At 39.9% G+C, this 144179-nt stretch overlaps 3 protein-coding genes and 1 long non-coding RNA gene across 15 annotated transcripts in view; 3 read left to right on the top strand and 1 right to left on the bottom strand.

Moving 5' to 3' along the window:
* Positions 1-18267, top strand: part of LOC140647924 (uncharacterized) — a 35512-nt gene extending 17245 nt beyond the window's left edge. Inside the window, exon 3 of the long non-coding RNA XR_012041022.1 lies at positions 17171-18267. This is a non-coding gene — a long non-coding RNA (uncharacterized lncRNA). The remainder of the gene's footprint in view (positions 1-17170) is intronic.
* A 4494-nt stretch (positions 18268-22761) lies between these two features.
* Positions 22762-41797, top strand: LOC140647923 (UPF0489 protein C5orf22 homolog). The gene is made up of 4 exons (XM_072853143.1): positions 22762-22897; positions 38293-38359; positions 38962-39101; positions 40511-41797. Exons 2-4 carry the CDS (start codon positions 38294-38296, stop codon positions 40641-40643), a joined length of 339 nt encoding a protein of 112 aa, XP_072709244.1. The 5' UTR covers positions 22762-22897; position 38293; the 3' UTR covers positions 40644-41797.
* Positions 41798-48645: 6848 nt separating this feature from the next.
* On the bottom strand, positions 48646-66730 carry C2H5orf22 (chromosome 2 C5orf22 homolog). Of its 9 annotated transcripts, none has more exons than XM_072853138.1 (9): positions 66160-66321; positions 63753-63898; positions 62409-62558; positions 59667-60129; positions 57534-57596; positions 55218-55339; positions 52079-52145; positions 51339-51478; positions 48647-49929 (listed from the first exon to the last, which is right to left on the bottom strand). In XM_072853138.1, the coding sequence occupies exons 1-9, from the start codon at positions 66175-66177 to the stop codon at positions 49797-49799; spliced, it is 1302 nt and encodes a 433-aa protein (XP_072709239.1). In that variant the 5' UTR covers positions 66178-66321; the 3' UTR covers positions 48647-49796. The 9 variants fall into 9 exon arrangements, 6 of the variants coding, with proteins under 6 accessions (XP_072709240.1, XP_072709239.1, XP_072709242.1 ...); XM_072853137.1 differs by lacking the exon at positions 66160-66321 and adding an exon at positions 66483-66677 and having other exon boundaries at positions 48649-49929; XR_012041021.1 differs by lacking the exons at positions 48647-49929; positions 66160-66321 and adding exons at positions 51696-51868; positions 66483-66729 and having other exon boundaries at positions 51341-51478.
* On the top strand, positions 66671-143213 carry DROSHA (drosha ribonuclease III). 4 transcript variants are annotated; one of them, XM_072853133.1, is made up of 33 exons: positions 66671-66730; positions 69430-70287; positions 70391-70450; positions 73331-73492; positions 74460-74691; positions 75596-75737; positions 78862-79016; positions 82097-82177; positions 83787-83873; positions 83981-84067; positions 87102-87173; positions 88754-88835; positions 90139-90213; positions 93587-93756; positions 98395-98519; positions 102406-102505; positions 105501-105608; positions 110318-110425; positions 112862-113000; positions 113677-113737; positions 115679-115738; positions 117735-117834; positions 120619-120721; positions 123195-123265; positions 124360-124404; positions 127431-127588; positions 128440-128545; positions 132328-132469; positions 133443-133525; positions 133639-133742; positions 135803-135895; positions 136722-136768; positions 139758-143213. In XM_072853133.1, the coding sequence occupies exons 2-33, from the start codon at positions 69437-69439 to the stop codon at positions 139886-139888; spliced, it is 4140 nt and encodes a 1379-aa protein (XP_072709234.1). In that variant the 5' UTR covers positions 66671-66730; positions 69430-69436; the 3' UTR covers positions 139889-143213. The 4 variants fall into 4 exon arrangements, with proteins under 4 accessions (XP_072709234.1, XP_072709236.1, XP_072709237.1 ...); XM_072853135.1 differs by having other exon boundaries at positions 73400-73492; positions 139758-143212; XM_072853134.1 differs by lacking the exon at positions 66671-66730 and adding an exon at positions 66912-67194.
* Positions 143214-144179: the final 966 nt, after the last annotated feature.

Here is a 144179-nt window from a genome sequence, read left to right as displayed (position 1 = left end):
CAGTGATGTCTTTGGTGCAGGAATAACATGCAAAGGACAAGAGTCTCACAGCAAGATTAAAATTTCATAGATTTAATTGTAGCTTCAGAAGAACTTATCAATTCAGTTGCTGATGGATCCATTTTAATCTCCCCGCCTGCTTTTTGACCTATGTGATAAGGAGTAAATAATCCATAGACCTGAATAACAATTGACACCTTGCAGCCACTGAACCTGAAATAATTAGCTTTTGTGAACTAACCTATGTTGCCATGTGAACAGATTCAAACTATTACACAGGCAAGAGGATTTAGCTGGTAGACTAAACTCCAGCAAATGTTGGTCTCAATGAGAGTTCACAACCATCACCACAGTTTGTCAACAGCATCCAGATTAATTTTGACTGCCAGGAAGAAAAGAAGTAGTTGGAATCACCCATGCTGCAGTGCAATGAAGATGCACAGTAACAAAGCTGATAGCATCCATGGTTCGTAAAGGCAGCGTTTGCTCCTAGAACTTCATGGTTACTAACAGGTCATTACAATGCACCCAAGAGATAACACACCTTTTGCAGAGACTGAAAGGTGAACTACAGGCTGGGTCTTCAGTTCTCTATTTAGACTAATCCCTAACCTGAATTTACTGAGGTTCACCTAGAACATCTATTCAAGGTAAATATGTAGCACTAACTTGGAGAACCAATACCATTTTTTACCTTTGATCACCCAGATTTTAAAGTTATGTCCATCTTACTGGACATCATTTCTTTCCCCCACAACGCAGCCTTTCTGGTTTTATACCTTCCCAGACACAGCTGCATTCCAGAACTGCTCTGTGACTATCCAGTTTAACTTTTATTAATCATGAGAGAAGCTTTGTGTTTTCCTGATACGCCAAAATCTGCTTCACAGGCTTGAAAAATTCCAAAATATATTCCTTATCCATTCTGAGAGGGATGGGATACCTGGTGTCTCAGCTCAGCATGATTAAGCCATAGCTAGGCAATTATTTTGAAACTCATTAGATAATTGGCTAGCCCAAATTTTGTAGATGTTTGAAGAAAATTCTCATAGCTTAGTGTTCAGAGTGGTGTTTGAAGTTTGAGTAGAAAGTATTTTCCTCTCCCCTGTGCTACCTGTCATCCTGCTCCACAAGTAAGAATATACAGGAAAGAAGAATAATGAAAGTTCTGTTTCCTGAAGATTTGATACAAAGCTTTCCTTGAACAATGTAAGGTCTTTTAAAATGAAAAAAAACCCCAACTACCTAGCATTCCTAGCTGTGTCAGACAGTTATAAGCTACATTTATTTACATGTACATAAGTTTTAGCTCTACAAAACAAAAACAGATACTAGGCTGAGATTAAACATTTGGATCAACAGTTGTCAGACCTTGTCAAATGCTAAGGTTTACATGGGACATGAACATATAGGCAAGCCAGAGTAAATTTACAGATTTTTGAAGTTATAAAGTAGCCCAAATGCTATACCTGTTGGCTATGACTATGTGATTTAGAGTGCCGAAGGATTATGATTTGGAGACTTTAAGGGATTTTAGTTCAAGTCAGTTTCAGCTATCAAACACCTAGGTTTCCTACAGAATATTCTTCTGATCTACTTGTCTGTGCTTTTGGAGCCTGAGCAGGCAGACAGCTAGAAGCTGATAATGACAAGGACCACCATAACTTTCTGATTTATTAATATCTGTGGGTTTATGACACAGATTACCTGGATTCATGAGAGATGTACACCCCGTGGAAAAACTCAGAGAAAACATTTATGCACTGGGTGTTGCCACGTGCACAGCCTATAGCAGAGTCCTGAAAGTCATTGCTTCCCCTCTTACCATGTGACTAGGTGCCTCTATCCTTGAGAAATAATATTTAATGAAAGCCATAAATCTTCAGTAGAGTTTAATCTAGTTTGCACTATATGCCATTGCTCATCTTCTTTTGCCAACTCTTATCTTCTGCGTTATTGCCACCACTTGAGCATTTAACTAAAGTGGTATTTAATATTAAACTAGAGGGTTCATCACTTTCCTTGTTATAATATCCTTCAGCACTCAAAAATATTTTTTCATTAGAATTAACACTAACAGTTCCTTCAATTGATGTTAGGTATGCTAGGTCACTAATCTCACAGTCTTTGCATTGTCTTCTCACTATGGATTAGCTTCATGTATTAATACCAACTCTTTTTGAACTGAAGACGTGGGGGTTCACAGTTACAGGACATTAACTGTGTAGCATTCACTGATTTGTTAGGATCATTATGCATTCATCTTTTGTTAGTGAAGTAATTTTGGAAGAGCTTTTTAAAATCTACCTATCATACACATATAAAGGCAAACATGTACTCAAAAATGAAACATGATAACCTGATTTTAATTCTACTAAAAACAAGAAAATAGGTTCTTAAGAGATGTACAGAAGGTGTATTCAAATATATCAGCACACAGATTCAGCTGAATTTGAACCCGTTGTCTTAATTTGTGGGTAAGAAATATTGTAGTCTATAGCTGAGCTGGGTCTTAACAGCGAAGATAAATCTTAACAGAAGCTATTTCTTGTGGTAAACTGACAGATCTATATTCAGCTTCATTGGGCTTCTATCTTCCTGTTACAGAGGTGTGACATTTAAAGACTACTTAAGAGCTTGTTACCTTTCACTAAGGTGCTCTGAACCGTCAAGAAAGACCTGCAAAGATATCTAGATTTGCAGACTAGAGCTGCCAAAAATCTGGCTGGTAGAATTTCAGTAGCACAACGCTTCACTATGAAGCACAATCAATTGATTCTTAAGTGGCCATTATTTGCGAAGTAGACAGTCTGTTCATTAGTGGAACTGATGAAGAGTGAGATGTTAACAGAGAGTATTTTACTGCCAGCTTTCAGAGCTGCAAGGGGAATATGCAGAGGGAAAGTGAGCCTTCAGAATCTCCATTCCTCATCATTACAGCTACATCCTTAGAAATGCAAAGAAAGCAGAGGAACAGCTTTGATGACTTGCCAAAGGCTGCCTTTTACAGCAATTCATGCCTCAGATAGTTTAATCATATCATGGTGCTTTTCTTCAGGTATCAGTTTGAGAGAAGTCTAGTCACCAGGCTCTTATGCCCCTATTTAGCCTTGATTTATCAGAAGTTTGTGATTCTTTCTCATATGGGAAAAATCCCAGTCTTTTCAAAAGTGCAGAACCATGAACACATGCAGCACTGCTGTCTTCTAATGGTGGAAGGTACATGTCCTTCTTTCACAGCCCTACACAAAAGTGGACTTGATACTACTTGTGAAGAGTTGTCAGGGTGTATGAGAAGCAGCTATCTTCTCCTTTCAGCCCCTCAGAGGTTACTCCTTGTAGTGCAGAGATATAACCTCCTCCCTCACTGCAAAACTCCATTGCAATCAGGTTTCAACCCTGAACCTTTAGCAGTATGGTATGGACAACTACAGTTTAAGAGAAGGACTAGTTACCAAAGATGGTAACAGTAAGACTTGCTTTTAAAATGTCAATAATTGGTCTTAAAGGCTTTATTTTGAAGCTGTTGGTGAGAGTGAAGAAAACAGTCAGGTATAGCTTCATTTCTATCACCTCTGCTCAGAAACTGGTGAATACAAAGGACAGGATGACGGACCTTTCATTGTTTAATGGATGATAGTGTGAATTCTCAGTCATACTCTTGTTCCCCAGCCTTAGAGGGGAGTTTCAGCCCAGGCAGAAGGATCACTAGACCTAAGTGTTTGGCAAGGAGATATCAGCACAGGATTTTTCTCCATTCCACGAGGCTCTAGAAATTCCTAGTGGTTTTGGATGTTACGGTGACAACATGAGCCAAACTGTAGCATTTGTTTAGTCATTTGACAGACTGCCACATGCCACATATCTCAGGAGTTCAGGCAGGAAGTTAGAAACAACAATTAAGATCCCCTTTCTCAGTAAATTTGAGACATTTGAGGAACTGATCTTTTGGGATGAGCTTTTATCCCTTGCTGACCAGAGCCTGCCATGTGAATACATTTAGAAAAGGCTGCAACAATCTTTTAATATTGAAAATATTAGGTAACTGAGCTGTTAAGCTCTCAGTCCAAACAAACCTTACCTTTCCAAGCCTGATGTACCTCCACTTACAGACGATAAATTTTAAACCTCATTATGACATTTTGACAATCATAATAATTTCTTCTGGTTACATCTTCCTGTTAACATGCTATGGGATTTGCAGAATTTACACTACTGCCACAGGACCTGTAGTACACTTGTTTTCATTAATATTTCAGATTCTCTGAGACCAATGAGGGATACTATTAGCTCCAAGTACCATATAACATTGAAAAAGAAGCTCTAACATATCTAAATATTATCTCTGGCAATCTGCATTTTAGATATCAGTTGTGATTTCTGCTATGTTTTGCATCTGTTCATAGTTTTGGCTTGTATCTGTTCCATCTGCAGTTTTCTTTGTTTTTATGCCAAGCAGTATATGTCTGAATATATTTACAGTTTATTATTTATTTAAGGAATCTTGGCAAGGTGAGTATTTTTTTCAGTTCAACAACATATCACAAGCCTTCCCTCTGTTCTTGGAACAAATAGTTTAAATGAGAGAATTTGGTTAGAACTGAACAGTTTCTTCCATTTTCTCTTAATGACACTTTTCAGTTTATACCCAGAGGCAGCTGTAAAAATACATTACAAGTGGAAGCAAATATGTTCAGAATAATTTGTTTTGTCTGAAATTGGGCATGCTCGATGCATTGTAATAACACAATTTCCTTTTTGATGTAGATCGTGTACAATGATGAAATACATATTGTATCTGATGATCCCTAAAGAGTTAAGGAATTGTCACAGCACTGACAAATCACTGCATAGCAGAATATTTAATGCAGCTGCTGGGAGCCCATATTTTCCTGCGGAAATAATAAATAGGTTGCAGATTCATCAACTCAATAAGCCTCAGGTTTTTATTCCTAAGTAGTTTCTTTCAGTAAGAAGTCAGCTCATCCATTGCCCAAATATATTGACCTACAGTTATTACTTCTCCATTAAAAAAAAAATCAATGACATGACTTGTCTCAGTCTCTTCACACTGAGGTACTATAACGTAGAGTCTTACTTCTGAATGAATCGATTGTACTGATGTAGATGAGAATCTCTTGCTTTAGGCTTGTGACATCTGACCCAGTAAAGACAACACAACTCTTTCTGTCAAGGACAATGGGTGAAAAATTAGGTTCCATTATGCATGAGTAGCTCAATCAATTTATTATTTTCTAAAAACAGACTCTTGAACATATGCCACCATCTTCTTGCAAAAAAAAGTACAAGCTGGTACTCAGCTGCCTTTGAGGATTATTGCTAATTTTGTTTCTGATAGGTATAAACCAAGTGACAGTATAAACAGTATTGGTATAAACCAAGTGACAGTACTGCATGACAATTGGAGGATGACCTGTACATTTCAAGGGAACACACTGGCTACAAAAGGGAGTCAATTCTTCTGCCAGGAGGTCTGAAGTGCCATTTGATTAAATCAGCCTCAGGCAGACTTGGAGGCTAGTTCTACTCCCTCCAAAGCAACTAATGATGCTAAGTCCACAACCACACAACTTAAAGCAAAGCATTACATAGCACAGTAATTTTAAAGTGAACACATATCTTGCAAGACAGATGCTCTGTAACTTGAGTCTTGTTTAATGAAATTAGATACATGATCTTCTGCATTTAAATGTGTGCTGAAGAACCCATAGTCCAGCCCACCAAAATCACATCCATGCTTGTTGTTCAGACAGCTCAGGCACACCATGTTTGTTGTTCAACAGTTCAGGCAGACTAATACAGTCAAAGGAAAGGGGTTATGCAGTCTCTTCATTGCACATATGAACTTGGTTAGAAAGTTTATAATGTTATCAGGCCCACGGATGGATACACAATGTTACTGTGTTCTTGACAGAAACAGCAAATACCTGGATTATCCTTTTAGTCATGTTCCTATGTTCCTATGACTTTCTGTGGAGGAGGTGGTGTTGCTGGAGCAGGACTGCAGTCTACAGCCTTCTCTTTTGAAACTGCTTTTTGAAGACAATGGGCTACCCCAACCTCCTCTATGTCATCGCAGTCTTCCCACAAATCTCATAGAAACTTGGCTGCCTGGCCCACCTCACCCTTCTGCTGCCCCTTGCACACACTGCCACCGACAGACTTTCTTTGAACACAAAAGCATGTTTTACCCCAATGCTCCCTTCTCCAGCTTTCATACTCTGACTCCTCTCCCTCAGTACCTCCAGCTTACGTATCTTGAAACCTCCCTCACCTCCTCACAAGCCCTCAACCCTGTCCCCAACCTCTCTCTCAAGGACCTCTGGGAAGGGAATTTGTAAGCTTGACATACTTGGACCCTTATTACCCAACACCTGACAATATAGTCCCTTCCCCAGATGCATTTTCCTCTCTCCAGTCCTCGAGTTCCCTTATATTCCCAGTGTAGCAGCCACTACTTTCTCAGTAATCACAGTCACTCTGCTACAGGATCAATAAGGAAGCAGTATCACCTGCTTGGGTTGTCCTTGAAGCCTCAAGTTGTTCTGGCAGTAGCCCAACCCCCTACTTTCTCCAGCTGTGCACAGAAGACTACTTTCCTTCCTTGGCTATGACAATTTTGGAACCAATGGCAGTCCTTGATCTAGAAGATCTTAGTTATAGGATCAACACTCCTATAGCAATCCTGGACATACTTGGCTTGGGAGTTCTACTCAAGAGACTAACACTGTCACTTCTCCTTAATGTACACCATGACTAATGCTTCTCTTTTCCTTAAAAGCACATGTAGGCATAAAACAAGATACAGAACCTTAACGATTTAGACATTTTCTCAACTGCTGTAAGCATACAAGTTGAACTGCAACATTAATATTTAGATAAAGCCATGCACTTTTATGCTCTTTGTGATCAAGTAAATCCTCTGATGATATTGAGAAATTCTGCTCTGTAATTTCTATTTATGTAGCAGAATTCATAATACTCTATTTTTAAATTGAGATGAACAAGAATTTTGACAACTTTGATAATTTCTTTAGTTATACCACTACTTTTTATGCAGAGACAAAAATGTGAAATAACTTTCAAACATAGGCGCCTGTCCTAGGCAAGAGAACTTTTGAAATGTGCATGTACATCATTTCCTGATGCATGAAAAGAGCTGCAAGTTAAGTGGCAACAATAATTCCTCCCAACACTGTTTCACATGTATTTTAGCTACCCTCAGGTTTAAACCCTGACTGAATAATTGTTAAGTTAAGATAATGAAAAAAGAAACATTGCAGATATTTTTATTTCACGAGAGCAACAGAAGCAAGGGCACATTTTAGAATTATAACTGAAATACATTGACTTTTTTTTCCTTTGCCCCTTCCAACCAAATAAAAACTGCAGCATCCCAAAGGTACGTTCTCTGTTGCAAGAAGACCCCTATTCAGATGGATTCTGTAGAGCATAAATAACCTTTTCCAAGCTGTGGTGTTTGTCTCTGACATGAGGTCTGTCATCCACCATAAACAATAGTCTGCTCTTAATGTCTGCTTTATAGCTTTGTCAGGGCTTGCAGTATGGTTTTGTTCAGTCTTTGAAGAATCTTCTGAAAGAAGTGATCAATTTTTCCCCCTGGTTCACATGTTACCATTTAAAATGTATTGTGGCGAACTTTAAATGAAAGCATAACAAATTAAACTAGAGGAGTCCCTAGGCATTTATAATGTTAACAGCTGGAGCACTATACAAAATTTTTTTCCAATTTAAAAAGCTCTAGCTCATTAAGTGTGAAGGAAAGTTCATTTCAGATCTCCAAATGCAACAGGCTACAAGCAGTCAATTAACTTTTGAGTCTTGTCTTGTTCTCCAATCTGAATATTAATAGAACTCTATTAATTGAACATTATACCTAAGAGAGAACAAACAATCCATTTCATACCTAGTAATTGTTTAAATGAGCCCAATTATAGGCCACTTTTAATGCCACATGTGTTACCTTCCTAAGTTCAGCACATGTACTGTCTGCATTAAGTTCTGTGCAGTAACCAAAACAATGACTATGCTGCAATAGTGAGAGTGATGGTTACAGACAGTCGAGGCTACATTTCCTTTCAGTTTCATATAAGCAATTTTACCATTTCACCAATTTTATCCATTGCTTACTGTTTTCAATCCCGCATTTTGCAGCTGGTATACATGTGGCTGTTTCTCTTGATTTTTTATGTTCTTAAGGACATCTTAACATGCACAGAGTCCACATCTTAAAAAAATGCACTTTGGAAAAAGAACCACAGGTTGAGCTGCAGCTTGAAGTACAGAATGTTTTTCACTCTGCTGAACCATATGCTTCACTGTAAGGAGTAGCATTAGAGATGGCAGAAAAATTTTCTACAAATTACTCAGGAAAAAAAAAAAAGAAATTCACAGAAGTAGGAGTAGGTAGATGATCATTTGCAAAGAAGCTTTTAAACAGAAAGGTACCATGGGTGGAGTTTCAGCTCAGATAAACCACTACAAAGCAGGGAGTAGCTCCTTGTTGACACAGATAAAATTAGATGAAGTGATGTGACACTGTATCTAACTGTATGCTAGAGATTTACACAGCCAAGCTCAGGGGTTGAGTTTGTAGAGACAGAGTTTTCTGCACTCCATCGTTTCTCCTTACTTATAAAAGAACGAATATTAACTTTAATTAACAAGATATACCAAAGAGGGAAACTCCATAGATTTGAGGGAGGAAGATATTTGCACTAAGGAAGGGGCATACACAGAAATGTTCAGATTCCAGATACATATATACCATGTTATCTTCAAGAGCAACAGCTACTGCTTAGTTTTTAAACCAAGATCATGTTTATCACAGATGTTTCATGGATATGCAACAGGGGACAGATATATTTTGAAGAAAAATTTCTTAAGCAGAAAGTAATGAAGAAAACCCTGTTCACCAAAGGTAACTGCAGCCAGTTATTGTAACCTCCTGAGAGGCGGGAGGCTGGCAGATCCGAGCCTGAACAGGGATTCCATTGAACAACTTTCCTTGAGCACAGGGAGACTGAAACAACTTCAAAAGATCTTGTTTTCATCCTCCTTAGTTTCATTTGTTGTGTTCTTAGAGAAGCTTTACTTGTGTGTAACTGACTCCTCGAGAATTAGAGTTTCATTAAACAAGAAGTCCCAGATCAGAAATCCCCAGCCTCACTCGAGGTGCAAGGAACCAGATCAGGACCATCCTGAGGATTTAACACTCAAGCATGACACTTAGGAGCTGCATCTAGCCTCAGAAATAGCCTCCAGCTCCAGTACGTTTAACTGCTTTTCCTCTGAAGCTAGTCACACTATACCTAGAGTCAACTTCTCTCCACCCGGTAGTGAATTCTGATTTAGACAATATTGCTCCTACTCAGTGTCCTGCCCAAAGTCTCAGAAAGCATATCACATTTTGAGATAGCATGCACAACCATATATAGAGAGAAAAGAATCCATGAAGCTATTTTGTCCAGGACAAGAGACACATTAATTTATGCCTTGGAGAAATCAAAGTTCATTGTTGAATCTAATGCCAATAGCTTGACAATTTACATACACCACCAGCTTTTACAAAAAGAAAGAAAGGGGAAAAAAATGGAAACAGCCCATTTTTCATTTTTCTCTGCAATACAATCCTCTCTCTCTATTTCTACAGAGTAAAAGCACGTCTTCCCTTCCATATCTCTTTCTAAAAAACCCTCTATTTTTATTCTAATATTTAATTGCTCTAGCTTCTCACTGGATGCTGTGTCCCTTCAAGCAAACAATACAGGCCTGCGTTCCTGTTTCTCTTGTGAAAGCCTAATCTCACTCTATAAGGTTTATAGATTACACTACTATTTTCATATCTTTTCTGTTTCAGAAAATCAGAATGTAAAGATAGTTTTAAATTCCTTTACTTGAAACTGAAGAAGAATCAGTGAGCACCAAAGGCAGCTGCATCTTCATCCTGAAGAATGATTTATCTCAGAGAACAGAATAAGATGGTACAATAATTGTAGTATTGAGAAATGCCAGTTTCATTCAACCAGTCTCCACAGGAGAGATTCAGTACAGATGGATTTCAAAACAACACTGAAAAAGAAATGAATGTTAAAGAACAATTCAGTTCCTATGTGCAATCTCAAGCTACTACACTCTTCACATTCCTATGTGAATGCAATCTGCTGCTATTATTCTAGCATAATTCAATTGTTTTAAGAACTAAGATCACAACCTCTTGAGCAGTGAAAGAAGATAACAAGAGCTGTTTAACCTGGAATATTAAAATTATACCTGAAGCCATTATCTTCTGAGGAGACAACTGCCTCAATAAGTAGGTACCATGAGAAATGTTTCCTAGCAAAATGTTTTTACATCATGACAGTTCTCTCCCAATTCTTGAGCTATTTCAGCTGAACAAAGTCTGAACCAGTACTTACATTTATTTAAAAAAATAAGAATGCTACCATCTTTCCTGGTGAGTTTCCTTGTCTATTTTGGTGGGTTTAAAGGTTTCATCATTTTATACAAGATGGACCAGGATGGATTAGTACAAGATAAAATTTCTTTAAGACAATTAGGCATCTCCTAGGATCTTTTAAATATCTCTGGTCTACATTATGAGAGAAAATGCTTTCCAAAAACATCTTGAAGTTTCACTCAGAATAATCTCCCTTGAATGCATTATGCTGCCATTCAGATCCAGAGGGAAACTTGACCAACGTGAGAAAACAGGAGGAATATACATTGTCTCAAAGAAAGAGTCTTAATGTTCAAGAAATTTGAGAAATTCCAAACCCAGTAAAAAAGTCTAGATTCTAAGACCTAGTAAGTAAAGACTTGACAGAGCAATATATCTTTGCAAATCTGTAGAGGTGTCTGCTTTGAAATGGATACTCTTAACCCCACCCCCGCCACTTTACTGGCATTTCCATCCACAGCTGAGAAGCACCTCCTGGACAGCTGTCAGCAGAGGGAAGTACGACACAAGACTTACCTGGGATGTTCCATGAACAGAGCATTGCATAGTCTATTAAAGAGGCTCTATTAGCAAGAGCCTCTAGCAGGTGACAGCATGGAATCAGGCTTTTCCCCAAAACAAGCTTAGGTCCTTCTAAGGGAAAAGATCAAGTTATTTTACATGGTGTATCAGTCTATGTGCACTCCTTCCAAGACCCAGAGAGGTGGTTTTGATAGGATAAGAGGCAATGCGTGCAAACTGAAACAGAGGAGGTTATCTCTGAACATCAGGAAACACTTTTTCACTGTGAGGATGACAGAGCACTGGCACAGGTTGCCCAGGGGGGTGGTGGAGTCTCCATCCTTGGAGATATTCAAAAGCTGTCTGGACATGGTCCTAGGCAACCGGCTCTAGTTGGGCCTGCTTAAGCAAGGGGGTCAGACCAGGTGACTTCCAGAGGTCCCTTCCAGCCTCAGCCATTCTGTGATTCTGTTTTTGCTATTTTGGGGGCAGATCCTGTGCCAGGAATGCACTTGGAGAGAACCTGGCTTGCATTCCCAGATCCTTAAACTTTATGCAGAGGATGCAAGCCTTTATGGAGCCTGTAATTTTCCAGGCTGAGCACTTCCAAACCCCAGCGTTCAGGGCACAGAAGAATAAATACCCATTTTCGTGCAAAAGACTGGCTCAAATCCTAAAGGCTTAGTAAGGAGCAAAAGAGAAATTTCAACTCGCCATTCATTTCTGAAGGATCTGGCTAGAGTCACTAACTTCTGTTGAGCTCTTCTTATGCAAGGTGACAAATTCCTAAGTCTGAACTTTTACAAAGACGGTTTGCTAATGTCTTCCTATCGAAGCTTGAATCAATCACCACTTCACAAGGCTTAGGACTTGATTGCTTTCAGATTCGTGAAGTCTGCAGGCTGAATATTCAAGCAGTCAGGCCCACTGAGTCTCACTATTCAAAAGCAGTAAAGATCCCAGGTAAGTAGCTTCATTCATTCACCCACTCTTTCAGCAATTTTGCTATCACCACTTTCATGTAACACCTGTGATATCTTGAAAATGTACTTCCCTGAGCCTTTTAATTACTCATGTGAAAGCTGAAGTACTTCTCCTCCCAATAAGGCTCTTTTGGTTGCAAAACATGCGACAGAAAAGGGACTAAGACCCATTTCTGTGGCCAGCCAATAGAAAGCATGGATCAAGATGTTCCAGGCAGCATCAGAGCTTGCTTGGTCTAAGAAAAGCTCAGGACCTTATGCATCAGATGCAAGGAAACAGTCATCTCCATGTCTAGCTGGGGTCCTCTGTAAAGGCTGAGTTGCAAGAGAAAGAAGCACAACTACAGAGACAAGTAGCCTGAAGGAAGGTTCTTTTTCAGCTGAAGACCAACCTTCTCAATAGCTAGGGAGGAGGGAGCAGGATGCATGTGCAAAGAAGAAGTGGCAGCAGCAACTTATACTTCCACTTGACAGTGCATGAATAGTCATGCCTACCTTCATGGAAGTGAATGTGTTTAGCTTAGAACAGTTCAGCATGTTTCTGGCAAATATTTATAGGTTAGTCTGCAAGAAATTATGTTTAGTCACAGAAAAAATTACTATTCCAAGTACAAAATGAGGAGAAAACATTATTCAGTAACTATGTGAAAAAATGAATCATATTTATGCCTCCTCTTATGGACACTTATGTAGAAGTATCAGAATAAAATGTTATTTTAACTTACACTGACATATGATTTCAATAGGCATCTTTATTACACCAAATATGCATAATAGATCAATGTGAAGTGAATTTTATTTTAATTAAAACCTTCTTTGTATTTATTATGAAATCCAGCTCATGAACACTACTCACTACTTCTCACTCACTACGCCCTTTTTGTTCTCAGTGACTCACTGAGTACATCCCCTAAGGAAGGGACTACCATGAGTCAGGAGCTCACAGATCAAGGATGCCTGCTAATAGGACAGTACTTCTTTGGGCTTCATACAAGAGAGTCTTGAAGTTTGTTAATGTTGAAGTTTTCCAAAGCCTAAAGTACTTCCAAGCACAGGACCCATGATAATGCCAGCTGCACTTTTTTGTTATTGTTGGAGGACACCACTTTAAAGTGATCAAGTAAAGATACAAGATGAAAACATCATGCTGTTGCAGCAGTTATGCTAGGGGGTGGAGGAAGGCACGGACAACCTACTTTCACACTGTTTTTTATAGAAGGAAACAGAATAAAATTTGCTTGCTTTTTGCAATAATTATTCTCTTACAAGAACCAAAACAGACTCTAGATGTTCTTTTAGTTATTGCATGATTTTAGAAGAGCAGCAGGACCGAAGGGACCCCGAGAATCCTCGGAAGACAATGCACAAAAATGCTTGTAACAACTGCTGTGTTAGTAACTCAACAGGTGACAGTTGCCTCCTGCCCACAACTGAGCCAATGCTGTTCTAGAAGATGAAAACATTTTGATAAAAATTGTGGCAGTCATTTTATTCCAGTCCTTCACAAGGACTGCTAATTCTTCATGTCTAACAAACATACTTCTACCTAGCAAGCGTTCAGTTAGAAGAGAGGCTGTATAACAGACATACCTGTTTATTAGCTGTTCCCAAAGGCAGGCTAGAGCTGACTCCATCTACTGTGTTGATGATCAGGGAATAAATACAGCCTGGATTTCCCATGTATGGCTAAGGAATCAGCAGGTAAAGGCCAGTTGGCTTTGGCAACCAAGAAAGTCAATATCGGCAATCAAGGAGTTAGGCTAGAAATAAGCTAGTCCCCCAAGAAATGTTGGGTTAGGGGACCTACAGTTCTCCCCCAGCTCTTCTGGAGGTCAGCAAAACACCCTCGTTTTTCCTGTCCTGTGTTTGGGATGTCCTAGCTCCTGAAGCCAAGAGTCCTGCAGTGAGATGCTGGAGTCAGACTGGACTTCCAGTCTGTAGTATCCTGTACACTAAAGCATTTCTGCCTGAGAAGACAGCCATCAAGTACCATTTTACCTCATCAGAAAGCAGGAGATGTCACATGCAAAAGCTTTGCATTATTGGAGAGTTCTCCTACCTTAGGAGTACTGGCTGGTCCCCTAACTAATAGGGAGCAGTAACAGTGAAGAGTATATACCATTGACTAAGGACATGAAAAGCAGGCAGAGCAATTTATGACCAACAATGCTGAAGTATTACAGGAAATAAAACCTCACTTAAATACAGTTAATATCAGGAAGATCTCAATGACAAGGTCTCAATGCACACATTTTGCAACCAATAGCTCAGCCTTCCTTTTTATCAGGAATTTAGTGGTAGATGAACAGGCTATCATTGAGTGGTTTAACTATCAAATACGTGAAAAAGCCTTTGCAGAGCAATCTCGTACTAATTCCACTCACAGAATAGAATCATAAAATAGTTTGGGTTAGAAGGGACCTTTAAAGGTCATCTAGTCCAACCCCCCTGTAATGAGCAGGGACATCTTCAATTAGATCAGGTTTCTCAGAGCCCCATCCAGCCTGACCTTGAATGTTTCCAGGGATCGGGCATCTACCACCTCTCTGGGCAACCTGGTCCAGTGTTTCACCACCCTCATAGTAAAAAATTTCTTCCTTATATCTAGTCTAAATCTACCCTCTTTTAGTTTAAAACCATTACCCCTTGTCCTATCACAAGAGGCCCTGCTAAAAAGCCTGTTCCCATCTTTCTTATAAGCCCCCTTCATGCATTGAAAGGCTGCAATAAGATGTCCCAGCGCCTTCTCTTCTCCAGGCTGAACAACCCAACAATCTCAGCCTTTCCTCATCCGTCCCTCTGATCATTTTTGTGGTCTTTCTCTGGACCTGCTCCAACAGGTCCATGTCTTTCCTGGGCTGAGGACTTCAGAGCTGGATGCAGTGCTCCAGGTGAGGTCTCACCAGAGCAGAGTAGAGGGGCAGAATCACCTCCCTCGACCTGCTAGCCACGCTTCTTTTGATGCAGCCCAGGATACAGTTGGCCTTCTGGGCTACGAGTGCACATTGTCGGCTCATGTCCAGCTTTTCATCCACCAGTACTCCCAAGTCCTTCTCTGCAGGGCTGCTTTCAATCCCTTCATTCCCCAACCTCTCCCTTTATTTCAGTTGACCACATATTAAGTGGTATTCTTTACTAACAATTAGTTTCCCAGTTTTTCTAGTTATTTCTCCTTAATCTCTAGGATTCCACTATCTCAGAAATCCAACATGGTTTTTTTTAAAGTGAAAGTTCCTGCCATTTTATTTCACGCTTTCTCATTCTGAGAGAAAAAAAGGGATATAATGCATGCAGCCCCTGGCTACATACACTACAATATTACACAGTTCCCATCCTCAGCAATAAGAGAAATCCCTGGGTGACTTTTTCATTATGAGAGCACCTCAAGAAATGAGATATCGGCCTAAATGCATTCGGTGAACCAATGCTGTTTACCCAAGGCTACCGAGACTAAACAGTACACTGCTCCAGGTTATTTTGGCAGCCCTTCCTAGTTTCACCTATATAATCCAGCAAAATGCTGGGACTGGGGCAGCTATTTTAATTGATAGAGTAGTTTTCTTTCATAAGCAGAGGGCTAACTCCATGTTTCACTCAACACCACCAGTGTTTTGAATGATCCAAGTTTCCAGGAAGCATGGTTCCCCACGTGCACACAACCCCAGGCATGCTTCCCAAACTCATCCTCTAGTTACTCTCTCTAGTTTCATCTGTCTTCTCCCACCCACTAGTTGATTAACAAGAATAAACCAGGTGGTGCCCAGTCCCTACTCATTATAAATATGCACATCACAGACCACTTTCCAACACAGCCTGACTTTCAAGCAGCTCCTCTGACCCACCCCACAGCTTCTTTGCCCTCCTCTGCTTTTCCCTTCTCGCCATCTCACACATCCTCTTCACCAGCTACCATCTGCTACAGCCACTAAACACCACTTCTGCCTCATTACAGCTACCCATTCACCCTCTGAACTCCCTGGCTCCTCAATTATATGGTTTCCCTAGTAGAAGCAGAGCTTGTGGCATCTCCTTTTAAAGGTCTGTCACCATTCTTAACTTGCTTTCTATCTCCTTGATATCTGAGGAATGTTAAAATTGAAGTATAAACACATTTGATTAAGTGCAAAAACCTCAAAAGAGAGCTATAACTAGTTACACTGAGTTGGGGAAAACTGAAAAAAGCCTGAGGGTCTCATGCTCTCTGGGTGAAACAGCTCTTGCCCTTACAGCAGGTAATTTAAAGATCAGAATTACCAAGTACCTAGACATCCCTAAATGCCACACTGAGCACTGCAATTAAAAGTAAATGAATCATAAAGCTACCCACAAACGCCTTTCATTTTCTCACAACAATGAAGAAGTATATGACTATATAATACCAAAGCAAGTAATTTTATTTACAGATCTAGAACATTCCAGATGACTGAAAGAAGAAAGCCTGTCAGTAAAGGCTTAAGATAAGCTACCACAGCAATTAAACACTCCAGGAGAAAAAAAGAAAAAAAAAAAGTTATATAATATTTGTGTTATTTCCCAAGTCCTTTGTCTCAGTGTGCAGTTAAAGACTAGTAGGAATGAAATCTGCTGTACACATATATTTCTGATTACTTAATTTTTATAGGAGGTAATGTCCAGCTCTTTTAAATGTCTTGAGGTCCCAGGTTTCACTTTGCAAGATGAGGTGGTGAGACAACCTTTAGTGGCTGTTTTATTTTCCAATAAAAAAGCCTTCTAAAGTATCAAAAGGGCTCAACTTTCAAAAGGGTCAAAATTGTTATAACCTTCCTTTAACCCACAGAAAAGGGAATAACTATTGTCTGCAGTGAAGGGCTGATTCAGATGGTTTTGTCTTTGATGCTGCTGTTGCTATTGCCCAAGACACATACTTTCCTGATTCTCCTTGGACTGTCAGGCAATTTCTACTCAATCTTCAGCGACGTGAAAGTCATCAGTTTCAGATTACCTGGAAAACACTGTGTAAGAGCCCACATTTCCTTCTAGCATCCCCCTATCCCATTATTAGAAAAACCTCCAAAACTAGTAAAAGTATATTAGCAGATAGGTGTCATCAGAGTTAAAGTATGTCTTTTCCCAGGCGCAGTGTTGCGCAGGAGCTTCCTATCTTGGGCAAACTGTGGCGCAGAGAACAGCTGACCTCGATTTTAACTGTGTTTTCCTGCTGCAGATCTTCTGGAGTTGTCTTTGGTCCCAACAACCCTCTGGTCTGCTGATCCATGAGTTTCCTCTTCATCTCCGACTGCTGCATTGTTTCTCATGGTTGTGTCCACACTTGCTGTGTTTGACCCTAGATGCACAAGAGGTGATCCCTGGGATAGACAGCTTTAGCCCACACCATGGCAGGCTGGGTGAAGATCAAAGGGACTCAGATTGACCAGAATTAAGGAGGCTTCCTTCCTTGTGCAGTTGTGTCTTCTGCGTGATGCCTTTGTGTCAGAGAGACGGAGCAGCTACCAGACTTCTCTGCACCACTGGGAGGTCCAGCAGGGTTGTGTGCGTGTGTGTGAGCGTGTGCACGCGTGCGTGTGTGTGTCTGTGTACTCTCTAGAGTTTAATAAAGAGTCAGCTTATGCTGCTGCCTCACTGGGAGCATTTGTAAAGTCTCTTCCCAATTCCTGATTTGCTCTTTACACAGAGCTTACTGGAGGGTGAGGCTGACAAGTCTGAGACGCTAATCATCTGTAGAGTTTGCTTGAAGCAGATCAACAGAATTGGCACTTATTTGGGGGAAAGGGAAGATGGAGGACAACAGTCACACTCACTCCCACACTGTGGAGATAGATGTCTCATTTCTTTAGGAGACTACACATTTTTGAGAACTTCTCCAGCTCTCCTCCAGACCAAATTGTTTCTCTGTCCTCCATCTACAGAATGGATAGGGCTTAAAGTGTTAATTCAGCTACTTTTGCTTGATAGCTTATTAGAGTGCCGGTAAGTACGTCTGTCACTGTCCCTTCCTTCCAGGACTGGAGAATCATCACCAGCATCCTTTGTTGTCCTGAAATCTTCCTCAGCTTATGAAGTAATTAAAGCTTCTAACCATAGCTGGGAATATTTTTCTGCCCTATCAAATACCCATGTTACTTGTGTGTGTGACTATATATGATTTCTGCTTCTGGAAAAAGAAATAGAAAATGGTTTTGTCCATAAATTTCTTCTCAGGTTTATGTTTTGCGACTGGAAGATCAATTTTGCAAATGTGGCAAATACAAACAATACATTATTTTCCTTGTATGCTACATTCTTATTAAAAAAAAAAGTTTTTCCCTCTCTCTAGCTATCATTGTTTGAAAACAATATATACAACTTGACCTTTACCAGCAGACAGCTCATATCTAATGCTATTCCATCCTTATGAAATGCGTAATTCTGAAAATCAAAACTATATCATCAAAGCATAGCCAGAGTATTAATCCTGCTGGCCACAGGGAGAACTCTCAGAGAAGAAACATATTTGAGATAATGTCAAAGGTACTTAATATATTAATAGTCACCCTTTCAATAACAACTTACTAGTTCCTGTGTTTTCACTGGTCAATCAGAAATACACAAAGAATCGGGGAGATAAAAATTCTGCAATAACAAACATGACAAATGATGGAATAACATTTCTTTCTTCCTTCTCCTTTACTCAGTGGAACACTTGCTGTGATTGAGAAGGCTGAATAAAGTGTAGGTTGATTAAGACTGACTTATGTCTAAAATAAGTTTTAGTAAAAGATGAACTGCTATACACTGTATAATTACAGGTTGTGTATAGGTATAGGTATATACTAATGTACATATAAGGGATTGTATTGTACAGATTCCAGCCATAGAGTTTAGCTACAAGTTCTTCTAAGACCAGAGACCAACAAGCTGTTTAAAACTATATAACGCTTTCTATGGGTAAATCTCTAAAGCCATTGATGGTATATACTATTCATACCTGCCCTCTATTTACAAGTTAAATCACGTATTAACTTGTCTTAAGTGATTCTTAATATGCCATGTTGCAAAGTGTGATCAATACAATGATCACTTTCTTTTTATACCTACATAAGAAGCTGAACATAGGAAGGTCATATTCACATGACAAAATAACCTTCTGTTGGGAACAAATAAGTACTGGCCTGATTTGAAAATCATAAAAGCTAAGAAATGGGCAGAGACAGTGAAATCAAGTTTTCAGAAAAAAATACATAAATATTATCAGGAATAAATAAACTCTTTGGTGCAAAAACCAAACATTCTGGAAAGCTATCTTTCATTCATGCAAAAAAGCAAACAATTGCACATAGCAAACCAATTCATAAAATCCAGAAGTAGGTCATGCTTTTTACTAACAGGGAAGAAAGCTAAATGTAGTAAATAATGTATTTACAATAAATAACCTAGCTGTTAAAGCCCTTTCATTAATTTTATCGATTACTCCTGTGGAACTATGGACATCACTAAAAGGGAGGTCTTGGAAACTGCTGTGACTTGCAGACTACTATGGTGGGGTTTTTTTAAATGATTTTTTTTTTTCTTTCACTGTAGATAATGTGACATAGAGTATTACAAGGACTGCTTCTGGTAGAAAAATACAGAAGAAATTAAGTACAATAAATCACCAACCCACAATTGTTAAGTTTTAGACAGTATTTTAGCATCCTGGTTGACAATATTTTTCTTGTTCTTAGCTACTGTTAGTAAATTTTTTTTTGGTATCAGAAAAATGTATTTTTCTTCTGAAATATAGAAGTTGGAACATTTTTATATTATTTCAATTTTAAAATTAATTTTTCAGATTAAATTATTTTTATTCATACGTTTCCTTAATCTTACTTAAAAAAATATTTCAAAGACTCCACATTGAAGCAAACACATTAAAAACATAAGCAATTTTTATGAACTCAGTATGAAAAATTTTTACAAACTAGTAATATTACAGGTAAAAATGCTGAAGTTTCGTTATTACAGGCGAATCAAAAGGAAGGTGGATTTTTTTTTTTAAATGACCTAATCAATATTTACCAACTATGAGTTATAAAACTAGACATCAAAAATTAAACATCAAAACACAAAAGGGAGAAATGGAAATTGAGGGAGTAACTTTGGCAGGGTAGGGAAGGATATAAGACACAGAAGAAGGGGATAATACAGCACATTTATATTTGGAAATTTCTCCTAAAAATACCTTTAAGGGAGCAGCCTCTCTTCTGTTTCCAGTCACTTTTTAAAAGGTTATTGACCTGTGTCAGGTATTTACCAGGGTTTCCTCAGAAACCTGAAGAATCACAAGCAGCACCAAAAATAAACGCATTAGTGGGAAGTCGTCCCCAATAGCATTTAGTGCTTTTAAAGTGTTTCTCCATGGGGCCAGTCCCAGGCATTTTGTCCACAGACCAGTCCTCCTTTTCAGCTGTTGGCCCTAATTATGAGGACATTTTGGCAAAGGGCTTAAGCAGCACAACTGTATAACTAGCTACCCTCTCTTTAATAAGATGTCTAATTTCATGGTTTTAGTGTTACTTACATTGTGCACAGAGTTGTGACTTAAAGTAGGATATTTAATACTATGGCATTAGAGGTGGCTAAAGTAGGATATTTAATACTATGGCATTTGGGGCTTAGAGTTGTCTTGTGCCTTATGTGTTTTTAAGGCTGAATGTTGGACATGGCTTGCAGCTCTAGCACACCTGCCTTTCCTGATGAAACACAGAACCCAGGACCAGGAAGGGCAAAAGAAAGATCCTGAAAGTCCGAGGCAGTAAGAGTAGCTTTCTGTTCTCCTCTTGCCTGAACTGAATGAAAGAAGCTGTGTAATTGATTAATACAAATTAATAAGAAAGGTGTTTTTCAGAGTGTGTGAGGCATGAATGACTGTTGTCTAGAGTCAGAAAATATCAACTGAATTAAAGGCTTAGAAGCAAAGAGAAGAGAACCAAGGGGAAGGAAGCAGATTAAAAAAAAAAGGATGAGGAGGTGGGAGGTGGGAGGGGAAGGAGCAGAGGTTTTGTTGCTGGGATTGCTTGCCTCCTTGAAATCTGAGAAACAAAGGGAAAAAAGGGAACTACTATTCTTCTGCACTGTCTAGTGATACATGAAGTGACTTGTTTAGAAAAGAAGGAGCAGCATCCATAACCTCGCCAAAGGCAGGAATTTTAATCCACAGACTTTATTCTGTCAGACCTCCAAGAACAGTATCTCTTTCCTAGGGACTGAAGGACTGAGCAATTTCCTTTTTTTGCTGTCAAACACCCTATGAAAACTGTAGTGTATCATACATATTTTATAAACATATTTCTATTCTTCTTGCAATTTATAAGCAAGGAAACAAAAAATCCTATTAGTGAAGTATTTCTGTCTGACATGATACTGTTGCCTGCATTGAAACTTTTGGACTACCTGGAAAATGGAAGTCACTAATGCATGAGCTTTTGATTTGCACTTCTCAGGAACTTTAATGAGCTAGCTGTGAGCAGCCCCATATTTACCTGAAATAAAATAGCACTTAGAGGCATGGAAACAGAATCCATCCAAGATCCAGCTTTAGTTACAGGAATTTACAAAATGCCACACTTAAAAAAAAAAAAAAAAAAGAGTTGTCTTTCTTTTTCAGTGTTCAAGGTGTGAGGAAGGACTGAGATTTATCACATCAGAGTTGCTTTTTGAGAAGAATTATCCCTGTGTGCTGACTGAGGAGGAGCAGACACCTCCCAGTTTAATGATTAGCCTAGAGCCAAGGTAGGGAGGGACTTGGAGTAGCAGTGGGCTGCCTGGAACAAGGGGGCATTCAAGTTCGGGCAATTGGAATTACACAGATGATAACAGAAATTCAGTGTTAACAGGAATTGGGTAGCTGGTGACCTGTACTATCTTTAAGTGAAAAAATAAATAAAGCTGAAGTAAAGAGAAGAAAGCCCCAAGGCAGGCTTTGATGCATTGAGTTAGCTTGAACATTAGTGTTCAGAGCTGAGCAAAATCAAGCGGCAGGGAAGGACCACCTTGTGCGGAGCAGAGTGTTCCAAAAGGCTTTCATACACCTTGGAGTCTTATTAAATTCGTGTTTTCCAAAACATGTTTATGGCAGTAACAAGAACGGCTGGAAGAGATGCTGGGTAGCAAGCAGAGTACAAAGGACATAATCATTAGAACAGAACACAGTACAGTGATATTCAGCATATTATCTCAGCTTCATATTAATAACACTGCTGTGAGATGTTTTCTGACTGACTGACACTGTACATTGAATAAATCTAAGATTAATATCACTTAGGGCAGGTGAGGGACGGACGTGTTAGACCTGTTTTAGGAGGTCTAGCCCTAAGTTTGCACATAACAGACCTCATTCTGTAATGTAGTGAGAGACAAACACAAATGTAATATTATTGTTCTTTGTTTTGTCAAGGGCCTTTAGTAAAATTATACACTAATGATTCTGCTAAAGGTAAGCAATCCCATAAGAAAGCTCCCTAGCAGACAATGCAGTCCCCTGTGGTAGAAAATATGCAAAACCATTAGGACATTTATGGAAACTGCTGAAAATATGTAACTAGCATTTAGCGAGGGAAGGCTGGAATGATTTGTCTCTCTCTAGTGAGGTGGCTCCTTCCTTGAGAGAGCTAAATATCCCTATTTGAAATTATGTATGTCCAAAATGAATTGTCATTAAACTGTAAAAAAAAAACCAACCACAAAACAGAACCAGATGAAAATTCAGACCAGAGCCATTTCTTGAATGTTTGGGGATATGGTGAGCAGCAGCTTTTCCTTGCAGAAGAGAGTTTCCTTATCTGAGAGAGGAGGGAGGTGGGAGTCTCTGTAAGGCTGCGGGGAGGTGGGCATCAGCAAAGAGATCCAGCACCTTCGCAAGCTGTGCTTGTGACAGAGAAGCGGAGCAGCCAGGGACCCACAGACTGAAAGAAAGGTAAGGAATTAATCTGCCTTTGCAGGCACGTTACAGTACTCCCCTGTGGTCGTTGTGGACCTAGCCAGACTGCCTCTCTCCTGAGATGGGTCTGCGGCTGAAGCTGATGAGGGTGAGGGAGGTCTGTGCAAAAGCAGGAGCTGGGACTCGGTTTGCTGGGTCCCTGACCTCCCATCTGTATCGGGGTGTCGGAGCTGCAGCTCCGCTGTGGGGACAGAGGAGTTCCTCCTGCCAGGGATACTGAAAGCTGAAGGCAGAAAACGGATGTGTTTCCTCTCATCTTCCCTCCTGAGAGTGGATGGGACATGCAAAGGGTTTGTGCCACTAATAGGGCCAGCAGGGGCCATCAGGCAGGCCAGGAGGGACCCTTCCAGGTGCTGCCCACTGGAGGCATAAGGAGACAGGACTGTTATCCTGGGTCTCCTAGAAATGGGTCTCTTCCCCCAAGACTGACCTTGCTGGAGAGTGATTTTCTTCCTCAACAGTGGCAGCAGGAGGAAAATGTTCATGCAGTTGACTCTCTGACCCCTACAGTCCAGCTCTGTCCGTGGCTAGGGAGATTGACTCACAATGCAGTCATCATGGGAAGGCAAAGGACAGAGCTGCCAGAGACAGAGACAGAAAGCCTGCAATGAGGGGAAGAAATGCTAACAGAGGGCACGGTAACCTCAGCCATCTGACTCATCCCCCGTCCATTTTTCCTGAAAAAGCTCATTTCATTCCACAGTGACAAGCATGGAAACTGCAGTGTGGCTGGGGTGGAGAGCTGGTGATGCACAGAGAAGTCAGTCACTGCTCAGTATATCTGGTTTAAGACCCTATTTTGTATCGCACACAAATGCGTGATAGTTTTACTGCTTGTACCAATATGCTCAGGCTGATGGTTCATCTTGGAAGCTGAGCCACAATTAAGATAGAGCTATCTCTGCATACCTCTGCTGCTGAGGAATACCTGTAAATGCCCTCCAAAGTGGGCATCCTCACTCCTCAGTGGTGCCAAAGGGAGCAGCAGGGCTGGCAAGGGCATCTAGCTACAAGAGACAATGTGGAGCTGCTGTTTTATACAGCACTGCTATGCCGATATCCCCAAGTGAGTTTATTTCTAATGGGCCTCCATGTCCCATCCTTACAGCACTGACTAGAGGTGTTATGCATTACAATTTCATGGTCTTGCTCTGCATAACAGATATCGAAATAAGCTGAGAGGAAATTGAGGCAGACACAGGTAACGGAGGATTTGTACATGTGGTCAATAAATAAGCCATATCCAGCAGAAGCGAGAAACAGAGATATCTGTTTCTGGTTTAGTTTACTTTTTGCCAAATTTGAAAACAACCTTGCAAATGTCCTCTTAATGTAGAAATTTTCTCTATAATTATGTAAGACTGGCATTTTCCGGAACATATTGCACAGTCTGTGTTAGTCATAGATTTCAGATGATACCAATTTGACATTCATGAACAAAAACTGTGCCTGAAAGGGACAAATAACTTGGCTAACACATAGACAATTCATGATTTAATTCTGCAGAACCATAGTGAATGTGTGTGTGTGTGAGTCAGCACAGACAGGACGCAGGAACAACCGCAAAAACACGGATGAAATGCAAAGAGTAAATTTATTTTCGTTACCTCGCCAACCGGGGATCCCCGATGTAGCACCCAGGCAGAGGCACACAAGCGGGGACGCAGCCACTGCTGAGCTCGGTCCATGCTAGAGGATCCCCCAGTTGGCGAGGTAACAAAAATAAGTTTACTCTTTGCATTTCATCCGTGGTTTTGTGGCTGTTCCTGCATCCTGTCTGTCCTGACTCACACATTCGGCATAGTCGGCAGGATCCAGGAAGAGCTATGCCATGGCTGGCAAAAAAGTCAGGACTGAGGAGGCCATGATGGTGACTCCCCATATTCTGGGATGGCCCAGTACTGACCACTGGACCCCTGTGGCCATTTTCCTGGCTACATTGGCTCTGCCGGAAGCATGGCCTGAAATAGATGATGGGGCGGTGGTTACCCCCCAGACAATTGAAATGGCTATGCACGGATTGCCATGGAAAGTGGCATCAGAGTCTTCTCACAAGTTAGCAGGGAGATTGGGATGGTTATTAGCTACCAATCTCAGAGCTCTCAATCATGATGTTGTAGCACTACAGAGTAAAATGAGAGAGTTGGAAAGGGAAGTCAGGACTTTATAAGATGCAAAGGCGATTGCGCAAGAAGTAACTACTACTCAAGCGGAGCAGTGCCATGGACTGCAAGGTACTGTAGAGTGGTTAGTAGCCCATATACTTAATAAACAAAGGGACAGACATAGAAAAAGTAAGGTTTCAGTTTCCCAAGTTCATGCTCTCACCACAAAACCTTCGTGGGATCCCGACAAATGGGATGGAAATATCTGGAGTGAATCCTCAGACTCCAAGGCTGAGTTTGAGTCAGATTTAGAAGGCAGGGAGGCGGTGGAGGCACGACCCCTCATACAAATGAGGGGGCAGCAGGAACAAGTGGATGGGAGAGTCCAGATCACACATACTTACACCCTGAAAGAGTTAAGGGAATTTTTAGAGGTCTATTAGCAAAACAGCAGGGTTGGCAATTCTCTAGCATGGACTGAGCCCAGCGGTGCCTGCATCCCTGCTTGCGTGCCTCTGCCTGCATGCTGCTTCGGGGATCCCCCAGTTGGCGAGATAATGAAAATAAATTTACTCTTTGCATTTCATCCGTGGCTTGGTGTTTGTTCCTGCGTCCTGTATGTGCTGACTCACGCAGTGTGCTCCAGTTGAGAGATGCTACCAGTGATTTCAAAAAAGAAATATCCAGACATAACTAAAGACAGATACATGAGGACATAAGAAACAAATGGGAATTTTATTGAAGACATCCATGTACTGTAATGGTAGTATTTACAGTCTTAAGACTTTTATCCAGTGCATTACTGTAGGCCCTGTACCTTTACAGGGAAAATATCTATACCATGCTTGAATCAAAATTGTTACTAAAAAACCATAGTCATAAGATTAGGAGGTTTTTTTCCTTAAAAATTAGGTACCTTAGGATACTTTGTCAGTGCATCCTTCATATTTTCTTATATTACTTGGAACTATCCTATTTCTTTGCAAGTTTTTTTGGAGATGCATCACCTATTAAAATGGTAAAAAGTAGTGCTGAGCTTTCAATAAAATAGAAAATCCTTGAATACCCAGGAGGGAATTATCCCATTGCTTTTTCATGACCAGAGTTTAGTCAGGGGATAATGAAATTGCAAAGATTCCAGGTTTCTTCCACCTTACTTCGAGCCCTCCAAGCAGCTTTCAAATGATGCATTTATTGCTCCACCTAGTGACCATAACAAATATCTCCACGGTCAGGAAGGATTCCTCAGTTCAGGAAACAACTTGCAGCTCATGGAGCTCCAGGAATTGGAGGGTCACAAGAGGATGGCTAGCTGTTTAGATGCTCTGAGCTGCATAGAACCACAAAGCAAGATGATTTACTTTTCCAAACATCACTTTTGGATGACATAGGAAGTGTCTGTACAAAGGATAGTGGTGAGTGATGAATCTAATGCTAAGCTGCACAAAGTTGAAAAGTCTTCGTTTCATCCCAGTGTGGGATGCAAGTGAGTTTTGAGTTTGGTTTTGTTTTTGGTTTTTTTTTTTAAAGACAGAGAATTGTCTTCAGTGCAGTTCCTAACCCAGGGACTGGATTAGGCTTGACTTGCTGTCTGAGCTTCTAGAGTTTCTTTCTGGACATCCTTCACTCCAACCCTAAGACCACTCTTCTAACCAATAATAGCTAATTCAAAGCCTATTACTTGCAAGTCTTATTAGGATCATTGCCTATTACAGTATGGCAAAACTAGCAGAGTATTAAATGTTTGTTCACCCTTAGGGTGACTTTTGACTCCTTCTAGAGCCTTCTGTTTCCTCAAGCAAAACGTGAATGCTAACTACACATGATGAGTTCCTACACGAACTGGGATTCCAGCCTTTCCAGGGTTTTAATAGACCTCTCCTTCTTCAGGCAGAAATCTGATGGCTGTGTCTAGCCCAGGATGGAGTGGAATGTCTTCATATGCTGTTTTTTTTCCTGTTGTTTGAAAACAACAGAAAATTGTAAAATTCAGTTTCACTTTGGTGATTCCAGGGGCATGTGTGCATCCATAAAAATAAGATCTACCCTCAAGAAGTATGTTTTTAAAAATGTGTCCTCTTGCACATGAAGATGATAATATGGATGAAGTAGGTGACAGTTTTAGTCAAGAGATACCACTTGGTTCCCTTACGACTGCTGCATACTAAGAAAATTGAATTCATATTGCTTGTCCTGGTTCAGTACTAATACCCAGCTACTGTAGCTTAAGCCAGCTGATCTACAGTGTCCTCCTCTTTAGAAAGTCTTCTGCATTCCTTCAGATTTTCTTAAGCATATGTAACATATTTGTGCCAGAAGGAAATAGCGAAACTTCCTAGAGCATTCTTGCTTTTTGCACCCACACAAAGCAAAAGAAAACACAGGTGTTACCTTCTGCTTTTGAACTTGAACTCTCCATTTAGTTCAGCTTTAATTCTCTGTCAAAGAGGAAGCCAAACCTCTTCCTTTGCAAGACTTATTATAAAGTTTGTGTGTCCAAGAAATTATTGCCCATTTCTGGATGGCTCTGTTGCTTTCCATCTGAGTTACCTAATCCTCCATCTGCATAGACACAAATGCAATCATTGCCTATCTCCAGTTCATAAGGCTGCACCAAATACTACATTTTAAAACAGAAATATCATATTCAAGCAAGGCCAGCTATTCTGTGTTTCAAAGCAGTAGTGGATAAAAGCAGTTTTAAAAGGCTCTCCTTCTTAAAACCTGAAAAAAAAAAAGGCTTCTACTGCAAACAGGTTCATCTTAGGTGACTCCTGTGTCGATGTCTCAGAGAAGAGAAAAAAGTGGTTTTTTACTGCAGTGCTGAAAAATGTCAGTTTTATTCCATTTCTTAACATAGAAGAAAATAAGTGCTGATGGATTTAAGAATAAAAATGGAAATGAAGTGTCATTTTAAACAGTAATTTAAATTCTAATTGTAAGAGAAACCCCACAACATTCTCAAACTTGCACTTCATTGTAATACGCTGCTGCTGTTCCAGGCTAATTAATCCAAGTCGGTTATCTATTTACAATTAATAAAGAATATCAATACGTGCTCAAAAGATCATTTATAACTGGTATGAAAGTCTCAGAGCAAATACTAGGCCTAAGATTAATGTTTCCAGGGAGACAACCATCTTGACGTGCAGACATCTTGAGAACTCCTAAACATAAAAACTTTCTGGATGTTTTCAGTTCTGTTCCCAGAGTCATCCTGGCAATGTCTTGATTAAGGTCAAGTACGTGCAAAAGAGTAACGGTAAAATTTAAAAAAACAAAGCAGATGAAGATGCAGAAATCTGTTTTTGCAGTGATAACCAAATTGGGGGTGGGCTATTCCATTTAGTTGGCAAAGACCCTCCACAAAACACAGCAAAGCAAAGGGCAAATTAAAAATCTCATCACTCAAGCTGCAGAGAAGGGTTCCCTCTCCTTTATTACCCTTTTAAATGAGTTTCTGCCAGTAAGCACAACTTGCATTCCCCAGAGATCTTTAATCTCTGCCCCTCCATGGGAGGTGTAGACCACCAAAGTGTTAATCTTGACTCTTTTTGCTTCTGAAGCTGGAAATCTACCCTGACAGAATGGTAGATTTCCCTGGCAAGATTCAAATCTTAATACCTCTAAAATCTGGTGTAGCTGATGTTTCCAAGGGCCTGAGGGGTAGCTGAGGCAGGGATGACCTGAGTGCATGGTGGTATATATCAGCCAGGATGAGGGATTGCCAGGTGTCCCCCAGCCCTGGTGTAAGCCCAGAGTTGTTGTGCTTTTTCCCCTGTGACTTTGAATGTGCTGGGGCACCAAGGGAGCTCAGCACATCTCCAGGTCATTTTAAGAGGGTTGCGGTCTACGCGTTGGTGATTGTGTTAGAGTGGTCAGTCATTGCCCTGTTATCCTAAGCCCCAGATAAGGGGCTTCATACAGAGCAGAGCATGGCAAATTTTATCAATAATTTAATTATTACTGCTTCTTCTGCAGTAAAGCCTGGATATTTCAGGAGCTGTTCTGTATGCTGCCCAGGGTTTGGACAAGTTCTCAAATTTTGGAGGTTGATGGAGAAGTGAATACCCATATTAGTCACTCTGCTGTCATAGGTGCTATTTAAAATCAAATTCATTCTTCTCGTAAAATTGTCAGCTGCTCATTCCTTGCAAAAAAATGTTATTGTATTCTTTGTTTAAACTGATAAGTTATAATCCTGGTGCCTTCATGGTGGTGTTTAAAAGCACTATTCTGATCAGATTTCTTTAGTAGTGTATCTGTGCAAAACAGTAAATGGCTTAAGCTTGTTTCTAATAATTTTATTTTTCCAAACACAAGGATATAACATATTTTTAACTGTATTACTTAAGTGTTTTACTTAAGTAAGTAGCGCATACTTCCAGTTCATTTAATTACAACCTTTTCCTTTATACTGAGGAAGTTCTTTACAATGCACCTTATTTTTTTCTTTTATTTTCTGGATGAAATATGTGAAATGTTAAATGCAGAAGTGTCCATTGGTATTGGGATAAGTAAAAGCTTATATTGCACCAACATCCTCTTGCAAGAAACAGGAAAAAACACAGCTGGATCTAGGTCACTGAAAACATTCCCCATAAAGAAAACTGTTACTTCAAGTACTCGTTGCATTTGTTCAGACAAAGGTCCTGACTGGTGAAGTGTTGCATTAATATGTTCACAGTAAAGTGGGTCAGAGGAATTTCTCACTTATATGTGTTCTTCAAGTGGTAAAACAAGCTACAGGAGTTAGGCAAAAAATTAAGTGTCACCTGGAGGGACTTGCAGAGAAAGGTGGAGTGGGAATTTAAAAAATATATTTTAAAGTACAGGTATGACCTTCTGCAAGTAGCCAGTAAGTGAAAGCAAGATGAAAATGTTGCATTGTGCCAGGCCAAAAAAACCCAATGAAGATAGAGTTCCTGTTGTCTGACAGAATAAAGTTTGGATAGGAATGCTTTTTCGGTAAAAAACTTACTCTTGACAAGTAAATTACATGTTTTAAAAGCCATGTGCTATGTAGTTTCCAGATATCTCATGACAAGCAAATTGAGCCAGGCTCAGCAAAGGTTCTTTAAAAGTCACCAACACACGTTATAATGAAAATTAAGCCCTCAGACTCAAATTCAGTTTCACCCACCCTAGCCTGAATTAAACAGGTGATGAACCAGGCAGTTTTTCATCAACGCTATGGACAGACAGGTTCTTGGGAAGGTTTTGTTTGCTTTCTCATCTTTCCTCTAAAGCCCTGCAAGCTGGCTATTGCATAATCATATAAGCAAAAAGCAGCCAAACCTGAAGGTGGCTGGTTGCAGTCCACACAAAAGACAAATAGCCACAAAGGAAGTGAAAGAAACATTAAATTATATCATATTTGTAGGAAACTCTGGTATAAACAGACCAGGTGTAACTATGAACCTGAACTGGAGCTTGAGCTAGACTTTAATTTGGCATAGAGCATCCGTCAGGAGTGTATGCTGGTTTATAAATTCAGCCCTTTCCAGATGAATCCCAGTAAGTCTTTCCAGACAGAAACACAGGCAGCAAGGTGCTCAGCATCAGCAGCACCTGCTTCTCACCAGTTCTGTCCTCTTTCTGGATGATTGCCTCCCTGGATGCCTACTTCCAGACTGGACATGAGCTCTGAGTTTCCCTTCCCACTGTCCTCTTTGGGGAAAAATGAAGAGTTAATCCTTTCTCCCCAGGTCAGCAGCCTGTCTATTAATTTATCACAGCATCTCCAAAATGAATTTGTTTGTATACCATTTTGTAATATGAATTTCAGGGTACTCAGAGAGTTTGCACTTGTACTTTATTAGAGAAGGGTAATTTTCATGGGTATAAGAATTATCTTGTCTTACTGACAGGTGCTTCTGAGAGTGGAAATTAGTGCAGTGCTGATTGCAGAGAGAAATGAATATACTCCATTTCAGCAGAAAGCTGTTTCTGCAGCAAGGAAAATATCTGATCCCTGAAAAGGCAAGTCTAGCTGTAAATTTTTTTATAACATGTCAGCAATGAACTTTCATCTTTCTTGTGGCTATGTAGGAGGAAGGACACAAATGGCAGAAATTTCAGGTAGAATTTTTCCATACAGCCAAATTCACTTAGCATCCAATCTCAGACAAGAAAGGGACATAGAGACACTGTTAATTTTGCTTTGTTGGCCTTCCTTAATGCTTCTGACCTGAAGACAGCAGAAGGGAGTACTACAGACTGCACAATATGCTTAGAAATGCTCCAGAAGTGTACTTTGGAGCTCTGCCTGGACTCTAATAGCATCACAGGAGGTACCAGCTGTTGCAGACCCTTCTTGACCTGAGGGCAGATTCCTCTTGTCAGATCTTCTGAGAAGGACCAGCATGATCCACTGCCCCTCAACAGGCTGGGAATCAGCTAAAGGCCCTTCTGTCGGGTAACACAAGATTGAAATCAAAGGTCTTTTTCCATCAGGCAGTAATTTTAATATCCAATAGCTTCATTTTGAAAGCTTTTTTAACTCTCAGGGAGCTATTAAGAACATCTCAAGTTTAACCCTAGCCAGCAACTAAGCACCACACAGCCACTTGCTCACTACCCCCTGGCTGGGATGGAGAATTGGAAGAGTAAAAGTGAGAAAACTTGTGAGTTGAGATAAGAACAGTTTAATAATTGAAATAAAATAAAGTAAAATAATAATAAAAATACAATATACAAAGCAAGTGATACATGATGCAATTGCTCACCACCCTCTGACCAATCCCAGCCAGTCCCCAAGCAGTGGTCCCTGCCCCCCGGCCAACTCACCCCAGCTCATATGCTGAGCATGATGTCATATGGTATGGAATACCATATCCCTTTGGCCAGTTTGGGTCAGCTGTCCTGGCTGTGCTCCCTCCCAGCTTCTTGTGCGCCTGGCAGAGCATGGGAAGCTGAAAAGTCCTTGACCAGTGTAAACATTACTTAGCAACAACTAAAACATCAGTGTGCTATCAACATTATTCTCATACTAAATCCAAAACACAGCACTATACCAGCTACTAGGAAGAAAATTAACTCTATCCCAGCTGAAACCAGGACAAAAGAATAAGAATCAGCTTCAGAGACTGAATTCATCCCTCTGTCTACCCAGTAGGTGAGGACACATCATGGGGAGATGGGTGCCACAAGTACCCCATCCTGAGCTTGCTACTTGTCCTGTGATGGGGTTAGAAACTGAGGAAACATTAGGAAGGAAGGTTTTGCATGCTTCACAGACACACAGAATCGCAGAGTCACAGAATATCTCAAGTTGGAAGGGACCCATAAGGATCATCGAGTCAAACTCCCTGCGCCTCGCAGGACTACCTAAAACTAAACCATATGACTAAGAGCATCGCTCAGACGCTCTTTGAACTCTGACAGGCTTGGTGCTGTGACCACTTCCCTGGGGAGCCTGTTCCAGTGACTGACCACCCTCTCGGTATAGAACTTTTTCCTAATGTCCAGTCTGAACTCCCCCTGATGCAGCTTCATTCCATTTCCTTGTGTCCTATCACTGGTCACCAGAGAGAGCAGATCAGCACCTCCCCCCTCCACTGCACTCCTTGAGGAAGTTGTAGACTGCCATGAGGTCACCCCTCAGCCTTCTCTTCTCCAAGATGAACAAACCAAGTGACCTCAGCTGCTCCTTGTAATTCTTGCCTTTCACCATCTTGGCCACCCTCCTCTGGACACAGTCTAACAGTGTGATGTCCTTCTTATATTGATGCACCCAAAACTGCACACAGCACTCAAGGTGGGGCCACACCAGTGCAGTGTAGAGTGGGACAATCACCTCCCTCAATCAGCTAGCTATGCTGTGCTTGATGCACCTCAGGACATGGTTGGCTCTTTTGGCTGCCAGGACACACTGTTGACTCATATTCAACTTGCCATCAACCCAAACCCCCAGATCTCTTTCTGCAGGGCTGCTCTCCAGCCTCTCATCCCCCACTTTGTACATATAACCAGGATTACCCTGTCCCAGGTGGAGAATCCAGCACTTGCTCTTTTAAAATTTCATATGGTTGGTGATTGCCCAGCTCTCTAGTTTATCCAGATCTCTCTGTAAGACCTCTCTACCCTCGAGGGATTCCACAGCTCCTCCTAGTTTACTATCATTGGCAAACTTACTTAATGTACATTATATTCCTGCATCCAGCTCATTTACAAAAACATTAAAGAGCACTGGCCCTAAAATTGAGCCCTGGGGAACCCCACTGGTGACTAGTTGCCAGCCTGAGGTAACCCCATTTACTGTAACTTTTTGAGCCCGACCCATCACCCAATTGTTCACCCAACGTATTATGGACTTGTCTAGCTGTGCGCTGGACATTTTGTCCAGAAGGATAGTGTGAGAGACAGCATCAAAAGCTTTGCTCAAATCCAAAACCACCACATCTACTGGCTTCCCTTGGTCAGCGAGGTGGGTGACCTTGTCATAAAAGGAAATTAACTTAGTTAAGCAGGACTTTCCCCTCGTGGACCCATGCTGGCTATGACCAATGACTGCATTGTCTCTCAAGTGTTTTTCAACAACTCCCAGAATAACCTTCTCCATAATTCTACCAGGCACTGAAGTGAGACTGACGGGCCTGTAATTACCAGGGTCTTCCTTCTTTCCCTTCTTGAAAATTGGGACAACTTTTGCCAGCTTCCAGTCGACTGGGACCTCTCCAGACTCCCAAGACCATTGAACAATACTGGAGAGAGGTCCCACAATAACATCGGCCAGGTCTTTCAGTACCCTGGGATGAATCCCATTGGGCCCCATACACTTGTGTGCATCCAGCTGGAGCAGCAAGTCTTGAACAAGTTCAGAGTCAGCTGGGAGTTTATCATTCCCCCAGTCACAGTCTTCCAACACAGGGCTCCGGGGGTCCCAGGGCCCACTATCAGTGTTGAAGACAGAGGTAAAGAAGGCATTAAACGTCTCTGCTTTGTCTACGTCCCTATATGTGAGGTGACTGACCTCATCAAGTAATGGACCAATGTTATCTCTGGTCCTCCTTTTGCTGTTAACATATTTAAAAAAGCCCTTTTTGTTGTCCTTCACAGTGCTGGCCAGCTTGAACACTAATCGAGCTTTGGCCACACACATTTTCTCCCTACAGTGGCAAACAGCATCTCTGTAGGCCTCCTGTGTCGCCTGTCCTTGCTTCCAATGTCCATACATTTTCCTTTTCCACCTAAGTTCTACAAGAAGATCTCTGCTCAGCCAAGCCGGCCCCTTCTGCACCGCTTGCATGACTTCTGCCACTTCGGAAGTGCCTGCTCCTGCGCTCTTAAGAGATGGCTCTTGAAAAGTGACCAGCATTCATGGACCTCAATACCTTCAAAAGCAGATTCCCAGGGGACCTTACTAACTAGCTCCTTCAGCAGCCCAAAGTCTGCTCTCCCCATAGCCAGGGTCAAAGTTTTGCTGCCAGTTTTCCTCCAATCACCAACAATTTGAAACTCAACCATTTTGCGGTCACTGTGACCAAGACAGCCACCAATCACCACTTCACTCATGAGACCCTCTCTGTTTACAAACAACAAATCTAGGAGGGCACCTTTCCTAGTTGGCTCCCTTAGTACCTGCACCAAGAAGTTACCTTCAACATGCTTCAGGAATTTCCTGGACCTGTTTGTGTCCGCTATATAATATTCCCAGCTGATGTCCGGGAAGTTAAAATCACCCATAAGGACAGGGGCAGCTGATCTAGAGATATCACTTAACTCCTTATAGAATAATTCATTGATGTTTTGGTCCTGGCTGGGTGGATGATAGTAGACTCCCACAACAACATCCGCTTTATTTGCTTTCCCCTTCATCCTTACCCAGAGTTTTCAACCTTGTCTTCACCAACTGCCAGCACCATACAATCCAACCCCTCCCTTAAGCGCCAACCCCCTGCCACGCCTGCCATGCCTATCCCTGGTGAAGAGCCTATAACCATCCATCAGAGCACATCAGTCACAGGACTCATCCCACCAGGTTTTGCTAATGCCAATGATGTCGTAGCTCTGGGACTGGGCTAAAGCTTCTAGCTCCTCCTGTTTATTCCTCATGCTGTGCGTCTTAATATAAAGACAATTCAAATGTGCTCAAGTGTACTCAGCACACTGTGAAGCAAAGTGTGCTCACTAGCACTCTGTCCCTCAAACATTGGCATGCCACACCATGGCTTACCACTAGCGAGCCTGGTTTTATCACTTTCCCCCTCCAAATCTAGTTTAAAGCTCTTTCAATGAGCCCTGGTAACTCTTGCACAAAGATCCTTTTCCCCCTTTGAGAAAGGTGTACTCCCATCTGTCACCCACAGGCATGGTGTCATGTAGACCAACCTGTGATCAAAAACCCCAAAATTCTACTGGTGTCACCAGCCACAGAGCCATGGTCTGCTGGGTCTTCCTGTTTCTTCCAACATCATTCGCTGCGACTGAAAGGAGAGAGAGAAACACTACTTGTGCTCTTGATCCCTTAACCTGTTGTCCCAAGGCCCTGAAGTCTCTTTTGATCACCCTTGGACTTCTTATTGCAACTTCATCGCTGCCTACATGGAAGACCAATAATGGATAATAATCTGAGTGCTGTACCAGTGTAGGAAGTTTTCTTGTAACATCTTTAACTCAGGCCCCAGGGAGGCAGCAGACTTCCCTAAGAAGTGGGTCCGGTCGGCATATTGGGTGTTCTGTTCCCCGCAGAAGAGAGTCTCCTATGTCAATGACCCGTCTTTCATTCTTTGTGGAAGTGGTTTTGAAATGGGGCGTAGGCCAACTTAACCTTGGCGACACCTCCAGCCTAGATGGACCATCATCCTCATCATTGTTTGCTTCCACTTACAGAGCGTCGTACCTATTATGCAAGGGCACCTGGGAAGGTGGAGTAGTCATGGAGGAGATTTGCCTGCTGCACTGGACAGGAACTTGTCACCATTGCCTCCTATGCCTTAAGTCACTGCATTCTGCCGGGTGGAGAGAGGATAGGGAATCCTCCATATCATGTGCCTGACAGGTCTGTCCCAGGGATGGTAGGGTGCAGATTCAGTAGCCAGTCTCTTTCTCAGGCTCCCTGATACTCCTCAACCTACTCACCTCCTCCTGGAGCACTGTCACTAAGTGGAGGAGTTCGTCTACCTGGGCGTAACTCCCACAGGTGTGCCCACTGCTGCTGTCTGGTACTTCCTCAAGAGCAGGGCACACCCTGCAGCCTGACACCGGGGTGTCAGCATGTTCCCATCGGAGCTCTGTCTGGAAGCTGTGTCAGTCAAGGACATAGCCTTCTTCTGGGTAGACACCATTGCTCCCTAATCGAGCTGGCAGAGTTACAGCGCCCTTCCTGCGTGAACTGACATGCCCTGCCCTGGCTGCCGTGCCATGCCCTGGTCACTAGTGTTCCCCAGGGGTTTCTTTTATAGGTGCAGTGGCTTGGCTGTGGTTACTCCTGGCCCCGCTGCTGTCACGCGAGCTGCGGGCTCCTGGCAGATCTCTCCACTCCCCCCGAGATTTTCCTGGTTCAGGAAACCTCCCTGTGCACTGCGCTAGAGCGCTCCGCTGAGGATAGTGTCAGCACCAGAGCTGTTCACCTCAGTGACTGAGGCAACTGACACGTGGAAATGCGGTAAAACCACCCTTGAAGAAAGGAAAAAAGAATCTCCAGGAAATGTCTGTGTGCCCTAGGAATTAACACTAATAGAGATGTGAAGTGCCAAATCTGGCTTCAGGAAATATGGCGCCTGGAGTGCAGCAACCTGGTTGGAATACAGAGGGAGCAGTAAGGACCTCAGCTCACCCCACTACAACTGTACTATTTCCATGCCAAGATGCCTGGTTCAGGGCAGCCTGCAAAACCTTATCATCACTTGCCTTAATAAACTGCTGGGCTTCTACAACCTCTTTGATAAAAGTGCAATTTCTAAACTGAAGGTGGCTAAAGACTGATAGTGTCATCTTCAGGCTGGCCGTGTAGGAGAGGCAAGTTTCTGGATGGCCAGGTAAGGGATTAGAGCCTGCTCTATTGCAAGTCACCCTCATGTCATAGGCCACCTCCACGTGGGGAAATAGCTGCATCCTCAGGGTCTGTTTTCAGTAGGAGAGTGGTAAAGAGGTGATTTTAAAGGTCAGTCTTCCTCTGTCTTATTTAGTAGTTTTCACATATGGCTGTGGAGGTGTGTGCATGTTTGGTGGGGGAGGAAGGCAACGAAGAAAGGACTATAGTACCAGTGATGCATGCTTTTATCTGTTGAATCCTGTAAGGAGTTGAATTGATGTTTTAATCAGCTAGAAGATCTGGAAGCAGCATTTGCAGATTTGTGTGACAATGACGATGAAGAGACCCTACAGAAGTGGGCTTCATATCCTGGGTAGGAGATTTCGAAATGGCTTAAAATGCAAACGGTAGTTTGGGAACTGATTAGCCCAGCACTTTGCTAACAGAAAAGGAGAGAGGCTGGGTAGGATCTATGCAAGGCTACCATTTTTCCTTTAGTTCTAGAGGAGAAAGAGTCAGACAAAACAAAAGAAAAGGCAGTCTGCTCTCTTCAGTGCCACGGTAAGCCTTCCAAGATCAGCCTTGCACAGCTTCATGCAGATTCTGTTGTCTGTGGAGGGAGGCACGTTTGGTGAGTAAAAATTTAGTGATCTGTGTGAAGCAGAGCTCTCAAAAAAGCAACAAACGATGGAGGATACGGAGAAGGACTTCTTTGGTGCTCCCGAAGGTTCTGCTTTCAGTGGGAAAATGGAAGTGAAGGAAAGGCTGTACCTGAGCAACAGCGTCCACAAAACATCTCAGCAGCATCCACTATGCTTTTAAACTAAATGTTTTCAGCTGAAAAGAAACAGCAAAAGTCCGAGCTTTCCCTTGATAGGAAAACCACTCGTTTTCCCCGTCAAATGCAGCAGTTACTGCCAGACCTGTGTAACAGTGACCACAAGCATTTCCTATCAAGTTCATATGACTTTGAGCTACAACAGCTTTGCTCCAGGTCTGCCCTAAAAGAAGTGCAAAGAGGTCTTGCCAGAGGCAGGTATGAGTATAGGGGCTTTCTCAGAAAGACCTGGTGAAACAGTACAATAAGACTGGTAATTTCCATTGTTCTTAGGTGCAAGATGACATGGAGGGGCACATTTCATTTTCAAATCCTAGGCCATGAGAACTTCTACTTTCTTCTTTTCTCTCTCTCTCTCTTTCTTTTCTTTTTTTTTTTTTTTAAACCACGTAAGGTAAATATATGTTTCCAACTGTTTATGTAACAAGTTTTGGTTTTGTTTTAACTCCAGAATGAAGCCACTTGTTCAACTAGTTCACAGTTTGAAAACCAGGATGGAAAGCCCAGACTATGAAATGGTAGGTGACCAGGTGAAAGAGCAGGAAGTAGACAGATTTCAAAAGCATAGCTTCAACAGGGAGGGAAAAGTTCATGCTTCATTTCAGACTTGCTTCTTGATTCAGGACTTTGTGAGATTTTAGTAGTTTTCCTTTTTTTTTAATGTCTTATTACTTAGGTCAGCTTTTCTTTTTAAAGCTTCTGAAATTCTACTCTGCTTGTCTATATTTAGGCAACATTAATGGGATCTTGCAGGACTGTGACGTCTCAGGCTGCTTCCTGTGAAGGAAGGTTTCATTTCACCAGGGTCTGTTGATACACTTTATAGAACTTGAGGTACCTATTTCTGAAAGATCAGACCTATCACCTTCAAGGGCTGCAGCATACTCTGAATTCATAGGAGAGGTACAGTGTAATGGAGATAATGAAACAATCCATACAACCTCCAGAATTTTATTCTTTTTGTTTAAAGAACAAATTGGGGAAAAAACCCAACTCTTACTGCCTGAAGAGGTGTAAGTTACCTCTTGGGCTAGGAATGGTATCTTGGAGACTTTTTACACAGATAAGCTGTATCAATAATTCATCAACAGAAATTAAATCTCGTTTCATTTACATGTAGGTCCATCAGGCTGGTCTGACCTGTGATTATATGGAGCTTCCTCACCATGTTAGCACTGAAGAGGAGATCGAAGGCCTCATACAATCCATTAAAGTTCTACTAAAAGATATGCCTAAGCCCACACTTGTGACAGTTGCTCGGTAAGACTATGTAGATACTTTAAAACGCTCCGATTGTGCTTATGAAGCTAAGTGATTCGATCAATATAGCACTGGTTGGTTGGCACTTCTTAAATTCTGTCTTAAAGTGGAAGCCTTACAGTGTAGTGAAAACTGACATTTGAAAATGTTGATCATAAGGCAGTGACAGTATCTACACAGCTACGGGAAGGTTCTGCGCCGATGGCCAGTTTTACTGGGCTTTAGAGTAGCTAGCACAGATTTCAAAAGCAGCGAAAACATGACGACTTAATGAGCTTCAGCACAGGCTATATAAAGCCCATGATGAGGCCTTGTGTGTGTTGAGATTGATAGCTGTCACTGGGGTTCATACATCTCCACTACTCTTATTACTCGTGCTAGTTAGAGCAAAGCTAGCTTGCACAAGCCTGCATGGGCTGAAATCACACCTTCCTTACTCTTTTCTTGTTCTAGCATTCATGGTACTAGAGATAGGATTTCTGTTTTCCGTGAAACTTCTGATGGAAGCGGCTTTCATCTAGGAGGCTGAAAGGGATTTATACTCTAGAAAGCTCTAGTAAAGCTTTCTGTGGGGTAAAAGTTATGCTTCCAGGACTGTAAGGGAGAACAGGATGGAGTTTGAGGCCAGGGACTTGGGAGAACCAGGGATCTGTCTTGGGAAAACTTAATTTGAAGACCACAGTGTATCTGTTGACAAATTGTTGTAATTTAATAACTTCAAAAATACTAAGTGTTTCCTTAAAGGGCAGGCAACAATAGCAGAAGCTGACATGAAACTGTTTTTGTCAACACGAAATAGTATGCCTAATACCTACAATACAAGAAAGCTGTATTTCCTGTGCCAGCTGCAGGGTAATCACCCACTGTTGCAGAGAAAATACAGAATCATTTACGTGGATCTTGACAGATCTACGTAAATGATAAAATCCAAGACGTGTCAGCTCTGCTTTTTTACTAGTATCTGTCTGCAGTTCATTAATAGATACTGTAAATGATGTTACATCCCAGGGACCGTGAAGATTTGTTTTTCAAGTTTTCCTACCTATTTTACTGGTAGCATTAGAATTTTTCAATCTTAACTTCCCACCAGTCCTTTAATTAGATCATTTGCTTGAACTTTGACTGCCAGCATGTTCTGTGTCAGAGTCAGGAAGAAAGTTGAACTGGAAGGATGAATAGGTCACATTCCTAATCTGCTCCAGACGTTCTATTCAACTTGAAGCAAACTGTTACCGTTGAAAGTAGTGAGGAGAAGCACAGCACTACGCTTTGAAGGGATACTGGCAGGCAGAACTCACCACGGTTTGAAAGCAGCTTCAGCCTAGACACAGAGCACTACAAGAATATAAAATGTGGTGAAGGTGGTGATATCTGTACTCGCTCACGCTTTTTTCAATTCCTTGTTACAGATCAAGTTTGGATGACTATTGCCCTTCAGAGCAGGTTGACATCATTCAAGAGAAGGTTCTCAATTTACTAGGTTCGGTGTATGGCACTCTGGATGTGCACTTAGATTACTCAAGCACCTCATCTTCTTTGTGACCTTTCTTCATGTATTGCCCTCTAATGCAGTGGATTAGTTTAAATGGCGTATTAGCGATGGCTGCAAGGGGAAAAATACTGTTATTTCAGCAGGTGGCACTAGAACCCAAGCTGACTAAGAGCTAGTTTTGAGTTGCATTGCTTTCTCCAACTCAGCTGCATCTGAACTGTTACCTGTTTGGCTTTGTTCAGATTAGTTCTGTGATTATTAGTTTTACTGTCTTGCTGCTTAAAATTTTTTGTCCATAAAATGAATTTCTTTCACCTGAGTTCTTTAAGTGTCTGTAAAAATAAAAAAAAAATTATACATATAACTTCTTAAAATAAATTGATTTCTTTTATGTAATTAAACTTTTTTTGATGGAGTTTGGTGAGTAACAGACATGTTCTGGAGTTGCATTGTACCTTCTAAAAAATTATCTCAATAATGTCATTAAGGCATTAGGTTTACATAGTGATCTTTCTTAACTCCTCTGCTAGAGATGACCAGGCATCCCCCTGTCATTTCTCTAGAGCAGCTTATGGGTTCTGCCCCATCCACAGAATATCATTTATATTTATACTCCATTGCATTAATATTGTCTTATTTCGCCTTAGAGTATTTCACTGGTGACTAAGATAATATCCCTACTGTACAGACATTGGCTTGGTATTTTCATTTTTACATACTTTTGAGGATAAAAAGTATGTGTGCATGTGCATGCTTTTATCTGTTCCATCCCCTAAGGAACTGATGTTTTCTTCAGAAACACAGATTTAACTTCACTGAAGTCAGCAGCACAACCTTCTGAACCAGGTTTTCACTTATTTCAGTATTGCTATTTGGAAAACAACAGTTTTAGAACCACTTAATTTAGGAAGCAATCTGGTTCTAGAGAAAACTGCCACTCCCAGAGGAACAAAAACCCACAGGATTTATTTGGGAATGAAACTGAAATGGGAAAAATACCACCTACTATATTGTTTTTTATTATGAATAAATTTTGCTTGTAATTTCTTCTGAAATAGTTAAGTTCATTTATTAACATTAGTATTTGCTCTACAGAGCCTTTGGGCACTTCTACAGTTTTTTACTACTCCTGCTGTTGAGATAAATGACTATACTATAGATTGTAAATATGTAATTATTTTAAAATAATTCTTCCAGTAGAATAAATTCCATGACCATGGACCCATTTTCTTTGTGCTTATGCATTCTGTCACAAAGTCATGGCTAGCCTTGGATCCAAGATCCTCCATACGTCATAAATTATAAACAGCCATACATTGCATACAGAAACTAAGGGGAGTCAGATCACGTACTGCTTGTGTAAAGTTTTTTGGCTTTTTTAAAGTAAGAGCTGCTCTTTGCTGGCCTTTTGAACACAATTGGTTTTTCTAGAAAACAAAAAAAACATTGGATCAAGGGTGCCAGGGGTGCTCCTGCGCCGTGGAGAATTCCCTTAGCCCCAGGAAGAGAAGTGCGCAGGGTACGACAGCACACTTCTGCCTGCCTAACTGATGCTCTGCTTCCGCGTCCCAAAACAGAGGAATTGCAGCACATCACCTTGTACCGGGTGCAGGTGCCCAGGTGCTGGCGGCAGCAGCGGCAGCAGTGCGGTCTGGAGGGGCGGCCCGGAGGGACGGCCCCTGTGAGGAGCGGCCGGGGCTGCCCCGTGCCGGACACAGCCGGTTCCAGCCGGCTCCAGCGGCCCCACCGCAGGGCACAGCTGAGTCCCTCAGCCACGGGCGGGCGCCTCGGGGAAAGCCTGGGGAAGGAAGGGCAAAACGCTGCCCGGCAGCCGGGGCTGAGGGAAACGGGGTGAGAAACAGCCCTGCGAGCCCCGAGGGGAGAGCAGGAGGAGGGCAGGAGCTGCTCCAGGCGCCCCGGCAGAGAGGCCCCTGCGGCCCCGGGAGAGACCCCGGTGGGGCGGGTGTTTCCCTGCAGCCCGCGGGAGAGGACCATACCAGAGGAGGTGGATATCTGTCTCCTGAAGGAACAGCAGCCCATGGAGCACCCCACGTTGGAGCAGGGGAGAAGTGTGAGGAGGAAGGAGGAGCAGGGAGGAGCTGTTACCTGTCCCATCCCCATCGTGGTCCTTGAAGCTGTCCTGAGCGTTTCCTGGGGCTCAGATATCCAGGGGCTGGCCCAGACAACACAGCCCCTCAGAGCCAGGGCTGTAACCAGGGTGACTTCTCCCCACCCTCCCTCGGGTCTGTCCTGCACTAGCTTTTCTCACTGCCGGCATGTGCCCAAGCACTCAAGTCAGCCCAGTCCCAGGGATGCAGCCCTGCCACTGACTCTCTAATGCTCCAGTTGTTTCCAAAGGGCGTAACGGTGGAAATGGGAAGGTCCTTGGCCATACAGGACAATGCAATGAGGCAGACAACCCTCACAGGATAGCTGGATGGAAGGAACAGAGGGGAAAAGTTGGTGCTGCTGACCCGGTTGTCTGGCCCATGTTTCTGACTGCAAGAGGAAAGATACCTGTCAGTCCTCTAATGAGCTCCTCATTTATGAGTGTGGTGGGTTAACCCCACCATCCAGTCTAGATGGTCTAGAGTTAGACCTAGATATATAGATACGGACTTTATTTTCGACACTGAATCAAATCAGTTTCTTGGCTCAGAATTCCTGATCTGCAGCCCTGTGGCTTGACTGCTATCCCACGGGGCAGTTCTTGCAGAAATAATACTGTCCCTCAAGAACCTATCTCCTGATAGAAATGCTGCAGGACTGCTTAGCCCCTCCAAACACAGGCTGAAAAGGTAAAACTGCACGTAGATCAAGGGAATTCCTGTTTACCCAAGCTGTTTGGGGCGCTTTCTTTAAACGTTGGAGTAGTGGGGGGGGGAACAGGTTTAAAGAAATCATCCCTAATTACATTGTGAGGTTTGACAAGAGTGTGGGCCCGTTGCTTTTTACAGTGTGTAATTTACTTGTCCCAAGGCAAGATCCTTACGGAAAAATCACATGCCTTGCAAAATTTACTGTCAAATCAGCCCCCCTCTCCTGTGCTTTTCTGCATGAAGGAAGAAGGATGGCTTGCCCTCTGTCTGGCACACCACCGTGCTGTGTTTTCGTTGCAGTATTTCAACAACATTTGATCTGCACTTCAGAACAAACACAAAACCCCACTTCTGCCTTTCCTTTTTCCTTTTTGCCTTTCCTCTTCTTCCTTTCCCCGAGACCCCCTTTCAAAATAAAACATCAGTCAAAGCAACTTTTGGCTTGATACACTAAACAGTTAGCATCATTACAGATCAACACCCACAGAAAAGAGGGGTCTGAAATCTTTCCACACTGATAATATAATGCCAGTCACTTCTGTGAACCTGTCATGCTAGCATCCAGTCAGGCAATGCCCTCGCCACACAAAGCCAGTAAGGTTATTGCCCTTTCTTAGGGAAATATCTCGTGGACCATATTCAGCTGTTTTGGAGCCTAAAGATTGAGCCAAAGAATAAATGTCCATTTTTCTGATGTTAAACTCAGCACAGATTACCACAATATAGGCTAGGAATAAGCCATCTGTGAATAGAGGGAGCTGCCTCTGTGGAAGGCAGTAGTTGCAGGCACAGTATTTTCCCTTTGACTTTCACAGACGCTATTTATATAGTCTTTTGAATACTTCACAATGCTCTTAATTCTTTCTAACTAACCTGCATTAATTATCACAGCATAACAGCATATCTTAATGCAGTAAGCATTTGAGGATAGTGCTATGGGGTTTCATTAGAACTTAAAATATGAGCTGTGCCTTAAAATCAGACTTCATTTTCATTACTGTTCCAAAATCTGTCATCACCAATTGCCTGTTCTGCCAAATAACTAAATAAAACTAGCATTTCTTGGTACTGCTGTAGTGCAGCATGTTTTGTTCCCTTGTCTGCGTTACCTGTCAAGGAGTTTAATAAAGATCTGCATCTCCTATGACAGTCAAGTCCTAACAGCAGTACTACATTGGGTGCAGTCTGCAGATTTCTGTTCACCAACAGAAGTCAGGGATCCAGGCTTATGTTGAGTTTAAATACTACTAGCCATGGTGATCATTGACGGAAAGCTACTGAGGTTCTAGTACGTACAGTACTCCAATAAGAACATAAATTTTAGCTTCAAGAGAAGCAGTGATATGTCACTGCATAATTATCATTGCTTCGTGAACATAGATACATACCTGGTTTGTAGAGAAATTGGCCTTCCAAATATCAAGTAAATACAAAAGAAAACATGAAAAAGATCTTATTGCAAAGAACTTCAAGATACCATCTTGGGTTAGCAGCTATTCCAGGTCCGTGTTGGAAGAGGAAAGATGCAGGAACAGTCCCCTGGAAAAGGGACTGCAGCCCCCTCTATTCACAGATGGCTTAGTGAGGAAGCCTTGGTTTAATTGTGGCACTTATTTTCCTGGCTCCCAAATTACCTTGGACATTTTGCTATAGTATTTAGTCTCCCTCATCCTTCAGACCATGGTGAATCAGATGACCAGACTCGCATATAAGGCCAGTTAAATGAGAAGTTGTCCTGGTTTCAGCTGAGATAGATAGAGTTCATTTTCTTTATAGTGGCTGGTACGGGGCTATGTTTTGGATTTGTGCTGAAAACAGTATTGATAATACAGAGATGTTTTAGTTGCTGCTGCACTAGTCAAGGACTTTTCAGCTTCCCATGCTCTGCCAGGTGCAGAGGAAGCTGGGAGGGGACACAGCCAGGATAGTTGATCCAAACTGACCAAAGAGCTATTCCATACCATATGATGTCATGCTCAGTATATAAAGCTGGGGAAGAAGAAGGAAGGTGGGGATGTTTGGAGTGATGGTGTTTGTCTTCCCAAGTAACCATTACGCGTGATGGAGCCCTGCTTTCCTGGAGGTGGCTGAACAGCTGCCTCTCCACGGGAAGTAGTGAATGAATTCCTTGCTTTGCTTTGCTTGCATGCACGGCTTTTGCTTTCCCTATTAAACTGTCTTTATCTCAACCCACGAGTTTTCTCACTTTTACTCTTCCGATTCTCTCCCCCATCCCACCAGTGGGGGAGTGAGCAAGTGGCTGTGTGGTGCTTTGTTGCCAACTGGAGCTAAACCACGACAGAAGTGTGCAGAGGCAGCGATCTAAAGCAGAGGCTGCTGCAAAAATCTGTACTCATGGCCGTGGACCATGGCCAAAATGGGCATTGCTTCATTTAAAAGCCTTGAAGTTGGCAGAAATCACACATGTGGAGTCAGGGAGCAGTGAGGGCCACTCCTGGCAGTTGGATGGCAGCTGCCTCCATGGGCTTCTCCTCTGGGGATAGTAAGGGAGAAGGAGGAAGACGTGGCAGGGCTCACCACAGGGTGTGGATAGGCTCTCCCCCATGTGCTGGATGGACCTTCTGACAGTAGCAGCCAGGTCCAGCAGGCGATGTTCCAGGTTCCGCGGAGAGGTCAGCCCTGGCTATCTCACCTGTGGGGGCCTCCATTGGCCCTAAGCCACAGTGGGCCCTAAGGGCTCACTTTTCCCACCCAGCTTGTGCAGCCAATTTCATTAACTGACACTGTGCAGCCTGATGGCTAGGCCCCACGGCACCCAGAATAGGGAGAGTCATGGGGGCAGGCCCTGATAGAGCACAAGGGCTGTGCCTGGCAATAGCCTGCTCAGGACCCAAGATGGCCTGACCTGACTGTCAGGGCACAGCAAGGGTGGCTGCTCCCTCTAAACCAGGAGCGGAGAGCCAAGGGCAGCCCTGGCACAGGCCAGGCTCTGCCATACTGACAGGGCAGAGCCACAGCACTGGAGCCCGGTGAGCAGGGCCAGATGGTGACAGCAGCAGGTCTCATCAGCAGTCCAGTGATCACTGGGCAAAAGCACAGAAACAAGCCAGGTGAGCAAGGGCTGTCAGTACCCCAGAGCCCTGACACTGGGTGAAGGAGGAGACATATTACAGACTAAGGAGGAGACATATTACAGACATATTACATTCACCTTCTGTAAAGTTGCTTTGACTGATGTTTTATTTTGAAAGGGGGTCTCGGGGAAAGGAAGAAGAGGAAAGGCAAAAAGGAAAAAGGAAAGGCAGAAGTGGGGTTTTGTGTTTGTTCTGAAGTGCAGATCAAATGTTGTTGAAATACTGCAACGAAAACACAGCACGGTGGTGTGCCAGACAGAGGGCAAGCCATCCTTCTTCCTTCATGCAGAAAAGCACAGGAGAGGGGGGCTGATTTGACAGTAAATTTTGCAAGGCATGTGATTTTTCCGTAAGGATCTTGCCTTGGGACAAGTAAATTACACACTGTAAAAAGCAACGGGCCCACACTCTTGTCAAACCTCACAATGTAATTAGGGATGATTTCTTTAAACCTGTTCCCCCCCCCACTACTCCAACGTTTAAAGAAAGCGCCCCAAACAGCTTGGGTAAACAGGAATTCCCTTGATCTACGTGCAGTTTTACCTTTTCAGCCTGTGTTTGGAGGGGCTAAGCAGTCCTGCAGCATTTCTATCAGGAGATAGGTTCTTGAGGGACAGTATTATTTCTGCAAGAACTGCCCCGTGGGATAGCAGTCAAGCCACAGGGCTGCAGATCAGGAATTCTGAGCCAAGAAACTGATTTGATTCAGTGTCGAAAATAAAGTCCGTATCTATATATCTAGGTCTAACTCTAGACCATCTAGACTGGATGGTGGGGTTAACCCACCACACTCATAAATGAGGAGCTCATTAGAGGACTGACAGGTATCTTTCCTCTTGCAGTCAGAAACATGGGCCAGACAACCGGGTCAGCAGCACCAACTTTTCCCCTCTGTTCCTTCCATCCAGCTATCCTGTGAGGGTTGTCTGCCTCATTGCATTGTCCTGTATGGCCAAGGACCTTCCCATTTCCACCGTTACGCCCTTTGGAAACAACTGGAGCATTAGAGAGTCAGTGGCAGGGCTGCATCCCTGGGACTGGGCTGACTTGAGTGCTTGGGCACATGCCGGCAGTGAGAAAAGCTAGTGCAGGACAGACCCGAGGGAGGGTGGGGAGAAGTCACCCTGGTTACAGCCCTGGCTCTGAGGGGCTGTGTTGTCTGGGCCAGCCCCTGGATATCTGAGCCCCAGGAAACGCTCAGGACAGCTTCAAGGACCACGATGGGGATGGGACAGGTAACAGCTCCTCCCTGCTCCTCCTTCCTCCTCACACTTCTCCCCTGCTCCAACGTGGGGTGCTCCATGGGCTGCTGTTCCTTCAGGAGACAGATATCCACCTCCTCTGGTATGGTCCTCTCCCGCGGGCTGCAGGGAAACACCCGCCCCACCGGGGTCTCTCCCGGGGCCGCAGGGGCCTCTCTGCCGGGGCGCCTGGAGCAGCTCCTGCCCTCCTCCTGCTCTCCCCTCGGGGCTCGCAGGGCTGTTTCTCACCCCGTTTCCCTCAGCCCCGGCTGCCGGGCAGCGTTTTGCCCTTCCTTCCCCAGGCTTTCCCCGAGGCGCCCGCCCGTGGCTGAGGGACTCAGCTGTGCCCTTCGGTGGGGCCGTTGGAGCCGGCTGGAACCGGCTGTGTCCGGCACGGGGCAGCCCCGGCCGCTCCTCACAGGGGCCGCCCCTCCGGGCCGCCCCTCCAGACCGCACTGCTGCCGCTGCTGCCGCCAGCACCTGGGCACCTGCACCCGGTACAAGGTGATGTGCTGCAATTCCTCTGTTTTGGGACGCGGAAGCAGAGCATCAGTTAGGCAGGCAGAAGTGTGCTGTCGTACCCTGCGCACTTCTCTTCCTGGGGCTAAGGGAATTCTCCACGGCGCAGGAGCACCCCTGGCACCCTTGATCCAATGTTTTTTTTGTTTTCTAGAAAAACCAATTGTGTTCAAAAGGCCAGCAAAGAGCAGCTCTTACTTTAAAAAAGCCAAAAAACTTTACACAAGCAGTACGTGATCTGACTCCCCTTAGTTTCTGTATGCAATGTATGGCTGTTTATAATTTATGACGTATGGAGGATCTTGGATCCAAGGCTAGCCATGACTTTGTGACAGAATGCATAAGCACAAAGAAAATGGGTCCATGGTCATGGAATTTATTCTACTGGAAGAATTATTTTAAAATAATTACATATTTACAATCTATAGTATAGTCATTTATCTCAACAGCAGGAGTAGTAAAAAACTGTAGAAGTGCCCAAAGGCTCTGTAGAGCAAATACTAATGTTAATAAATGAACTTAACTATTTCAGAAGAAATTACAAGCAAAATTTATTCATAATAAAAAACAATATAGTAGGTGGTATTTTTCCCATTTCAGTTTCATTCCCAAATAAATCCTGTGGGTTTTTGTTCCTCTGGGAGTGGCAGTTTTCTCTAGAACCAGATTGCTTCCTAAATTAAGTGGTTCTAAAACTGTTGTTTTCCAAATAGCAATACTGAAATAAGTGAAAACCTGGTTCAGAAGGTTGTGCTGCTGACTTCAGTGAAGTTAAATCTGTGTTTCTGAAGAAAACATCAGTTCCTTAGGGGATGGAACAGATAAAAGCATGCACATGCACACATACTTTTATCCTCAAAAGTATGTAAAAATGAAAATACCAAGCCAATGTCTGTACAGTAGGGATATTATCTTAGTCACCAGTGAAATACTCTAAGGCGAAATAAGACAATATTAATGCAATGGAGTATAAATATAAATGATATTCTGTGGATGGGGCAGAACCCATAAGCTGCTCTAGAGAAATGACAGGGGGATGCCTGGTCATCTCTAGCAGAGGAGTTAAGAAAGATCACTATGTAAACCTAATGCCTTAATGACATTATTGAGATAATTTTTAGAAGGTACAATGCAACTCCAGAACATGTCTGTTACTCACCAAACTCCATCAAAAAAAGTTTAATTACATAAAAGAAATCAATTTATTTTAAGAAGTTATATGTATAATTTTTTTTTTATTTTTACAGACACTTAAAGAACTCAGGTGAAAGAAATTCATTTTATGGACAAAAAATTTTAAGCAGCAAGACAGTAAAACTAATAATCACAGAACTAATCTGAACAAAGCCAAACAGGTAACAGTTCAGATGCAGCTGAGTTGGAGAAAGCAATGCAACTCAAAACTAGCTCTTAGTCAGCTTGGGTTCTAGTGCCACCTGCTGAAATAACAGTATTTTTCCCCTTGCAGCCATCGCTAATACGCCATTTAAACTAATCCACTGCATTAGAGGGCAATACATGAAGAAAGGTCACAAAGAAGATGAGGTGCTTGAGTAATCTAAGTGCACATCCAGAGTGCCATACACCGAACCTAGTAAATTGAGAACCTTCTCTTGAATGATGTCAACCTGCTCTGAAGGGCAATAGTCATCCAAACTTGATCTGTAACAAGGAATTGAAAAAAGCGTGAGCGAGTACAGATATCACCACCTTCACCACATTTTATATTCTTGTAGTGCTCTGTGTCTAGGCTGAAGCTGCTTTCAAACCGTGGTGAGTTCTGCCTGCCAGTATCCCTTCAAAGCGTAGTGCTGTGCTTCTCCTCACTACTTTCAACGGTAACAGTTTGCTTCAAGTTGAATAGAACGTCTGGAGCAGATTAGGAATGTGACCTATTCATCCTTCCAGTTCAACTTTCTTCCTGACTCTGACACAGAACATGCTGGCAGTCAAAGTTCAAGCAAATGATCTAATTAAAGGACTGGTGGGAAGTTAAGATTGAAAAATTCTAATGCTACCAGTAAAATAGGTAGGAAAACTTGAAAAACAAATCTTCACGGTCCCTGGGATGTAACATCATTTACAGTATCTATTAATGAACTGCAGACAGATACTAGTAAAAAAGCAGAGCTGACACGTCTTGGATTTTATCATTTACGTAGATCTGTCAAGATCCACGTAAATGATTCTGTATTTTCTCTGCAACAGTGGGTGATTACCCTGCAGCTGGCACAGGAAATACAGCTTTCTTGTATTGTAGGTATTAGGCATACTATTTCGTGTTGACAAAAACAGTTTCATGTCAGCTTCTGCTATTGTTGCCTGCCCTTTAAGGAAACACTTAGTATTTTTGAAGTTATTAAATTACAACAATTTGTCAACAGATACACTGTGGTCTTCAAATTAAGTTTTCCCAAGACAGATCCCTGGTTCTCCCAAGTCCCTGGCCTCAAACTCCATCCTGTTCTCCCTTACAGTCCTGGAAGCATAACTTTTACCCCACAGAAAGCTTTACTAGAGCTTTCTAGAGTATAAATCCCTTTCAGCCTCCTAGATGAAAGCCGCTTCCATCAGAAGTTTCACGGAAAACAGAAATCCTATCTCTAGTACCATGAATGCTAGAACAAGAAAAGAGTAAGGAAGGTGTGATTTCAGCCCATGCAGGCTTGTGCAAGCTAGCTTTGCTCTAACTAGCACGAGTAATAAGAGTAGTGGAGATGTATGAACCCCAGTGACAGCTATCAATCTCAACACACACAAGGCCTCATCATGGGCTTTATATAGCCTGTGCTGAAGCTCATTAAGTCGTCATGTTTTCGCTGCTTTTGAAATCTGTGCTAGCTACTCTAAAGCCCAGTAAAACTGGCCATCGGCGCAGAACCTTCCCGTAGCTGTGTAGATACTGTCACTGCCTTATGATCAACATTTTCAAATGTCAGTTTTCACTACACTGTAAGGCTTCCACTTTAAGACAGAATTTAAGAAGTGCCAACCAACCAGTGCTATATTGATCGAATCACTTAGCTTCATAAGCACAATCGGAGCGTTTTAAAGTATCTACATAGTCTTACCGAGCAACTGTCACAAGTGTGGGCTTAGGCATATCTTTTAGTAGAACTTTAATGGATTGTATGAGGCCTTCGATCTCCTCTTCAGTGCTAACATGGTGAGGAAGCTCCATATAATCACAGGTCAGACCAGCCTGATGGACCTACATGTAAATGAAACGAGATTTAATTTCTGTTGATGAATTATTGATACAGCTTATCTGTGTAAAAAGTCTCCAAGATACCATTCCTAGCCCAAGAGGTAACTTACACCTCTTCAGGCAGTAAGAGTTGGGTTTTTTCCCCAATTTGTTCTTTAAACAAAAAGAATAAAATTCTGGAGGTTGTATGGATTGTTTCATTATCTCCATTACACTGTACCTCTCCTATGAATTCAGAGTATGCTGCAGCCCTTGAAGGTGATAGGTCTGATCTTTCAGAAATAGGTACCTCAAGTTCTATAAAGTGTATCAACAGACCCTGGTGAAATGAAACCTTCCTTCACAGGAAGCAGCCTGAGACGTCACAGTCCTGCAAGATCCCATTAATGTTGCCTAAATATAGACAAGCAGAGTAGAATTTCAGAAGCTTTAAAAAGAAAAGCTGACCTAAGTAATAAGACATTAAAAAAAAAGGAAAACTACTAAAATCTCACAAAGTCCTGAATCAAGAAGCAAGTCTGAAATGAAGCATGAACTTTTCCTCCCTGTTGAAGCTATGCTTTGAAATCTGTCTACTTCCTGCTCTTTCACCTGGTCACCTACCATTTCATAGTCTGGGCTTTCCATCCTGGTTTTCAAACTGTGAACTAGTTGAACAAGTGGCTTCATTCTGGAGTTAAAACAAAACCAAAACTTGTTACATAAACAGTTGGAAACATATATTTACCTTACGTGGTTTAAAAAAAAAAAAAAAGAAAAGAAAGAGAGAGAGAGAGAAAAGAAGAAAGTAGAAGTTCTCATGGCCTAGGATTTGAAAATGAAATGTGCCCCTCCATGTCATCTTGCACCTAAGAACAATGGAAATTACCAGTCTTATTGTACTGTTTCACCAGGTCTTTCTGAGAAAGCCCCTATACTCATACCTGCCTCTGGCAAGACCTCTTTGCACTTCTTTTAGGGCAGACCTGGAGCAAAGCTGTTGTAGCTCAAAGTCATATGAACTTGATAGGAAATGCTTGTGGTCACTGTTACACAGGTCTGGCAGTAACTGCTGCATTTGACGGGGAAAATGAGTGGTTTTCCTATCAAGGGAAAGCTCGGACTTTTGCTGTTTCTTTTCAGCTGAAAACATTTAGTTTAAAAGCATAGTGGATGCTGCTGAGATGTTTTGTGGACGCTGTTGCTCAGGTACAGCCTTTCCTTCACTTCCATTTTCCCACTGAAAGCAGAACCTTCGGGAGCACCAAAGAAGTCCTTCTCCGTATCCTCCATCGTTTGTTGCTTTTTGAGAGCTCTGCTTCACACAGATCACTAAATTTTTACTCACCAAACGTGCCTCCCTCCACAGACAACAGAATCTGCATGAAGCTGTGCAAGGCTGATCTTGGAAGGCTTACCGTGGCACTGAAGAGAGCAGACTGCCTTTTCTTTTGTTTTGTCTGACTCTTTCTCCTCTAGAACTAAAGGAAAAATGGTAGCCTTGCATAGATCCTACCCAGCCTCTCTCCTTTTCTGTTAGCAAAGTGCTGGGCTAATCAGTTCCCAAACTACCGTTTGCATTTTAAGCCATTTCGAAATCTCCTACCCAGGATATGAAGCCCACTTCTGTAGGGTCTCTTCATCGTCATTGTCACACAAATCTGCAAATGCTGCTTCCAGATCTTCTAGCTGATTAAAACATCAATTCAACTCCTTACAGGATTCAACAGATAAAAGCATGCATCACTGGTACTATAGTCCTTTCTTCGTTGCCTTCCTCCCCCACCAAACATGCACACACCTCCACAGCCATATGTGAAAACTACTAAATAAGACAGAGGAAGACTGACCTTTAAAATCACCTCTTTACCACTCTCCTACTGAAAACAGACCCTGAGGATGCAGCTATTTCCCCACGTGGAGGTGGCCTATGACATGAGGGTGACTTGCAATAGAGCAGGCTCTAATCCCTTACCTGGCCATCCAGAAACTTGCCTCTCCTACACGGCCAGCCTGAAGATGACACTATCAGTCTTTAGCCACCTTCAGTTTAGAAATTGCACTTTTATCAAAGAGGTTGTAGAAGCCCAGCAGTTTATTAAGGCAAGTGATGATAAGGTTTTGCAGGCTGCCCTGAACCAGGCATCTTGGCATGGAAATAGTACAGTTGTAGTGGGGTGAGCTGAGGTCCTTACTGCTCCCTCTGTATTCCAACCAGGTTGCTGCACTCCAGGCGCCATATTTCCTGAAGCCAGATTTGGCACTTCACATCTCTATTAGTGTTAATTCCTAGGGCACACAGACATTTCCTGGAGATTCTTTTTTCCTTTCTTCAAGGGTGGTTTTACCGCATTTCCACGTGTCAGTTGCCTCAGTCACTGAGGTGAACAGCTCTGGTGCTGACACTATCCTCAGCGGAGCGCTCTAGCGCAGTGCACAGGGAGGTTTCCTGAACCAGGAAAATCTCGGGGGAGTGGAGAGATCTGCCAGGAGCCCGCAGCTCGCGTGACAGCAGCGGGGCCAGGAGTAACCACAGCCAAGCCACTGCACCTATAAAAGAAACCCCTGGGGAACACTAGTGACCAGGGCATGGCACGGCAGCCAGGGCAGGGCGTGTCAGTTCACGCAGGAAGGGCGCTGTAACTCTGCCAGCTCGATTAGGGAGCAATGGTGTCTACCCAGAAGAAGGCTATGTCCTTGACTGACACAGCTTCCAGACAGAGCTCCGATGGGAACATGCTGACACCCCGGTGTCAGGCTGCAGGGTGTGCCCTGCTCTTGAGGAAGTACCAGACAGCAGCAGTGGGCACACCTGTGGGAGTTACGCCCAGGTAGACGAACTCCTCCACTTAGTGACAGTGCTCCAGGAGGAGGTGAGTAGGTTGAGGAGTATCAGGGAGCCTGAGAAAGAGACTGGCTACTGAATCTGCACCCTACCATCCCTGGGACAGACCTGTCAGGCACATGATATGGAGGATTCCCTATCCTCTCTCCACCCGGCAGAATGCAGTGACTTAAGGCATAGGAGGCAATGGTGACAAGTTCCTGTCCAGTGCAGCAGGCAAATCTCCTCCATGACTACTCCACCTTCCCAGGTGCCCTTGCATAATAGGTACGACGCTCTGTAAGTGGAAGCAAACAATGATGAGGATGATGGTCCATCTAGGCTGGAGGTGTCGCCAAGGTTAAGTTGGCCTACGCCCCATTTCAAAACCACTTCCACAAAGAATGAAAGACGGGTCATTGACATAGGAGACTCTCTTCTGCGGGGAACAGAACACCCAATATGCCGACCGGACCCACTTCTTAGGGAAGTCTGCTGCCTCCCTGGGGCCTGAGTTAAAGATGTTACAAGAAAACTTCCTACACTGGTACAGCACTCAGATTATTATCCATTATTGGTCTTCCATGTAGGCAGCGATGAAGTTGCAATAAGAAGTCCAAGGGTGATCAAAAGAGACTTCAGGGCCTTGGGACAACAGGTTAAGGGATCAAGAGCACAAGTAGTGTTTCTCTCTCTCCTTTCAGTCGCAGCAAATGATGTTGGAAGAAACAGGAAGACCCAGCAGACCATGGCTCTGTGGCTGGTGACACCAGTAGAATTTTGGGGTTTTTGATCACAGGTTGGTCTACATGACACCATGCCTGTGGGTGACAGATGGGAGTACACCTTTCTCAAAGGGGGAAAAGGATCTTTGTGCAAGAGTTACCAGGGCTCATTGAAAGAGCTTTAAACTAGATCTTTAAACTAGAAATCTCCTACCCAGGATATGAAGCCCACTTCTGTAGGGTCTCTTCATCGTCATTGTCACACAAATCTGCAAATGCTGCTTCCAGATCTTCTAGCTGATGAACACGGTTTTCAACACAATCCAGCAAGCTGTCCTTTAAATAAGCACATAGTAAAGTATGTTAGGAAATAAAGAGGTAAGAATGTCATGGCTTACCCTATGATTTAAATTCTGAAATGACTGATCTACTGGAAGTGGTGAATCAGAAACAACTGATTCATTACTACAGAACATATTTTCAAGAGGATCAGAATGACTGCCTGCAGAAGCTGTTATATCTTCAGGGTAAATCACCTCTCTTTGCTCTGTCTTTCCCACAACAACTAAAAAAAAGCCACATTCTGGCAGAATACAGCAGGGAGAGCTATGGAAATGTATAGGACTAATTGTTGGATTTGTTTCTATAGCACTGAAATGCGCAGATGAGTGCAAGCTTTATGTTTTTCTAATGAAAGGAGAATTCAATTTTTAATTTTTTTTTTAAAAAAAGAGTATTACTAAATCAAATGTATTTTCAGAAAAACAAAACAAAATGGGCTATTTGATGCTTTTAGGTTGTTTCATCTCTGTGTGCCTGAAAAAGCATTGAATTAATTTAAAATGTCAGTTATTGCTCTGATCCTCCAAAGGTTTATGCCCTTTCTTAAAAAGTTCAGAACACATAAAGAGGCAATCTTCTTGGTGCGAGGCTACATACATGAATACAGTTGTACACACAAACATTTACAGAAAGAGATCCTACGTAGCACATCAAATGAAAAGCAATGCTTGGCATATTTGGTATTAAAAATGCAGTGGTATGTGAAGGAAAATTATTAAAAAGCACATTGGAATAGATGGGTAACAATTAAGAACATAACAATTCCCTCTTAAGATTCTGCTGGCTGTATCATATAACAGATGCTGCTTCTTTTGGCCAATGATGTCAACTTTGGGCTAATTTTTAAGAGGAGCTAGGGGTATCAACCATTCACAAAGTACAGCTTTATGATCCTGTCCTGGGGTATGCATAAGATACTTTTCTAAGCAGCACCAGTAACTAACCTTAAAGACATGTCCAATCCCCCTCTATACTACTTAAAGAACAAAACCAAACAAAAAAACCCCAAACACCACACTATTATCTTGTAGTATGATAGAAACGTACATCTAACTGTACTCTGGAACTACGAAAACAGATTTTAACGAAATAGACATCTAGGATATTTTCTGAAACTTCAAAAAACACAAAGTTCACTAGCTTTCTACCTTCAAACGCTTTAAATTTACTGTCTCACTATAAAAACATCCATGAATCTAGTCTTGCCTTGTTCAGTTCTACACCTATCCATTACTCACTGTCTGCTAACCATTTGAGTTGCCTCCTATGTTGTTGGGTTTTGTAAATAACTCGTGCCCTGAAATAATAATGGGCACTTAAATCACAAGCGTTTACCCCTTCTACATTTAACTACCTTTTAAATAGGTACCTGTTTTTATTGCTGATTGCCTAAGAAATATGAAAATCAATTTGACAATCTTCCACATATATCAATTTCTTTATACACACATTAATTAGGATTCATTAAACTGTGATAATTACATGTGTTGAATCTCTCTGTAATAGTGTTCAGATGAGATTACAAAAGCAAAGACAATGTCTTGTTTAGAAATTACTTGGTGTAATGACCATTAATATGGCTGTCTCCATGGTTTGGGCTCAGGGCTGAATGAGTATTTTGGCAGTTACAGCAGGCTTACATTTCCATGATTCAGAAACACACAACGCATACAATGAAAAGTACACTATGTGGTATAATACTGGCCTTTCCACATCTAAATAAATAGGTAAAATACCAATTAGGCATTCAGCACAGTTCTGACTATCAAGGAAGAGCAACTAGGGCAAGGAAGGGGAGAGCCTGGAAGGGGGGGGGGGGGGGGAAGAACCACAAAAAACCAAACCAAAACAAAAAAGCCCTCAAACCAAAGCCCTGTTGAGCCATAAAAAGAACGAGATGGCAGGTGACTTATTATGTTTTCATTTCTTGTCAATTACCAGTTGTTTACAGAAATTAATTTTCACACTCATGCATGCTAAATATTTATGCAATTCACATGTTTAACCAAAACATTTACTAGGAAAGAATTCCTAAGATGCTGCTGATTAGCATTCAGCATGCTGCATAGCTTAACTGGAGACCACTTCATTAAACACCTTTCATAGGTTCCTTCCTCGCTGTAACTCATTTTTATTGGGTAATTCAAAACAATCGTTCCCCTGTACATCCCACGAGGAAATACCATACCTCTGTTGCATTTCTATGAGGCTTCTTGAAATTGTACAACTCTTGCAAAAGCTCATATTCTGTCTTTGAAAAAGAAAAAAAGAAGCAAACAATTAGACTCTTCAAAGGAGAAACAAAATCCTCAAAGCCTTCCTTCTTCAAAACAAGAATTTGATCACCACGATCCTTCCTCTACTCTACTACTGCAGACAACTCTCTATAAATGCAGGTGAGGAAGAGGCTGTGAGGCTTGAGAAAGCAATACTTCATGTCCTCAGCCAAACATTTTGGAATTGCTTAACTTTAAACTTGACTTCAAGAACATAGCTTTAAAAGCTAAGTATTTACAGTCTGTTAGTTAAAGAGTCTCTGAAATTAAACATGTATATTGCTGAACTAAGGTCCCAATGAGATACTGAATAAAACTGAGATGGCAGATTTAGGCAGACAAAACCAACAGGAGAGTATGATTGTAAAGAAAAACAGGACAGCTAAAGGCTTCAGGCTGGCTGGCCAACAAGTTCACAAGTAAACTATTATGGGGACTTGTCAGCCCTACTCCTTGAAAATATTGAGGTTTAATTAATCAAGGATAAACAGATCTCATTTACTTAACAGCATTAAAAAGGTGAATGCTCATGAATTTTTCAGAGCAGAGGGAGAAAGGAAGGGTAGACTATTAAACTTTTACAGAAATACAAAGCATCTTTAGGGCAGTGTTTTGGATTTTAGAGTTTTTTGGTGGGAAGACAATACTATTCTGGATTGGTGAACTGTATTTGCTCTTTAGCTTTTCCTTGGATCCTTACATTTCAAGTGTTAACTTGGGAAAAATTTTTGGATGGAATTTTTGTAATTTACAATAGAGGGAACATAGTAAAGAAATACTAACTGCAAATGACATTTGCAGTTATATCAAAAAAGGTACACTGGGTGCTCTGTGCAAGTCCACTTCCAAAAGTGGTTGCTAGAACTGAGAACTTACCATAGCACAAAACAAAAAAACCCCACAAGAAACAAAATACCCCCCCCCACTACCCCGAAAACCCAACCAACACCCCCCCCCCAAACCTCCTCCACTATTTTACTCAGAATGTATTTCAAGCCCTAAGAGGGGTATTGAATTTTATTCTTACATGGCAAGACCCTCACAGTGCTTTCCCTTTGCTGTATGCTTCTCTTTGTGATTCAGAACAACTGGCATTGCACATTGTCTGAAGATACTGTGATCATAAATACTGAATGTCAGAAGCTAACAGAGGTCAGGGACACTATATTCACTTCTTCATGGTGAACAAGGAAGCAGTAGTCTAGCTGAAACTCAAAAGATGTCAGATGTTCTCCAGCATAGGCTGAAGTTAAAACAGTGTTAAAAAGACAGATCTAAATGCTAAAAACAGTCAGGATATTGCAGAAGAATTTGTAAACCTAAATGCCAGATACAATTTTCAGAGCACATTAGTTAGTTCCTAAAAATCCTATTCATGTAAAGAAAAGGTGCTAACTGCTTTGCGCCTTTGAGGATCTACATACTTATGACTCCATACAGATGAGCTACCTTTGCTGTGCAGCCAAGTTATAAATGGAATACAAGGCAGAGTCTTAAGCTCAAAGCCATGGCATCAGAGACAGCAGCTGCATGCTCATCCTTATATTCAGCAGTCCAGACAAAGGAAATGAGAGCGACAGCCTCTCATCAGGACAAGTTACCACTCTTTGGATAACCAGCACCACCATGCCTTTTGGAAAGGCAGTCTCCTGATACCATTGTGGCTTTCCAATATTATAAAAAATGATACAATCTGTCATCCCTCCCTGATGAATCTTGCTGTGGGTATTTGGAACATTACCTTTGGAAACCCAAACGTAGCTTTTATGTCCCAAGCAACAAGCAGAAGTGAGCCATATACCTCTGAGCTTGAATGTGCACTCAATACCAATTTCAGATGTAAGGATCTACCTCTATTAGTTTGTTGTAATTCTTTGGAGCATACAATCCCTTAGAATGTCCCTCCTTCAGATATTACCATGAATCATTAATCATGATCAGCTGATTTGCAAATTTAGCTTAAATGAAAGTTTCTCCATAGATAAAAATTCTAGGACTGGTACTCTTTTGTGAATGGTAGGAGGCCTCTCCATTGTCATGCTTACCTGTGTGTACATTTCTTTGAATGGATTTTTAACTGAAAAAAAATCTAAGTCAATGTCTAAAACATATGCATCCCCTTTCTGCAGTACTTGGCAGACATCTTTAACAACTTCCCTTATTGGGCATTCACTGTTTCTGAAAGAGCTTGAAGCTGAGCACTCTGACAATGTTTCTGCCTTGTTCGGGGCACTTGCATTTTGTACTTCCTTTTTATTCAGCCTTGGGGTGCTGTGATCAAGGTCACCAGGAACCACTGATGAAGAGGCAGAAGCGGTGCTTGCTGTGTCATCTGTATTTAGCTTCAGTCTCTTAGCAGATGCTACTTCGCCATTTTCTTCCTGGCTGTTTGATGCTTCAGTAGGATTGATGAGAATGACGTGTAAATTTAAAGGCTTCTGGTTTTCTAGCTGATCAGCAGGGACATAAAGACCATCACTTAAAAAGTAATGATCTGTACCTGTAAGCCTACAATTGACAATAACTCACAGTTAATATACATCTTTGCAAAGAGCTTAGGAAAAAGCATGTACCCTTAAGGGATCCTGAGAAGAATGAATAGATGTTTGATGGGTAACAAAAGCAGTACAACTGTATACAAAAAATTATTTATTTTTATCCACAGGTTTTTAAACTGAAGTTTTGTCTACTTCTTTATTGCTGAATCAATATATTAAAATTCACTCTGTATTTTTTATGATAGCCCTACAAGGTTTTTAATGGATAAGAAGAAGATTCTACATTATGTGCTACTAAGGTTAATTTGCCATTGAATTGCATTGTAAAGACAACATCCAGAATTTAACAAGATATTGCCAATATTATGGCATATAAGACTGCAACGCTACGGATATTTTGTCTTGGATTGCCTATTTTTTAAGGAAAATTCTGTTAGTTGTGTTTGAGAAGTGTCCTGAAACCCATGGATATTGATTTAATAAAAGTAAAATTTTATGAATTAATAGGCAGCATTTAACTTTTCTTTACCACCAATAGAGATTCCCTATTCTAAATGGGGGGGAGCAGGTAACTCGAGGATGAATAGCTACATATCAATGGTATCCACTTAATTAAAAACAAACACCAACAACGCTAAAACCTCCGCTTACAGTGAAAATTTAAAGAATATTATTTTCAAGCCATATTTCAGTACATTAAGCATCATAAATTCAGATTAAAAAATAAGCTTAAGAAGAAGTGTGAACTTCTGCTCACTTCTGTTAAGGCCTCATTTGATTACAGGGTATCATCATCAGTCAACCACAGAGGCAAATAATGTCATGAGCAGCAGAAATTTGAAGCTTAGTTCCCCCGTGTGTTGTGGCTGGATTATCCTAGGCCTGCTAAGGTGAGAGCCTGGATCACAACTTCATCTTGTTGATAGGGCTTTCACAGGGCCTTTTCTCAGAAATTCTCCAGGGTTCAACACGAGCTCATGCTATACCCTTCCCTTAGTGAGACACTACGATATCTATTGCCTATCCAGCCACCTGTTGTCAACAAAACTTTTAGGGAGTTCATATTTCTGAGGACTCTTTCCCTTTCTTCCTTCACAATGTTTCTAAGCCTAGAACCTGAAGAAAAGGTACCTGACCATCTTCAAAAGGCAGCTGGAAATGTTGCTTTCAAGGCTGCTAAGGCAACCAGATGATCTGTGGGAGAGCTAATCAGCCATCACGAAGTATTTCTGTATGTGTGCTAGTTCTCATGGTTAAATGTAACTGATAGCACCAGCTTTTGTCCTATTATTTAGGTTTACTTCAGGCCTCAGATTCAGAATTGTAGAGCTTTTGTGTTTTATTTTAGATGGTAAAACAAAGCATTTCTCTGCTGCCTTCTGTTAAACTTGCTTCAAAAGATTTATTCTGATATGCTGGCAAGACATATGATTTGTAAACGTCCATTCAGGCTGTACAAAATCACAGTGCAGTGAATATGGTGAATGTGAAATTGTCCTTGACTGCATACTGCAGAATGATGAAGGGCTCTGACCGGAACTTGAATCACAGAATGATTAAGATTGGAAAGGACATCTGGAAGTCTCTCATCTATCATCTGATTGAAGCAGAGCTAACCTCAAAGCTAGATGAGGCTGCCCAGGGCCTCGTCCAGTTGAGTTTTGACTTTATCAAAGAATGGAGAATTCACTGTCTGCCTGTGTACCTGTTTCAGTGCTTAACTAGTATATTAACTTAAAAAACCAACAAAACACAAAAAGCCCCAAAAAACACACACGAGAAAAACAGAATCATCAAGGGAAGGGAAGAGATTTCTCCCCTTATTTAGCACCAGTGAGGTCACATTTGACATACTCTGCCCAGGTTTGGGCCTCCAGGACAAGAGAGATGACAACAAAAGTGATTAGAGCACATGATGGGGAAGCTGAGGGAACTGGGTTTGTTTTGTCCTGATAAGGGAGGACTGAGGAGGGTCTAATTGCTGCCCTCTGTTACCCAAATTCTCTGTTAAAAATTACTGCTTTCTGAGATTTTGACTTTCATGAAAAGAACTAATTTAAAACTTGGGTAGCTGAAATGAAATGTGAATAGCTAGAATTACCTATAAAAAAGAATTTAAGGCACAATCTAACTGTACCCACTCACACAGATAGTCAATCACATCGGGTCCTAAGGAACCCACAAATACAAATCAAATTTTCATCTTTATCCAAGAATACAAAAAAAACACCCATGAAAAGCTATAGAGATAGCCTTTATATTATTAGCATATGACAGCAGACAATTCACCTGATTGTAGTTGTTGATATGTCTTTCCCAATTAAAAAATGGTGTTTTCCTTCCGAGATCTGCTGAGCCCAGGGTGGGTGAAGCCATACTACTTGAGAAATATGGCCAGCATAAACAGCGGGCATAATCCAGTTCTCAATACTTAATTCACTGTAATGAACGGAGAGAGGCTGGAGATAATGCTGTTACTTTCCCTGTAAGTAAAACATGGTCCAGAACACAACAAACATCTTCCATATCTTGAAAGCCCCCATGCAAATCATCTGAAATTAGTACTCTGTGTAAGGTTCACATCATCAAAGAAAGAAAGAGAGTGAAATCTTTATTCATAAGACAGACCAAAAATGTCTACGGTAGAATTTAAAAAGTTAGGACTACAGAGTGCAATCAGCTTCACTCTTAGTACGGCACTTTGATTATAAACTACGTGGATTTGTTGCCCTTTTTCTCTTGCTACATCACACAGAAGAAAGTTCAAGGAGCATCATCAACGCTGTTCTAAATAACTTCAAACTGGCCTCAGGGAGTATTTTATTGTAAACTGCTCTAAGTAGATTTTAAATATAATCTCAGTAATTAAAGTAAGTCAGTCAGCACCTACAGAATAGCAACTTTCCTGATTATCAACATCCTATTTTTTTAGATGTGTGATATAGCCCACAAAACTTCTTATTCATCCAACAAAGAAAACAAAATATTGACTACAGGTAGCATGATACAATTACTTACATACCAATTACATCATGTTGTCATTGCTGTAAATCACCATAACACTGAAGCAATCGATATTTATTTTAAAACAGAAAGACAATAGCAAACATCACTCTGTGGCTTGTTACCTACCTAAGAAGTTGGGGGAAAATATTGGTCTTAATGATCTTAACAGAAAAATCTTGTTCACCTTCACATATTCACCGTGTCACCACAAGAGATGTTATTTCAATGTCAAAGTCAATTTTTCAGTATGAAGAGAGGAAGGCTGTTTTAAAACCACAGCTCTTCAGACATAAAGCATCCACTCAGGGTGCTGTTCTGTTACTCAGAGGAACTAATTGGCCTAATAACGTGATACACTACTGAACAACCAGACAAAGTAAATTTGTAAGTCTTAAATTGCTTGATATGTGACTTAAATATTTGACCACATTAAAAAAACACAAACATAACTTTTTCCGTCCAAAAAAATAAAGTTTTCAGCAAAAGCGAAAAGACAGAAGATACAACTTGAGGCTGACTTACACCTCTTTTGTTCATATGTCCTATGTAGTCACTCCAATATTCACTGTAAATCAAGGGCAGCAGGAAGCAGACTTAAAGTATTCTGATGCAGTACCCAGGACTTACCTAAAAAGAGCTTCTTTGTCAAATACAGTGTCTGCAGGCATATTCACAGGAATAAGAAGGTCTGGATGGGAATCAAGATGAACAAAGCTGATGTTACTGGCAGGAAGATGCTTTGAACCAATGGCACGATAGATGAAAGGCAGCACCTAAAACACCACAAAAAAAACCCAACAAACTTCCATTGTAACAAGTAAGCTGAAAAATGCAACAGCTTTAACAGCAAAAACACTAGTCCCACTCTTATTCCTTTAGAATTTGGGTTAGAGGGAAGAGGAGACGCAAAACAATACAAAGGGGAAAAACAACGCCAGCAGCAAGACAGCTCATGAACTGTAATCATTATGAGCCCAAAAGTTCCACATATCAGAAGCTGCTGAACAATCATAGCTTTACTCCCTCTTTCCTTCTTTATAGGAAGTCTTGTTTGCAGAAGCTCTTCTCACTAATCATTCAACTCAATTCCTAGTTTTCTTCATTTACAACTGAACCCCAGGAATGCCTTTCCTCTTCTGCAGAACATTGCCCCTGCATTGCCTTCTCCATGCTATAAAGCTTCCTCACCATGCATGGGTGCTGGGGAGATAAAAACATCTCATTACTTGTGTTTTATAAGTTAACTAATAGAGAGTGAAAACTGACCCCACCAGCATTTAAACTTTAGCTGACCTTTTAACCTATCCCCTTTGAAGAAAGGGCTTAATTCCTAATCCCTACATGATTTAGTGGCTGCAATAATGCGACTACCTTTCTCAACTGCCCAACCATATCCCCCTGCTGAAGGTCTTCACTCAACGGTGGGAAAAACAGGAGATGAGGCAACTCATGAGTTTATAGCGTAGCGAACCACTGAAGTGCAATAATGCAGGGTGGCAAAATGAGAAAAGTGATGGCTGAGTGATGATGCCTCTTACACTGAACCCACGGAGTCTCTCCCACAGTTACGGGACAGTAACTGCCTTAGCTGCCACAACAAATCCAGCAAGGTCTGTGAATCACACTCCTATTATACAGGCAATGTGAAGACTGTAAAAGGGCTGGGCAATAAAAATTACACATGATCTCTACATTACAACAGAAACTGAGCTAATTTTTTGGCATGAAACTAAGAGGACAAATCCTGTGTACTGCACGGGCATAACCATAAAACAGGACTAACTGCTGAAATCTGGACTGTATTCAATCTGTATAGTAATAAATTCCTCAGTTTACCCACTACATATGCAGCAATATGTATACTACTGTAATAGTAGATGAAAAATAGGTTAAAATAGCAAAGGTTGCCTGATCCATGACTTTTACTTCTTTGGAAAAAGGAAGTAATCTGGCCTACCTGAAAAACCTACAATCTTTGCAATTAAAGTAAAAAAGTTCTCCTACTTTGGATTAAGAACAAAATTTCCTTTATACCAGCTGTTATTACTAATCAAAGTACGATGCATCCAGTGACACCTTGCCCTAGAGGAACATCAGTGTCAGCAAAGGACCATATAAAGTTTCTGTGAAGTTCTTACACTTTGGAATGAAAGGCCATATATGGTTTACGCAAGACAGACTAATGCATATACACACATATACTGAAAACACAGTGTATGTATTTAGTATGAATAGACTTTGTTAATTGAAAACAGAAGTATAGAGAGTAAAACAAAGATGAATCATTAACAGTCATTATCTCAGTACTCCTATCACAGTGACACCCTGAGTCCTTGGTTACCACGGAAAACCAGCTATCACAGCATCATACATTTCAGTGAGTCTTAGCAAAAATGACCTGCGTTCAACTATTTACTTACACGTTCAGAACAGTATTTTCTTTAATAAACTTTATTACACTAAAATTTTCTGTTTGCAAACACTGACAGAGTTAATACTTTTTCCTCCACTTTTTCCTCCACGAGGTCTTCATGCTCCCAACAATCCTCACTAAAATCAGCAGGCTTCTGCACCACTGGGTAAAGAATCTCCTTACTTAGTCCTAAGACCTCAGCTTATGCTACTATAAACAAACCGTATGAGAAAACTGAAATAACAGTTCAAAAGCAACTCTTTCTTCACCCCCTTGTTTAATTACTTAACTAAAAAAGCAAAGTTCCAAATTTAACATTTCTCATCAAGCGGCAGTCAATCCGCTTGTTAGGATGGGATTATATTTACCAATTTGCTGTTGACATGCCATATACTGTGTAGGGTTGAGTTTCCAATTAGTCCAACTGCACTAATGCCTAACTAATTCTAAGAGCAGTATAACGTAGGTATTACTTCCTTTTAAGTATAGCAACTACGACCCAAAGAAGGGGGGGGGGGGGAAGGGGGAGGGGAAGTCAGCAATAATTGCTTAAAAAGATGCCAAAATCTGGCACGGCATTAATGAACTTAATCACTGAATCGGGAAGGAAATTCAGGTCACCTGGGCACTGAACTTCATTTATGCTTCATTAGTGAAAGAGAACGGGAGTTTAAGGTCTGTGCATGCCTGTGGAGGCTATTCCCAAGGAAGCGCCTGCAGCGCGGAGAGCCCCGTTACATGGCGGGAGGGCGCATCCTGCCGGGGAGGCGGCGGCGACTGCACAGGGGTTCCACCGGGCATTTCCTTTCGCTTCCACCTACCAGACTAAGCCTCCGCGCCGCGGAGAAAGAAAGAAACAAACGAAGCTACTCCTCGTGCACCACCCGAGGGACTCCCCATTCCACCGCCCGGCCCGGCCCCGCCGCCCAGCGCCGGGCACTCACATCCTGGTGGTCCTCCACCACCCACACCGGCAGCAACGGGTAGGCCCGCAGGCAGCCCCTGCGCGACCGGTCCCCGCTGCCGGCTGCCGGGCCGCTCATGCCGCAGCGGCCACAGGCCGGGCAGCACGAAGCGCGGCCCAGCTTCCCTCCCGGCGGGCGGTGCTTCCGCCCGCAGCGCCCTCCTAGCGCTTTCCTCTTCCGGAGCCGGCGCGCTGCGGGCCGGGCTGGCCTCGGCGGGGAAGCGCCAGGTGGGCTCGGCGGGCCTGGCTGCCTGCTGGGGGGCCGCGGGGCGGGCCGGGTCTTCCCTTAGGCCGCTCCGCTCCGCTCGCGGTGCCGCGGTTCCCCGCGGGGTGTCTGGGGCTAGGGCGGGCGGCGGGGGCAGGTCCCCGGGGCGCTGGGGCGGGGGGGGCGCGGCGGCTCCTCGGTGCTAGTGCGGGTCGGGGTGGCGGGGCCCTGGCGGCCCCTGCCGGCAGCGCCTCCCGCGGCAGCCGCCCGGCCGGCCTTCGGCTGAGGAGGCCTCTGCGTGTGCGGAGCGGGGCCGTGCGGCCGGAAGGCAGTGCGGCAGAGCCTGCCCGACCGGCGGTCGGTCTCGTCGCCGGGTTTGTTTCCGCCGACCCTTCGGTGGCCGTTGGAGGCCGTTACAGACCGTTGGGAGGCGGTGGTTGGATGTGGCCTGGTCTCGGTGCCCTGTTGCTCTCAGCTGTGTCTGCAGGTAGAGGAGAGTTTTTTCGATATTTTTTAAGGAACTGGTGTTGCTTTTGCGTGTGGTGGCTTCTACCAGCACAATAAATTTCCCCTTCTAGGTGACAGGAAAAGGAGAGTTTGTTCTTTACAGTGTTTTTGAACTTATTTAAATTTGAAGGGAAACTGAATATGACCAAAGTCTGCAGCAGAGGGAGCTTTAAAATAATTTGGGTGTTTAAAATAATTTCATGTATATTTTTTTTGTATTTTTTTGCAGCTGTGATTCTGTGTGTTCTGAAGCAGTGAAATTAAGGTGGTAGAACCAGAGCGGTTCTCTGGTGTTGGGGAAGTCAGAGCTCTATTTAAGAGACAGTTGATAAACAAGACCTTTTCTTTGAATCCCATGACATGTTAAAAAGAAATGCGCTTCAAGGCAAGGCACTGCAGTACAGTGGCCTTTGCTTTAATTTGTTTAAGGTAATAAGAACTCAGCCTGTTTAAATAAAGTGTGTATGTAAATGTCAGCAAAGTATAAAACACTTTTCTGTTACAAGCCTGAGCTGTGTAAGATCATAACCAGAGAACTAAAGCAAAATTGAGTCAGCATCTAGTGGATTAGAATTAATAATGACAAAAGGTTGCACTATTGCCAGACAAAATAATGGAAATGGACCCCCTCCCCCTGTTGTTTCTTTTTGAGAGCCTTTACAAGGTTGGATGGTACTGAGCAGGCAAAGGTTGACTAGAAGGAACAAGTGGCTTTACCATCATGGCCGCTACCTCCTAGAAATGCGGGATTCTCACTTACTTTGGCCTTTGTCCAGTTGCTCTGGAGAGGGAATGAATGCCACCGCCACCACTTCCAGTGGCTTCCACTAAGCCCTGCGTGTGTAAGGAGAGACTTAGGGTCCTCTTGGTTCCTTCTCCTTGATGTCCGTCCTTTCCTCTTTCATTTCTTTTCTTTTCTCCCTCTGGTTCACCAGAAGTTGTCTGCTGTCTCTCAGCAAGCTACATCTTTTGCAGCACTGGCACCAGAATGCAGCTGAAAGCAGTGCTCTGAGCAGTCCAGGTTGGCCATGTTGCATGGTAGCAGGTGGGAGAATATTCTGTGTGTGTACTTCAGCATCAGCAAAGCCTCAGTAAAAGGGAGGCTTTGTTTTCTTTATCTGGTGATCTTTCCAGTCATCTCTGTGTGTCTCCTTTCTTTCTCTCCCTCCCCCTTAGGGAAAACAGGATTTGAGTTCTGCGACTGCTTAACTAATTTTTTTTCTCTCCCTCCGTTCTAGCCAAGACACCATGAATGATTTTTTAATTTTATTTTAAATGTTTTTTTTCCTTTTTTCCAGTTTTTGAAACTTAGCATTGTAATTAAAGAATGAATTTTAACTTTAATGAAGCACAGTGGTTTTCATTTATAAACATTAATACAATGCATTGAATAAATGCATAGTTTTGAGCAAGACTTAGGCCTACTTGAAGCAGTTGCAATTGCCGGAAACGTAACAGGGCCAAGCTGGCAGCTGAGGGATTTTTTTGGGAACCATTTATTTCAATGAAATTGGAGTAACAGCACAGGGTACATAAAATTTTTTCTGTAACCTGTAAGGTTCTCATTCTACAAAAATATACCTACCTAACTTAAAATACTTTGAAATATCTGTTGAATTCAGTCCTTTACATTCACAATTGAGACCCCAATTTAGTAAATTGCTACAGTCTCATTTAAAATTTACATGATTTGTTGGACCAGGTAACTTGCAATTAAGCGTTAGTAAAGTAATTCTGCCTGAAGTTTAGAATCATGTTCTAGAAGGGACTCCTTGTTATGGGACTCTAGATGACAACTGGAGTTGTTAAAATGAGTAGTTTCTTTGGTGTGGGGTATCTGAAGGCTTTATATCAAAGTGTCTAGTGAGTACTAGCAGAAACGCTTGTATCCTTGGCCAGTCGTTATATCAATCATTTGTTGAAGTTAACATTGCCCTAAGTCAGAGAGTGTGGTCCAGTTTGAGTTCTGGATTAAAGAAGTAGAGTGCTTTCATGGATTAGAGGCTTAAAGGAATCAAAGGGGCATAAATGGTCTGTACTAGAGGTCTGAGGAGCACAAAGCTCACAGTGAAAGACAGTGGACATTGTTCACTGCTTCTGTTAAAGGAAATTGCAGAAACTGTAATTTCAGCACTTCAGGAGCAGTTCCTGCAAATGCATTAAGGATATCCTACAAAAATTGTGTGACACTGGACTTTTATTTTCCTCATTAAAGGTGAGCCATGTCTTTCCATTCTGGGCGAGGATGTCCCCGTGGTCAGGGGGGACCAGGAGCAAGAACTTCAACACAGACCTACCGCCCTCAGAACCTACGGCAGCTTCACCCACAACAGCCCTCCGTACAATACCAGTATGACCAGCAAACTGCCCCTCCAACAACCTATTCAAACCCTCCAGCCACCAGTTACATGCCTCCCAGGCCAGACTTTGTGCCCTATCCTCCTCCAGTGCCCCCTTCCACACAAAATCCCATCAGCCAGTGTCCCATGAGGCCACCATTTCCAAACCACCAGATGAGGCAGAGCTTCCCGGTGCCTCCATGCTTCCCTCCTACTCCTCCACCCGTGCCAAATCCTAGCAACACTCCTGTGCCAGGAACTCCTGCTGGGCAAAGCACCTTTCCTTACATGATGCCTCCTCCCACTGTACCACATCCTCCTCCTCCACCAGTCATACCACAGCAAGTCAACTACCAGCCTGTGTACTCCACAGGGTATTCACAGCAATCGTTCCCACCACTTAACTTCAATAGCTATCAGCACAACTCTGGCTCCTTTCAGAGCAGCACTACCAACAGCAGTGGCAGCAGCAGCCATTTTCGGCACGCGGGTCAGTACCAGGGAGAGAAGTCGCAAAGTGATCGACGATCTCCAGAGAGGAGCAAGCACTACGACGAGCACCGACATCGTGAACATGGTCACATCCACGGTGACAGGCATCGGTCTGCTAACCATGGGGATCGTCGGGATCGAGGCCGGAGTCCAGACAGGAGGAGGCAGGAAAGCAGTCGGCACCGAACAGATTATGACAGAGGAAGGATATCGCCTCATCACAGGAGTTACGAACGTAACAGGTAACTTGAGGTATCTTCTGCCTGAAGAGGGAGAGCTGTCATTGTTGTCCCCTAGTATTTGTTTGCATTGATGTTCTTCCCTCACCCTTGTTTTTCCCTCTAGCTTGAGAGGTAGCCAGCACTTGGGTCTGATGGAAAGAGCTACTGTTTTGGCATCTTTCAGGTACACTGCTTCTGCCTCACCTTTGCAAGCTTGACAGACTTGTTGCCCTTGTCCATGGAGATAGCTGGAAGCAAAGAAGCTCTCGTTTGAAAACTGAGTGGATTGCTGAGTAGTGCTCTACTCTCGTGGGTCTTTACCACAGAAACTTAGGCACATGTGGCATGAAAGTAGAGTTGGCACAACTTTGTGCAAAAGACTGTTCAAAGTTGAGCCTTGCAAACGGTTAAGTCTCAGCACTTCAAATGTCAAGATTTAGGTACCAGAATTAGGGTTCCACGTGTTACTTGAATTTGGTCTTTCTTTGAGTAAGCCCTGTATTGGTAGAGAACCTGCACTTGGAGGGGTTTATAGTCTGATAGGTGCACGTATCTAATCCCTGCAGTGAGGTGTTTTAGTGAAAAACATGTTGCGCAGCGCTCTTCATCCTGCTCTGTCCACATCCTCGTGGGACACCAGCGCAGATGTCTGCAGGCTTCATGGGACCTCCCAGTGGGTGCTTAGACCTGCCTGCGTGATTCTGTTCAGGATGAAGACCTCAGCAAGCCAGCCTGTGATCTCAAGAGAGGACTGAGATGAAAATTAGCATACACCAGTTAAAAGAAATAGGCAAGTTATAGGCTATGTTGACATCTTATGATTCAGATGGATGAGTGTGGAGTGCTTATTTTGGGATGTATTGTGAAGTTTCTGTCCCTCTGCTTCATAGACACAAATAGCTTTCAAATTATGAGCTGACCTGATGCAGTTTGCTGCGTGGTGTTGTAGAGCAAACCATCATCAGTTAAATCTTTCAGATGTCTTAGATTTGCTCTCTCTTTTTGTGTCTAATGATCTAGGTCAGAATATTGAAAGAGACACTGGAAAGTTAAGTATCTAAATATTTATCAGGGCACCTGGATCACATGCTCTAATTTTAGAAGCTCTGAGCTTTCTCATGTCACGTGTGAAACACAAATTTACACATAGTGCCTGTGGAAATGAAGCCACTTTGATTTAGATATGCAGAGATTTAATTGCAGAACCTTAGACAGCTGTACTTCAAAAAAACCACCCCAAACCTCACATTCAGTAAGTTTACTTTAATTTCCAAAAGAAGATTTTCCTAAAACTGAATGCAACTGGCATTAAGGCACTGGCCTTTTCTGTATGATGAGCTTGTGGAATTTTCTGCCCTTTGTAGGTGACTCAGATATTTGCCACATAATTTCAAAATTTATTGTTTATATTTTAAAGTTCAGTTTTAAGTTTTGAAAATGCATGTTTTCAGCAGCTTCTTTCTCAAACACTTGTGGATTACTACTTGAGGCCAAGAGCTTCCAGGTCTACTTGGCAATGCATCTGCTTATTTTAATGAGAACTGTTTGCCGGCCTTGGTGGGTTTTTTGCACAGCATCTGTCTCTCAAGCAAATCAGATGACATAGCATATACTCTCTCTGAAGACTGAAATTCATGCTTGAACAAGGCACAGGCAGAGAAGGATGAATCGGTGTGGGGAAGAACAACAGATAACTTGTATGAATGCTGTGCTTTGTAAATTTGCATTCTGTTTCATGTTATGCATATGGAAACATACATATATGTTCATAAATAATCTTGACACATTCTGTGAGCCCACGAAACCACCTGAAGCACATATTTATAATTCTTCATGTATCAGTGGACTCATTTACTAGGAGATTTGACAGATACACAAATGATTGTAGACTAATGAGTTGTCAGCTGTTAGCAGACTATGAAAACCGCCTATGTGATCTTTGCTGCCTTATGTACACAGTAATTTCATAGAATAATTTAGTTTGGAAAAGACCCTTAATATAAGTCCAACCATAAACCTAACACAGCCAAGTTTACCACTAAACCATGTCCCTAAGCACTGTGTCTACATGTCTTTTAAATACCTCCAGGGATGGTGACTCAACCACTGTTCCAGTGCTTGACCACCCTTTCAGTGAAGAAATTTTTCCTAATATCCAATCTAAACCTCCCCTGGCATGACTTGAGGCCATTTCCTCTTGGCTTATCACTTGTTACTTGGGAGAAGAGACCGACCCCCACCTCTCTACAACCTCCTTTCAGGTAGTTGTAGAGAGCGATAAGGTCTCCCCTCAGCCTTCTGTTCTCCAGGCTAAACAACCCCAGTTCCCTCAGCCGCTCCTCATAAGACTTGTGCTCTAGATACTTCACCAGCTTTGTTGTGTTGCCCTTCCCTAGTCCTGCTGGCCACACTATTTCTGATACAAGCCAGGATGCTATTGGCCGCCTTGGCCACCTGGGCACGCTGCTGGCTCATATTCAGCTGGCTGTCAACCAGCACCCCCAGGTCCTTTTCCCCAAGCCTTCAGTTAATTGAAAGCTCTTTTGCCTCAGAAATATGTTTGGGTGCTCAAGTTCTTTATGTGTATGTGGAAACTGAGTCTTGTAGATGAGATTCATAGTTTCAGCATGATGCAGATTTTCTGTGTTTATCAGGTTTTTTTGTGTGTGCTTGAGGTGGCTGTTGGGAAGAGAGGGCTTGCCTGAGACACTTGAATGACTGCTGTGCTTACAAAGGTATTGTGCATGGAATAGGTTTTCTTTCCCTTTCTTGAGGCATTAAGAATGGTTAAAGATAAAATAATCTTGCCCTTTGTCATTCGTAACAGAAGAGGAAGAATGGCAACAAGTCCTGTGGTGAATTTATAGAATTTACCTCTGTATGGTATGAATTAACTGTTGTATTAAGATAGATGGCTTTATGACAAAGGCGGAGGAGATAGGTGGTGATTTTCTTTCAAAAATTTCTTGAAGGTCAACATTAAGAATGTCTGATGTTTTAGCGGTCAGCACATGTGTGTCATTTTGCATAACATGATCTCAGCCTGCTTCTGTGCTCCTTTCAGGTATGGAATGTATGAAATTCTCGTTAAATGCCAGATTTCTCATTTAACCTATGTTTTGAACTCTCCAAGGGAGCGGGAGAGGGAGAGGCATAGGCATCGTGACAGCAGAAGATCACCATCACCAGACAGATCCTACAAAAAAGATTACAAGAGAGCAGGAAGGTAAGGAAGGTTACATTTGCTCTGTTGTGTATTTGAGGCTCTGTGTGTTCACGCATGTGAGTTTTTGTTTATGTATATGTGCATACGTGTCTGGTTGGAAACTCAGAAAAGATGAGTGTCTTAAATTTATAACCATCGGCGTATACATGCAAATGTCAGTTATCTCAAGACCTTGTAGAGTTAGAAATAGGATTAATCTCTGGAGAGAGGGCTTCGCTGCTGTGTCCTAAAGACTTCCTCTTACATCTTCTTCCAGTCTGTAAAGTACCAAGATTATTTAAAGTCATTCTATATTTAGATAATCTTTTAGGAGCTTTCTTTTATATTGATATAAAAACCAAAATCCTTCTGAATCTTGGATAGTTGAAATTAGTGTAACATTATTGGCTTTGTAGGCAGAGGAGATTAAAAAAAGTAGTTTTCCTACATTCAGCTTCTGAAAGCATTACTCTTGCAATACGTAAGTATCATCACAGGTTGTGTTCTTCAAAGGAGTACCAGAGTTAGAGTAACACAAGCAATGTGGCTTCTGTATAATCCTTCTAATAAGACCCTAATTTTCTCATGCAAATAGTTTGTGGGCTATGTATTAAAACTTCTTTATATTGTAACTTTTAGTTGTGAGTGATGTGACTTTTAGTTTTTGATGAGTTTCTAACTTTGGAACAAAGTTAAAAGTTATCTAGAATGCAAGTAGGAGTTTTGATCTAAAATAACATATACTTTTTCATTCTAATTCTTGAATAAGGTTTAAAATACAAAAGCGCTTTCAATTTTAAGTAATTTTTTATAGTAGGTCAGAACTACAAAGTACTCTTCATGTTGCCAGTTAAAAGCAGGAAGAGGCAATTGGATTTTGCTGTAGTTTAGAATGATGTACTGATCTGAAACAAACTATTTGTTTTTCATTATTAAGCTGCCACTGTTAAAATAATAGAATTGCTTTTGTTTGCTTTGTCCCACTAAGCCGGTCTCCAAGCAGAGAGAGAAAGAGACCCCGATGGGAGGAAGACAGAGAAAGGTGGTCTGAGAACCAGAGCTCCAGCAAAGAGAAAAATTATACTGCTATCAAAGACAAAGAATCAGAGGAGAATGCATCTGAAAAAAACGAAGAGGAAGATGAGGAATTACTTAAGCCAGTCTGGGTTCGCTGTACCCATTCTGAAAGCTATTATTCCAATGACCCTATGGATCAAGTGGTATGTTTGTGACAGAACTCTAAAATTACTGTACACAGTCTTCTGTTGGTTATTTGATTACTTGATTAATATGAACCCTTCAGCAGGATCATGTTTTGTGTCACTTAATCCTTCTCTCCTGCCAATCATCTCAGTCTTTTAACCCTCTTAAGGGTTTTATTTGTTGATATTCTTTGTTTTCATCAGTTTCTTCTGTCTGTTTTCATTCAGATCAGTGGTACATGGAAGAGGAGTACTTTTTTGTCTCCAGGAGGGAAGGGTGGGTTTTTTTCCCCTATACCTGTATTTGAGCAAAGATGCCTCAATCACCATATATTCCCACAACCTTGGAGAAGTTTTGTACAAAAGCAGGAAGTCAGGATTCTATGTGCTTGACAATAGCACTTGCTGGTGTAGTAGTGAGAGAGGAGGAGAGGTTTCTGGGTTTTTTTGTGTTTTTTTGTTTGTGGTTGGTTGGTTGTGGGGTTTTTTTTGAAAATGACATGGAGAGTGAATTCATGGTGATTCAAAGCAGGCAACAAAATGAGCTGGGCTTTGTGTTTCTTGTGTGTGATAAAATTCTTTTTAAGTGCAAAATACTTCCACAGGTCTCCTGTTTCTTCTAAACCTGTTAAAAATCAATGCTGAGCTGTACTAAATATGCTTAGCCATAGTTCTGCTTTGTTAGGCCAAAGGTTTGATGATAACGCACCAGCAAATGAAGTAATTTCTGTGCTAATTCATCTGATGGAGCAATGCAATGCTATGCTAAAGCCTTTACAAGTATTTCCATGTTTCATTGAACTACACTGAGGTCTTTCCCCCCCCTCCTTGCTTTTCATTGTGAAATGCTGGTGCATGTTGTGTTCATGTGCTATTTCAACACTGGTTTTTTGTTGTTGTTGTTCCATTTTTTATTTAACAGGGGGACTCTACTGTGGTAGGAACAAGCAAGCTCCGAGACCTGTATGAAAAGTTTGACGAGGAGTTAGGAAAGCGACAGGCAAAGGCCAAAGCAGCCAGGCCACCGTGGGAGCCACCAAAGACCAAGCTGGATGAAGATTTAGGTAGGCAGAAATGATGTCTACCTAGGCACAAAGCTCTGAAATGGAATAACCTGTAGTTAACCTGGTTTTGGCAGTTGTTTGTATTTAATGATGTTGGTAGGTCAATACACATTTTTTAAATCCTTCCTTTCTATTGTATATCCATGGGAGTTTTACTGTTGTTTTTGACTGAAGTAGAGCTAGATTCTTTACCCAGAAAACCTAAGGGAAAATGGAGAGTATCCAGCACTGCCTTGTGCTAAAGTCTCTTCCATGGCATGAAAACACCCTGAGCATGATCAGATAGGCCAAAGCATGGCGCACAAGAGGCTTTGAGGAGCTCCTGGTCTTGTAGTTCTAAAAAGGAAGCAAGAGATAAACTCTTATGGCTGCTTGTTATGGCACTGAGTTCATCTTTCTTCTGGATTGTATTTTGGTTGTGCAACTCTGCTTACTATGATCTTATGCAGAAGTATCAGTTTTCAAAACATAGTTTGTCTGCATTGTCATGCACCACCCATATGGATCTTCCTGCAGTGAAATAAGTCTGCTAGCTGTATCAGTTATTGGGGAAATACTGGTTGAATTAGCAGGGCATACTGTTTGATAGCAATTTGTCTACTCAGAAGTCAGTGAAAGCTGTTTTTCTTATTTTGTTTTGTGAGAACTGTTAGCTGTTGTTATTATACTTCCAGCATTTCAGTGTTTCATAGCGTGTTTTTCAGTCAGTTGCATTAGTTCAAGAAATTCTTAGGCATATCACATTAATTTAGAATCTCTGCTGGCCTTCTTTTTAACTGATACTTCATGTCTGCCCATTGAGCTGCCTCAGACTCTCATTTCTGAGCCTAGTAACTCTTTAAAAATCACATATCAAAAATTCTAAAGTTGAAATACAGGTGTGTAATGACATGGTCACTTACATGCGGGCAGTGTAAAAAGATACAACAAAGATGAAAGAAAAATAATAAACACAGATTAAATAAAATGTGAATTCACTTTTGTAAAAGAAACACCTTTTTTACCTTTTTTTGAACAGCGGATTTGCAGATATTTAAATTCATTCAAGAATCACTATCAAAGTTAACTGTAGGGTTTTTCAGGAGGTATATTTTCATGTGGATAAAGCGAGGACAAAATACTACATTCAACGTACCTGTGTAAAACTTCACTTCCTCGGATCCCTGCAGTAAGGGTTCCTTCCTGCTGGTCCAGGCTAAAATATAGGGCCAAGAGCAACTTCTCTATGTTTCTTTTTCCACTCTTTCTGGAGGACCCGAAGGCTCTGTGTTTGCACTGGTCCCCTGGGCTGACTTGCTGTCTGTGCTGGCTTCTCCTACAGCCATGCTTCTGTAGTGTCTAATGGTTTGTCTTATTTTGTACTTAAGTAAATGCTGTCTCTGTTCTGCCTTGTGTTAGCAGTAATTGTGTACTGTAGTGAGATAGCGATGCACTCGAAGGGCACTTTTAGATCATGAAAGGCTGATTTCAGTACATGAAATCCAAAAGTTCTGCATTGGTCTTTCAGAACTCCAGCTTACTCTCACAGGTCCCACACTCATTTTGCACGTACAGTGAGACTTATACAAGTAACTCATGTTTATCAGAGAACTTTTAAAACTCAAGTTTTTGTGAATATTTGTAGGAATATGTGTGTATGCACATTCAGACAAAACTTGATTGCAGCTGAGCATAGATGACCTAGGTAAACCATGTGGCCCAAGGACATATTTTAATAACACCTTATGCTGAATTATGGACTGCACAAAAATACATCTTGATTAAAAAAAAAAAAAGGGAAGCATATTTTACTAGTAATACACTCATTTTCTCTCTCTCCCTCTTTTTATTTTAACTAAGGAGAGTCTTGTGTTCAATAAATACACATATTTTAAACCATAGTTTCACAGTATTTCAAAGCACTGGCAGTGTAGTAATATGTTTTCTTTTAAGTTGAAACTTAGAAATGGAAGTAATGTTGCATCCCTCCTTCCAAGAATAATAAACCTTACTTGCTTCATGCTATATGCCTTGGCTATGAAGGCATTTATTTAATTTGGACCTGAGATCATCTGTGGAAATGAGTGACACTACATACTTAAGAAAGGGAGTCACTTGTAACTACCACAGGACATTAGAGATATGTGAGATCGGGCTCTGGGTTTTTTGTGGGTTTGGGGGTTTTTTTTTGTTTTTTTTTGTTTGGTTGTTTGGTTGGGGTTGTTTTTTGTTGTTGGTTTTTTTTTTTAATTAAATCCAGACACTTACATTACTTTGACAAGACCACAAAGGAGACATTTTAACAAGTCTAATACCATCTTCTGTTCTTTTTTTTTCTCTTTAGCATTGTTCTCCCCTCTGATATATCCGAAAAATTGTTTCAGTTAATACAAAGAAAAATGTCTTAAAAAAAAAAAAAGTAAGGAGGAAAACTCACAGAACAGGGCTTCTAAAAAACTTACGGCTGGATTCACTCAGCTAGTAGTTCCAGGTTTTCTTCTTGTCTGTGGTTTCTAATATGTGATAATGAATTTATTAGAAATAATTGATTTTGAAAAATGAGTCTAACAGTACATGTTCTATAATAATTCTATCCATATGTGCTGTTTTGTAACTCTTAAATAGACAATATACTGCTACAGACAGGAGCGTTTTTAGGTAAAATGAAACTACACATAAGCACTTTGCTCATAGCAAGCAGAATTTACTTTTAAACAAGAGGTTATGTTTAGCTCGTGCTAATGACTTTGTGTATATTCTTTCTCTTTTCTCTCTCTCTTTTTTTTCTTTTTTTAACTTTATGATCATACTTGTGTTGGTTATAGCTCTATAATCTTTAATGTGAAGTAACTGAAATTGCTCTTCTACAACTGATCAGTGGTGATCCTGGACAGCCAAACAGCAATCTGATGCATGCAAACAGATGCAGTTGTTGTAGGCATTTAATATCCATAGCATTTGCTGTCATTTTTAACTAAAAATGCAGTTGCTGTCCCTCTTTTCGTTAGGGTGACGGTCATGCATAACTTCAGTAACTTTCAGTATGCCACAGTTAGTTATGTCATGTTAGAGAATGCATTGCAACTGGGGAAGAGAGTGTGTGGAAGTGTTTTTCAGCTGACTTTATTTTCCCTGTGTGAATCAGAGAGCTCCAGTGACTCAGACTGTGACTCTGAAGATGACAGCAGCTGCTCTAGCAGTTCAGATTCTGAAGTTTTTGACGTCATTGCAGAAATTAAGCGTAAAAAAGCACACCCTGATCGTCTCCATGAAGAACTGTGGTACAATGATCCAGGACAGGTATGGTGAGAGGAAAAAGTACTGTGTGTCTGAAAGTCATTCTCCGCTGTAGACGTAAAATTCGTCATTGTTGTCAAACATGCTGAGTGACATCTATTTCAATATGCATTTTTTACCCCCCTTTTCTCTCTCATCTTCTTCAGAGCACTTCACTTTTGATTTCAAGAGTGTGGTTCCAGCTCATGAATCCTGGGGATTATTCAGCTGGAATCATGTCTGACTGTGTTAATAAAACCTGAATTGCTAACAGTGAAATAATGCTGTCCTCTTAGCCCTGAGATAAAAGTATGCAGATGAATTCTGGGATGGAGAAAAGGCAGCATGTTTACCTCCTTTACAAATTTTTCACCTAAAAGTTCTCAGCTCATGATGATAAATAATGTTTTAAATATGCGGTTAATGCTCCTAATTTCTTGTCTAATGGTTCTTCTGTAATTGCATGGAGATTATAGTTCTCATTAAATGTAATTGCTGAGCTCATGAAGTGTTGTTTTGAATGTATACATTGCACAGAAGACTAGTTTTTGTTTGCAAATTTGCCATCTTCATCTTTCTTACTTAAATATTTTACAGTCTATTCTAACTCATTGTCAAGTGGCATCTCAGTGAATTTATTTTTCTGGCACTTTGTGTGATGCATGAGTTTAGCATGCAACAAATCATAATGCCAAGAGATACTGCAATGCTTATTGCCACTGTGGTAATTCAAAGGTCTGTTGAATATTCTATTACGGACTCATATTTATGCTTCTAGTTAAAAAAAAAAAAATAATTTGACTGAGCATAGCTAGCTGTTTTTATTTGTATGGAAAACAAAATTAGTGAACTGTTTAGATATTTAACTGAAAAAATTGTGTAGCTCTTGGGCACACTTCAAAGTAATGTTCTAGGCTAGAATATTAGCTAAATAAAAAGAAGTGGAATAACTGTAGGATGAATAGATTCAGGAATGTGTGGTTTCTGAGTTTCCTGCTGACAAACTTTCTTTCCCAAAAACTTTCTTGAGACTGACTTTTCATCTTTCTTGAAGGGCCTGAAATCAGATCATGGTGAGCTTGTCAGTGCTGTACTACTTTTGAGTAGGTTTTATTTGAAAACGTTTGAAGTTTTCCTAGGTATTTATCTGGTATGCCAGAATGCTTTCTAACTATCACTACATAAAACAGGAATGATTGCCGTGCACACTGGCACGTACAAGGACACCATCTGACATGGAACTAGATTTTTAGGATGGATCTTCTCAGCCCTTCCATCTGAGCAGTGTTTGTTACTTTGGATAATCTCCAGCAGTGCTGGCAGTTGCCAGAAAATAAATTATTAAAGCCAATGCCACCACAGTGGCCTTTTGCTTACAAGTGTTACCTGCTTGTTTGTGTTGCCCTGTTGGCCAGAGGAAGCTAGAAGCCATTGCCTTAGTTTATGTAAAATTATGATCTTTCAACATCATTTTATCATCACTTCATGATTGCTCTTCTGCATTTTTTTCCATGAGCTTGTCACTAGGGACAAGATAGATATGTATCTTGCTTCTCAAGTCGTAGGCTTTTACAGGTATTTCACATCTCCCTCAGTTTTGGTCTGTGCATTTAATGTAAGAGAGGCAGTGTTAGTGCTGAACAGTTCTAAGAATTAAGGATGAGATTTTCAAAAATAAGTGATTATTATTTTAGTAGCTTCAGTAGGCCCTTATTTTTTTGGGAGTGATGAACAATTTGCTATTGACTGCATTTTTTAACTCTTTTCTGTTTTGTGGCTGTATAAGGCAGTGAGGAAGTATGCTTTTACCTATCAGTATGATTCAATTTAATTGAGCCTATATTTTCCTCAAGGGTCTCAGAGTGTGGAAAAAAAAAGTGTGAACGAAAAGCTGTCATGTCACTCTGTTGTTAAGATTGCATGACTGAGTTCCCAAAGGAGTAGAGAAGTGCCCTACTTCTTATATTCCTTTGCATGTATGTGCTGTGATAGTCTGAAGAATTTAAACTGAGATTAACATTCAGAGAATTAACATCAAAACTAAAAAGTTGCATCCCTCTCCCAACTGTCTGAAGACCATTAACAGCAGTTTGGTGGTTCTTGCTTCCTGAGGTATCTTCACATTTATATCTATTTGCTGATGATACTATTTAGCTACACCATCAGCTGTTTCCATCTTCAGACTGCTTGTAATGGCATGGAAGGTTCTGCTGGTTTTTGTATCTCATTGCAAGGTTCTTGGGTTTTTTCTAAGTCTATAAAGAATGTTTCAGTTCTTAGATTCAAACTTTGAAAAACTCCATTAAAGCCTGGGGTTGGGGACTTCATTTGTTTCTCTGGTTTGGTGCTGGCTTTTTTTTTTTTGTTGGATTTCTGCAATGGGCATGATGTTAAGAGCAGAAAGCTTTAGGGTATTGCAGTAATTAATAGTCTGCGTTGAACTTGGTCATAAAAGTGAAAAGACAGACACTAGCTTTATACTGTGTGCAATGGCCCTATTTGGTATAGCTACTTGATGCACCCATACAGAATACTGAAGTAGATATTTTTTCCCCCCGCTTCCTCTTTTTTACTGATCTGTTTGCAGGATGCATTTGAAGTGTTCCCATTACTTCTTTAAAGTAACAAGTAAAATCTTCAAATGGTCTGCTTTGCATACTTTTGGTGATATCCTTGCCACATTACAGAGGGGTTAATCAGGGACAGGATTTTAGTCAGTGAACTGAGTGGAACTGTTTGAACATGGAGATTTCAGCATGTGAATATTTGCATGTGCATGTTTAGGACCTGAATCTCATTTTAGGCAGACAGTGTGCTGTTTGTATGTAAAAGAAATGGAAAAGATGTATATTACAGTAGAGTGGTACAATTCTGCTGAGAGCATTTTTCCATCTTGTCCTTCTGAAACAGTGATGAAGTTCTAATGCTATTGTGCGTTTTTCTTACGTTAGTCTATACTGTTTCCAGTTTTATTGGCTTAAGAACATCCGCTTAATCTAAGGATGACAGGCTTTTAGAAGCATCAGCACTCCAGGCATTAAAACCAACATACTTTTCCAAAACCATTTTTCAATAAAAACAGAATCCTATTTTGTTTTTGACAGATGAATGATGGACCTTTGTGCAAGTGCAGTGCTAAAGCCCGACGAACAGGAATAAGACATGGCATTTATCCTGGCGAAGAGGTAAGTAATTCTAAGAATTGCAATTATGAATATAAACTTGCTGCTGTAAACTCATACTTGGGTTGATTTGAGATTTTTTTTTTCCATGATTTACAGGCTTAGTAAAAACTCCTGTGCAACTTTAGTTGTGTAACCTTGTATTTAAAACGTAATACTGGTAATGAAATCCACCTGAAAACTATGGAAAACTTTTGCTTGTATTTGTTTAGCTCTAGCATTTTTTTTTAAAGTTTCTGAAACACAATTACATTAATAAAAAAGAACTTGTGGTCAAAGATCTACCATCTTCAAGTAGATGACTATGTTATGAGGCCCCTCTTTGTGAAGGGGTTGCTTTAAAAGTGAAAGGAAAAGTAAAGAAAATAGTAATTCTGCTGCTGACAGGAGCAGGAAGCTTGTCAGGAGGTGTTCTTGCCTTAACATGAGCATGTCTGTGCTGTAAACATTCCTCCCCACATTGTCTCTAGTGTTTTTCTTGCGAGAGAGAAAATTTTAGCAGGAGAAAACTGATATATAAAACTTGCTGCATGAAGGCAGCTGCTCCCTGGAGCAAGGCCAGCTGGGAATTTTGAGGTTTCATAAAATCTCCTGGGATATACTAGTTTTTACAGTGTCCTGTAGATAAAACTGCCTAGCTTTAAACTGGCTGGTTTGTAACTGTCTTGTCACAGCAGTGAGAAGCTTAATTTGGGGCTGAACAGCCAGAGTAATTACCCTACTTATTGGATGGGTTTTGCAAAGTGCACAGAGCTGTGTAGTGGTGCAGCTATCTTGCCATCGCCATCAGGCCAACTTTTGTAATGCTGTTTAGAGTAGTACCCCACTCACTGCAGTGATTTTTTTGTGGGTTTTTTTTTTTTTTTTTTTTCCATGCAGACAGATGTATTCTGAACAGGCTGGGGGAAGCCTCTGAACTGCAGCAAATTGGATGTAGGGCATACGAGAAACTGGTTTTGTCTGACTGCTGAGGATTTTTAGGTCTTTAAACTGGACTGCTTCAGAACAAGCTGGAAAAAAACATGAATGCCAGGCCTTTGGTGTTTCATCAGAGTGCACAGAGGGCTGGCTGCCTTTGGACCTCTCAGGCAGGCATTACAACCTGGCAGACAGAGCAGGGTTACCAGAACTGCCTCTTGATCATAGATAATCCCTTCTCTTCAGGCCCCAGATTTGCCCCAAGCAGATGAGCTGATACCTGTCTATCTTGATAACATAATTTGAGGTCTTCTCATGTCAGGTCCAGGTTCCTTTTCGTAAGCTTTTAAAATCAGTTTCCTGAAACAAATTTATATAAAAGAGGAAATTAGTCTGGTATGTAAACAACTAACTGCTGTGTATAAGAAAGATGGAGAGTCAAATGGAAAATGAAAAAATTACAGCAATGTTTTTCACCTTTTTTTCCTTTTGAATAGCTTTAAAAATATTTCTGAAAGTGAAAATGTAGATAAGGCCCCACTTTCCCTTTTCCCAGAATGCTTAATTATGACTACCTGCTTTTATTTAATTTTTCCTAGTGCATATTTCATGGCTATTAAAAATGCTCTATTCTCTCTTTTAATCTAAATTTGCCTTGACTCTACACATAATTCTACTTATCTCTTTCTTTAAGCCCATTAAACCATGTCGCCCCATGACCAACAATGCTGGAAGACTATACCACTATCGAATTACTGTGTCGCCTCCCACAAACTTCTTAGTAAGTACTTCATAAATAATTCTAACTGGGATTCTAATTTTTTTTTCAGTGATGGAAGTAGTACTACTTTTTGCTTACTCTGTGGTGGTTTTGTTTGTTTTTTTTAGACAGACAGACCTACTGTTATTGAGTATGATGACCATGAATATATCTTTGAAGGGTTCTCAATGTTTGCACACGCCCCACTAACAAACGTAAGTATGTTAATTGCTACATACATGGGATTTTTTGGAAGGCAAGCTGTTTCTGCCCTGAAGTAGAACTTCTCTAAAACAACGGTACACGATGTTACAAACATCTCTCCAGCACTGGGGACATGGGAAAGACATTTGTGCTAATGAGTCTCAGGTTTTGTCTTGACTAATTGTGGTAAGCATTGTCTTCAAACTGTGACTGAGACTGTGATATGCATCAAAGTAATGTTTTACATGTTTCACGGTTTGGAAGTGAAATAAACCATGGAATAAATTGTTAAAACTGTTAATTGGTTTTAAATTGGATGAGGAGGTTTGTTAAGTTGAAAAAGTTTAAAAAACAGCAACAACAATAAAAAAAGGTTTTCCCTTTATTAAGTGACAAATGGACTTTTTTCAGAGATCACTCTAAAGGGATATCTCTCTTCTAAAAACTTACCTAGATGTATCTACTACTTTCTAACATCTCTTCAGCTTCTTCAGGAACTAGGCAAGTTATGATTTTTATTAAAAGTTGTAGGTATTTAAAGGCAATTAATTCTATGTCTTGAAAGCAAATATAACAAGAAAAGGACATGATTGGTACCTGACTTCTCTGCTTTTCCAATATAAGCTGAGTTAGGCATATCTGAATGAAAAATATGCAAATACTTGATTTCTCTACATTTGAAGATTTTTTTGTTATCTTGATCTTTCAAGAACTGTTTTTTCAAATGTTGTAGGGTTGGTTTGTTTCCTTGGTTTTATACCTGTTACTAGCTACACCACCAATGCCAAAACCCAGTATAAGAATGGTTATCAGTACAGGACTGGGATTTAAGAATACTGGAACTGAGAGGCACTGAGAAGAAAGCATTTTTTTTGTGACAGTTTGCTTGCATAGTATATATGACAACTCTTTACTTTTGGTGAGCAGGGGAAGGGACTGTAATGCTGATGAGAAGTCAGTAAGAGAGTAGAGTTCAGCCCGTGGGGTTGCAGTGTGAAGCAGTCCTGCCAGGTAGCATTAATTCAGCCTTGGGGTTCAAGGCAGATTTGTCCCGAGGCCTTACATTTTCACTTTGTAAATGAACAAAAAGGAACAGTTTTGTTTTACTCCCATTAAAAGGGTAAGATGACCACCTTATCTTTATAATTTCTGTGTCTACTGCATGACAGGAAGGCAGAGTGTTATGGAAATCTTTAATATATAGAGAACAAGGAAAACTCTTCTTCTCTGACATGAGTAGTTAGTGAAGACATTGAGGTTACTCTTACTGTAAAGTGCATGTGTGTTTTTTCTCATTCCAAATAGGGGAAGTGATCAGCAACAAATGATTGCTTTTTTACAGAGTTGTATACAAAGCAACACTGTATTGTCAGTTCCTGTTACTAACAGGTATAAAGCCCTTTGGAAGGAGTCTCTTCCTGTCATGAGATGATTTTTGGCAACATAAAACATGCTGTTTGAGAGGCGTTTTGGAACATATTTGATAAAAGGGAGGTAGCAAAGAGTAGCAAAAAATAGAGATCTGAACACTAACATCTTTGAATGAACCAAATTTCTGTAATTTGAAATCTTGGCTTTGCACACTGTTAGAAGTCTTACTAATGTTGCTACTATTACTCAGTAATAATTGAGCAAGTCAGATATTAGGGAAAATGGTTAGTATAGTCATAAGAGAAATTATATTTTTCTTAATATAACTGCCAAAACAGTTTTATTGTACCAGCCGCATGTTCTTTGCTGTGTATGTGTATGTGCTTGTGTACATGGAACTCTAATTCACAGAGATTTTGGTCGTGGTCACTTCTCTAAAGAATTCATTTTCTATTCAACACAAAGAAAAATACCCCAGGCTACTGATTTTCTGAATCAGAATATCCTCTTCTGGTTGAACTTACATGTTAGAAAGTAATCAAACACTCCCTATATTATTATTTTTTCTTTTAAAAAGCCCCACTGATTTAAATGTGACAGGTTTTTCTCTCCTCAGATTCTAAATGGGACATTTGACTTCCAAGTTTTTTTGTTTTTGTATTCACATTTAATATTGTAGGAAATGCAGTTTTTTGTTTGGTGTAGCTCCTTAGTTTATCATATAAATATCAACAGATTTTTGTAGACAAAATAGTCAAATGTTTGACAGTGGGTTGCAAGAAGATGAAGCAGAGTATTGCACCTCTGCTAAGTCCATTGATTTCAGTGCAACCCCAGCACCATTCAGATATTTATTTGTGTGCTTATCAATGCAAAATAACCTTGGGTTGCCTCACTTTCACAGACCATTGAATTGTTCTAAGATCTTTTATGCTTGCAAGGCCAGTGAATAGTAAAACTTGCTAAGAGCTGTAGATGTGTAGGGTAGGATTAGGCATTTCTGTAGTCTTTGTAGAAATTTAGCATTTTTGCTTTAAAAAATCCCATTTAAAAAACAAAACACACACCTTCAGCAGTCCATGGACTTTGCGAACAAAGGAACCTTTTTTCAAAGGTGAAAAAAAGGAATTAGGTGTTTGTCTTAGTAGTTAGTTGAGTGAATGTCTGAGAATATTTATTGGATTAAATTCGTATAAACCTATAAATTTATCCTGAAGTTCTTATATTGTGTTGCTATGACTTAAAGCCATATTTTAAGACAGTAAAGCTAACAGTTGGCAGTGTGCTAAAACCACCTTGCCTTCAGGTCACTGTATCAATCGGATATGTTGTATAACCAACAATAAATTCACTTCCAAATATACAAGTGAGAGAAGATACAGGTTTACTGAGCTTTGCTTTTTCTTCTAAACTAAAATTAATCTCCAGTAGATGGCATTATTTAATCTTCCTTTACCATCCCTCCTGTCAGCCCTGTGTTATTACAGAGGTGGAGGTTAGAACTGTTACTTCTCTTGCACATGGTTGTGTTCCTGTCTTTGCATGATCCCCCAGAGCAGCTGTTTTAGTAAGTGCCCTTTTCAGCAGACAGTAATACCTTTGCATACAAAATTGTATTAACTATACATTTGATGCTGTATAGTTTTTCATGCTGAATTTCCATTTTCCTTCCAGATTCCTCTATGTAAAGTAATCAGATTTAACATTGACTATACAATTCATTTCATTGAGGAGATGATGCCTGAGGTAAGAAGGATAATTAGTCAAAAAGTCAGAGTGGGTTATGAGTTGTTCATATGCTTAATGGATTAAACTCTTTAGAATCCTATCTCGTGAAGTCTCTAAGAGACAGGCTGTGTTCTGAACGAATGGCTGTAAAGGAACTTGTACTCACAGGTACTAGCATAAATCCATCTACCTAGGCTATCATATATTAAAATCAAATCATCAGAGGTGCTTATATCCATAGCTTCTTTCCATTTGAAGTTATATACAATATATGTCAGGTACTGTTATCTGTAAGCTGAGTTACACATTATCCTTCTTTTACGGATGACAAAAATAAGGCATATGGAGGTGCTGGTTTGCCAGGACCTCATAAGTCAATGGCAGAGCTGAAACTTAATCATGAATTTGAAGTTCTGAAGATTGCTTATCAGTACTTAATATAAGCTGTTGCCAAAACAAATTTCCGGTGGATACAAACAAAGCACATTCAGCTCGTAATCTTTTTTTTTTATTACAAATTAATCCCTGGTGAAGCCAGTTTGTGAAGTAAATTGCTGCAGTGGAACAGCATGTGTAGGTACAGACACACCCCTGCATATTAACTACAAAGATAGGATCAGTGTTTAATTTAGTCACATATATTTACATTTTTCTTTCTAGTTATCTCTCTTTTTGTTGCTCAACAGCATCTAAATATATGAAAGAACCCTGAAATTCCTCAGCAAGATTAGTGTGATCAAAGCAATTAATTTCTTGTTACTGAATCTGCTGTGTTGTCTCCAAATCTTGTTCTAAACCAACAAATGGCTACCAAGGAAAATAGGGAATTTGACTTTTTTTTTTGGACTCCTGGTCAAATGGATACAGCAGTTGGCTACAGCATTATTTGCAGACCGTCTTCACTAATGCATTCTTGTGAAAGAGATTGTTGTCTTGGGTTTAGAATTTATGGCCAGTATCATAGACATACAATTTAAATCAACCTGGCCTGATATTGTTTGTTAAGGAAGGCTTTTTAAGTTTCTTAATTTCTGAATGAAAGCTCTTTGCTCTGGAGAAGCTGCTTCCCCACTTGATGAGAAGAATCGCATTCTTTTTTTTTTTTTTTTTTCCTCCTCTCCTTTCCTGTTGGCTCTTGAGGTCAAAATCCTCAATTTGCCTTGTACTGATATGTTGCTATGGAAGTGATCATATCACAGATGGTGATTTATAAACTTTTAATACAAACATGTAGGAAAAAGTGAATTATTAAAAAGATCCTTCTCAGAAATACATCATCTGCTTAGCTTACTCAGGTGAAAGGGTTTTAGTGCATGGCAAATTATCGCAGATTCATAATTTCTGCCTATAGTGTTGATTTGGACATTGAGTAAAGAGTCTTCATTACAATGCTTTCTTGACAATGCTTTCTGAAGAGATTGCTGTGTTATGTTACAGTAGATGATTACAGATATAACAATACTGTTTCCAAAGCCTAGTGTCTAGCAGTTGGCAAATATGAAGACACTGGTTTTTTCACTGTTTTTTTTTAAATAAGTGAATGGCATTATTAGTGTTATATAATTATAATTCTGTTTTATTTTTTTTTCTTTCCTCAGAATTTTTGTGTGAGAGGTCTTGAGCTGTTCTCTTCATATCTATTCAAAGATATTTTGGAGCTCTATGACTGGAATCTTAAAGGTAACTTTTATTTAGGAAAAAAACCCATACAAAACCCCACTTAATTGCAGCTTTTTAAAATAGAACTCTATTTTGTTATGTTCTTTGGTTTAAAAAGAAAAAAGTGGGGAGGGGCCTCAAAAGAACCAAGTTAAACTCTGGTTTACGTGAGAGGGACAAACTTCCACTTTGTTCTTCAAGAAGGTGAAATATATTAGAGTTCATTAGCGTGGGCTGTAGCAATTAAAACGCACAACCTTGGCACTGTATTCTTGCAGATAAACTAAATTTCTTCCTTAATCCAAAACTGTTCTTTTTAATCAAACAGTAAATATTATAGTATGTTTAATAGTGCACAGTATCATGTGCATAGTATTTTGAAAGCCAAGGTGTCATGTAAACTGTTCTCTCTGTTTTTGCAAGCTAACAAACAAGTTACTCAGATGGTATTTCTCTACAGTCAACTTACAAAGCAGTGTCATACAGACAGCTGTAGAGGGATAACATCATTCATTATAGCTGAATGTTTTTGACTTGACAAGATGAAAATATATGTTTCTGTGAAGACTGCAACAAAGGAGAATTTCAGGGATGATCCTTCCCTCAGTCTAAAAGAAAACCGAGAATATCAAAGGAATTTCATTTCAGAATCTGTAGGTGTGTTTTGGTGTCTCTTAACTTTGTCTATGGAGATGCACTCTGCACTTGCTGCAGTTAAACGGGGGAGCATACAAGTTTCATACATTTTGTGTAGCCTTCTTTGGTTTGATGCTAAATGTATTCTAATGTCAATGTTGTCTTTCTTATCACTGGTTCTGATTGTTCGTTCTTTTTTAACACCAGGTACTTACTGGTTTTGTTTTTATTTTCATGCAAAGCTTTGGATAATGAAATAGGAAACGAAAAAAACACAAAACAGTCATAGGAATTTCCTTGTTATCTTTGTTATTGTAACCAAAAAACACCCCACTAATTGGGAGGGACTAATAAACTAGTGCTTGTGTCTGTAAGGCTTAAGTGAATTAATTATAGAAAACAATTTTTTTCTGTATCACTGTTTTAAATAAAACTACTGTGTTTTTGTTAGATTCTTTTTAAGTTATTGTAGCTTTCTTTTGAAATCGTCCATGTGAAAGGTTTCACTAGAAGTTGTTACTCTGTTCCTCTCTGCTGTGCATTTTGCTACTTTTCTGATTGAAACGGAAGTCCTATTAAATGTAATCACCATTCATTGATTTCATCTGCAGCAGGGTTGCCTTCTTTGTTTCTTCTTTTGCAAATACGTTGCTGTTCATAAATTTTCCGTATTTTTTTCATATTTAAGGTCCTTCACTTGAAAATGATTCTATTTGCTGCCCCAGATTTCACTTCATGCCGCGATTTGTGAGATTTCTTCCAGGTAATGTTTGTATTGTGTAGCTTTATGGAAAGTAGACCTAAAAAAAAAAAGAAAAAAACCCCAACAAACACTCCCCAAAAAACACACACCCAAAAATACTCCCTGCAAAAAAACTTAATGCAAGTCAAATGGTTCAGGCAGTGTAGAGATTTGGTGCCTCCGTCTGAAGCTGGCAGTGCTTGCTGGCAGTGTGGATGGTTTACTCAGAACCTGGATTCAGATGGGCAGGCCAAGTCTCACTTCCAGCTTTTGTCTCTGTCGTGGTGATTTTAGGCAGTGCTGGGTCATCCTCGTCCTGCCCTGTGATGGAGCTGTGGCATTTGAGGAGTGCTATTACCTAATCCCACATGTGAAACTGAATTGAACATCCCCTCTGCTCTTCAGGATACCGTGTGGTTATATTAAAATTCTTGATGTGCAATTTTGAGGGTCAGCATGATTGGCACCCCTGAACACTTGTTGTTCTGATTGTTCTTTCTTTATCTTAACACAAGCTTAGACCTTGCAGCAAACAGTGGAAGACAGAAAAACACCATTTCAATGTAATTCAACCCTAGCCTGCCAGCCAAGGACAAGCTTCAGTGTGGAGCGTTATGCTCGTTTTGAGTGAACAGCTTACGCAGGCATTTAACGCATCCTAAGATACTAGGACGGACTTTCAGTTGATATAAATGTCATGGCCCCATTGAAAATGTGTCCTGCTGAGATCCTGCCAGTGATTGCTCCAGGAGGGTTGTGTGGACAGGAGGCTGTGTTTCAGCTGCTGACCTGAGGGTGCAGATGAGACATGGAGCAATCTTCATCAGGAGGGCTGTGGCCTGGAGGTGCTCTCTGCTCTGGGCTTTGAAACTTAGTTGAGATATTAATTATAGCTGTAGCTAAATGAGGTTTGGCTCGTTACTGTGGCTAGATGACTATATTTCTAATTGTTGTTCCTTCCTGGATACACAACGCTGTTCAATCAGAAGCAGAGCTCTGAGGCTTGCTAGCAAACATTGATTTGGTTCTGCTGAAGCAATTTACAAAATAAGCCATCAAGCCACATGTGGCTGATTAACTTGACCTCATCACAAAATGAGAACAAGTTTGACCTGCCTGGTTTGTGTAGCTTCAGGGTGTGTTCCTGTTAGTTTAGGGTTTTTATATTCTCATTTGTTTTATTTTAGTTTAGAAGTCAGCTCTTTTGCGCTGTTGGATTGTTTACTGATTGGGAGAGATAAGTCTTGCTAACATGTATTCCTGTGTGCTTCCTCTTTAAGGTTCCCAACCTTCTAACTCTTTATAAAAATGTCTTTTTCCTGATATTTATGCATATATACTTGCCTTTTAGCATCTTTATGACAGATATTTTTTTAATCAAGTTTGCATTTTTGGATTGATTATTTTTTGAGATATCCTTGGAGATTTTTAATTTCCAGAGAGTGGGAATCTATTTCCTTCAGGTATGTTTGCAGAACATTATTTATCTACGTCTAATCAAAGAAGATATATTGGTGCAACAGATCGCCACACATCCATCAACTGTCTTTTTAAAGATAGAAATGAATTGCTGATTTCCCATCCCCTCTACTCTTCTTTCTTTCTTATTTTTCTAACGTGGTCTAAAAAGATGAGGTTTGGGATGTCACGTTTTCTATGTGGATTACTTAGAGACAGGCCTTGGGGTAGCTCTAAGCTTTGAGCTGATCATACCAGGTTTACTGAGTGCCAGAGATGCATAGCATGTGGAATCATTGCTGTATTGTATTCATTGTCATAGATTTTTATGATGATAAATATATTAAGAGAGTAGAAGACTAGAAAATAACATTTGAGGTCCCAAGTACTGCATGTTCTGACCCAGGAAAGGTCAGGTCTCTACTGTTCAGCACAGCTATCTATAGCAACCTGTACCCTTCCGGTACGTGGTCTTCAATGAGTAAGGCTACACTTTATTTTTAGTGATTGTTGGACTTGAGCTACCTCTTGTGTAACAGTAAAATCTAGTTGTTGACAAAGACAAAAGTCTTGTAAACTGAGTCCCCCTTTAATTTGAAGGAAAACTTTGCACATTTAAAAATCTGCCCCTGTAGCTATTTAGAAGTATTTTCTGTTTCCAGTGAGGTTTGGGATGTATTTTCCTCATTTAAGGATTCCTGCTTGGAGTTTGAATCAGGTTAATTGTTCTAAGAGGCCAAGTTATATCATTCCCTTTCATCTTTTCTGTACCATAGTGCTGTAATCCCAGCTGAAGTAAGAGAAGCGCTTGTTCCCTCATGTGTCTTGTAGAGGACATCATCTTTTGCAAGACTGCTGTTATGCAGCAGTTCTGCAAGGCTTTTCCTGTGTGCCTGGGGTCACATTCCTTGTGCTGTGGCATCATCCCCCATATTTCTCTAAGGCTTTACTTCTGGTTTTTCTCCATTCCTTTTTTTGTGTGTGTGGTGATAGAATGTACTCAGTGGCAGGACCAGATTTCTTCTGCTCCTTGGGGAAGGGAAATCAACATTTGTGCTCTGTGTGGATGAAACTTGACGATGCCTCCATACCCACAAATTAACCCCCTGTTGTTGAAGGAGGGGTTTGGAGAGATGTGTGTCAGAATTAAAGCACTGTAGTAACATGTCTATCTTTTTACTCATATGAGCAGACATACTGAATTTGAATAGTCAGTGTCTTCTGAGTGGTGGTCTGTCAGGACCGTCACTCATTCGTCTTTCCTGTTTTCATCTTCACATCTGTAACTGGCTACCTGGAGCCAGTCAGATGTTTATTATACTGTCTTCGTTTGTTACAAGCAGCCTTTGCTGTGCATGTTTTCTGGGGTCTCAGAAGTATTTAGCAGTTTTCATGTGCCCTTGATTCATTTAGTGACAGAAGACAGCATGAGGCTCTTTAGTCTTCATTACTGCAGGTACAGCATCTAAGCACTACAGATGAGTTTAAAATGCAAGGATAACTTGCTACATTCATCCAGAAGTATCCTGTAAAATTTTGAGTGTTCTTTAAAAAAGCTGCATAAATGCCTAAAGGCTTTTAAACTACCATTGTAAAAAGAATGACGGAACTGTGAAAAGGAAGACATAACTGGACAATGTAACTGATTGTTCTGCCAACTCATTTTAAAGTTTTTTCAGGCAAGTTAGAAACTTCAGCTTTACAGTATGATGAAACTGTTATTCCTGCTACCATTACCGTTATTGCTTCCAGTTTAGCTAAGTGTTTATGCATGTGTAGTATTCATCGAGAAAACATTTGCCTTCATATTTGTCAAGTCGCTTAAGCATTTTGCATTTTATTTTGCTCATCCAAATATTTTGTGTTCTGCATTTTTTCTCTTTTGCTCATGCTTTAGGAGTGAATATCTGTAATGTGTTTTATTTATGTTTTTAAGATGGAGGAAAAGAAGTACTCTCAATGCATCAGATTCTTCTCTACTTGTTACGATGCAATAAAGCTCTGGTGCCTGAAGAGGAGATTGCGAACATGCTTCAGTGGGAAGAACTGGAATGGCAGAAATATGCAGAAGAATGCAAAGGCATGATCGTTACCAGCCCTGGCATGGTAGAGCAAATAATTCTGATTTATGAAAAACCCAATGGCACGTACATGTCTTGTTTCAGAGAGTCTGCTACAGGCTGAATTGGAAAGGGAAAAGATGACCAGTGACAGTTGCAGACTGCTATAGGAACAGTTTATTGACTTGTTCCAACCCTGGGAAGAATTGCACCCTCTGCTGCTCTACTGAAGGGCAGATTTCCCAATAAGCTCTGTTTCAATGTGCATGTTAAAAGGAATGGCTATATTTTATGTATTTGAAACTGTAGTTTGCTCCTCTGCTTTCTTATTTTCTCAGTCAGCCTTTATGTGTATGGTCTCATTCTCTTTTCCCTGACACAGGACCAGAGAATTAGTAACCATTTGCTATTTTCTTTCATCTTCCTCTTTGGACCCCCTAGCTGTATTTAAAATGCTCTAACCAGATTCTGCCCTGAATATGGAAAAGGTGTTTTCTGCTTGTGTGTTTTTTTCCACATTGTTTCTATGTTGCTCTCACTCACACTGAGGAATTTTATGTACATTAATGAATGCATCCATTAATTTTCAGTGCCAAGCTTGAAACCCCTATGGCCTTATTATTTTTGGAACCATTAGTATTTTAAAGCATATGTTCTCTGAACACAGCTCCTTTCAACTCCAGTGTTTATGTGAATTTATCCCATTTTTCTGACTCTCACACTTAAGAAATGTGGGTCACAAGAATAGGTGATGTCTACTAAAAGCTAAAGGGTTCTGTTTGTGTGATTTGATCAGTATCGCAAAGCGGTATCTTAGTAGTAGAGGCATGTTTTGGACCTAGTATTTTAGACTGCCGTGCAGCTTTCTCAGTTGTAATACCTTTCTTTCTCTGATTTCATTTTCCTCCTTTGCTCATAGCTCAAGTTCTTAGCTTCTCCAGAAAAAGTGTGACTTGGTATCATTCCTAAGGGGAAGTTTAGATTGCTAAGTGAGAAACCTGTCCCCAAACTGCAGCCAAGGTGACTTCCTAAATATATTTTTCAAGTTCATGTTTTTAAGTATGTCAGCATTACATTTAGTAAACTACTTTATAAGCTAATCATAACTTGGGCAGGATGATTTATTTTTCCCTTGATTTCATTCTGAGTGTTTTGGTACTGGCTAAAACTTTCTAGACCAAAAGGAAAATAAGATCATCTGTGGGAACATGAAATACAGAATACATATGAACTCTTATTCTGGAAAATTCTACCTGAGCTGGTTAAAAGCGAGTGCTAAACCAGATTCTCATAATAGAAATTGCTAGACAGCCTTAACTGTTTAACTTAATGTTGCATGTGGTTTCTGTGATACACGGTACATGCTAGTGCACAAGTTGTCAGCATCTGAATGATATATGCTGACATAACTTCATTGGTTTTGCTGAAGAAATGCTGATTTCAGCTAGCTGAAAACTTGCCTTTTTGTTTAGCATGAAGGAACGCATTGTGTCACTGAACTGTAAATGTCTGTATGCAGAAGACAGTGCAGTTTTTGAGTGGTAGTGTTAATTTTGAGATTTTGTGTGATTTTTACTGACAAACTTTGCATTCTACAAGACAATGTTTTGAGAGATGCGTATGGACATCAAAATATGTAAGCATAAAAGAAACCTGCAGCACTTTGAAATGTTGTCATGTTATAATGCCATCTTCAGAACATGTTTTTTCTCTCAAGAATGCAATGACTTTCTTCTTAGTTTGTGGATTTTTTTCTGTTCATTGCAACATATTCTACTGAATATGAAAGTAAGTGAAAAATAGAGTATGAAAGTATTTTCTATGCGTTTTACAACGTTAGAAGATAAAACAGTTCTGTTATAGAGACAATGTGAAACTGTTTTATAAAATGACAGCTCTTCAATGCAATTTTATCCACTTGACACAACAAAGTAAAACCACTAAATTTTATTTTGCCTCTGTCCTCCACAACATCGCTTCAGAAATAATAATTCCTCTTGTGAGCAGATCTAGGTTTTATATATGTATTTTATTTTTTTAAAAGTGAGGTGTATATATGCATGATGGAGAAGGGAAAAAATTGTGATAGGCATATAAATCCCACTTGCTTAAACAACTAACAATAGTTCAGCATTATTTAAAACCATTTAATTTATTTGTGGTGTTTCAGTAGTTCAGTGAAAATTTATGTTGCAATAAATTTAAAGGTTCACAAATTTTAATCCTCTCTAATACGTCACTCTTTCTAAAATATTGCTGCTTTTCTCACTAGTACAAATATAGATGTATTTTAACATACTTTTGTACTACATCTGCATGCAATCTCATCGTGTCTTCTAATATCAGCAAAGCCTGGAGTGATGAGGTTTGGAGTGGGAAACAAAGATAGTGGGCCTCTGTTCTGGTAGAATTTCTCCGTTTTCGATGAGATTTTAAAAGCAAGGTTATGATTATTATTTGGTCTCTCACAGCACTTTTAAAAGAACACAGGAATAAAAATCTGGAAGAATAACATCTAATTTGCTTGTGTCCTGTCTGCTGGTGCGCGATTTATACTGTATGTTTCTGCATGGTGCTGTTTGTTTATTTAATCTTCAGAAACAGCACCAGAGAGGAGGCTAGTGTTCACCGTGCTGAAGGAAAAAAGCATAGCCTAGCTACTCCCCTCTCATCACCATCAGTGAAGGAACAATTGTGATTAAGTCTTAAACAAGGGGTTCTTTTGTCCTGGTTGTTTTCAGGCATCTGTGAACAGCTGTGTAACTGAGTGACAAAACTCAAAGGCAGTGGCATATAAATAAAGGGAGAGAGTTTGGTTTTGAGTGATCCGCGAGGCCACATGTTTCTCACGGACCCTGCTAAAGGCGTACTGAAAGCTCTTCTCCCTTTCACACTTTTGAGGATCAGACTACTTCTATTTAAGTGTCTAAAATATGAAACATTTGAATAGGAAAATATTGTCTGTAATTTTAAAAAATATATTGATTATAATTGGCGTATTGAGTATAATTATTGTTTCATATTCTGTTGATCATATTTTGCCGCCTTGGTTCTCAGAGGAATTGTTGTGTAGGAAGGCTGCTTTTTTGAGGGGGGCGGGGATGGGAGAAGTTCCTTCTTTTTAATGTTAAGAGAGAGAAAACCAATGAACAACTCTTGTGAAGATAAAAACTTTTCAAATTGGCTTTATGCAAACCCCACAAAAACAGATAAACTTAAATTTCAGGACTTTAAGCTCTGGTTTAGAGAACAACATTCTGTCTGCTACAAATTCTCCCCATGTTTTTCATTGGATTTTGTTGTCCTAATCCCTTTTTATTGGAAGTGCTGTGGGGAAAACCTTTTCTCTTCTTTTTTCTTTTCTTTTTTATTTTTTCTTTTAAACCTGGTAGCATGAGCTAACTAACTTACATTTTTTTATTTTTGTCTTTTTTTGGCTGGGGGAACCTAACTTTATGTTCAGTCATCATGTCCAAAGGGAAGCTGATAAGCATTTTTCCCTTGGAAAATGTTTCTCTATCTGAATGTCAAACTTTTAAGTAAGTTTTTGTTTTTCTAGAATAGATTGGAAATGTGGCCACCTGATGAGGCTTACCTTTATTTCTAGAATTGGCTTTGCTTATCCATGCAGAAAATGATTCCTTTGAACAGTTCTACCAAGGTGGTTTGAAGGGTGAAAGCTTTGTTCTTGACACAGTTTTTATTGTTTTGTGAAGAGAATGGTGGGAGCTGTTTCTGTAACTCTGAAACTCATCTTTGAGAAATTCACAATGCTAAATTAGAAGTTTTGAGACGCAGGTAACTAGAAGTAATGCCCTTTTTCTGAAACCTTATGCAAGCAGAAAATAGTGGCCTCATCCAGCTGATTGCAATGTGGGGAGTAAGCCGGCACATAACAAAGCAGCTTGCCAGGTAATGGAGAAAATGTTTACTTGGAGACAAACTGTGCACCTTCAACTGAGTTTTTAAATACGTTAGATAAGTGATCGAGAGCTCTGTAAGCAGTATGTCTTCTACAGTGATGTGCAATTACTCATTTTCTGCTTTTTTAGAGGTGAAGCAAAAGTTGCCTCCTTCTACACTGTCCTTTTTAACTATAAAAAGAACTTCTGTTTTGAAGTGTAAAAAGGACAAAAGTCTCCTCATTATGCAAGACTCTATTCCTCATTGTACATATCAGCCTAGGAGCCTTTTCTAAGAGTAGCATGACAGGTTTTTTTATTGCTGTTTAGTCAGTGTGATTGAATGGATCTAATAATGGCTTCACTTGCTTTGGGAAATCAGGAACAGAACTAAAATTAGAGACGTAACCTGATCTTAGCGAACTACTCAGGCATGTGGGAGCTTGGATGCCAGAATGCTAATCCTGATTTTATTTCCAGTGTGATGTTCGACCAAAGAAAGTTGCTTTAAGTTCTCAGAAGTAATCAAACTGTAAATTTCCTAACTTGTAAAATGAAAATAAAAATACTTCCTTTTTTTGCTGGGAGAGCTAAGTCAATTAACTTTGTTTCAATCATTGTCATTGCCAAATATTTATTATAATGTTAATGATTAGTTTTATGTGTATTTTCATAAGCTTGGAATATTGATGCTTTATGGTTCCTGGGTAGTGTGGGCTAGAGGCAATAAATTTTCCATGGAGCTGTTGTCAATTAGGTTATGTTTTGTTTTTTTCTCCTAGAAACCCAGCTCAGTTCGTATTGATCAACTGGACCGCGAACAGTTCAATCCTGATGTAATTACTTTCCCCATTATTGTCCACTTTGGGATACGACCTGCTCAACTCAGTTATGCTGGAGATCCTCAGTAAGATGCTTTCCTTCCACCTTTCATTCAGAAACTCATTATTGTTGTTATTTGTGGCTTAAATAGGGCTTGTTTATGTGCTTAATTGAGTCCGATATAAAGCTTAGTTCTTATAGCATTGGACACTAGCTCTTGTAAATTAGAGAATATAAGGTATAACTTCTTTTTTCTGGCATAATTCAGGATCTGCTGAAGCAAATGTGCATGTATGTGCAGTATGAAATTTCTCAACCTGAGAACAGCTCTTCTAGGTCAGACCAAAGGTTCCTCAAGCTCCACGTTATTTCTCTGAGAGGCGAGTTGTGGGTTTTTAGAGAGAGAATAGTGTAACAGGAAGGCAGAGGGGGAGAAATACCCAGTCTTCCAAAGGTCTGTAGCATATGGACTTCTGAGCTAGAGGATGTATTTACATAATTTTATTTAACACCCCCGAATGGACCTTCCTTCCCTAAATTTCTCACATCACTGTTTCAATCTTTTTATGCTACTGACGGGGAGAAGATTCTAGGTAATCAATTCCCCAGTACTATTGTGCATCATATGAAAAAGGACTGACTTCTGTTTCAGAGCTGCTACTTCATCGTTTAATTAGATGCTGTTCAGGTCTTGCATCTAATAATGAAGAATATAGCCATTTTATGTTTGCTTTCTTCCTGACATGCTTTCTTCAGTGTTGGTTGACAGCTGGCTGAATATGAGCCGGTAGTGTGCCCACATGGCCAAGGAGGCCAATAGCATCCTGGCTTGTATCAGGAACAGTGTGGCCAGCAGGACTAGGGATGTGATTGTCCCCATCTCCTTGGCACTGGTGAGGCTGCACCTCAAATACTGTGTTCAGTTTTGGGCCCCTCACTACCAGAAGGACATTGAGGTGCTGGAGTGTGTCCAAAGAAGAGCAATGAAGCTGGCAAAGGGTCTAGAGCACAAGTCTCATGAGGAGCGGCTGAGGGAACTGGGGTTGTTTAGCCTGGAGAAAAGGAGGCTGAGGGGAGACCTTATCGCTCTCTACAACTACCTGAAAGGAGGTTGTAGAGAGGTGGGGGTTGGTCTCTTCTCCCAAGTAACAAGTGATAGGACGAGAGGAAATGGCCTCAAGTTGCACCAGGGGAGGTTTAGATTGGATATTAGGAAAAATTTCTTCAGTGAAAGGGTGGTCAAGCATTGGAACAGGCTGCCCAGTGGAGTGGTTGAGTCACCATCCCTGGAGGTATTTAAAAGACAAGTAGATGGTGGTGCTTAGGGACCATAGTGTAGTGGTGGACTTGGCAGTGCTAGCTTAACAGTTGGACTTGATGATCTTAAAGGTATTTTCCAACCTAAATGATTCTATGATGCTATAACATTTATGTTTCGTGCACCCTGCCATATCCTACTTAGTTGTCTCTTTCTATGCCTTGAAGGATCAAGTCTACATACTGTTTCCTAGCTTGGAAGCTGTTGTGTCCGTGCTACTTTTCTCTGTACCTTTTATATCCTTATAGAGATTGGGAGGCATGTAGTGAAGGGGTGGAGAGGGATTCAGAACTTCAGGCAGAGCAAGAAATATTGTTTCACTGTGAATTCATGTAGTGGCATAAAAGTGATTGCTGGATTTTGATCACAATTCTTTTCTTAATTTCTGACGATTTCAGGGAACTCTTCCAATGATTTGGAGATCTGTTTTCTGAATGATGACAGACAGTATAGAGGCCATCTCTTGTGCATGTATAGTTAAGGTTGTATTTTTCCTCATGCATTTTTTTCTCCAGTGTCTTTTAAGGACATTGAATTCCACGTGCAGTTTTGAGGCCCAATCACTCATATGTGCATGTATGACAGACATATTCTTCTACAACTCGTTGCTGAGAATTTTAGATTTAATATGGTGGGAAGTGGGAAGAGTGAGTGCTAATCCAGATAATAACATATTTTCTTTTGGCTTTGAGCATGACTTTTAATCCTCCTCATCTTTTAGTTTTCTTATCCGTAAAAAGAAAGTAATTAGACCAAAGAATATAAGAACCACCTCTATTTTGATGCTGAATTTCTTAATATTTGTGAAGTTTTAGTACCTTGCATTGAAAACAGTATAAAGATACAAAAATTATTCTTCCCACGCTTTTTTATTTTAACTTTATTTAAAATTTCCATGGCTTTTTTTTTCCCCAGAGCTGCTTACAGAATTTAGGTGTGCTTCTTTTTATCAAAGTAGCAAAGCAGTTTTTGTGAAAGACCTCTGTGGTGCCATCATAAATCTCAGGCTTAACTCTGGTGTATGTGTGAAATAGGTAATGCCCAGAAAAGGTTTTCCTATAGTGTCTCTTTTCTTTATGAGGTTCTAATACAGAATTTTTGTTATTGTAATCTGTTCATTAATTCTCAAATTTAACTACAGTAATAGAGCTTGTTCCACCCATATTAATACTAGTAGTAAAACATATATTATAGGTCACAGTTTCAGGTCTTGTTTTTGGGTTGAAACTTCCTCATGGCATTTGTTTGTTTTCTGGTTGGTTGATATGTTGATTAACTCATTTTTCTTCTTTGGATGGGTATTTGTCAGAAATAGATGTGATACTCTGCAGATTGCAGAAATGCAGAGAACAGAGCATAAGAAAAATCTATGGATTGACCATTTCAGATGTGTTTATGGACTCAAAAAATATCAGCATCTCTAGAGGCAGAAAGTATACATTCAAGAATGCTGCAGAGAAATAGCTATAGAAAAAATGCCAATAAGAAAAGATCTATTTGTGTGCCTGTGAACGTGGGGTGCTGGGAAGATTATGAAATAGTAAAAGAGCTGCTGCTTCATTTACTGCTTTGCCACTAATGTGGAAACTTCCTGCTAAAACCGCTGCTCTAAGTTCGTGCTGAGGACGATTTTCTTTTATAATGTAAATATAAAAGAAAATAAATTACTTGGGTAAACTTCTTCCCTCTGTCCTCTAATTCCCTGCTTCCTATTAAAAGTCTGGTTTTATGGGTTTTCTTGAAGAAACTCTACAGAGGTGATACTATTTTGAAGATAGCATTGTTTCCTAAGGACACAAGGTCCACATCATGATTCACTTGGTCTCTCCTCCCATAGTAACTTTTGAACCTGTTGGTCAATTGCAGCTGAATGTAACGGTGGGATGTTGTCTACAAATGGAGTAAGTTCTTACAAGTTTTGTGAAAATCCATGCTAGATTGCAGAGGGACTCCCACTGAGGAAAAAGTTTTGTTATTGAAGTTCATGTGTAATTAGACGCCCCCAAAATACGAAAAGGCTAGACAGTTGGAGAAAACCAGAAACCTTAACTATATACTAACTACGGAGAAAACTTGACTTGCTGTTTCCATTCAGCACAAACCCATAGGGAATGAAACTTTTATTTCACTGTTCACAGAATGACTTCGTGTTGCACATGACTTGTAGAGCTTTTCCTCGTGTGCTTCACCAAAATATTTCGGCCAGTGTAAGGACACACTTCTTGGGAAAGGTTACTACTGCTTTTCAGTGAGTGATAGGTAAACCCTGTGCAGAAGAGGGAGTTTTCACCTGCCTGAACTGAGATGTCATGCTGCAGGCAAGTCTTTTCAGCATGCGGAGGTGGCCCTTTGGAGAGGATGGGTGGATATCTGGGAGACCTGGGATCTGCCCTGAGCTTTGCTGTTCATCTCACACTGCACACTAATGCCTCCTCTCTGCTGCTGTGTCCACTCTGCTGGAACAACTGCAGAGACACTGTCACCTCTCTTGGAAAATGCGTTGAGATTTTTTTTTCTGGAGCAAAAAGATGCTTGTAGACAATCTGTGTGTATATGGATGCATTATCAGCAGCTGGTGTGTTTGTAAGGACAAACAGTGAGAAGCTTTTGTTGTATCAACCAAAAATATTTGTTTTCTGGTTTTGTCCTTCAGATACCAAAAGCTGTGGAAGAGTTATGTGAAGCTGCGTCACCTGCTGGCTAATAGTCCCAAAGTCAAACAGGCTGATAAACAGAAATTATCACAAAGAGAGGTATGCTGGGCCTTCCTATAACTGATAATTGAGCATGGTAATTCAGGGTGGAATAAAGCCATATGACCACCCTGTTTATGGAAACAACTGAAATCTTTCACAAAAGAATTTCTTTTCAGGCTGTTAACACTGATTTTATTTTTATCTTTGCTTGTTAGTGAAAGTATTTTTTCCTTTTTTCAGCTGTCAAACTACTGCAAGCTTTTTACCCAATTATAGAAATGATCATTATAGAACGATAACTTCTTTATAGCCATTGCCATTAATGGTTTCAACAATTAGCATAGAGAAGGACTTTTTATTTTTATTTCAGAGTGCACTTTTAACTGGCTCATAATTTTAAACATTTCTCTTCCGAGATAAAAACTGCCACACTTGTGCATGGTTTTAAACCGTGATTTATTAGGCAGTCTTAGTGACATTCCTTAGATCTTTGAGTCGAAATCATCTGGTGGTTGTTATTTTCAGTAATCTTTAATGACAAATTAGGTATTTGTTGAATTTTTGTCTTTTCTCTCTTTTTTTTTTTTTCCTGAAGTGATGAGCAATAAGCATTTCCTAAGTGCAGATGCTCAACCAATTGGGAATTAAAATCAGAAAAATAAAGTCACCTAAATATAGACTAAAGCAGCCTGCTCTCAGGTATCTGTTTTTTTAAGATCTTGGACTGAAGCTTTGAATTTTTCTGGTGCATGTCTACCAGGCACTCTTAATTGGACGACTTATGTAAAGAATACATAGAGGAGAAATTTACTTCTTCGGTAGCGGATGGAATTTAATTAAGTGGTGTTGTATTTTTATTTATTGATTAGAAACACTGATGATTCATAGAATCATTGAATATCCTGAGTTGGAAAGGACCCACGAGGATCATTGAGTCCAATTCCTGAGTCTTCCTCAGTTTGCTAATTGTGTAGCTTTGGTCACTGTAAATGTTTGATACATTTGACATTGCACCTGATTTTTATTATTACTGCAAAGCATAGTATGCTGTTGCATGAGCAAGAGTCTTAGTTAACATTTTATTTATGCTGGTATTAAATAAGCCCTTAGTTTCCTTACTTGTAAATGGGAAAAAACCACAGTGTTGTGACTTAACTGTGCCACAGTTGTAAGGAAAAAAACATTTGTCCCTACAGGAGATGATTTTGTTTGCTACAGTTTTCTACACTCAGAGCAAGTAGAAGGGAAGACCATTGTTTTATGGGCATCTTTTCATTAGGGGCTAATGGATGACTTATTTGTAAAATTGTAGTGGATTGGATGTAGGGAGATGATTATGTTTTGCTTCAAAAGATAAAATGCTCTTTTCGTATTTATCACTTACTGTGTGGTGTGCTGATTTTTGTTTCTAGACCGTATTATCTAGGATAATAGGTTTATCAAGTAGTTGTCTGCCATCTAAGAGGCATGTGGGGCTGAAGCAGAAGCTTTATGTGAGGATAACCTATGCATTTTGCCAATGGATGTGTCAGTAACTTAGAAGGAGCTGTAGGGCTGCACCTGACTAGTACATGGACTTTTAAAGATTATGAATCATATATTATGAGTAACACTGGAGTGCTCCTGAGCCAGTTAGCCTGAAAGTACAGCTAGGTCTAGCAAACACTGTAGCACCTGTCTCAGAAACCACCCAGTGACACAGCCTTGAAATGCAAATTTTAGACAATACACAAGGGGTGCAGTGCTGTAAGCTTCTCTGTTCCCTCTGCTATCGGTCATTCGCTACTACGAGATTGTATGATGTTATTATTTGTGACAAGGTCATGCCTGTGGGCTTTATTCCTCTAACCTAACTTTGAGCGTTTACAGCAGGTGCATAAATTGGGACCTGAAGGCTTACTTTGAAGTCAATGGAGAGAGGCATGCATTTTCTGAAGCGATTTATCCCCCTTCATTGAATATAAAAGGAGCCAGGGCTAACTAGCCTCCTACCCTACATCTTGGTATTTAGGTGTCTGAGGTTTGATGAATCTGCATCTGGATAGATGTGCCTCTTGGAACCACTCTGTGAGTCTCTGCAGAACAGAAGACAGAGTCCATTTCAGCCCAGAGATGCTCACAGGCTTCAGACTGGAAGCTGGGAAGAGATGGCTTTGAGCAAGTGCCCTGTAGTGAAAAGGAGAAGGAGAGGGAGGATGGGTTGCAGCTTTGAAAAGTTTCATGTTCTGAAGAAGGAAGAGAACTGAGGGAGTCTTTACTGTTAGTGCATGCTGTGTGGGGAGCTTGTGTACCCTGTGAGCTTTGTAGTATTTGAACCAGGAGATCCTGATCCAGGGATGATTTATTTTAGCTGGTTTTCTTTCATTCCATTTTTACAGAAAATATTTTCTTTTAATTATTCTGTCCCTTTCATAGTTTCTAGAGACAAATAAACTGTTTGCACAACACCAAACAGCCAGTAGCCAAACTAAAACAGATTTTTTAAAAAAATTTTTTAATTGAAACAATATTGGTAGATTTCATCATAATAGGCTCCAGGACTATTGAATGCTGACCCCTTTCCCAGATGGGGAGTACTGACAATGTTGAACAAGAACTATTATGAAGTAGCCGAGATCACAAAACAAAGCCTTTCTTTTACTTAGTCTGTTTTACTCCTACTGAATGCTTCAAACCAGGAGTACTCATGGTGACAGACTTGAATGAAGAGGTTGTTTTGCACACAGGGGTAAAGAAGGTCCTTTCATTATAAGGACCTTAACTTGCTTACTTATGTATCATCTTGGATGTATGAGTTGGACCGGTTTGTTCTGTCATTTGCAGTAAAAAATGTAGTCACGTCTGTTCTCGGTCCACCAAAATCCTCTGTCTATGCTGTACTCTAGCGCATCCACCACAGTCTGTGGCTGGCAGTTACAAGATTTGGACTAGTCTTAGAAACTGCTCACCAAAAGTGAACCTTAAACCGGTATTGTGAATGCACTCATGTGTGCATTGATACTGCTTTGTTGTATAAAGTTCTTCACCAGAGCTTCGTTCTCTCCCTGTCTAGGAAGCACTGCAGAAGATTCGTCAGAAGAACACAATGAGACGTGAAGTGACTGTCGAGTTGAGTAGCCAGGGATTCTGGAAGACGGGGATACGCTCTGATGTCTGCCAGGTGACTAAACTGCAGAGATGCCTGATGTATTTTCTTTCTGATAGCTGCCATTGACCTCTTGCAACAGTTTGCTGTGATTCTAGGGTGAAGAACCAAATGGAAATGAATACCTTTGCCTCAGTAAGTTCTGTTGGTTTAGGGAACTATTCTAGTGTCCTTTCCACCCCCTCCACATACAAATAAAGTTATTTTAAAATTTTAAAAATTTCTTGCCATTGGTTGATTAGCACAAGGGAGAGGGGGTAGGAATTGCCAGCTTGAGGCTGGAGGTTAGCCAAAAGTTGAGTCTAGTTTGGAACTCCAAGGGCTTCTTCATCAATTCAGTTTGGTTTAGATATTTTTATTTTAATACATTTTTCTCTTTAGATATTTTTAAAAAACAATTTTACAGTGAAGCATGAAGAAATATCTTTTTATCTGAAAGAAAAGAAAGAAAAAAAAAAACCCCACCACAACAAACTTTTGGATTAAAATAAGTAACCCTCAGTAGGAAGATATCTTTCACATACTGTTTCATACTCATGACATCTCCAAGGGACAGATCTCTGCTGGATCCTATTCTGAAGCAGTTGACAGCCACCAGCTTTGTGATATCATAAAAATAAGTGCAATTTTTATATCATGTTGTATTAGTAAAATTCAAGTAGTTATAACAGCCAAATAAATATACTAGAGGTATACTTGCATCATTTTTTTAGCTGTTGTTTTGGAGTTCTTATTTAAGAATTAAATGCTTACAATTTAATGTTAAAAATATGAAGTATAAACTTTGGGGGTTGCTAGGCAAAGGTATAGGTAGAAATCCCCTTGTTATCTTAGAAGTCTGGTAAGGCCAAAAGGGAAATTCTAACAGAAGAGAAATGCTAATAGCTAAAATTGCTTTTCTTCTGTCCGAAACATTTCTTCTGATTCTACTATTGCTTCTGAAGTCGAAGAAAGAGAATAGTGAAACAGTATCTTCTCACATAGCTAAGGAAAATTACAGCCCATTTCTAATTTTTTGCTGTGAACTGTATCTATTTTTACAGGTTGAGTAAACAGTGTAAATTTCTAATTTAGGAGCTTTGAAACAGTTCTGTGTTATTCATAATATCTTCTGTGATTCATCTCTTAATGTCTTCTTGGATATTCCTGTTTCGTTTTGTTGTTGAAGGACAGCAAAACACCAAAGAACGATAAAAGTAAGGCTATTTCACATTTTTGTGCCCATCTGCAGCCATAACATCTAAATCAGTCAGTTCTGGTAGGAAGGTTCTTTGATTTGATTACTTTGAGAGGCCAAGAGTAGGCAAACTGTATGTCTGTAAAATGAAAGATTGCTGCTGTTGCTACATGCTTTTTCCCAGATTAAAGAAGACTAAAACTAAATACACATAAATCAAGTCTTTGGCCAGAGCTAAAGTGCAGTGATTTAAAATTAATGCTTTTAAAAGCATTGCCATTTAGAAGATTGAAACTCTTTTAAGTCACTCTGATAGCATATAGTTGCTCTAAGTTCCACGTAGCAGTAATGATGCTGGTCTTTGCAGTCTCAGAAATGAACCGCTTGGAGGGGGAGGAAAAAGGGTGAGTGAAATGTTCCAGAAATGTAAAATGGCTGTTTTCTGCCCAGCTCACTTGAAGTTATCCAGTAGATGAAGTGCCCTACTTGACCACTAAGCTGGGCAGCATTTACTACGCGGTCTGGCAGTGTGGGGCCATACTGAGAAGATACTACACTCCCCCCGCACCCCCTCCCCCCCCACCCCTCCATCATTGCCTGTATTGTTTCTGGTGTGCCCTGAACAGCTGTGTTAAGTGTTCAGGGTGAGGAGAGAAATGATGCACTTCAAAATATTTCTGCTCACCTGGTTCTTCTTAGTAGCTTCAGGTCAGGAGCCTCTGCCAGCCTGGGGGATGGTGGCACTAGCTGAGGGCACCTAAGAGAGTCCCTGCCTTGCCATGCCAGCTGCAGCAAGAAAAGAACATGCAGCATAATTAAAATCATATATATTTAAAAACAAAAAAAGGAGTTACTTGTATGTTTATAACCAAGGTTATGGGATACCAAGTACCCAGGTTATGGGATAACTCCTCTGGCCATATGGTTTCAGGAGACTTTTTTTTTTTAATCACTAGCCATGTTTTAGCCTAATACAATTTTTAAAGTATATATTTTATTTTCTTATAAAGAGATAAATACATAAAACATCAGAAACATCAAATAGCTATAATCCAACATGACGCACATTAATGGAATCATTCAAGTATTTAGTGCCATGAAAGCAGCACTTTGTCAGTATGACTGCAAGAGTTTAATTAAAGGCCTTCTGTGTGCTCCCAAGGAGATGTCAATTCTTCACTCACTGCACCACAGCTGATAAAAATCTAAAACTTTATATTTCAGTCCTCAAACTTATGGCCACATATGTTGGTATAAAGAATATTAAACCTTGCTTGAGGGACTCTTTCTGCCTAGTGCAGTGGAACGTACAGGCAGGGAAGCAGAGTTGTCCCATGAAACAAGTTTTGGGTTGGTTTGTTTGTTTTGTTTTGGTGGTTTGGGTTTTTTTTGTAATTAATTCCTTCTATGAAGGAAGACATAGGTAACACACCTGTATGGTTCATATGGGTGTTCCCCTAGCTTGTAAATTACACTAAGAAAACTCTAAGTGACATGGTAACAAAATAAAATTTCAGTTACACCTAGTCAGATTGCTTGGAGTGGTTTGGCATTTTTCTGCCATTCAGAGATCCAAAGAGTCTTTTTCTTGCTGTTAGCTAGTTACTTCCATCTGGCGGAAGAGACCTGGGAGTGTTGGTTGACAGCCGGCTGAATGTGAGCCACCAGTGTGCCCAGGTGGCCAAGAAAGCCAACAGCATCCTGGCTTGTATCAGAAACAGTGTGGCCAGCAGGACTACGGAAGTGATCGTGCCCCTGTACTCAGCACTGGTGAGGCCGCACCTCGAATACTGTGTTCAGTTTTGGGCCCCTCACTACAAGAGAGACATTGAGGTGCTGGAGCGTGTCCAAAGAAGAGCAATGAAGCTGGCAAAGGGTCTAGAGCACAAGTCTCATGAGGAGCGGCTGAGGGAACTGGGGTTGTTTAGCCTGGAGAAAAGGAGGCTGAGGGGAGACCTTATTGCTCTCTACAACTACCTGAAAGGAGGTTGTAGTGAGGTGGGGGTCGGTCTCTTCTCCCAGGTAACAAGTGATAGGACAAGAGGAAATGGCCTCAAGTTGCACCAGGGGAGGTTTAAATTGGATATTAGGAAAAATTTTTTCACCGAAAGGGTGGTCAAGCATTGGAACAGGCTGTCCAGGGAAGTGGTTGAGTCACCATCCCTGGAAGTATTTAAAAGACATTTGGATGAGGTGCTTAGGGACCATAGTGTAGTGGTGGACTTGGCAGTGCTAGCTTAACAGTTGGACTTGATGATCTTAAAGGTCTTTTCCAACCTAAATGATTCTATGATTACCTTCCAGCTATGTGTTCAGTTCTCAAGAATTTTGCAGTCTTTTACTTAAACAAAAAGTATTGCCATTGGTTACTCTTGACTTCTCAGTCTTGTAACATTCACTAGTTTGTATTTTCTGCTGTTCTTTCTTTAATGGCATGCAGAAATCCATAACATCATTTATTCTGTAAATTATACATCATCTGCTTTGTATGCTTGATTTTCTTGCATCTCTCCCCACTATACACTCATCTTCTGAAATTAATAGTGATAACCCTCAGATTCCCTTAAAACACATCATTCTTTTGACTATATTCATGTCATGTCACTAATAGGAACGATTAGAAGAACTGAAATTTGGTATTAGTGTCACAAAAATGGTCACATGCACAAAATTCCTTAAATACTGACATTTCTCCTGCAGCTCTTACTTTTCACTCTTATGCAAGATGTTGATATCATACTTGCTGTACTGATAAACTGTACTACTTGCTTATTTCAACCCAGATCCATCCAATGTGAATATTAGTGTAGAATTCCTGCTTTGCAACACTGAAAGAGGGAGACTTTTGTTGTCGCAACATAGTTAGTTAAATTTTTATTGAAATATTCCCCAACAGAAAAACATTCTCTGTTTCCTAGATGATCAAACAGCAACCTTTCTGATATTTTTTAGCACATTAAGGCAGGAAATGCCAGACTACAGCATTTCAAAAAGCCCTTAATTCTTTCTCAGAAGGAAATGAAGCAAGGCACTAATAACTGTGCTTGAAAATAAAGTAGCCACTGTTGTTTGGTGAAAGCTGGTTAAAGTGGTATAAAGTGCTTCTTCCCTAATGTTATGAGGCAGAGGGGAAATGGCCTTTCTTCATCTTTGGTACTAACCTTAAACTGCAGGGTGTTAAATGAGAAGGTACAACCATATAGCATTGTATTCAGTCAGAGCTTATTGAAATTTGATGTTACTGGTGACCAGATATTTTTTTACCTCCTTCAAAATACTTAAGTAGAAGACTGGCTTTATGTACTTATTTATTTAGTCTGGGTGGGGCTGTGTCCCTACTGTGATTATGCAGATGGACAAATCCAATTTAATTAAGTGCTCTGATGATGAAGGTTGGGAAACCATGATTATTTTTTTTTCTCATATAAACCAAAACAGTAAAACTCAGTGTTGTGACAAATGGAAAGTGTTTGTATTTATATCTTAGTCAGCTGAGTACTCTGTACTCTGAATTTCAATGCTTTTTCTTATTGCAATTGCTTTTTAGCATGCAATGATGCTTCCTGTCCTCACCCACCATGTCCGCTACCATCAGTGTCTGATGCATTTGGACAAATTGATAGGCTACACTTTTCGAGATAGGTGCTTGCTGCAGGTAAGATATGAAAACAATAAACTACTTGCTGGTTTGTGTTCCTAATATTATTGAGTTTATCCATAATCCTGCCTGCTGTACAAACTTGAGAAGTGCACTGCATTGCCCCAGCTTGGACATACTTGATTACTTGCACTGCAGATCTTTCAAAAGTTTCAGTTATGCCAAGAGACTTCTAGAGACATCTGTTGTGCATGTGGGCATACACCTACCTTTGCTCCACTGGCAGGTCCGGAATTGCTTGTAATGTGTAGAAAGACAAAAACATGCTTACTGAAAAGACTGTCAGGTACATTACTCATTTTTTCCGTATAAGTTCTTTTTCCAGATATTTGTGAAGAATACAGTGTTACTCTGCAGATGAGCATACATGCCTTGCTTCTTCCTTTTATAGTCTGTTGTTCCAAAAAAGAATAACTTAAGTGTTGCTTTTTTATTTTGCATTTATAGCTAGTGAAAAGGAATTTGCAAACTTCTGTTCAGCTCTTGATTTCTACGAGTACATGATGAAATTTTTGCATTTACAAACAAGGGCAGGAACTGGAGAGGAGAATTTCTTACTTGTTTTAAATGCATCCATGTCGCATGACCAGTCATTTATGTAAGTGCATATTTGGAATTTATCTGCTCCAGAAGGCTGACTCTTGGCATGGTGGCCCTTTCCCCTTATGTTTTTTCTGAAGTTACTGAAGGGAAATGGAGACTTCTGTTCAGGATTTCCCCCTGAAATAAGCATCCTCTCTCTCCACTGACTGGGGCTGAGAAAGGTGAATTTTTTCTAAGTTCAAAACATGCAGTTTCTGTATGTGTATGGAGACTTTACTCCCAAACCACTTTAAGCAGAGGCTTATAGAGAAATCTTTTCTCATAGCTTCTCTGTTTTCTAGAATTTGATTTCCAGGGCTTGTCCCACTGCAAATTACATTAAAAATTGAACATCTTGTAGGATTTGGTTGCTCACAGGCTGCCTTAGTTTTAATATGAAAGATAAAAATGCAATGATGGAAATCTTCAAAATGTTGAGACCAAACACACAAACCAAAAAGCAAATAGCAATCGAAAAGGGGAGAAAGCATAAAATCAAGTGTGTCAGCATTAGTCAAATTAATGTTTAGTTATAACAAAAGTACTTTTTAATGCTTGATCCCTATGTAAATTTATTTAAAAACTGCAAACTTGTTTCAGAAGAGAAAGAGCTTTTTAAAAATGTATATAGCACCAGTCACCTACTTAAGCATAGGCAATATTAGATGTATCATTTTACATTGATTTTTACCTGTTTCATCATGATGGTATTGTTTTTAAAGTACAGACTGGGCAAGAAAGATTACGCTAATTTAACTATTCAGAGAAGTTGTAATGTGTCACCCAGTTCAGATGGAGCAGAAGTTGTGAATGTGCGGTTATGATAAACATTAATATTAGTGAGGAATTAAAAAGGACTTGGAGAAAGTTCTTACTGTTGATTAAATGTAATTTTACTCTCTAATTAAAGTAAACTTCTCTAAGTCTTGTCTTTGGAAAACCACAGACAATGTTTGAACGAACTACTGGAATGTCTTTGCTCACAGCCTGCAGCACCAGTCCTGCGAGTGTTTCAGAAGTAACTTTCTGCAGCTTGAATTTGCCAATATATCTCTTGTTTTATATACAAGGCGTGTGCACACATACATTTATACATGCATACTATTTTTAGGTGTGTATGTGTAAAGACAGACAAAATGCCTAAGTTTGCAGGATGGAGTCATAACAGCTAGCTGTAGGTCTATTTACTGCGGCCATTTTTGTAGTGGTGGTGTCAGCAGCAGAGTAAGCTTTTGATAATGCTAGATGGTACAAATGTAAAACAGAAGACCAGTCCTGCCACTGCTGTTCACTTCCAATTGAAGAGTGGCCCTGTATAGTCGTGAGAGAAGGAGTTCTTCTGTGAATAACCATGCCAGAGATAATATTCTTGTTTGTTGTTTGATTTTTTTGAAGTAGGAAAGTTTTGTAGATAGTTAAATAACCTAAATCAAATATGTGAACGGTTGAGAAGCTCTTTTAGTTGTTCATATTTTTAATATGAATATTTATGCTGCAATGTTAAAGTGAATATATGTTTAAATAAGCAAATGTATTGAAATCGGGTCAGCAAAGCTGGTAAGCAAAACTCTTAGGGCAAATTGACAGTTCATGCTTTTTCTCTTCTAAACTAATTTTTCTTTAAAGAAAAAAAAACTGTTGAAAGTTAATTAGTTAAACTGATGATTGGGCATAAACGTTGCTTCTTTCCGACATCTGAAATAAGAACCAAGCTACTAATTGACGACATCACTTTGTAGCCTTTCTTCACACTAAAAAATAACAATTATTAGCTACCAGTTGAAGATTTTTTTTCTTACATTTACAAAAATACCTCTAAGACTTTTTTTTCCTGTACGTGCTACATTATAGCTTGCCATGACTCATCCAAGCCATCACTTAAACTTTGGAATGAATCCGGATCATGCCAGAAATTCCTTATCCAACTGTGGGATTCGACAGCCAAAGTATGGAGATAGAAAAGTTCACCATATGCACATGAGAAAAAAAGGTATGCTGTTACATCACTGCTGGTTTTCTGTCACTTCACACTTAATCAGTAAGAAAACCTTTTGTCAATTATTATTTCGTTGGCCATTGTTCTTCTGAGAGATCCCTTCAGTGGAGGATTTCAATGGTTATACACAGACACCAGTGAGATCTTTTTAAAAGACTGGATTTTGCAAATTAGTCAACAAGTAAAGAGCTGAGAAAAAGCATGGATAAGAAATGGGAGGATGTATTTTCTTCATTTTTGGCAAGTATTGTTTTCTTAATTTGCTGCTCAACATGGTAAGCAAACTAGGATATTTTTTAAAAGGTCTTATTAATGTGAAAATAAGTGGTCTGTCTGCTGCAGAATATTCCTTACCCCTTAAAAGTATATTCAGCTGTAATGAAGTAAATTGTTTATTGTTTATGTAATGTTTGGAAAGTCTTTTTCATGCAAAGGTGGTATTTTTATCTGGTTCTCTGAATGCAAAAATACAATAGTATTGTAATGGGACTGCAGTCAGTTAGGCAGAGAGCATCTGTAAGGATTATACTTGCTGTAAGTATACCCTGTAAATAACAGGATGATCTTGTGTACAGCAATTACAAAGTAACATTTTGCGTAATTATTTTCTAAGCTTATTCAAATTGAATTAGTGGTTGTTTATTTAATAGTGCATTGTTTACATTTCTAGGGATAAACACCCTGATAAATATTATGTCCCGTTTGGGACAGGATGATCCAGCTCCTTCCAGGTAATGAAAATAATTGTTTGCAAGTAGGGAAGCTGTTGCAGAGGGAGATGTTTAATAGAAGCAACCAGCTTACTGTCAGCAACAGCTTTGGCAAATAGTTGAATTGAAAAGTAATTTTGAATTGACTTTTATATTATTAAGATGTGCTGAACCTCCATTAGCAGTGACATAGTAAATGTTTGGTCATGCTTGCAGAAAACTCCTGAGGATGGTTTTAACAGATAATTCTATCATTTTTGTTTGTCCTTGAAATGAGGAGGACTAAAAGGCTACCTTTTTGCTTTCTGCAGACTAAAAAATAAGATTTGTTGTTACTGTTATCATTGCTATAAATTGGATTCTCCATCACGTTGCCTCACAGTAGTACCTTCCTGGTATGGCACCTTGTTAACATGAGTATGATACTGAACGTGGGTTTTGCTGATTTACTGGTCCAATTTAAAGACATATGCAAAAACCATTAATGCTGTAATGTAATAATCCTTAAATGACCAGTAAGAATTCTGTGCAAATAAATAATGTTGAAGATGTGGTTTATAGACACAGGCACCATATTTAGCCAAAGTGAATAAACAAAGCTCATAGGGCTAATGCAAGAAACAGTTGCATGTGAAATCTCCTAAATGCATGAACTAGAAGGCAGAGTGTATTTTAGTTAACTTAGTGCTATAACTGGGCCTTTTAAGAGTCATCGTTTTGGAGGAAGCTCAGAAATGGGAGAAGTTGAACTCTGAATAAACTACTGTTGCAGTGTTCCCCAAATGCTGCTTCAGCTAGACCATGCCCTTTTCTTTGTCAGCCTCAAGCTTATTTCAGCCCTCTTGAGATAATGGGAGATAAGGCTAAATTGCATTAATTCTCACAAAATAACACACAAATATAAAATCCTACTTCTGAGAGATCTGTGTTTTCCGCTATGTTGCTACACAGAGGAGTTGTAGTTTTGCTCACACTTTATTGTTTTACACAGCAGAGATACTTGAATTCTTTCAGCCCATAGCAAAGGCCTGCTATTTCAGAAATTAGACTAACTATATAATTGTTGGGAGAGTGCAAATTACAATAAAAGCTGTGAAACACTTGAGAAGGATCTTCTGGATTAAAAAAAAAAAAATCCCGTGGCAATTGCCTTGATTCTATTGCAATCATGTGTGAAGCCAAAATGGTGCTATTTATATGCTTTGATGTGTAGAGCAGAAATTTGTATATATTAGAAGACAAACTCCCGTTCTTTGTCAGCTGCTGTGTCCTGTTGGTCCTTTGTTATATAAGCAGGCAGAGAGCTTGGAGCAAATGAAACTTTATGCAAAACAAAGGAAAATCAGGAGCAGTGGTAGAAGAAAAGGAAAACACAGGAAATACAAGATTCTACTAGTTTAATGGCATCTTTGAATGCATCTTCTTGTACAGCCATTTTTTCTTTTGAGCTCAAAGGGAGTTACAGAGAACAGGGCATTTAAAGGTGTTACGAAAAATGAAAGTACTTACTCCTTTGTAGCTCTGCCACACCAACGAATCTGTTGCAGACTCATCACACCCTGCAGGTGTTGATGTTAATTACGGACACTTCCCTAGTTGCATGCACAAGATTGGAGACAGGCTGTTTCAGTCACCTGGTGCCCTCTGATGGACAAAGAAACCCGACCTCAGTGCCGGTCAACGGTACTGTTTCCTTTCTCCATTTGTTAAGCTTTGACAATAGCTCAGAATGGAACATATGAAAATTCCAAAGGTGGTGGTGTCAGTCCTGAGTTTCAAAATTCATGTGGTTGTTACTCTGTTTTGGAAAGGATTGTAACCCAGAGAGGGTGGGGGAAGCTGCAAGAATGTGTATTGTGGCTGATTAGCAATCAGCTCTGATTTGTTCTGTTTTAATTGTATTGTGTAAATAACCAGCATGTGTTACTTAGCTGATAGTAAACCTTAAAATGCCTTTTTCAGGATTAACCACAACGAGCGTTTAGAATTTCTGGGAGATGCTGTGGTGGAGTTCTTAACGAGGTAAATGGGGAATTCTTCAACAGTCTTCACCTTTGTATGTTATTGTCATACAGTTGGGCTTATTAAGCTTTGCAGTGTCTACTTTATGACTGTGTATGTTTGCAGTCCTGCCTGATATTTAGAGCTGCACATCTGCATACAGTTCTCTTGAAAATTCCTTCAGAAAATTCCTTCAGAAAATTCCTGCTGATGATACAACAAGGAAGATTACAAAGTGAAAAGCTAGACTTTCCGTTTCATGGAGTGCAATTTTAAGTTGATTGGGGTTAGAGATTATTCAGCTACAGACAAGTCGAACTTTGTACCCTTTTTTTAAAGGAAAGATTTTTCTTAGCATGCCATTTTGTTTCCATGGGTTCTTTTTCTCTAGTTGCAAGTGAAAAACATTTATTGGTAATATTGAATGCATTGCAGTTCTTGTATTTCTAGTTACTAGGGCTGTAGCTTGCATAATGCCTGTATGTAAATAAAATAGTTGAGCACAAATGTAATTTATTTAGAAGTAATGACAAAAAACCATGGTTCATAAAAAAAATTGTTCCAGTTTTGGTCTGTTTTGAGTATTCTGAAATCAGTGAACAGTACAGGAATATTATCAGTTACCTCCATTGGCCCCTCTTACCTGAGTACTAGAGGCAGGCAGTTTGCACAAAATAAAGATTATAATCCATTTTCAGCTGCTTTGTTCTACTGTTTTTAATAGGGGAGTAGTCTTGTTTACTGTAAAGCTTCTCTTTAACTGCCCTTATATCTCCATTCTCTACTAACCTCTACTAGTCATTAGCTACTCGGTATTAAAAGCTATTAGTCTATAAAGGTCTGTACTGCCCTTAAAACCCATGGCCTTTTCTCTCATACAACAGTACAGGCTGATAAGATGGAAGACTTGCTGATTAAAATGTCTTGCATTTTTCATTGTCATTGTTCATCAACCATCAGTTGACTTTCTGAGCTAACTTTTGTCTCAATTCAGAAAAAAACTGAGCTACATTTCTATTCAATAGAGCATGTAAGCACCTATTTAAGTCTGAATTTTTTTTCTAATTCTCTTTACTTCAGGTCTCTGCTTTTGTGAATTATGATGCTTGATAAGATTGCCTCTAAGTTTAATAGTAATTATTGTCCTTAAATAATCTTGCATCCATCTGCACTTTTCTCCCTGTGTGCTGGGTCGATAAAATATTTTAATAATTAGTACCATCCACTGCCTTATTTGTGGGCTGTTGAAAACCCTCTGTGTTAACTTCTTTCCGACATGGGTTAGATAGTCATATATGAAGATATTCAGAATCATTTATCTGTTACTCAGATCTTCATTGGATCACTGAATTACTTTTTTTGTTTTGTTTCTGTTTTATGAAGTATCTTACTTGCATGATGACAAATATCATTAAAAGCAGACGAAAGCCTGTGATTTTTTACTCTTTTTTTTTTTTTTCCCCCCTGTGTTATTAATGACTTCACACATTTGATAAATACAGACCGTTGAGTTCTGTTCTTTGGCTCCATTAGCATCTGTTAAAGTACTGTAAGAAACTTGTAAAACAAATATCCTGAGTGGTGGTTCAGCCTGAATCACTAATATCACCTTAAAGCACTGTGTACCTGCGGCATGGAGTTTCTCAAGGCTGACGGTTCCCTTGTGCTTTATTCCTCGGCATCCTCTAGGTGTCAACCTTGCTGAACCCACTGTTGCTGATAGATAGAAACCTGCAGATGAGGGAAGTGCATGTCGTTGCAGGGATTTAGAGATTATGTGCTGCCCAGTAGAGGAACAGCATTCTTCCTCCCCTGCTGCCAATACTATCCAGTCAAATATTATTGAGCATTGTTTTAATGTCTGTTTCTTTACCTTACTTCAAGCTGAGTTGCCACCTTGGGAAGGGACCTGTATTACCAGCTAGGATCTGAGGGAAAGGCACTGTTCCCTAGAGGTGCATGTGGTTCATCTTTAACCAAATGCTGACAGCATCTGATTCGTTGTTTGTTTTGCCAGTGTCCACTTGTACTACCTGTTTCCCACTCTGGAGGAAGGAGGATTAGCTACATACCGCACTGCCATCGTACAGAACCAACACCTGGCCATGTTGGCTAAGGTACGGTTTTATACGTCTCTGTATTTGACACCCATAGGTAGGATACTATTGGTGCATGGATTGCTTCTTGAGGGATCTGCCTGCTTTGAACATCCGTGTCTTTACCGTGTTTTGTGTACAAGATTTGGGATACAGGAACTCTTTTCAGTTTGAAAGTAGATTTTAAAGATGAAGTCAGACTTAGTGTTTTCTCCAAAGTATGTTTTTAGGAGGAGTAATTTTTGCAGGTAGAAGGATAAGTTTTTAGGATGCTTATGTTGAAAATGTGTCTATATTTACCTTTAAATTGCACAGGTAATGAAGCTGATAGTAGAAATTTAGTGAAGAAAAAGAAACAAAACTGGTTGTTTATAAAAGGCCTTCCTGATAGAATATGTAGGGAGAATATGGCAGCAGGTGGTAGAGAAAGTGGTGAAAAAAACATTTTGTCCGCTCCCTAACCTATGCAGTCATTTTCAGATTTGCTGTGAACTGTGGAAGAGAAATATGTTAGAAAGGCTTTTGGTGAAAAGTTGTATTACCTCGTGGGGAAAAATTGAGATGCTTCTGAATTTTATTTCACTTAATTCTGTGAATGACAGAGCTTTTTACATTTCTACCATGATACTGGGAGGCAGGGATATGATATAGAAAGTTGATTAAGTCTCTATTCGTGGATAATTTGGTATTCCCTTAGTAATATTTGATTTTGTTAGCATGTGGTTTAGAAAACAGTCTGAGACTTACTGATGTAATGTATTAAGCTGTGCATGCACGCATGCGTGCACACATGTCCAGTCTGTGCTGCTGATAGTTTTCAAGTGCTCTTTTAATCTTCTCTGTTCATATTCACACAGTAATTTAAACAAGCATATCCAATCTTGAGATTTTGGCAAAAACTGCATGATTTCTAACATGTCATCTTTTTGCTCAGTTCTCAGGAGAGACATAGGGTAGGGAATGAACACAATCTTTTTCCTCCAAAGCTTTCTTTAATGATTTAGATAAGCATGAATTGATTGAAATGTTTCAAATCAGGGTTTTGTTTACAAATATTGTATTGAACTGCTGGCATTTGAACTCATGTTATTATTTTAAAACCTGCATCAGGAAAGTTCATATATTCATAAAGCTTTGTTCATAGCCTTTATCATTGCACCTGAACAACTTTTGAAAATTTTTATTGCAAAATTTTTTAAACTGCATTTATTTTTATTAGATACAACTGTAAATATTAGATATCTATACATTCCTGGTTTCCCAACTTATCCGTTTTTCCTCTCGTATATCCTATATGACCTTCCTGCTTTCATTCCCTTTAATCATCTGCTGCAGTGTCATGTTGCATTCAGTTTACTTCCTCAATATAATTCTCAGCTCCTCAACTTCTCTTGTGTGTGTGGAATGCTGTTTTAATTGAGGATCAAATGATAAATTTCTGTAGCTTCTAAGGGACGTTGTAGCAGGAATTTTAAAAATAATCTGAAATGTGTTATGATCAAAATTGAGAAGTAAAACATATGCAAAATATGCTGAATGCAAGCTCGGAAAATAGAGATAAGCCACAGGAGGAAGGGGACACACACCAACACCCAAACAACACCAGTTAACATGAACGAATGATTATAATCTGTAAGAAGTTTAAATTTTATATAAAAGTGTTGATGTTCCACTTCTGTGTTGACTCTAACAAGTGCTCCCTGCACTTTATAAATTGCAATGGAACATCATAAGTAGTAATAACCTGGGTTCTGGAGCAGTGAATAGGCTCTCATTCACTGAAAATGGAAGACTCCTTTTTTCCAATTGAAATGTGTCTAAACCATGCACCTCAAGCAACTTAGTCTCCACTTCTACGTCTTAAATATAGCCTAGGAGGATGAAGTTGAAAGTTAATGAGAAATTAGTCAGTAGAAACTTACACCCAGTTGGGAAGAAGCTGTTCTCATACAGACTTTGCAAGATGCACAAATCTCTTCTTTAAAAATCTCAATAATGGTTTTGTGTCAAAAAGATGAATATGTAAAGAGAACCTAGTAGCTCTTGCCTGCATTTCTATAGCAGAATTATCATATATTATATAAGATATCTGGCTCACTACCTGAGATTCTGACTGGCAAGCAGAACTATGGTTTAGGCAACATATGAATGTTAATGATGCATATTTGAAAGGAAAAAGAAAGCTAGGTGGCACTGTGGATTAAAATATCAGTCTCTGCTTGCAGTGTCCAGAGGCTTTTGTTACTGCCACCTGTTGACATTCTTAAAGGAAAAAGCCAGATGTTCACTGATTTGTGTCTACCAGAGTTCCTGTTCCTCACTGTTTGTACTTTATCTCCTTCTTGTAGGCAAAATCTTTTTCTTCAGTGTTAACTCCTCAACCTTTGCATGTCCCTTTGGCATTTCTGAAGCCAAATCACATGAGGGCAAACTACCAGCGAGAAACACAGCACATTGCACCATCCAGCCGGTATCAGGCTGTTTTTCTGTCACACTCTCAGCCCTCCTCTTGAACTCATTCCTAAATCTCACTAGTAACATGTTTTGATCTGTCTTCCCTTGACAATTTGGTTTGATAATTCCTAGCTTTCCCACGCTATCACACTCTAGTTGCTTGCCTCCGATAAACAAATATGAAGTCTTCTAATTTTAGCTTATGTCGGAACTGAAACTGTGGAGAAAAGCTTTAAAGTTCCCTCAAACCCAGTTGCTGCATAATAATAGTGTAATAGAGCTCTAGGGACTAGAACTGGTACTCTTCTACTTCTAAAGCCATGGTTTTAACTCTTTCCACATATTCTGCAGAAGCTGGAACTAGATCGATTTATGCTTTATGCTCATGGTCCAGACCTTTGCAGGGAATCGGATCTCCGCCATGCCATGGCCAACTGCTTTGAAGCCCTAATAGGTAAAGCATGTGTATTTGTGTGTGCAGACAGTTATGTTTTAATATGTCTACATGCCATGTTGACTGTGATGGAGGAGACGTGTCTGTGTTGAGTAGTGTTAGTAAGGGTAGGCAATAGTAGAGCTTCTTAAATCTTCTTTGTCTCTTCCCATCTACTGCACATATGCTGCATGTATAACATGATGAACGTGCAGTATTACAATGAAAATCTTATCTTCTCTGTCCTGCCTCCCACGCACTGGAGATGCACCCATTTCACACCGTTTTGGCACAGCACTTCTGTCTTTACCACAGAACTCCACCTCTCATGCACCACCATGGCCTGCTACCTGCAGTCGTCTGGGAGGAGTATTTCAGTCACCATGGTCGGGCAGGAAAAGTGCAGGTTCACTGCTTCCAATAGTACTTGCACAGACCTGCAAAATATGGAGTTGCACTTCAGCCCTGAATTTTAAACTCTGCAGCTTGCTTTCTGAATGCACCAGGCACTCCCAACCAAGTCACCAGCCTGCTTCCTCTATGCCCTGCTAACCTTCTCCTGTGAATTAAATGTTACATTTGCCAAGTAAATATTTTTTGGTCTTTGTATTTTCCTTACAAATAAAAAGCATGGCACTATGCCGTGGCTGGTGTAATAAAGCTACCAAAACCCTTTAGCTGTGGATGAAGGGGAGTTGTGTCAAATTTGCTATTGGGCACTAAGATGCTGATTAGTGACTGGCTGTGCTAGTCAATAAATTTGTGTTGGAGAAGAAATCAGGACTGCCTGACCACAGTTACCAAATAAGCAAGGAGTAAGGCAGAAATCTGATCTGTTATATCCACACAAGCTCTATTTTAAATAGCATATTTTTATAAAACTTTACTTCTTTGAATACACAAAGCAAGCTAAATCTCACTGATTTGGCTTCGTATTAATCCCAATGTACTGTACGTGATAGTAGCTATGGGAATGGTTTAGCCCTGATCCAGGTCTTTACATACTACACAAGCTCCTAAAGCATTTTGTCCTGCTTTGAAAAATAGATCATAGTTGGCTTAGATGTCAACAGTTCTGTGAATTCTGCCTTGGGCCAAATTGCATTTCATCTTATTGAGAAATAAGAGTTTTCTTTTTAACTCTATTTTGCTTTCCATGAGTGCTTTGATCTTTAATTTAAAAATAAAAAACAAACAGAAAAGGAACACTAGATATGTATCTGTGGCTTTGTTCATATACTTCAGCTTGTCTAGGATATAATGATGAGGACTATTTGGCAAGCATTGAGATTTGCTAAGAGAGCAGGCTTGCTGTTTAACCTCCAATACAAAGTTGTTCACAAAGTTAATTGAGCAATAAGGTTTTGTCAGGGCCATAGCTAAAATCTGGGAGCTTGTTAAGGGACTATAAAAGTATATGTGGGGTCTGGAGCTCCTACTTGAGAACCTGTGTAAAAGTCTGGTTCTTCTTCCCTGTGATGAAAATAATAACCAAAAGTATAAGCAGGCTCTCTAGGCCCTGTTTGAAATTCTGTGCTCTCATAATATGCCTCTGGCAAGATAGTCTTATAAACTCCCAAAGTGTTCTCCAAAGGGTCCAAAGAAAGTAGTTAACCTAGTGAGGAATTAAAAGGAAAGAGTCAGGGAAGGACACAGAAAGGCAAACCATGTTCTCCCTGTATGTGGGAACGACTCCCTTTCTCTCTGTTCTTCATGTAGTTGTGTATTCCCTTTGCTTTTATACAGATGTGCTTACAAGAACTAGTTTGAGGTTTTCAGAAGCCCTCCTGTAAAGAGTATCAAAGGACAAAATGTTGATACTGAATTTATAAAGTGCCTGTGCCGATACAGAGTGTATATGGTACGCACAAAAAATATAATATAGCTAGCACAAGTTTTGCAGAGCTTGTTACTAATGGGCATGTGGAGGGCTAGTGAGGGCTGTATGTGCAGTTTAAAAAAAAAAAAAAAGTACCATAATCTTCACAAACAGAGATGCAGAGGTGCAGTTTCCAGTTCAGACAATGTATTATTATGATATTGGGGAGATATTGAGGTTTGGAATAGTTGTGACACATAATTTATATTGCAGAATGCAATGTTGTTGAAAGTACAGAATAAATGAAAATTATTTGCTAGCTATTGAAATGTGTTTCGTGGCTTTCAATAGCTTCATATATGGTATAGTTGGCTGATTACTGGAAACTATGTTTAGAAATAAATTGTTTCTGGCCTAATTTGTTTAAACTTTGCTCTTTGGATGTATCATTTTCTATCACTGATTTAACTATTTCAGGTTTTTCTGTGCATTTTGTGACCATTGATTTATGTTGGTGTTTAATGCGCTTTAAATTTCTCAAAAAATGAGGTATTACTACAGAAAGCATGCTTTTAAAAAATAAACATATTGGAGATGAAGAAGGCAGAGATCTTTGACTTTCCTGTGCTTATTAATTTTCTAATTGACCTTTGACATATTGTTCCCCTCATGCAGGAGCTGTTTATCTAGAGGGAAGCCTAGAAGAAGCAAAACAATTATTTGGACGTTTACTCTTCAATGACAAGGTATTTATGTATTTATATGATTTGATTTCCATTTTAAAAATAATTGAAGACATGCTTTCTTGTCCATTGTTTTACTTGAGAATCACAAATGAACAGGAATACACCTGTTGTACTTAGTTCCTGGAAACTGGATGTAGCATAGCGTGTTTAAGACCGCAGGCTGCACTGGTTCAGGCAAAAAAAATTACGGTGTTTCCTCAAGTGTGCTGTTTGTTGGTTGGCTTAGGGAAGAATGAGTGGCATAAGAAACCTTCAGTCTTCCATTCAAAGTGCTCTAACAACAGCGATGGATGCTGTGGATCCAGGTGGCATGCTTTGGGGAAATGACACACATGTAGAGTGACTATTCCTGTTTCATCAGTTAAATCCTCCCACCCCTAAAAATTTTAAACATATCTTAAAAAAAAAATACAGGGGATTTCATCCAACGTTTGCCCAATTGCATGATTAAAGTCTGACCTATTCTTGCATACTGTATCTTAGATCACTGTTAGTTGGAATTTATCCCATACAATGACTAAGGAAAGTAACCACTACATACTGCTGGGACAATACATGTGGCAGTGGTGAGGGGATAAATTATACAGTCTTTTTCTTCTTGAAAGTCTCTGAGTCTGTGAAATGACAAAGCTTATTAGAAATAGAAGTATTTTGAAGCCTATCATAACTCGGTGTTTATTTGCTGCTCAGTGCCTGTAGTGAAGGAAGCCTATATGAAATAGAAGAAAATAAATGTGGAGGTTTTTTTTCTTTTTTAGTCCTTGCCTTTGGTGAAGTCAAACTTGCTACTGAGGAGTACTTGCAAATAAAGTTAGTCCTGAGGCTTAAACAAATCTTTTTCTTCCTTTAACCACTTTTTATTTGGTTCAAGGATTTTTCCACCTCTTTGACACAAGCTAATTGGGAGAACTACAGGCAGTTTGAACAGCAGATACATGATCTTAAAAATTAGTTTTCCAGCACTATTGAATTTGCAATAAGCAGAGCCAGCATCTGAAATAGTTCAGTATTTCAAGTAATGACATTTTATTTAGTACTGTGGAATTTGTTAAATGACTCCCTTGAGCATTAAAGGCATCTCTCAATGTTTGCAGGACCTGCGGGATGTATGGCTTAATTATCCACTACACCCACTCCAAGTAAGTGTATCCCTTTCTGTAATAAAATTGATAGTTCTGTTTTATTTTCAGGAATGATTTTCCATAGGTTTCCATTGTAATGACATCTCAGAAATTGTGCTAAAAAGTAGCCAAAGGAGTGTATATATTTGCCTTTGTGTTTGGTTTTGTTGTGTTTGGTTTGTTTTTTGGTTTTTTTTAATAAATAATGAGTCTCTGCCTCTCTCAGGATTAATCATTCATCTTTCCTTGGCTCATATTTGATATATATAACTGAGCTTCTCATACGATAAATCTAGTGAGAGGTAACATTTTGGCGGCTTCTTGTTCATCTTCTCGAAGTTGGGGGGAAAAAGGGTACAAAAAATCTAACTACATATTTTATTAACCTGAAATTAAGACTGAAACCTTAATAGTAGGAAGGCACATTAGTTGAATGGAATAAGAGTGTGATTCTGATTGTGTTTGTGTCTGCGCGTGTGCAATGATAGCATGTTTTTTTCAGTGATTCCAGTAGCTTTAATACCAAGTAAACACTGAAATTATGAAGGTGTCTGAAGGGTAATTTATCCTCCATGTATTGGAGGATACAGGTTCAGAAGTTTAGTTACAAGGCTGGAAGTTGGGGGAATGGTTTTCCAGTCCTTGTTCCCTGACTGAATTCTGGGGGAGACCTAGAGCAAGTCACAGAGCCTCTCTGCAGTCTAGCTCCTTGTCTTCACAGCAAACATGGTAGCATTTTCCAAGTGCGCGGGGGTGCTGTAAGAATAGCTGTATTCAAATTGTCATCCAGTCAGTTAGTAAGGTGTTCAGGATCATATGAACATCTGAGAGGTTTCTTTTGTCTAACCGAATCTCTGATGTTTTGTGCAGTCAGTTTGACTCCTTTGAAACTTTTTATGAGCACACCCTTCCAGCAGAAGGTCACTTTGAGGTGTCCATCTGAAATGTCTTGTATATTTGTACAGATTTTGCAATGGGTACATAGACAAAATCTTCAGAAAAAAATCAGTGCACATGAAGCATTTTTTATGACCAACTCTCTGTGAGCGTAAATAGAGAAGAGTCTTAATGGGAAGATAAACTTTTGAGATTCAGCGCCAGCTATCCTGCACGGTGCCACAAGCTCCCAAGAAAATTCTTCTTACTCTAGATTTCTTCTTTTCTCTTACTTTATTTTAATTTCTTTATCTCTGCTTTCACAAAGAAGACTTGGACTCTGCTTAGATATTGGAGACAGTCCGTATATGCAGCTTATCATTTCTTGCTACTACTTTAACTTGTGTGATGAAAATTTATTTTCTTCCATGTCCCAGAAGCCATCCTAGCTGTCTGCTTACCAGTAGGGGAAGCACAGGCTGCTCAGGTTGGCCTTTGGGCACGGCTAGCCTGAAAAATGGCATTTAAAAATTATTAAAAGTCACCATAACGATATGAAAATGAGATGCCAATTAAAAAAAAAAAAGCTCTGGGTAAGATATACAGAACTGAAGGCCCTTAACCCTGTTATTTGGCAGTAGTCGAGTCAGTAGAAATAGTGATGAAAAAATAATTAGTGGTCACCTGGATAAATGTGGTCTTTTTCTAACGAGTCAACATGTAAAGACATGTCCTGCCTCACAAATGAATAGGAGATTTTAGAGGAGACAAAAAGCATGTGATGCTGCAGATGATACCGTCTGCTGGGTTTCCTAAGAGGCTGTTGGAAAGGCACTCACAAAAGGCTTTTAAAAATGTGGTGTTTTTTTAAGGGGGGGGGGGGGGGGCGGCGAGCAAGCCCAGTGAATACTGTCAGTCCTTACAAGATTTAAAGGAATCTTTGAAACGTAAGAAACGGAGAACAGGAGTGAAATGACCACATTTTACAAGGGATAGAGATCACTGGCAGATTTCCCTAGGGATCTTTGCTGAAGTACAGGCTGTTCGCATCGACAGCTTAGGGAAGAGGATGAGCAGTGAGGTGGCACTTTGTTGACAATACCAAATTATTCAGGGTAGCAGGGACAACAGCAGGGTGAAGAATTGCAGTCTGATTGCGAGAATGCAAGAGTGACTAACTGTGGAGTAAAAAAGCACATGAAATTCTGTGCAGGTAAGTATAAAGAACTGTGCATGAGGAAGTAAAAAACAGTCTCAGCTCCACATGCAGCTGAACTCCAAACTGACCATTATCACCCAAGCGTGGGATTTTGGTGCCGGCATATGTAGGTCTATGAAAATGTCAGCTGAAAGCTCAGTAGTGTTTAAGGAAAAAGTCAAATTGAATGTAATCAATTAATAGAAAAAGGACAGGCAACAAACCAAAAAAGATCTTAATGCCACTTTTAAAAACTGTGGCTATTCTTACTTTTCCTTTAGACATCCTCATATGGATGATTCCTCCTCTGAGGCATTGCTATACAAGAGAGATGCCCAGAGTGGCTGGAGGAAATGCCTAAGCCATTTCCCAGCTCCAGAAAGCCGTTTAACAGTGTCACCACATCAAAGAACATCAGGCAAGAAACTGATAAGAAAACATACTGACCCAAAGTGATAATTTTAATTTTTTTGTGTTATTGTGCCCTTTTGAATTTCATATACTAAATATGTGTTCTTGATTTTTGATACTGAAGGAAAATGCGAGAAATAGATTTGGTTTTTGTCTCATCTTGACATGCTGTCAGCCTGCCAGCCCTATTCTAATAATTTTTGAATCTGTTGCTCAGTTGCAAACCATTTGATAATATTAGAAAACTCAGACGTACAATTATATATGTTTTGTGAAAATAAGTAGCCCATGCTATCCACATGTAGAGATGAGACCATATAAGCAATGTGTTATAAATGCCTCAACTGTTAAAAAAGCATACATCAAAGCTCACATTTTCTTTGAGTGGTAATTATCCAAGACAAAAAGCCAGAGGGAACGGGGTTTTCTCAGTTCAGATATCCACAGACCAACTCGTTCACTGTATTGTTTGCCCTTGGTTTACAGAAGGCTTGCTTTTCTCTGAAAAGTTCTGAAACAGTGTCAGTTTGTCATTGTTTGCACTTCATTTTATTTATAGCTGCAAGAGTCCAATACTGACAGGCAACTCATTGAGACCTCTCCAGTTCTTCAAAAGCTTACAGAGTTTGAGGACGCAATTGGAGTCATCTTTACTCATGTTCGGCTTCTAGCACGTGCGTTCACTCTGAGGACCGTAGGCTTTAACCATCTGACTCTGTGAGTACACTGCAAGAGTCCTCATGTAGCTCTGTTGGTGCTTCTGTTAGTATACCAGATTGCTTTGTTTGTAAACAAACTCTAGATGTTATATCTGTTCTCCAGAAGAGAATAGAGCAGCTATGTTCGCAAGCCTGCCTGGCTCAGTATCCCATCTCTGACAGTAGTCAGTAGTGGATACCTTGGTAAAGACTATAGATGTTAGAGAGACATCCCGGTGTTTCTTCTGAGCTTCCTGCATCATTGATACTTGCACATCACTCCTGAGACAGTAGCAAAACATACTTGGAGGTACATTTGGACAGAGGAAAGAAGTAAAATCACGCTCTTTGGTCCAAGTACAGCCCTTGTGTTCCGTGGTGTGTAGAGCTGCCAGGCCACGTTTTAAAGCAAACAGTAGAGCCATACCAGTGGTTACCCAGTCCAGGATCTTGCATGGGTTTAAACCCTGATCCTTTTATTTCTTGTGAATGGACAGACCTTTTCCTCTGAAGTCATTGCATGCGTTAGTTCACTTTCTTATAAGAAGTTGCAGGTAGAGACCTCATCCCATTGCAAACTTGATGTCAGCTGCTCTTCTCCTTCAATTAGTTCCAGATCTGTGATCTAATAATTGTGTTTATATGTAGCTATCCTGATTTGCTTTCTCCCTGAAAGTTGGTGTTACAACAGTAATGAACTGTGTTTTCATCTCACCTGGTTAACACTGGGAAATTGTCTTAAATGCGTTTGGAAATGAGCGAGGCTCACTTTCAGATCACTCTTTATTTTAATTTGTGCGTGCATGCTGGTTTTGTTTTTTCCTCCCTGAGTGCTTATTGATTTTGCTGCATTGATGTCTCATTTTTCAGAGGCCACAACCAGAGGATGGAATTCCTGGGTGACTCCATAATGCAGTTGGTAGCCACAGAGTATTTATTCATACATTTCCCCGATCATCATGAAGGGCACTTAACGGTGAGACTGCCATCAATCATACTCTCCGGAAGAGCAAGAGTGGGATGGAAATTGGAAATGAGACTGAAATTATGGGAGCAGCTAGTGAATTATTCTGGATTTGATTAATAAAAGAAGCTTCAGCAACCACTGCTCTTAATAAGGCTTTGTTAATTTTAAGTCATGAGCACTGCAATGAATAGGAAATGGTGATTTATGAGCCCAGTGCAATAGTTTTTGTTCTGTCTGTGAAATGGATCAATAATTTTAAGGATGTCAGTGATGAAATTGGGAGATAAGACTAGTTCTTGTTTAAAGATGGGTGTCTTAAACCATTTATTTAAATAGGCAGATCACATGACTTTTTTTTATTCATGACTTCTAGTCTGTTGAACCTGCAACATAACCTGCAAGGGTTATGTTTCCTGATAAGAAGTTTTTATAATCTATTTTAGTCTGTTTTTCCTGTTGTCTTCAATCGGGAGCTCCTGTGGTAGCTTTTGAATTTAATTTTACTATTGTTATAGTCATCTGTTTCTGAGTACTGTAGCCTTTCAGCCTCTATTATCTGGGTTCTGAACAGCTCAATTTGGGGATCTTTCAGCAATTTACAGTACTTTAAACATAGGGTGGTAGTATATGTAGTTTTTTTCCTGATTGATTAATTTAGTACCGCAGCTAGACAGCTGTGGCTTTATTTGTGAGGAAGAAATTTTCTTAGGCTTACTAAATTTTTCTTAGTTTTCAAGTCTTGACTAGAATAAAAAAGTGATACGTGTATCAGGAATATGAGTTGAGTCTTCTAGTTAAAATTAGGAAGTAGCACTGTAGATTTCTTAGCTACTTGAAGTGGTTTTCTCAAATCAATAAAGGGATGGTGATGCTAAGTCTCTAGAAGACAATGTGTTTTCAAGAATATGCTGCTTTGGTCTTTTGGGCTAAAGCTGTTTACAAGAAAAAAAAGTACATGCTCTGACTAAAAGTAATTTTAATTTTTCTTCAGCAGTTCTTAAGTTTCATTTACATTTGTATTGATTCTTCTGCACCACTCAGGAGACAGCAGATAAAACCTGAACTTTTGAAGTAAAAGTTAAAAGGGGAAGAACTTTGTCATATTAATTCTTCAGAGAAACAAAAACATAAGGCAGAAATCCAAGATTGGTGGGGTTTTTTTGCTTTGTGGATGACTTTTAAGAATGTAGGCATCAGTGTTGTTACAGTAAGATAAATCTTTCAAGAACTATTTGGCAGGAAGGATATGAAGTGTTGCTATTAATGGGTGTAAATACTCAGAAGAATGATCAGAACATCTCTGTGTTGCTTACTTTAATGATTAGTGAGTTGGCAAGTAGAACAAGTTGCACAGTCCAAGTTTGTAGGTGAAACTACAAAGTTAGAGCAGAACGGATGCTGAAAACACATTAAGATATGGACAAGTAGGCAAAGCCTAGAAAAAAATTTTTACTCTGGGGATGTGCATGCAGTGAAAAAGAAAATTGTCTTAGAATGTTTTTAAATTTGAGGACAAATTAAATAAGATGTGTGAGAAAGGAGACTGATGATGTGGGATCTGAAGAGAAACCGCAAACACTGAGCTCTTTCTTCTGTTATCTGGGAACATACTTACATTTGAAGAAATAATGGAACATCAGCTGAATGGTGCTGTAGTGTTGAGGACAATTTTGGTCAAGGATGGGAAGATTCCACTTGACTGGCAATGCAGTGACTTCCCAGTGTGTAGTGATTACTTGTGGAGAGACATCTGTGAATTAACTGTTATTTAAGAAAAAGAAAGGAGAACGTAGTCTTGTCTACATATTTCGAGATAGCCAAGTGATCTGCCAAAATAGAGTATGAAATTTTGTTGGCTGTTGGAAAATACAGTTTCTCCAGTACTGACTTATGCTACAGTCATGGGTAGTAGTATGCTGTGTGAAGATGGAAGAGCAAAAAAAAATTGCTTTGTAATTAGAGTTAAGCTCCAGTTGAGCATCCGTCACATGTTTCAGCATCTGCAATGATGCAGACTGTGTGTTGCCAGAGTGGAGACTAGCTCTAAAAAAGTTGCTGGGAAGGCACAAGTACCATGTCTTCCCCGTATCATTAAGGGGAATTGAGTTTTTTGCTAGATCACACTTGTAGAGGAGGCAAATTCTAATACAGAGCAAGTTGATAACCACAGTGCTAGAAGGATAACTGGGGTTTTTTTCCATCTCTGATTCACTCTGTAGTGTATATGTTGCTCTTTGTTTTATGATACTGCTAATCATGATTACGGGTCCCATCAAAATAAATACTCTGCAAACACAGCAAAAGAGATCTGTCTTCTCCCATTACAAGAAACAGATTTTTGTCGCATGATACTGCGCTTCTGTCTCGTAGGTTGCATATTGTACTTAGGATTTTGTTGGGGAAAGTATTGTTTATTTAACTTAAGGACATAAAAGGGAAGAATTTTGGAAAGGAACAAGTAGAAGATGAGTTTAAGCAGAGGTTAGGGAGGCAGGTAATAATCCTATCTGCAGTCTGCCTAGTTTATGAAGATCAAGTTGTGAGTATCTGCTTCATACATCATTGCCAAACAAATTATGAACATACTGTTCTTTATTTATCTGTTGTCAGAGATGAAGTATCAAGTGCAGCAAATAAATCTTTATTTTCATAAGCTCAGTTGACATGCTCGAGCCAGGTAGCATATAACTTGGATCTAATAAGCCGAGCAAATGTGACATGGAAGGCAAAGAGAGAAAAAATGTGTATGCAGCTTCTCAACTCTAAATTACATATAAACAGTGGAAAAGAGACATTCTTTCTCTCCCACCCCCACCTAGATTACATATAAACAGTGGAAAAGAGAGACATTCTTTCCCTCCCACCCCCACCTCCCATAATATCCCTAACTTCTTCAATTAATGCTGTTTTATTTAAAGCAGGAAAGCAAACAAACAGGAAAAAAGCTCACCTTCACCAGGGGTTCAGAAAATTGTGTGAAACCCTAAAATTCCAAAATACTTCTTTAAGCTGTATGAGATTGTATCATTGGTAGAGCTCTGTGTTTATTTAAGCAATCTGCCTAGAGCCTAGGTTAAGCACTTCAGGGAACTCTGCTGGAGAACCAGGTGTCCTGGACATTGTCATACACTGAAAATGTTAGAGCCAGATCTTTGTCAGGGATGCATCGGCTCAGCTATACTGCCTCTAGTAGAGCAAAGAGTACATACAGGCTGTCCAGCTATGCATTTTCTTCTCTGGCCAAATGAATGGAGCAGCTTCCTCATCTGCTTGTTCTGAAACACTAGACTGTCTTGCTTTAATGTGCATTTGTTTTAATTACTGCCTATTTATTTCTTATTTGGTGGACACTCGGGACTGCTCTGTAGACTCCAGAATATTGTATGTTTATACTTTATGTGGAAAAATGTATATAACTGTGTATTACTTAAACTAGAAAAATGCAGATTAGCCGAAAAAGTACAGGATTGATGAAGAGATGGTATATGATTGCAAAGAAGCTCACAAACAAGCATTTTAAATGCAAGACATATCTACAGAAGTAATGTGTCCATAAAATAAATAAAATTTGGTGAGAAGAATTGAAACAGAAGGAAAAATCATCAGTAGAAAGAATGAGTATGTGTCTGTTTATGTAAATCATTTGAGGTGTGCTGAAACAAAATGTCAATAAACTGAGAGAAGTGAGAGGCTACAAGGATAAAAGTAACTTTTTTTTCCCCAGCTCTCCCTACCTTTTATAATTGGCATTGCTAATTGTTACCATTGAGTGGAACTTCTTTCTGTTGCAGCTGTTGAGAAGTTCTTTGGTAAACAACAGGACACAGGCCAAGGTGGCAGAAGAGCTGGGTATGCAAGAATTTGCCATCACTAATGACAAGACAAAAAGACCTGTAGCTCTTCGAACTAAGACTTTGGCTGATCTCTTGGAATGTGAGTTAATTTGGTTATAACAGCTTAGTACTTATGTAACTTTTTTTTCCTCGGGGCTTGTTTAAGAAAGCCATTAGAAATCCCCCAAATCACTATTAAAAATGTATGTTCAGGTTTTCAAATGAATTATGCCTATACCTCTGAAAGCCAGATTTTTGAACACTAGCCTACATTTTTGGAGTCTGTATGAAAGCATGAAGGAGGTGTAATTGCAGATACAAAGTTGTAGACTTAGAAATTGAGAGGTCATGATGGCCAGGTCAAAAGATGTCTAGAAAGTTAAAGCTTTGTATTCCGAGTTGAGCTATTTAACAGCAGTTTCAATGTTTCATTAATATGTTCTTGTCACTGTTGGAAGATAAAGTAGTTCCTTCAGCAGGTGAATGTTTCTGTGGTTCATTTGACTGCATTTTAGGAGCTTTCAAAATGGTCATTCCACAAGAGGGAAAGCTACATTGAAATTACATTATTTTTAGTCCATTTATGAAAGTTTGTGCCACCTTCTTTCCAAAGAAAGTGGGAACAGTGATAAATATTCTGCAAAGAAAGTTAATCTCTATCTTGTATATTTTTGATGTATTTTGTGAGCCATTCAGACCCCTTGGCTTTTGCCAAATCCTCATAGCAAATGGAAGTTGCACACAAACAGGAGTGATTTATATCTAAAACTTTTTTATGGTACCCAGTAGTGATTTATTTGTAAGTTTCCATGGTCTCCTGGTTAAAATGTGAGATTAGGAGCTGAGTGTTGTTTCTAGCTCTTTAAATGACTGAGTGGATTTGGGTAAGTCACTTAATCTCTTGGTCAACTTTATTTTTTCCTTTGTGTGCAGGATAATAATACCCTCATCAGATCACTGCTGTGAAACATAATTGAATATGGCTTTAGAGTACTCAGAGATACTTGTCTCTAAAAGTGCAAGCCATTAACGTTCTCCTTGCATGAGTGACAGTACCTTTTTTTTTTCCCCAGCTTTTATTGCTGCCCTGTACATTGATAAAGATTTGGAATATGTTCACACTTTCATGAACGTATGCTTTTTTCCACGGCTAAAGGTAAGACCAGTCAGGTTCCTACTTTCCTGCCACTATGTTTTAACACATTATTGTGTTTTGGACTCTTATCTCAATCTCCCAATCATAAAAGCATCTTTGTGAACTTCTTACAGGAGTTTATTTTAAATCAAGATTGGAATGATCCTAAATCTCAGCTTCAACAGTGCTGCTTGACTCTCAGGACAGAAGGAAAAGAGCCAGACATTCCTCTTTACAAGTAAGAACTGGCATCTTATGGATACAAGCTAGTTATCAGTCTTTCTTGTATATGGATAAAGATGTGATCAGTCGCCCTATTTTTTTCCCATAGTTTGGTTTTATTGTAGTTATCCAAGCCCACTAGTCTCTCTTTGTCTGAAGATGGAAAATGTTGAACCAATATTTTCCAAGCTTATAGGTGTTTTAAGCCATTACAAGGAAGAATTAGTAACCATTTTACCTTGTACAGTTTCAAGGGAAAATACATTTTTTTATGTTCAGATGGAGTATTTCATTGGCATCATTCTATATTTGTTCTCCTTTTAACATAAGGAATGGCAGTATTTTAAGTTAAATTAATGGAACAATGGCTGTTTGGATATGAAGTCAAGATACCTCCATTCTATTTTCAGTCGTAGTATGAAGTTTCTCTACACTGTACGTTATTACGCAAACATAATAAATTTATTGTGTTACACATCCTGATTGTAGACTCTGTTTCTAATCCACAGAGTCAGACACTGAAGGGCAACACAAGTTTTGGACGTTTTCGCTGTGCAATTCAGCCCATGTATGTCCTCCTGTTTAGTGATAGAAGAGCTCAGGGTAGTGAACCTCTTAACTTGTACACCTCAGTTAGATACCTGAAGCTAGATGGGATGGATCTCTCTTTCAGTTGTAAAAAGGCATAATAGCTGCTTCAAAGAGGCAATAATAAACTTAAGATTTTATATTGCATCCATATCCATTCAATTAATGTAGGGATGGGTGCAATGTTAGCCCCCAAAAGAAGAGATAAAGGCTATGAAAGTTCAAGGCTTGTGTTGTTGGGAGTATTATACCGAAAAGGTATGAAGGATTAAAGTCTAAGTGCATTTGTCACATTTACTGAAGTAAAGTTTTCAATGAAATGTAGCAGTTCAGTTATAGTGACAAACAGTGTACTTCAGAAATATAATTGCTTTAACACTGCAACTGATGCTCTGCAAATCTGACTGTTCAGTCCCTCTGTATGAGGGCTCACAGCTTTGTCTTGAGTGAGGGAGATGAATACAAAAGAAACAATTCCTGATTCTTGTAAAACCCACTGCGTATCAAGTACTAAATGTTTGTTTGGTTTTGCTGTGATGATAAATTGATTTTTATAGTACAGCTTAGAGCTAGTAATATGCTGTTATCTTCCTATTATCTTGTTAAATTCCTTTTCTTGGGGTTATCTGTTTCACTGCAGTCAATACTATTGCTTTTAAATTTGGGGTGGGTTTTATTTGCTCTTGTCACAGCACTCAGAGACAGAGTACTATAGTTAGATATTTTAAAAATTGATGTGAAAGTGGTGCTTCTTCCAAAAAGAAACAAGGTAGTGGACAGAACTCAAGCTGACAGTGGGGAGAGATTTGGGACAGCAGGAAGAAACAGCAGAAGCAGCAATTCATTGCATGTCTAGGGAATTATCTTTTTTTCCCCTTTAGATGGTTGTTGATGCATGTCCTAGACTTCAGCTCAAATGGAAAGTTTGTTTTGTGACAAACTGTACTTTTCAAAGCTGATGGAAAATTTCTTTGTACTGTGTTAATTCAGTATGTAGAGAGCTACCATGTCCAATATAATGTCCTTTTAAAACCTTGCTAGCTGCACAACTCTCAGGGACTAAAATTTTAGTGCACACAATAATCATATTGTTGTGATTATTTGCAATTGCACAGCTATGCACAATTTATATGACTTTATTACAAGTGTTTTCACAGTGTTTAAGCGGTTCGTGTTATAGTTTGCATTTTTGCTTATAGGTTAAAGTTTTAATTTTCATATGGTGCTCCTGAGTGAATCTGGAGGAATAAATATTACTGATATAAACAAGGTGCATTTTATGTAAATGTCTCCTTTTTATTGCGCGCCATACTGGTAATCTCTGGGTTAATGTGATTTATACAGGCATCTTTCAACCCTTGCTCCATGCTTTGCACTAATTCCACTCTATGTATTGACCAGACTGAAAGCTTGCTTCTGTATGTGCCACAAACAGATTCTGGTTTTTAATACTTCCTGCTTGAATAAATCACATCTTTCTTATTTCAGGACTTTGCAGACAGTGGGACCGTCTCATGCCAGGACATACACAGTAGCTGTTTACTTCAAAGGGGAACGAATAGGATGCGGTAAAGGCCCAAGGTATAGTGAAAAATTAATCACATGGTGTTAAAGTTTGGGTGTGGCAGTGTCCAAAATGACTAGCCATGGAGATAGACAAGTGTGTGGTTGGCCTTTGAAAAGGAAAGCTATAGAGCCTTCTTCAAGCTATTCTGAGTTTCTGCATCAGGAATACCTGAAGGGTTCAATGTCTGTGTAGTTTTGGGTCTTAAGCTTTTTTGGTGAACTCGCCTACAGGGTGGCTAGCAATGCTAACCCATTTGTGACTCTCAGACTAGAAACTGCAGAGCAGCTTCCAGGAAATAGTGACTTTATCTTTGGCTTTGGTACTGGATTACTGTCCAACTTAAGCTGGCAAGCTAAGGGTGCAAGGCTCTCAGGTTTTTTTTCTGATGTTATACTTCTAGGCATTTTAGAATGGTTTTTAAAGTTGCAAAGACTTCAGCCATGAACCCCAAAGACCTCATCTTATTTTCTACTACCAAATCTGGTGGTGGTTATAAAAATATCATTGGTTTTATAGCATTCACACCTCTGTGATTTTGTTCCTTTTTTTTTCCTCTCAAGTAGAAGCAAATGCTTCGGTGAAGAATGGACTAGAATATTCTGTTAGTGTTATTGTTAGTGTTATTGATCTAGGTTTAAAAATATCCTACTGGAGCTGTAGTGCTATTACTCACATATTTATGGAAAGGCTGATATATCATACACTCTGGGATTTACTATCTACTGGTTATCCAAAGAGTTTTATTACAAAAGAGTAGCTAGTATTCCACTTTGTCAGAAACTTTAGTTTATTCTGTACAACTTAGATCTCATGTAACATGTTTTTGTTTGGCTTTCACAGTATTCAGCAAGCAGAAATGGGAGCTGCAATGGATGCACTTGAAAAATGTAAGATATTTGGGCAACAAAGCAAATAATTTATAGTTTACATCCCTGGTCTTTAATGAGGTGAGGTGCACGTTTTGTGGGGGATGAGATTTGAGCAGAACATCTGTGCTGAATGCTGTCAGCTTCTGAGCAGCAGGTTTTCTTTCTAGTACTTTCAAGACAATTTTGTAACAGGTGAAGTTAATGTAACACCAACAGGTATTTTTTAAAGGGAGCTGATCAGCTACAGAGGTTGCAGCTTAGAGGGAACCCTGTGCAGTGAAGTGTCATTGAGATTTTCTATGCTTAAATATGCAGTGGGATAAGACTGCTTAATCTCTGACAGTGTGGTTGTCAGAGGGGAGGAGGAAAATTACTTTTCAGTTGCCAGTTGAGAAAATAAAATTTGATCTCAGATTATACAGTAGGCTAGGTTAAAATCTAACAGGCAGATCCCCAGCCAATGTAAGTCAATATTTATCTGTTAAGAACAGCTTATATCAGCTCAGGATCCAGTGATCTGTGTATGCATCTCTCAAAATTATGCACAGGATAGCCAGCATGGGAGCAGTCCTTCGTTGCAATGCAGTCGCAGATATGAAAGGAATGAGTGTATGCAAACGTCTTATATGAAAGAACTTTGGTCAGTTGAGTTAATGCCATGTGTGGATGTACTGTAAGCAAATAGATTACATGCATTTTGTGCAGCAGAAGCTCTCTGTTCAGAAGAACATGGGGAGGTACATTTTTTGCATTTGATTCAAAGGAAAGACATGCGGTTCCTCAGATGCCAAAGGTTTTTAGTCTGTTATCTTTGCATCTGGAAATCCCAGGGCTAAAAATTTCAGAAGACAATGAATCCCTGTAATTCAGATTTTTTTTATATCCATCTGCTAGGCATATTCTTCTCACCACCAGTAAATTTGACAAGTGGAAGAATGTAACTTCCCTTCTCCACTGAATATCTACAAAATGTTACTGAAGTTTTCTTTGAGTGTTTTTTCTTGTGACAGTATCGCCACTCAGAGAGCTGTGAGCTTCATCTCCTATCAATCCAAGGACTTCACAGCTCTTTTCTGACATATGTATTTGTTTGAATACCATAGACCTCTACAGGTCTCTACTCCAACCACCCCTCAAAACAGAGCCAACTTTCAAGTTAGGTCATGTTTCTCAGTACCTTGCCAGTTAAGTTTTGACTATCTTTAGGGATGGAGGCTCCACAGCCCCTATGGGCACTTGTTCTAGTACATATATATTTGTGGAGTCGAGTTTTTTGGGGGTTTTTTTGTGTTGGGGTTTTTTATGGTGTGATTGGTTTTTTGGTTTTTTAAATGCATAAGTAGTTAGCTTCAAGTAACAGTAATTTTCATGGACCAGTTTATATATGATAGCCATGATGAGTTTATTACATAAATTTCCTTCTCAGCATATTAAATGGATTATAAACAAACAGGTTGCTACCAAGCTGAGTTCTTCAGAGTTCTTAAAGGATCACATTACAGGCACAGTGCTGAAAATCCGATTTTCATTTTATGGTGCACATGAACAACAAAATATCCCAGAACTCCATTAAACAAAGCACTAGTGTTTTTAAAAACAGCAGCAATTTAAAACCAATTTGCTTTCGGTTAGATTGCTTTCTGGTTTAAATAAATATACCCTCCTATGCCTGAGTTGTAAATAACTGATGAATAAACCTTTTATTCCTGTAGTATATAACAAAAGGCACAAATTTCACCAGCCAGTAAAACAAAGCAGTAGAAAGTTATTCTGCTCTACCACAAACTCCTGCAGATTATGTGACTTCTGCACTGTGTTCTCTGTCTGAACAAATCTGTGCTGCCTGGGACCCAGAAAGAGGAGGAAAACCCTTGGTGCCAAGGGACTCCTCCCTGAGGAGCCTTAGCTGAAATCTTTCTTGGTAGCCAACTGGAGAGAGAGCAGTCCTTTGCTGAGTCATCTGCCAGATTTTTTTGTGGCTTTAAAGGTCAGTGTAGTAACCTTTTGCGTTCATCTCGGACACAGATAGGTAGCCAGTGCTGATCCCAGAGCTCTGTGTGATCGCAGCAGTATTTACCACCAACTGCAGGCTGTCACGTACTTTACCACCTCTTCATTTTCTGACCAGCTGGAGGGTGCAGGTCTCTGCAGCACAGAGACACAGATGAATGTCAGCAACCTGGTCATGGAGAAGACGTCATATTCTGTCAGCTGTGCACTAAATTGAGAGCAATTATATACGCTGGTTTTACAGCCTCAGTTCTAACTAGTGTACATATGTATCAGCCAGTGGACAAATGTCTGAAATCAGAAGCATCCCTCCCCCTAGCTATTTCTCCATCACCTCAGCCTTGTCTAGTCCGTTTTAGCCAGTCTTCACTCATCCATGCTCTTAGACTACGCTAAGGCTGTATTCTGGTACATAGCCAAGCATTAACTTTCTCAGGAACAGATTTTGCTGCATTCCATTTTGCTACACTATTACTTTCCCATTAGGAACCCTGCCATAATGTGGGGCATCTAGTGGATTCTGCATGGTCTAAAATAATAACAATAATAATGGAAACATCTGTACAATGCTTGGAACCAGTGGCTCATACTTTTTGGAGTGAGAACAAGACAAAAATCCCTGACAGCATTGACAGTTGTCTCACATTCATTTTTCAGTATCGACCACCTGTTGCTAAGGGAACAGAATGTAAAAAACAGGTAATACCTGGTCATGTTGCTATACCAGGATTTTATATTTTATTTTTGTGAGTGTATTATATTTGGCAGTGCTTTGTAGCAGGATAAACAGATGTGGAAATCATAAAGAAACTGAAGTCTTATGACACACAGCCCTGGTTTACTATGGATTATTAGAAATAAATGAGTGAAAATGGTAATAACATCATTCCCCCCTACCCCTAATCTCATCAAAGTTTTTTAAAAAAAAAAAAGAGCAGCTGAGGCTTTCTGTGTTACCAGTTTGTTTATTAATGTAAAATATTTCTCCTTGTGTCAGATAACTTTCCCCAGATGGCCCATCAGAAACGGTTCATTGAACGGAAGTACAGACAAGAGTTGAAAGAAATGAGGTGGGAAAGAGAGCATCAAGAGAGAGACCTAGATGAGACTGAAGAAGCAAGGAAATAAAAGGAGGGCACGGAAGCAGTGGCATATTTACTTACTTAATAACTCTGACTGTGGCCTATGGAGACCTAACCTAGTTTCTTGCAGATGATGAATGAAGAGTGCCTGTTGATATCAAATAGAAAATCATAAAATATCTTCTTTAAAAAGTGTGTGTATATATAGTATTTCTTTAGTTTGGTTTTAAGTGCAAAGTTTGATTGGCTTTTTAATAAGATTTGTTTTTAAATCCTTTTAATTTTTATGAAAAGTTGTGGGATTATTTTTATTATTTTTACTGTCTTGTATGAAGTAATAAAGTATTAATTTCAAAAGCCTGTAGGAGGAAAAGCTGTTTAACAATTGTCTCCTATGTCCAAATGCTGTTTTGTCAGTGACCAGCAAAGTTATTGCATGAACTCTGCTGCAGAGGAGGAAAAGTATTATGGGAAATGAATTCAGCAGAGCATTTAAGCATGTACCTAACTTAAGTTTTGCAGCTAAATGTACTTCTTGACTCTGCTAAACCAGAGCCATAAACTTCAGGTCCTTTTACAGAAACTGGTACGGTAATTTAAGCAAAGGAGATACTTGGTTTTGTTTTAAATGGTGGATTCCACATCTGGAATGTGACACAGGTGTGTGTGGAAGGTTGGGGGTTTTTGTCTTTAAATCAGTATTATGAAATTCTAAGAAAAAGGAAAAAAAAATGTAATTATGAAGCAAGAGAATGACAACTTTTTCGTAGAGAATGTACTGAGTTTACATTTACAAGTTTATTTTCATTCTCAACTTCTTGCTCTATCAAACTGGTGTCTACTTTAATTGATTTCTTTGTCCAGAAGATACCAGTGTGACTATAATAGTCAAATGGTGTATTAGAAACTCCATAGAGGTGCTGTTCCAGGTAGGTTCATTGAAAACTGGTTGTATCCAAAGAAGGGCAGAATTTGTCCCCAGGGTGTAGTTCAAAGGTGGCGTACAGTTTTAAATCACGCAGTTTCCTTGATTTTTGGTGTCTGTGGCTTATATTAGACAGATGTTTCTTCTGTAAAAGCTCTGAATGGTACCAAAAGGGGAACATCCCTTTTGGTACCAACTGTGTCCGTTGGTTTTTACCCCACTGACTACCAGCTTCATTGCAGATGTTGGTGCATTGTTCGTTCTTTTAGTTTGCCCCCTTCAAGCCATTCATTTTCATTATGCTGATTTCTGAGTTAAAACAGTTCCTTAGTACATGTTGTGTAGTCATTTCTCTATCTTTTTCTGATAAGTGAAACAGATACAACTGTTATTTTCCTTAACTGTGCATTTTCGTCCTGCTTTAGATCCTTTTTGCTGAGTTATTTATGCATCTTTTCTGATGTAAGTAACACAGATGTATGTGATAAGATACCAGGCAGCTTCATGAATGTGGATGCACGAGTCTGGCTCAAAGAATTCATACAGACTCCTGAAAGAAAACTTTGGCCTAGGGGCCACACTACACTGAGCAACTAATTCAGCGATTGTCTGAAGCACCTTTCTGTAGGTGTGCGATGGGCATCCATGAAAGCACTTTATTGCAGGTGCCAAAGTAGACACAAGCGTAGCTGAAAAGTTCAGACTACCCAAATGTCTTCCCGAAGTTTCACTTCTGAGCTAATCAGTATGTGTATTTTCATAAGCACATTTTTGTACACATACAATGTGAGATGCACTTAAATGTGTTTTGTTTTGTTTTTTTAAAAAAAACTTGACCCCACAGCACTACCTCACTTCTTCCAGCTTCTGTGATTGCCTTTTCTTAATGGATTGATGCTTTAAGTCCATTTCAGAGGATGAGAGGGGAAAAAAAAAATAAGCACGTTCTGTAATTTAGAGAGTAGTAATAAACCATTAAAACATAAAGGAGGGGATAAAAACAACAACAAGATAAAGGCAAGGAGCTGCTCTCTGCTGGATGCTGCTGTTCTTTGACTTTTGAGAAGTGATTGTAATTCCTTATAGCTTCAGTCTGTAAATAAAAAGCTGAAATGCCTCTGAACAGCAGCAGGCTTGAAAAGCAAGTAGCAGCAACTCCCCTGCCCTCAAGTCTTTTGTATTTCAAATTCTTATGTAGAATTGCCCATCTGCTTCTAGCAGTAAGTTGAAATGGTGCATTGGTAGAGGATTAAGGGTAATTTTGGACACCATTATTTTATTTTTCCCTCTTAACTGTGGCCGGATTCATGTGTTTAACAAGTAGCGCTTGCGGTGACTTCATTTTCAGGAGTATGGTTGCTTTGCAAATGTCTCTCATCGTATCTGATATCACCAGAGTACCCCAGTGGAATTATTAGCTCATAGTTTAACATTACTTTCATTCTTCCTATACATCACTTCACTTTTCAGCTGTCAGAAGACTGTAAGCTTATTCATAAACATTTGTATAAAAATAGATTGAATTTATCAGATATGCTGTTTGGGGGGAGGAACCCAGAACTGTTCTCTTTTCTTCTTTGACCCATAAATTGCTTGAAAACAAACTTTTAAAATGATTTCTGCATTCCATTACTACAGTTAATGAATTTTAGGTCTTCCCCAATAAAATGCAGATTATAACCATTTTTTTATGAGTGGGCTATTTTCCCTTTTTTCACTGTATTAGCATGAGCTAGGAAGATTGCCTGAAGAAATTTTGTTTTCCTTGTCTTGAGGGCAGAAAACAAAATAAAAGCTAAAGAAATTCCTGTTTCCTTTGTCTGTGTCAAAACTGCAGTGTCTTTCTGTATACGCACTGTCTAAAAACAGTAGCTGTAAATCTTTCTGATAATTTAAGGAGATGTATAGAATGTGTAATGTGAGCACAGTCCTTTGTAACACACACTAAGGAGAGAAAGTTGTTTCTTTAGTTGCCTTAAATTTGGGAAAAATTATTACTGAACTCATGTTAATCACTGGAACAGCTGTATTTATAACTAGGCAACTTCGGCTACTTTTTTGGAAGTGTGAAGGTGTCACTGGCTTATTCATAAAGTAAGGTCCTTTTTTGATTGCTCCAGAGCCTGATCTGTTCTGGTCTAGAGGTTCTCATTGCAGATCCATTGACTTGATTTGGGTACCAGTAGATGAAAGAACAAGACTGAGATCTTTGTGGATCCAGCAGATCCTGTGACAGCACATCTTTTTTTTTTTTAATGTGCATATGTACAGAGCATTGAATAGAATTGTAGCTCACTTGATTAGGAATTTTAATTGAATTTACATAAAGTTCATCATTGTTATTTGCAGAGCCTAAGTTTCCTTTATAAGGTTTCAGTTTCTGTAAGATTATTTAACAGCGGTACTAAGAGAACCTTGGTCTCTAAGACTGTTGTAAACATTGTTGCTAATAAAATTTTCCAGAAAAGACTTCAGGCATAGTTGTTACTTGCTAAAACAATTTGGAAAGATCAAAAGGCTAATCCTGATCATCTGTCTCCCTACTTCAAAGTCTCTGATTATACAGGCTACATGTTTAAATGAAGTAAGGGGTTCACCCGTAAAAAGTTTCTGTTTGGTGGAACTTTGTAAAGCCCTATAAGAGCTCAGGGAGTTGATTGTCTACATTGTACCATTGTGCATTGTCTTTGGTGGGGTGGGTATTGTGATAGAAATTTGTGATCCATACATCCCACCCTGCTCCCCTCTGCCCCTACAGGTTATATATTTGTCATTGAGCATTTGAAATAGTTTTGCCTAAATGGGGAATAATAACCAGAATGTGGTTCCTGTTTTGTTCCTTGAAGTGTAGTGAAAACTTGCAGTTGAAGAGTGCCCTGCTGTCTTCTGTTCCCTGCAAGTCTAAATGTTTAGCTCTTGGAATGACTGTCCTCTTACTGTGCATATGCTCAGAGAGATGTGATATGTCCCATCACTGGTTGCTGGTGATTACTGTTCAGTAAGCCATGGTGCCCGGGGACAGGCATTCTGGATTCTGCTGTCTGTTCTTTCATTCATACTGAAGCAAATACAGTGAATAGCCTGGAAAGCAGCTGCGAAATAAACTGGTGGCTGCATAATGAACTTGCGTTTACTTATTACACTAACAAAAAAAAAATTGCCATAACAATATGGTAGGTGGAGCAGGGAATTGGATATCTCATCTGTCATGGACGCATCTCAATACCGTTTATTCTTTTTGCAGAGCTGCTCATTAGACCATCTACCACTGAAAAATAGGTTAACTCCTTGTATTTTGAAGACATAATTTATCTTTGTATGAAGACGCTGATTAAAATGGATTCAAATCTGGAGGTGTACTGGTCACTTCAAATTATAGGCAAGGTGGAGATTTTTATTTTAGTGAGAATGG

The sequence above is a fragment of the Ciconia boyciana genome, chromosome 2 (assembly GCF_034638445.1).
Source record: "Ciconia boyciana chromosome 2, ASM3463844v1, whole genome shotgun sequence".
NCBI lineage: Eukaryota > Metazoa > Chordata > Aves > Ciconiiformes > Ciconiidae > Ciconia > Ciconia boyciana.
This window is presented reverse-complemented; position numbering and strand designations above follow the sequence as displayed.

Bases quoted from the DNA above. Each gene is read 5' to 3' on its own strand.
- DROSHA (XM_072853133.1), top strand. From the start codon at position 69,437: ATGTCTTTCCATTCTGGGCGAGGATGTCCCCGTGGTCAGGGGGGACCA. The intron at 83,874-83,980 runs GTAAGTACTTCA...TGTTTTTTTTAG, and splicing joins CGCCTCCCACAAACTTCTTA to ACAGACAGACCTACTGTTAT. The intron at 84,068-87,101 runs GTAAGTATGTTA...TTTTCCTTCCAG, and splicing joins CACACGCCCCACTAACAAAC to ATTCCTCTATGTAAAGTAAT.
- C2H5orf22 (XM_072853137.1), bottom strand. From the start codon at position 66,581: ATGAGCGGCCCGGCAGCCGGCAGCGGGGACCGGTCGCGCAGGGGCTGC. The intron at 63,899-66,482 runs GTGAGTGCCCGG...GTGGTGTTTTAG, and splicing joins TGGTGGAGGACCACCAGGAT to GTGCTGCCTTTCATCTATCG. The intron at 55,340-57,533 runs GTATGGTATTTC...GCTTATTTAAAG, and splicing joins CTCATAGAAATGCAACAGAG to GACAGCTTGCTGGATTGTGT.
- LOC140647923 (XM_072853143.1), top strand. From the start codon at position 38,294: ATGAAGCCACTTGTTCAACTAGTTCACAGTTTGAAAACCAGGATGGAA. The intron at 38,360-38,961 runs GTAGGTGACCAG...ATTTACATGTAG, and splicing joins AAAGCCCAGACTATGAAATG to GTCCATCAGGCTGGTCTGAC. The intron at 39,102-40,510 runs GTAAGACTATGT...TCCTTGTTACAG, and splicing joins ACACTTGTGACAGTTGCTCG to ATCAAGTTTGGATGACTATT.